Here is a 144,179-nt window from a genome sequence, read left to right as displayed (position 1 = left end):
AAAAAAGTTCAGAAGGAAAGTAGGTTACCTGTTGAGAAAAACAGGAGGCATCTGTCCTGTGTGGTCTCACCAAAACAGCAGAATAGAAAAAGGGGACCAGACCATGGGCATAGCCTTAACAAAATCAAGCTGGCAGGCTACTGACCATGCAGGAAATCACAAAAGCATCTTCAGGGAACAAAGGATACAACCAAGAAAGCCCTTTCAGAGACAAAATCCAAGCCAGAGCTTGGTTTCAAAAGTGTGGAGCAGTGAGTTTAAGAGGCTCTCATTCCCTTCAACAAGTCTCCTCTGCTCAAGGTCCTAAAGGCAGAGTTGCCAGAAGAAGAGAAATAGACACTCATGAAGTCTGTTGCCCAGTTTCCATCACTGTGAAACTGAAGACAATGGTCATTCTCCTTCCTCCTGGGAATGGAGAGGCAAATTTAGGAATATATTCTATAAACATGCAGAGGATGGCTTCAATTGCAATCCAAGGGACTCAATATATATATATGCGAGATGTCACTATTTATAAATCTAACCAGTTGAAGACATTAGTAGTTCTTGTTCATGCTCAGTTCCAAACCAATCTGCTGATGACTCTAGCAATTCCCACAAAGTCCCTTCTGTGACTCTGAAGCAAAAAACGTTCTTTACTCAACACTTTCAGACCAAGAGAAATTATTTTTGGCTCAGGCTTTCACAGTGGGGATCTGAAAGTGGCTGGATCAACAAAATTATGATTTAGCAGATCGAGAGTACCAAAGGTCCCCAAAGAGGCAGGGTCCTGCATGTCAAGTCACAGCTGTGTGCTGGGATAGCCAAGGCAGCCACTGGAAACTCCCTAGCATCGGTAAGCACTAAGCAAGTGCAATGGGGACCGAAACCCCATTCTGAATGTGGCAAGACAGGGAGAGCCTCTTACCAGGAGGGAAGCGCCGTAAAGACCGCCTGACATCCAGCAGTACTTGTTGGTAGTCCTTGCTCATCTGCCGTAAGTTCTTCCCTATTGGAGGAAAAGGAATACATTACTGCATGAATGTCTGGAAAGTGACATCAAGAGCAAAGCATTCTGGAATGACACCAAAGGCTTGGAGGACACACCTCAGTTTTTTCCTGAAGGAGGACATGATTCAAGGAATGATACCTCGAGGGGAATCCCTAGTTTAGTTCCATACACATGCTGTTTCATGCAAGTCATGATGACTGTAAGAGAAGGGCACACCAATTGTTCAAGAGGCAATACAGTGAGGTGGAAAGAGCAACAGAGAATTCAGCCAGGAGACCAGGGCCTAGTGCAGGCTGTCATTGTGTGACACTGGGGAACTGTTCTGAATTTCAAGGTCCACATTTTTAAAATGGGGACATCCTCTGCCATCTCTCAGGTTCATGTAAAGATCAAATAAGATCATGGATGTAGAAACCACAGACCACCAACAAAACTAAACATCTCTGAAGTCAAGGGAGCACTAAGTGGTTCAAAATTAGTATTAAGATAAACTCATATAAAGAACCTTTCTCTCTTGATCCTAAAATTCTAAAGCTAAAACACTGCAAAGAGCGGACAGTATTTAGCTCAGCTGGTAAATCCACAGCGTGAAAATAAGGAGGCAGTTTCTAGCTGTTATATAACAAGTGCACATTTTCCTCACAACCCAAATCAAAAGTCCAGTGTAATACTCCTCCCCACACAGACTCCATCTTATAAAAGATATGGGAAATTTGGAAATCTGATAGAGTAACATCACCTCAGGCTTTAGAATGTGAATATGGCAATGCCTTTTCCTTCCAACAAAATGCTGATGGCTGTGAGGCAGCCAGTTTCAAAGATAAAGATAATAACAAGTGGCAACTTAATACCTACGCAGCTGAAGGCTCTGTTTTAATCATCTTCACACACCTTGCACACAACAGGAACTCACCTAATATTTGCCAGATGAATGAAAAGATCCCCAGCACCTGGCACTTTGCCATACATAGCAGGAACACAGTATAAGTTTATAGAATGAACAAACAACAAAGTGGATGTGCTGCTGTGCAGTACTTTATTTTGTATTTTGTGCTGTATTCCACAGAATGTCTACATGGGCCTTGTAAATTAGTTAAGAACAGGTTTTTCAGAGAACTACAGAATTTTAGGATTGAAAAGGATATCGGTATCCCCCAATAAAAAGGTTTTTGTTTTTATTTTAAAGGGCCTTAGAGGTACTATTTATCCCCCTAGCCAGTGTTTCTCAAATGTAGTTAATCTGCATCAGAATCAGCTGGTACATGTTAAAATACAGATTCCTACACCCTACCTCCAATCAAGTGAATCTACACTAAGAATACGCATTTTTAATAAATTTCATTACCTAGTCCATAATTTAGTCCCTGATAAAAGTCCATTCCATCCTTGAATCAATCCTACTTATCAGTTTGGCCTTATTTTTAGAGAAAGCCCAAGCATATCCTAAAACACTTTAGATTTACTCATCTATTCTTGGTTTGAAATGAGCTTCAAAATCAAAAGATGTTGGAATTCTTGTTTCCCTGACTCCTAGACAAGCTCCCCTCATGGAGCCCTCCTTCCTATTACCTAATAGAGGAGGTGGGTCACTGGTATTGACGTTGAGGAGCTTGGGCCACACTTTTTGCCTGATTTCATGCGTCAGGAGCCCTCCTTCACTGATAGCCATGCGTCTGAGGGCAGCTACATCAGCTGGATCACTGTTCAGAGCTTGGTATATCTCTGCCACTTTCTTTTTCCTCTTGGTGTTATAGTCTACAAAACAAAGGGGAAAAGGACATTAGGCACATATCTCCGGTGCAAATCTTCTGCTTAGAGAACCATCTATTTGGCTTGAGGTACAACTAGGAGTCTCCTTTTTAGAGAGACAGCTCTGAGATCACCTGCTTGCATGAAGTCCCAGAGCCAGATGCCTTATTAATTTCAGGCTCAGTCCACTAAACCTCACCAGAGAGGAGCATGTGCAGACAGTAAATGTCAAGAGCTCAAAGAGCCTGCTGCAGGTCAGGCTAGCCTAAGAAGGCATTACCCAAGGATGCATCCACCAAACAGGGGGAATACTAGAGAGGCTGAGAGGAGGAGCAGAGCTTTGGGACAGGAAACACACGGTCCTTTCATTTGACAGTAAATAGATTCATTAAAAAATTGTATAGATATAAGGCACCTAGTTAGAGTTAATATAAAGTGGAAGGTAACAATGGCAGGTAGATTAAGCTTTAGAAGGGCCATTAAGCAGCTTTCCTCAGCAATGTTACTTCTGTTTTGACACAACAGTCTACAAACTGGAGGTGCAGACAGGAATATAACTTACACCAGTGACACTTAGCCTAGGTAAACCTGTCCTACCGGCTAGACTGTTTTCCCTGATAACCTTGTAGAGTGACGATTTGTTCTGGTTTGTCCAAAAGAATCCTGGTCTACACCTATAGTCCTAGGATAATTGCTGATAGCAAACCTTTCCCACCCCCTGCACTCTTGAAGAGAGTCCCAGTTTTGATGCTAAATTAGTTACTCTACCTGGAAATCATGACAGATAATTCCAATTCCCTCTATCAGCACAGCACCTATCCAGTCAAATGTTTAAGTGGTGCTTCAAGCTCTTGGCTCAGGTATATCCTGCCATCCAATCACCTATCACTCCATTCATTCATCAGTCCATCATTTAGTGAGCATCAAACAGCAGATATAACAGAATCATGAAGGATTATGAAAGTCCAGAGGAAAGAATGACTGTATACCTCCGAAACAAATAGGAAAGGCTTCACCAAGAATATTTTCTGGCACTTTCTTAAAGACAACTTTGCCACACGGAAAAGACAGTGTTGGGGCAGAGTATTCCAAGCAGTGGAAAGAGTATGTGCAAAGACCTGGTCACATTAAGAAATGGCATGTTTGGGAAACACAGAGAAATTCTGTGAAGCAGGAATGTCAGATAAAGTGAGAGAGTGAAACTGGAAGAACTGCAATAATGAGGCCAGCAGAAGCTTTATCCTGCTACTCCGGGAGGTATATTCTGTCTGCTTTCAAGGAGGGGTTACAGACACTCAGGAGACAGAGAAAACTTTTTACTTAACAACACAGGATGAGACAAAATAAGAGCAGAGGTTGAACCAATTTCTAAAAAAAAAAAAAAAAAAAAATCTACCAGATATTTTTATTCATTTTTTTAAAACCTAGACTGCCCTTGCATTTTCCACACATCATAAATTAAGAACTTAAATTACAATACTGAATATATATATTTTTAAAGATTTATTTATTTATTTCTCCCCCCCCCCCCCCCCGTTGTCTGTTCTTTTTTTTTTTTTTTTTAAAGATTTATTTATTTATTTAATTCCCCCCCCTTCCCCCGGTTGTCTGTTCTCTGTATCTATTGGCTGCGTCTTCTTCGTCCGCTTCTGTTGTTGTCAGCGGCATGGGAATCTGTGTTTCTTTTTGTTGCATCATCTTGTTGTGTCAGCTCTCCGTGTGTGCGGTGCCATTCTTCGGCAGGCTGCACTTTCTTTCGTGCTGGGCAGCTCTCCTTACGGGGCGCACTCCTTGCGCGTGGGGTTCCCCTACGCGGGGGACACCCCTGCGTGGCACAGCACTCCTTGTGCGCATCAGCACTGCACATGGGCCAGCTCCACACGGTCAAGGAGGCCCGGGGTTTGAACCGCGGACCTCCCATGTGGTAGACAGATGCCCTAACTACTGGGCCAAGTCCGCCGCCCTTCAAAATACTGAATATTATTGATACTTAAAAATCTTGTTAACCTACTGAATATTATTGATACTTAAAAATCTTGTTAACTGGGAAACGGACTTGGCCCAGTGGTTAGGGCGTCCGTCTACCACATGGGAGGTCCCTGGTTCAAACCCCGGGCCTCCTTGACCCGTGTGGAGCTGGCCCATGTGCAGTGCTGATGCATGCAAGGAGTGCCGCCCCATGCAGGGGTGTCCCCCGCGTAGGGGAGCCCCACGCGCAAGGAGTGCACCCATAAGGAGAGCCGCCCAGTGCGAAAGAAAACGCAGCCTGCCCAGGAATGGCGCCGCCCACACTTCCCGTGCAGCTGACGACAACAGAAGCGGACAAAGAAACAAGACGCAGCAAATAGACACAGAGAACAGACAACCGGGGGAGGGGGGGGAATTAAATAAAATAAATAAATCTTTAAAAAAAAAATCTTGTTAACCTACTTGTTAAGAGCATGGAAAATTTTCCTCTATTTTAGAAGTAATCACTTTCCCTACTTCCCAAATGAACTACTCAGCAATATCTTAAAAGAATCTGGGGGAAAGGAAAGTATTGCTTGTATCCTGGGGAAAAGAGCCCTGTTTACAATCAGATGGATTTTCATTTGGCAAATAATCTGCTAAAATGTTATTTCTGAACCAAAACCTTAGCTCCAATACTTTTTTCTCTTAAGCCTCTGTTCTGTTTCTATTATTAATCCTGAATTTCAAGATTTACTACTATCTTCTAGTTTATGGCACTCTGTGGCACTCAATTATTATGTGAACAGAATAAATGATTTATTGTTCCTCTGGAAAATTTTGGCCTATGGTAAATGACATTATTTTCCCCATCCTACTGCTAAGAATATCCTCACTGTAGAATTCTAAATACATTTGAAGACTTTGTTTCTAAAGCTACCAGTTCTTCCCAGAAAGTAAGATGCTGCTCAGATGTGGATTTAGCTGATGTCCATTCAAGCTCCAATACCACCTTCCTTAACCCCACAGTCCAGTGATTAAACATTAATGCCAGTACAACACAGTGAATTACAACAAATGTACCACACTAACACAAGTATTAACAATACGGTGGTATATGGGAAATCTGTATTTTATGCATGGTTTTCCTGTAAACCTACAACTTCTCTAATAAAAAAAAAAGGTTAATGGCAGATGAGGAAAGCACTCCTACGAGTCACCAACCCACTCACCTCACCCTGCAAATATTTCACTGCTTCTAAAGTGTAGGTTCTCTGCGGAGCAGGTATAACTCAGTGGTTGAGCACCTGCTTTGTACAATGTCCCAGGTTCAATCCCCAGGACCTCCTTAAAAATAAAAATAAAATAAATAAATTTAAAAAATGTAGGCTCTCATCATGACATAAGAAGGGAGGAGAAAACAAAACTCGGGTGAGCTAGAGATGTAAAAATTACAAAGTGAAAAGATCACATGCTAGACTAAACAATGAGGGAGAAAAGACCAGTAGTGTAAATTGAACAACTAATTTACATATCCTCTCATTTTGGAAAGTGGAAAATCACAGAGTTTTTCTTGGGATGCCCAGGAAAAAATTAAAATTAATGCCTACTATACATTTTATTTAAAAGTAAGTTCTATATATGGATTTTGAATTGAGCTACAAATTTCCAGATAAACTGCTCTATCTAGGCTTGGGAAAAAAGCTCACATTTCATCTGGAGGTAGCATATGTGCAATTCAAATGCCCTGAATTCTCTCTTCTCCAATAACGGTACTGCCCTACTTAGTAGAGAGGTGTATTAGATATTTCAAAGCTAGTGACTTCCAAATTCCTTTACAGTAAAGGTCTTGGATGAAATACTGTCTGGTAGATGACTGCAAAATATAAGATTTTTCTATAAATAAATTTCCTAATGCCCAGAAAGTAATTAATTCAACGAAGAAAAAAGAAATGATATGGGCACTACTTTGGCCTGCTCTCTATTAAAATGGTCATTTGAAAAATGGACACTGGAGCAGTAGTGCTTAACAGTTAAGATAAAGATGGCTGAAGCCCAGCTATTGTCTTAAACCTCTCCTGATTCTGGCTACAAAACCCTCCTCAGAGCAACAGGTATCTCTAAGAGCAATCAGCTTGGGAACTGAATAGTATCCTTTATAGGGAAAGGACAATGACTAAAGAGACCACTAAAAGGTTTTCCATATCATCAAAATAGTATTAGTAACTTAGATCAGGTAAATGGTTTATTCACAATGCAATATTACGTGAGAATACGAAATTCCATACTGATTATTTGTTTTAAGCTTGCACATCAAGAAAACTTGGCAGTCTTTAAACTAGTCTTCAAACTAAGCAATGCCAGCCTTAATCAAAACAGAAGAGTCGAGGAGAGAGAAAGAGATCCTCCCAAACATCCTCTTACCCTACTCCTTGAATTCCCGATGCTGACATTGAATTTAAAAACTTATGCTTGAATAATTTTTCATCAATTGTAACAAAGGTAATGAACATTAAAAAATTTAGGGGCGGCGGACTTGGCCCAGTGGTTAGGGCATCCGCCTACCACACGGGAGGTCCACGGTTCAAACCCTGGGCCTCCTTGACCCGTGTGGAGCTGGTCCATGCACAGTGCTGATGTGCGCAAGGAGTGCCCTGCCACGCAGGGGTGTCCCCCGCATAGGGGAGCCCCACGCACAAGGAGTGCACCCCGTAAGGAGAGTCGTGAAAAAAAGTACAGCCTGCCCAGGAATGGCGCTGCACACATGGAGAACTGACACAAGATGACGCAACAAAAAGAAACACAGATTCCCATGCCGCTGACAACAGAAGCAGACAAAGACGACGCAGCAAAAAGACACAGAGAACAGACAACCGGCGTGAGGTGGGGGGGGAGAGGTGGGGGGAGAGGTGGGGGGGGGTGGGGGAGTGAAGGGGAGAGAAATAAATAAATAAATAAATCTTAAAAAAAAAATTTAGTGGAACGAATGTGGCTCAAGAGTTCCACATGGGAAGTCCTTCTGCGTTCAGTTCCGGGTGTCTCCTGAAAAAATACAAACAAGCAACAAGCAAAACAAACGAAAAAACCAACTCAGGGAAGCCAATGTGGCTCATTGGTTGAGCACCGGCTTCCCACATATGAGGTACCAGACTCAATCTCCGGCCCTTGGTACCTCAAAAAAAAAAAAAAAAAAAAAAAATTAGTACAATTACAAACAAGTCCTATCATCAATTGTAACATAATGTGTTGGTGGTGGGGTAGGGATCCTGTATTTTATGCAATATTGGTCTGTAAACCCACAACTTCTCTAACAGTGGGAAAGGAAAACCTTACCCTTACTCTGGATAAGGTTCCTATTAAAAACAAAATGAAATAAAGCCGGTTTTGGGTGGTCCTAATAAGTTTCCAAAAACAAATTAGCAGAGATTCATTAACTACTTGAAACATAATTAGTATCAGGAAAGACTGCTTTACCCCAATAACGGAGAAAAATATTCTAGATAGTAAACTAATCTGATCATAAACTCTGCAAAGAAGGGCTTTCTAATATTAGTAACTTTGCCAACAATTCTCTAATATGATTAAAAACAAAAACATCTTAAAAAAATCATCTCTACACTCCTCCCCCTCAGCCAGAAAAGCAAATAGAGGGAACTGGGGCGCCCAGACTTACAACCTAGGCATAGCTGCACTCTAACAGGTCACAAGACCCATAATGCTTGGATACTGACTATTATGCCATGAGAAGACATGTCACAACAACAATGTCAAAGGGCCCAGAGAAGTGGATGGAGAGTCAGCTCCACTTCCAAGTAACAAGAAAGAAAAACAAGAGAAAAAAAGCGCCGAGGAATATGTGGATAGCAGCTGTTTCATCAAGGTAAGTGGGTTGATTAAGGTGGTTGGTTCTATTAAGGGCACCACCCATGAGGGGACAGGAAAGTGGAAAGCTACCTTATTCCTTCCCAGAGGACAAAGGAATACTTTAGTTACAGGGTGAACAGTCAAACTTTTGTACTGTACTTATTATATGTAAAACATATATGGAAACAGTGCACACCACCACCCTAATTTCACAGAAATCATTGCTTAGAATGAAACTACGTTAAAAAAAGAGGGGGAGGGGGGATCGCTTTTTACTCATTAAACATTAAAATAGGCGATGCACCACAGAAGGAGAAAGTAGATTACTGGTGGCGAGGGGCTGGGAACCGGGGAGTGACTACTAATGGGTACGGGACTATTCTTTGGGGGTGATGAAAATGTTCCGGAATTAGTGTCGATAGCTGCACAACCTTGTAAATGTACTAAAAATCGGTGAATTATATATCACGTTTTTAAAAGTGGCACACGGCCATAGTGTAAATCAAGAAGCCGACATATGAATGAACTTTGGGAAACCTGCCTTACAGCGACGGTGGTGGCACCAGGAGTCTGCGGACGTGGCCGGACAGTCCCAGGCCGGGGCCTGGCCTCCGCTCGCAGGGAGACCCGATTCTGCTCCTCCCCCACAGTAATGAGGCCGGGGAGAAGAGCCCCCGTCCCGTCCTTCCTACTCGACAGGCGATTCGGCCACCAGGGTTCCTATGGCCGCCTCAGCCTCCACCTGAACCCCCAATTCCAGGCCCTCTTCCCTATCAGACCTGACCCTGGCCCTTCAGCGTTTCCTTCCCGGCCGTCCCGAACCCCGCCCGCGGCCCTGAACGCATCCCTGCTCGTTTACTGCTGACCCTCCGGCCCGCAGCCCCTCCCACGCCGCCCCTGTCCCTGCTCTGCTCCTGGGACAGCTGTTCCCTGCCCCTCAGGCCGTCCTCGCAGGCCGCTCCTGGGAGCCCCAGCCCCCGCCGGCTTCCGTACCTGCCTTCTCCGCTCCCCGGGCCCAGCTGCTGGAGGCGTGGCCGTCACCCTGCGCACTCGGGAGGGCCATGCCCCGGGGGCTCGGGCCCGGGCCCGAGCCCCGGATGGTGGCGGAGCCGTGAGGAGACGCGGCTACGACCGCAGACCCCAGCTACCTCTCCGCCCCGGTACGCTCGGCTCCGTCGACCCGCGGCGCGCAGGCGCGCAGGCGTTTCCACGCGGGCCCCGCCCCCTCGCGGGCGTGTGACTCTCCCCTCAGCTGGGGCGGCGGCGTTCGCCCCTCACGCAGGCGACGTCAGTGGGCGGAGGGAGAGGGCAGGGAGCCGGCAGGGGTACTTGGCTCCGACTGAACTGCAAAGTGGTGCTCCTACCTTAATGTGTTCAGAACGGTATGGGTGTATGTGTGTGTATACACACATATATATATATTTTTTGAGGTACCAGGAGCTCGGTAATGAAGCCGGGACTTCCTATGTGGGAAGCCGGTCCTCAACCACTGAGCCACATCCGCTTTCCTGAGTTGGATTTTTCGTTTGTTTTGCTTTTTTTTTTTTCTTCTTTTTCGGGAGGCACGGGAACCGAACTTGGGACCACTCGTGTGGGAGGCGTGTGCGCCACCACTTGAACCACATCCGTTCCCAGGACAGTATTTTGTCATTTATTTTCTTTTTCTTATCTGTAAAATGGTGCTGCTGATAATAGTGTCGAGAGTGCATAGAACACCACCAAGCATAGTAAATCTTCCACAGTTATGAGCTATTATTTTTGTTTACCAAGGATTTTAACTCCTGCCGCATTTCACAACTACTATTCTCATACTGGAGACTGCAGGGTTTAGCAGGACGTCGCATACAGTTGCAGGTCCTGCGCTGCACACCAGGGGGTGCCATTCAAAATTAGGATTATGTGGGAGCGGATGTGGCTCAAGGGGTTGAGTGCCTGGTTCCCACTGGGAAGTGTTGGGTTAGGTTTCAGGTGTCTCCTAAAAACAAGCAAAATGAAAAACTCAGAGAAGCCAATGTGGCTCAGTGATTGACTGCTAGCTTCCTACATAGGAGGTCCTGGGTTCAATTCCCAGCGCTGGGTACCTCAAAAAAAAAAAAATTTATTATGTGAACAGTGCCTTCCCACCTCCACCTCAGAGTAGTTCAAAGCAATGACCAAACCATCCAAAGATAGAACTCTGGTTTATCAGGTCCTTGACTTCATATCTCAAGTGACTCTTCTTTCTCTCCAGTTGGCTGCACATTCCTGTGGTCAAATCCCTGCTACTGTCCTCACCAGAATCTCACCTCCCAAATCTTTAATGCTAAGCCCCCACTCTGGAGTTTTTATGATGCCAGTTGCTGGAAGACTCCTCACAACATCAATTCTTTATTCCCCTGGGACCTCCAGTTCGTGGAACCCACTGACCCCCTCCTGGCTTCATGTCCAGTCCAGATTCCATGGTCCTCCATTACATTGTAAACCCATTTTAAAAGGTTTTCTGGGTAGCTTCTATGAGCAGAAAAGATTACTTGGAGTTACTTTGATTTTTAGAATATTCAATTTGTTTAAATTACATATCCCAAAGCCTAGTTCTTCCCTTAAGCTTTTCATTTCAATCAACAAATTTTACAATTCTATTCATAATCTAGTAAATTTTAACAATCACTTGTTTGGCTCCATTAATAAGCTTAGTTCCAAACAATTGAAATGGCATTTATAAATTTAATCATTCACCTCCTTTCTCACCCAGAGATGGCTCCCTTGTCTGTCTGCTCATTGTTTCTGCTCATTGTCTCCTCACTGTGTCTGCACATCTTTTCAGGAGGAACCAGGAATTGAACCTGGGACCTCTCATTTGGGAGGCAGGCACCCAACTGCTTTAGCCACATCTGCTCCCACCTTCTTTTTTTAAGTACCTCAATTTTCTAACAAAACCTTTCTAGTTCTAATGCAATTCTTTGTTTTTAAAAAAAGATTTATTATTTATTTATTTCTCTCCCCTTCCCCCTGCCCCCCATTGTCTGTTCTCTGTGTCCATTCACTGTGTGTTCTTCTGTGTCCACTTGCATTCTTGTCAGCAGCACCGGGAATCTGTGTCTCTTTTGGTTGCACCATCTTGCTGTGTCAGCTCTCCATGTGTGCGGTGCCACTCCTGGGCAGACTGTGCTTTTTTCATGCAGGGCGGCTCTCCTTGCAGGGTGCACTGCTTGCACATGGGGCTCTCCTACGTGGGGACACCCCTGCTTGGCAGGGCACTCCTTGCGCACATCAGCACTGCGCATGGGTCAGCTCACCACACGGGTTAGAAGGCTCTGGGTTTGAACCCTGGACTTCCCATATGGTAGGCAGACACTCTATCAGTTGAACCAAATCTGCTTCCTGTAATTCAATTCTTATAAATGTAATAAGTTAAACTTTATTAATATGTTGAGTCAAATTCTTTTAAATGTCTAAATACCAAATTAATAAAATTACATAGATTCCTTTATGCAAAATTTTAAAAGTGGGAGTTTGAAAATATTTCTAGTCTTTGACCTATCATCGTTGAGGTTAAAAGATGGTTTCACCCACTGAAGAGTTAAGTCTTTGGGAGTAACTTTAAGCACATTGGAAGCATTTATTCCTTTCTGTTTACTGCGGCTATGATGTGACAGTGACCCTTCAAAGGCCACCTAGCAAGCTAACAAGAGGTCTAGGACTAGGACCAGGTTTCTTGGGTCTTACCTGTCCCTTCATTTCCCCACAATCACAGCTCTAGAGCCAAACAATTGTCTATTCATTCAAGGCTTGGCCAGCTCTTATTCTCTGTAAAATTAAGTTGGCTGTCAGGCAAAGAGAGAGACAGCCAAGCTACTGTCAAATGTGCAGAAGGTAAAGAAGGAGGTCCTCCATGGAGATGTCTAGCCCCTGTCCCAGGCTGGTACCCCATCTTCTGGGCTAACTGCACTTCATCACCATGGAGTTCTAAATGCACAGCATGACCAGAAATGCCAGCCATTTTGCCTCGTAATTCTCCACACCCACCCTCTTCAAAAGGAGCTATAGGTGGCCAGTGAAAATTTAATAAGGGAAACGGACTTGGCACAGTGGTTAGGGCATCCGTCTACCACATGGGAGGTCCACGGTTCAAACCTCGGGCCTCCTTGACCCGTGTGGAGCTGGCCCATGCACAGTGCTGATGTGCGCCAGGAGTGCCCTGCCATGCAGGGGTGTCCCTGCCACGCAGGGGTGTCCCCTGTGTAGGGGTGTCCCCCGCACAAGGAGAGCACCCTGTAAGGAGAGCCGCCCAGCACGAAAGAAAGTGCAGCCTGCCCAGGAATGGCACCGCCCACACGGAGAGCTGACACAGATGAGGCAACCAAAAGAGACACAGATTCCTGTGCTGCTGACAACAACAGAAGCGGACAAAGAAGAAAGATGCAACAAATAGACATAGAGAACAGACAACCAGGGTGGGGGGAGGGGAGAGAAATAAATAAATAAATCTTTAAAAAACTTTCTTAAAAAAAAAAAATTTAATAAGAAGCCATCCTGGGTTAATGGAAACCAGCCCATGCCAGGCTATGACTTGAGCACTGTGATAGTCATGCCTACTACCCTGTTGCCTGGGCCTGCAGCCCACTTATAGGCTGGATCCTGCTGGGCCGCCATGTGGCCCAAGGATTCCAGGAAGAATGAATACCTCAGAAGACCCCAAGTCACAGAAACAGAGATACTGAACTCATTGGTTTTCTCAACAAATATTCATGGTCCTACTGTGGAGCAGGCACTGAGACCTAACATGACTCAACTTTCCCTACCCTCTAGTGCAGCTCAGGCTGGAGAGGGAGATGGAACCCTTCAACCTACATGAGGCGGCAAGTTCTAGGAAAGTGGGAAGAGGTTTAGAGTGTGATCCAGGAAAGTTACCTGGGGAGATGATGGTATAGGAAGAGCATTCTAGGCTGAGAAAATAATATGAGCACTGTTTTGGAGCGAATAGAAGGCAAATCGTAGTCTAGAAACTGGAAATCGCTTAGTATTCTTTCTTGCAGCTCAGTGTGAAAGCAAAAGTGGGCTTTGGCTGAGGCCACAGGTCGTATGAGGGCAGAGAAATGTGCAGGGGCAGGTGATGCCGGGCTTCTTAAACCACTCTCAGAAGTTGGGACTGGATCAAGTTGGCAGGGTGGAATGAAAGAATTTTAATGTTGAATGGGGTCTTTGAGGTCCTCTAGATTAATCCTTACTTCCAGTGTAGGAATCATTTCCATGTCCATACAACAAATGTTTACTGAGCGCCAAAGCTGTGCCAGGGTGTGAGCTGGGGCGTGGAGTGACAGAAATCTAGCTGCTCAGTTTCTAATGGGCAAGAGAGACATGTAACCAGGTAATTGTAAAGCCAGGTGAGAAGAGCCCAGACAGGGGACAAACTAGCTGTCTGGGAGCGCACTGAAAATCCCAGAAACCAAAAGAGGTTCATAAGATTGAGCATAGGGCACAGGGCATCAGTTAGCTCTCTGTGATATGTAGAATTCCAAGATAGTTCCTCAAATTCCCACCCTTTGATATACAGGCCTGTATAACAACTTCCCCTTGAGTGTAGGCAGGATTTGTGACTTTGATGGGATTTCAATTCATGATTAGGTTATATGACAAAGGTTTTTTTTTTAAAGATTTGTTTTATTTATTCCCCCCTGCCCCTTGTTGTTTGCTCTTGCTGCCTGCTCTCTGTGTCTGCTCATCTTCTCTTTAGGAGGCATTGTGAACCGAACCTGGGACCTCCCATGTGGGAGAGTGGTGCTCAATTGCTTGAGCCACCTCCACTCCCTGCTTTGTTGTCTTTCTCATTGTATCTTCTTTGCATCTTCTTTTTGCATCATCTCACCAGCCTGTTGCACCAGCTCGCTGTCTTGCTTAAATTCTCCAGGAGGCATTGGGAACTGAACCCAGAACCTCCTGTGTGGTAGGTGGGAGCTCAATTGCTTGAGCCAACATCCACTTCCCTAAAGGGGTTTTGCAGATGTCGTTATGGCCCTTAATTAGTTGGCTTTGAGGTAATCAGAGAGATCTGTGTGGGAGGGCCTGATCTAGTCAGGTGTGTCTTTTTTTTTTTAAAGATTTATTTTTATTTATTTAATTCCCCTCCCCTCCCCCGGTTGTCTGTTTTCTGTGTCTTTTTGCTGTGTCTTGTTTCTTTGTCCGCTTCTGTTGTCGTCAGCGGCACGGGAAGTGTGGGCAGCGCCATTCCTCGGCAGGCTGCTCCCTCCTTCGCGCTGGGCGGCATTTCCTTATGGGTGCACTCCTTGCGCGTGGGGCTCCCCTACGCGGGGGACACCCCTGTGTGGCAGGGCACTCCTTGCGCGCATCAGCGCTGCGCATGGGCCAGCTCCACACGGGTCAAGGAGGCCCGGGGCTTGAACCGCGGGCCTCCCATGTGGTAGACGGACGCCCTAACCACTGGGCCAAAGTCCGTTTCCCAGTCAGGTGTGTCTTAGAAGAGAGTCTATCTAGGCCTTTCCTGAAAGAGAAATTCAGAAATTCTTCTGTTGGCCTTTAAGAAGAATATTTCCATGTTGTGGACAGGGATACGTGGCAGTGATTGGGGGGTGGGGGCTGGAGGAGCAGCCTCTAGGAACTGAGGGCCTAAAACCACAAAGAAGTGAATTCTGCCAACAGTGAGCTTGGAGGTGGACACAGAGCCTCAGTTGATATCCCAGGCCTGGGTGACACCTTGATTCAGTCTGGTGAAACCCTGAGCACAAGATCCAGATAAGCCCTATCTAGACTTCTGACTCAAAGAAATGGTCAGAAAATAAACTTGTGTTAAGCTGCTAAATTTGTGGTATTTTGTTATGCAGCAAAAAAATAAACAGTCTATTTAGATGACAAGTGACTGAAAATGTGACCTGAAATAAGTTCAGGCAAAGAGACTTATTGGTGAATATAAGTGAAAAGTTCCCACCCCTCTACACCTTGTCTCTTAGCTCCCCAAATCTTCATGTTGACTGCATTCTCCAACAGGCTTTTGTGCCAGGACCATAACATGACTGGAGCTCCAAGTCTCACATAATTTCTGTGTCTTATTAAGTAAAATAGTATGTCTTTGTTACAGCATTTCCAAGCATTCTTTTAATGTCTCACTAGCTTTGCTGTTGTCATCTGCCCATGTCTGAACCAGTCACGGTGGCCAGGGATGTGCCATGTGCTGATTGGCCATGCCTGAGCCTCCTGCTGTACTACTGAGTCAAGAGTGGAGCCCTATCCAATACCTTAGGGTTCAGAGTGGGGAAGAGATAGAAGGGATGAATTTTAGTGATTGCCTTAGGGTTTACAATATACGTCTTTAACCAGAGTCTACATTCATAAAATATTTTCCTGCATTTTGTATAGTGTAAAGAGCTTACAAAAGTAGATTCCTAATTCCTCCCTCCTGTTCTTTGTGCTGTTATTGACATTCATTTTACTTATTTCCCCCCTCCCCATTGTTTGCACTTACTGTCTGCTCTCTGTGTCCATTTGCTGTGTACTCTGTGTCTGCTTGTTTTCTCTTAGGAGGCACTGTGAACCAAACCTGGGACCTCCCATGTGGGAGAGGCACTCAATCATTCAGCTCCCTGCTTTTGTTGTGTCTTTCATTGTCTTTCTTCTTTCTCTATTGTTGCATCATTTTTGTTGCATCAGCTTGCTGTGCCTGCCTATTACACCAGCTTGCTGCCTTGCTTGTGTTCTCCAGGAGGCACCAGGAACTGAACACGGGACTTCCCATGTTAGGCAGGAGCTCAATTGCTTGAGCCTCATCCGCTTCCCTCATTTTACTTTTTAAAATTCTTCTCTTCTCTTTCCTTTCCCCCCTTCTCCCTGACCCCCAGGCAACTACTGGTCTGTATTATGTCACTATAGATGCTTGTATTTTCTAGAATTTTATATGAATGGAATCAAACAGTAGGAAATCTTTTTTGTCAGTGTAAGCCCCAGGAACATAGGAACCCAGGAAGCCTGAACCCTTCAGATGTTGGCAGCCATCTTGCTCCAAATAGACTTTGATGAGGGAAGTAACTTATGGCCTGGTATCTGTAAGCTCCTACCCCAAATAAATACCCTTTTTAGAAACCAACCAATTTTTGGTATTTTGCATCAGCACCCCTTTGGCTGACTAATACAGTCTGACTTCTTTCCTGTAGCATAATTATTTTGATATCATTCCACATTTTTCATGTATCAAGTTTATTCCTTTTTATTGTGAGTAGTATATTTCATGGTATGGATATATCACAATTTGTTTAACTGTATTTTTTACTTTTACATATACAATAATTCTACTATTCATCATTACTATTCGAGAACTTCCTTTGACGTTTCTTGTAGAGTAGGTATTCTGGCAATGAATTCCCTATTTTTCTCTTTTCTCTGAGAAAGGCTTTATTCATTTTTGAAAGAAATTTTCACTGAGTATAGAATTCTAAGTTGGCAAATTTTTCACTCCATTGTTTTCAGCTTGCATTGTTTCTGACGAGAAGTCTGCTGTAATTTTAAATTTTGTCCCTTTGTAATATCTTTTTTCCTCTGGCTGCTTTTAAGATTTTTGCTTCATCCTTTTTTGTTTTAAAATTTTGAATATGATGTGTGTGTTTAAAATTATTTGTTTGGTATTCTCTGAGCTTATGTGGATATGTGGCTTGATATCTGTCCATAATTTTGGAAAAATCCCCAACTTTTATTTCTCTAATATTTCTTTTGCCTTGTTTTTTTCCTCTCTACCTCTCAGAATCAAACTACACGTGTCAGAATGTTTCATTTTGCCCCATAACTCTTGGATGCTGCGTCTTTTTCCTCCATCTTTTTTCCCCTTTGTGGATAATTTTTATTGACCTTTCTTCAAGTTCACTCATTCTTTCCTTGGCTGTTTCTACTGATGAGCACATCAAATACCTTCATCTGTTAATATTTCTAGTTTCATTTATAGCATTTCCAGTTACTTCTTAGTTTCCATTTCCCTGCTGAGCTTATGCACTGATCTTGATGTTGTTCACCTTTTCTGTTAGAGCCTTTACCATAGCAATATTGTTGCTATGGTTACTCCTGATGCACCACAGGCTTCAAGTTCCTCTAATCAAAGTTTTTTAAAATAAAGATTTTATTTATTTATCCCCTCTCCCAAGATGGCTACCACACCTGTCACTCATCTTCCCTAGGAGGCACCAGGAACTAAACCTGGGACTCCCACATGGGAGGTGAGTAGCCAACCTCTTGAGCCACATCTTCTCCCTGCTGGTTGCAGTGTCTTCTTTAGGCAGCACCAGGGACTGAACCTGGGACTTCCCATATGGGAGGCAGGTGCCCAACTACTTGAGCCACATCCATTCCCTGAAAATTTTTATTTAGGGTACAGGCTGATTTTCTAGAATTCTTCCCCCCATCAATGTTTGCTTCACCCTCAGCTTTAGGTTTTCCCTTTGTGCTGTGCCTTGAAGAGGGTCTTCTTTCCATGTCCTCTCCTGTCCCTCTTTCAGCAGTATTCTATTGTTAATTTTTACTCGACACGATGCTAGTTAGCTTAGTAATGGTAGGTGGAGGGAGGGGGACATTCTGTCCTGGTTCTTGGAGTGCTCCTGTTCTCCCACAGCTGTTGTTCTGGGTCTAGCATATATTTCTTCCTGCCTCTGCCCAGGAGTTCCCCCCATTTCCTTCTCATAAATGCTCTGAGGTATCATCAATGTAGGATGACAGTGCTTGTTGCCCTCTCCCATACAGATTAAGACTTTTGTTCAGTACAGGAGACAAGGCAAAAGGGTATGGGAGCATCTCCTAATTCTCCCACAATAGCTGCTGTTTCCTTCCCCAGTTATTTACAAAGGACATTTTATTAAAACTTTCTCTTCAATTATTCATTGAGTGTTCATAGTGAAAAACCATGAAGAGGGTGAAAATCCCCCGTAATATGAGGCCACTTTCTGACCAGTGCCAGCTTTTCATCCAGTGTCCCAATGTGTTTACCCCATGTAACTAGGCACATGTCTCCTCTTCCATCTCACACCTGTATCTTCTGAGATTGGGGCCAGGTTGCTGCCTTTTGACCTCAGTTCTCCAGAAGACCCTTTCCAGAAGACCTCCCTTCTTGTGCCCACTTCTAAACCAGTCACAACTACACCTGAGTCACACAAGGGCAGGGTGAACATACCCACCCCCCCCACTCCTCTTAGTTGGTGCACTGTCAACAAAGAGGAAGGGAAGAACAGCTAGTGGGGAGACAACCAACATTGTCTGCAATCTGGACCCTTGAGAGGCTTTTAAGCATGGGACTGAGATGAAAAGATTTGTTTCTGAAAGATTTCTTTGGCTGCAAGTGGAGGATGAATTAGAGGAATCAAGGGAGAGGTAGGAAGGCATCAAGACCAGTTATGGGCTGTGGTAATCCAGGCAAGGGAGAATGGTGGCTTGGATGAAGGAGTTGGAAGCTGGAATGAGGGAAGAAGTGGATGCATTCAAGATAAAATATCCACTTCCTCCCCTCCCAATTTGGTTTAATATTTCTATCAAAGTAATAAGCATACTATGTCCTTCCAATTTCCCACTTTCAGAACTAACTCTTCTGCAGTTTGCTTACTTTTTTTTTTTTTTTTAAATTAGGCCAGTAATTTATTCAGGTAGGGAGGGAAGAGAAATAGGAGGAAATAACTGAGCAGGGGTCCCAGGAAGAGAGGAAGGCGCTGAAAAGTGAGAGAGGGCTGATTTACAGGCTACAATATCCCATTATAGGTTATAAATGCCCAGGTTTTACTTGCATGGTGATCCAAGTGGGGGAGAAGCAGCTGGAGTCCGGGTCCAGAGGCAAGAGAGAATTTGCTTACTTTTATATCTCAAAATCACATGCACACAGTACTAGTTTAATTTTCAATTTTAGGCATTATTTAGACTTTCCACTATAAAAGATGAGGGTGTTGTGATCTTTAACTGATTATCCCTCTAACTAAAACTGCTACACATGCCCACACTTCCACCATTCGTACTTTCTATTTTTTTTTTTTATTTTTTTTATTTTTTTATTTTTTATTTTTTTAAAGATTTATTTATTTATTTAATTACCCCCCCCCTCCCCTGGTTGTCTGTTCTTGGTGTCTATTTGCTGCGTCTTGTTTCTTTGTCCGCTTCTGTTGTCGTCAGCGGCACGGGAAGTGTGGGCGGCGCCATTCCTGGGCAGGCTGCTCTTTCTTTTCACGCTGGGCGGCTTTCCTCATGGGCGCACTCCTTGCGCGTGGGGCTCCCTTACGCGGGGGACACCCTTGCGTGGCACGGCACTCCTTGCGCGCATCAGCGCTGCACATGGCCAGCTCCACACGGGTCAAGGAGGCCCGGGGTTTGAACCGCGGACCTCCCATATGGTAGACGGACGCCCTAACCACTGGGCCAAAGTCCGTTTCCCCGTACTTTCATTATAAATATACTCTAAGTTTGATTAGAACAATATTCAGTGTTTCCATTTTTATAACTATGTAAATGTTACTCACAGCTGAGCCAGTAATATTTGGTGCTCCTTTTCTTTCTTCCTTTCCCTGGAGTTAACTGCTCTTTTTATTTTACTTTGCTTAATTTTCCTTTTATTTTTTTTTAGACTCTTAAAAATCTGAACTCAAGTATACTGAAAGTGCCCCAAACATAAATGTACAGTTTAACAAATAACTATAGAGCAAGCACACATGTAAATATCACTTGGATAAATAGAACCGTGCCATCCCTAGAAGCTCATGTGAGTGGGATTTTGTATATTGTTTCTGGTTGAGGAGCCTCAAAGCCTGATTTTGATTTGAGTTTGAAAACATGAATCCTCATTGATGAATACATATATACATAACTTCATAAATAATACATATTTAACAGATGATCAAAAAGAATTACCTATGATTCTCACCCCTCAGTGATAACCAGTTAACATATGTTGTAAATCCTTCCAATCTTGCTTTCCATGCATATATACATATAGATGTAATATATGGGACCTTCCATTCCTACTGAGATGACACAGCCAAATTCATCATTGATTTCAGTTTAGTGCCCTGTAGTAAGATTATGCACAAAACACCTGTCATGTAACTGCATGGCTTTCCATTGTGGGGGGACGTATACCTGCCTGCCCCATTAATGTTGGGTTTGGCTGTGTGACTTGCTTTGATGCAGACACAACAGGAACTGAGGCTTGGAATGTGCTTGTGATTTCACATGGCCTCTTGTGCTCCAGCGATTCACCATGGGAAGGGCAGGTCCTGGATGGCTATTGCTGCTGCTGCTTCAGCATAGCACCCAGAAGGAACCACGTGGGGCAACCCGAGTCCAATCCACAGGAAGGAGGCAAGCCCAACCAACCCTCAACCTGAAGCAGAGCTGTTTAGTGGAACTGTCTACATCAGCAAGGCCACAGTTTACCTGCAGATACGTGAGAATAAATGCTTTTCAAAGGACTAGAGTCAGAGGAAGAATGAAAGAAAACATTTATCTGGATTGATTGGCTAAAAACCTGGACAGGGCTCCCTGGCAGCACAGCTGTGCACTGGTAGTCTGGGAATAAAACTGAGGCAGAAGACATTGTTTTGATGCCATTGTGGGCCCCAGCAGCTACAACATGCTAAGTTGGCTTTCCTGACTAGTCTCCCTCTCCAAGAATTCAGGACTTCTACCTCCCAATTAAGTTTTTTCTGTGACATTAACCTTAACCTCATCTCCCACAGCCAACTACAGTTAATCTTGTTTTCTCCCATCCCTCCCCCCAGGCAGCCTTTTCAAGTGCTAAGGTGCTCTTAAACTTCCTACCTTGAAAGGCCCTGAGGCCCACCTGTACCTTGACTTGGTGTCCTGGCTGTCACTGTTTTATTTTTGGCATGGGGTATTGAACCTGGGACCTTGTATGTAGGAAGCCCGCACTCAACCACTGAGCCGCATCAGCATCAGCTTTTGTTTTTTTTCAGGAGGCACCAGGAACTGAACCTGGGACCTCCCATGTGGAAGGTGGGTGCTCACCTGCTTGAGCCATAGCGCTCCCACTATGACTTCAATACACTCTTACTTTCGCTTACTTTTTGCTACCCATTTTTTTTTCTTGGAAATTGGCTATTTATTTCAAAGTAAATCATATAATTTTAGACCAGGGGTTCTGTGAGCTTAAATTGAAATTTAAAAAACCCCATTCTCATGGGGATGTGTTGGTGCAGGTATGATACATTTATTATTGTAAAGTGTGACTTAGTAAAAGGTCCGTGGAACAAAATCTGTTAAGAACTGGTTTTAGACAGCATCTCCATGTGTCTGGAGTAGGAGGCAGGTATGTATGTGAGTCAGCTCAGTCCACCAGGTTGACTTGAAACCTTATTCTTCACTAAGGTATTTTTCTTAGCAAAATTTTGTTTTCCACTTTTTTTTTGATACTGAGGGTTAGGGATTGAACCTGGGACCTCATGTGGGAAGCTGTTGCTCGACCACAGAGCCACATTGGCTTCCTTGAATTTTTTGTTGTTGTTGTTCGGTTTTTTCAGGAAGCATCGGAAACTGAACCCAGGACCTCCCATGTGGGAGGTGGGAGCTCAACTGCTTGAACCACATCTACTCCCTTTCCACTTTTTGACAATAAGATACATTTCTTCATGGGCTCAAGCCTCATCTTTCTCAATCCTGAGTGCTTAGCAAAGGGCCAGGCTAACGGACACCAACAAATGTTTGTTGAACTGAAGGGTATCTCTTTGGGCAAATGAACTCTAGAAAGTCAGACAGAAGAGTGGATAAGGTATCCAAGGCTGAGAAGATGGAACTGTGTGGGTGAGTGGGGATCAGGGTATGGAAAGCTGATGGTATTTGAGTTTTTTCATTGGAAGTTTACTGTTGAGTTCCCAGAACTGTTCAAAAGAAATGAGCAAGCTCTCTCCTTTCTAGATATGGCTACAAATATTTATCTATGACTAAGACTGACTCACAGGATGGAATCAAGAAACTACTTACCGTTGCTGTTTCTCCTTTTCTTTTTAGAGCCAAGAAACTGTTCAAAAGCAAGTGATGCAAGAGTGAAGCTGATGCAGAAATACCCAATCCCCTCAGGAACTTCTCCAAGAAATGGGTTGGCCAACCTGTAAGCACCTATCTGGAGGTCCCTGGAGAAAAGCTTCTTACATTGAGGTCAATAATCCCTGGTGATTATGGCTGCTAGGAGGCAAATCCAGTTTGCAATTTGCTACAGTACAAAAATATCTGGTTTTCAGTGGAGAAATTAAGAATTCTGGGAAGCGGACTTGGCCCAGTGGATAGGGCGTCCGTCTACCACATGGGAGGTCCACAGTTCAAACCCCGGGCCTCCTTGACCCGTGTGGAGCTGGCCCATGCGCAGTGCTGATGCGCGCAAGGAGTGCCCTGCCACTCAGGGGTATCCCCTGTATAGGGGAGTCCCCCACACAAGGAGTGTACCACATAAGGAGAGCCGCCCAGCATGAAAGAAGTTCAGCCTGCCCAGGAATGGCGCCACACACATGGAGAGCTGATGCAGGAGATGATGCAACAACAAAGAGACACGGATTCCGGTGCTGCTGATAACAACAGAAGTGGACAAAAAGAACATGCAGCAAATGAACACAGAGAACAGAAAACTGGGGTGGGGGAGGGGGAGGGGAGAGAAAAAAAAATTCTGAGAAGACAGACTCTTAAGAGGGGGAAGGATGGGAACCATAATGCTGGCCTTTGTCCAAATTAGAAACTTGACTGGCATCTGTTGAAAACCCAGTCATGGCGATGGACTTGGCCCAGTGGTTAGGGCGTCCGTCTACCACATGGGAGGTCCACGGTTCAAACCCTGGGCCTCCTTGACCCGTGTGGAGCTGGCCCATGTGCAGTGCTGATGCACACAAGGAGTGCCCTGCCATGCAGGGGCGTCCCCTACGTAGGGGAGCCCCACGCGCAAGGAGTGCGCCCCATAAGGAAAGCCGCCCAGCGCGAAAGAAAGTGCAGCCTGCCCAGGAATGGTGCCACACACACGGAGAGCTGACACAAGATGACGCAACAAAAAGAAACACAGATTTGCGTGCCCCTGACAACAACAGAAGCAGACAAAGACGACGACGCAGCAAACAGACACAGAGAACAGACAACCGGGGCATGGGGAGGGGGGAGAGAAATAAATAATCTTAAAAAAAAACACCAAATACCTGTCATTTAATGTATGGATTTCCCGCCCCCCTCAAGACACTTTATTGCCATCTGCTGGAAAACTGTCAGAATAAATGCACAAATCTATGTCACTGCTATAGAGGTGTCATACTCTTATTGTACATACAATTCAGAGTGGAAACCAACATTTGGTCCGAACTCTATTTTGTGCCAGACACTGTGTTAGACACTTCCCAGACATTTATCATCTAATCTGAAAACAACCTTCACCCCAAGTTTACAGATGAAGAAAATATTAGGACCTCTGGGTCAGGTAGGAAAAGAGGAAGATATGACCAGGAAAGGACCAATAGGGAGCCTCAGCTGTATTAGTAATATAGACCCTAAGTCGGGTGGTAGTTACGTAGGTGTGGTACAGCTTCTTTATTACATGTCTGAAATATTACACAATAATATTTTAAGGACATTAAAAAAGGAATGCTGGGGAGACAGGAAAACTGATTAGAAGCAGGAAATTTGCTGTTCCACTATGTTGCCTTTTTGAAGTCGTTAAATTTACCACAAAATCACAGTAAAGCAATTACTAGTGTTAGAAAGGATGTGTCTTACATAACATCAACACTAGAACCAGACTATCTTATGACACCCTCTAGACCTCTTTTCTTCTTGGAGAAAAGTCTCGATTTCATATTATTGTATACAAGTGGTAGAAAGCATGGAAATTTCAGCACTAAGTGTACTAAATTGGTCAGGATCATTGCCTAGCTTTCAGCCAACCAGGATTTCACTAAGGGCTCATTAAACAAACATTTTTTGGTCATGTTAATTCAGTCTACCCTGTGGCTTATAATTAAAAGTTGCAAACTTAAGGGCAAGGTTCCTCTCATAATGGTAGGGATGCTCTTTACACAACATTACTTTCATTCACTTACTGTGGGGGGGAAGAGGGTGGCATTGGTAAGAGGAGGGAACTACCACTTACCGAGCATCTACTATAAGCCAGGTATGGTTCCAAACATTTTCCATTTATTCATCCTTTTCAGTCCTAAGGGATATTGGGCCCACTTTTTCTTCCTTTCTTCTTCTTTTTAAAGACGTTTGATATACTAGACATACAAGGTTCCTGTCACAGGGAGTTTACATATGGGTGGGGAGACAGACAATAAGTAAAATACAATAAAAGTTAAGATAGTTGATTATGAGGAAAAAGAAAGGCAAGGAGTACTGATGGCAGTGGGGAAAGCAGGAAGAGGTGAATTCAGATACAGTGGAGCATCAGTTAGGATTAAGGTTATTTTTTATTTCTCTCCCCTTCTCCTGTTGTCTGCTGTGTCCACTTGCATTCTTGTCATGCAGCACTGGGAAATTGTGTCACTTTTTTGGTTGCGTCATCTTGCTGTGTCAGCTCTCTGTGTATGCAGTACCACTCCTGGGCGGGGTGTGCTTTTTTCACACAGGGCGGCTCTCCTTGCTGGGCACACTCGTGCATGGGGCACACCTACGCAGGGGACACCCGTGTGGCATGGCACTCCTTGTGCACAGCAGCACTGCGTGTGGGCCAGCTCACCACATGGGTCAGGAGGGTCTGGTTATTGAACCCTGGACCCTCCATTTGGCAGGCAGATGATCTATCAGTTGAGCCACAACCGCTTCCTGGATTAAGGTTATTAGATGCACTTAAAAAAAAAAAAGATTTATTCCCCCCCTTCTGCTCCCCCTGCCCTGATGTTTTTGCTGTCTATGTCCATTTGCTGTGTGATCTTCTGTATCTATTTCTCTTTGTCTTCTCATCTTTCTCCTCTAGGATTCAATGGGATTCGATCCTGGGGATCTCTGATGTAGACAGAGGTTCCCTGTCATCTGTTTCTGGTTTCACCTTGACTCTCCCCTTCGTTTCTCTCATGCTGCATCATCATCTTGCTGCAAGACTCACTTGTGTGGGCATTGGCTCACTGTGCACGCACTCGTGCAGGTGCTTGGCTTGCTGCACAGGTACTTGGCTCACCAAGCGGGCACTGGCTCAGTGCGCAGGTATGCTTTCTCTTCTTCATCAGGAGGCCCCAGGGATCAAACTTGGGTTCTACCATATGGTAGGGGGAAGCCCTATCACTTGAGCCACATCCACTTCCCTAGATGTACTTTTTTGAGAAGGGTACCAAGTACTACCTTCTTTGCAAGCCTTTTGGTTATCCTTTTCTCCCAACTAGTAAAGGGCCCTGAGAACACAGCTTCTTTAGAACGCCTATCATTGATGATCAGTTGCAGTCCCTAAAGAAGAGGCACAACAGAGAAGGCAATTCCCAGCAGGGAGGATTAGTGAATAATAAACAACTTCTCAAACTCAATTCTTTTCACAGGAGAGAATCTGCTAGTAGCAATCCGTAGGCAATGGTGACAAAACTAGATTTTTCGAGAGATGCTCAAGTGGTAGTTAAAATTATATCCACACTGGCAATAGGTGAAGCAAGATGAAATCTGAACACTGAGAGGAAATTAAAATCCCCAGATCTTTCAACCAAAATTCAATTTCCTCTACTACTTTAGAACTATAATAATAAGCCATACCCTGGAAGATCTTTTATTTTATTTTATTTTTTTAAGGTACTGATGATTGAACCCTGGACCTCATACAGGGGAAGGCAGCACTCAAACAAATGAGCTACATCCACTCCCCTGGAAGATTGATTTTTACAAAATATATTCCTCTGTATCTGACAGGCCCATTCTAACAATTCAATTCTCTTGTTTCATCTATAAAATACGAACAGATATATTAGAAATTAAAGTTCATGAAAGTTAGAAGGGCATTTTAGAGGCAAGATACAATACAATGATTTCTATATTTAAACCATACTCAATCCCCAGTATAAATAATATGTGGATGCCATAAAATAGCATTGCAATGAACATTTAAGGGAAATACGAAATTTTAGATACTGGCACTTTCTTTGATTTCAATTTTTTACTGTGATTAAATGAGAAAGAATAAATAGCAATTCAAGTATATTCTTGTAGACTCTGGTGTTGATAAACAGGTAAATTCTGTTTTACCTCTTTTACCAGCCTTTTGATGGTTTCTATTTAAGCTACCAACTGTGCTCCCACAAGCTCACTAGTACACTGTCAGTCCAGGCCCTGAAGCTTTGCAGAGCTGGGGTGATCTCTAGGGTTGACCTTGAACCATTCGTTGACTCAGTGGCCTTTTCAACTAAAACAACTGTCTCAGTGGATGTTACATTTAACCACCACTAAGCTTTCTATAAATCAATGTGTTAAAAAGGACCTCAGAAACACCCCCTCCTTACACACAGAGGTCCTGAGGAAGCTTAAAGGGCTTTGCCATAGATCTTACTGTGTATTATTGTCAAAGTCAGGACCAGGGATTAATATTTAATACTAGAGGGCCAGGAGATTTTGGTTTATCCAGGGTCTAAAAGTTGCCAGACATCTGACATACTACACACTCTTAAATCAATCTCAAGAAACCGGTGGCCCTATTTACATATGATGAAACGGATTCAAAAGTTTAAATAACTTGCCAAGTAGCCAAGCATGTGACAAGGGCAGGAAAGAGACCAGGCTCGTTTGGCAAATAACATTAAGCACCCTTCACTGGACCTTAATGTCCAAAACTCCCAGCTACCAGTACTCCTCAACCAACCTTAATGCATCCCACTCACCATCACCATCAACCCAACACTGAATTCAAAACACATGAAAATTAAGCCACACGGTGTCGGTTGGAGAAGTATATTGCTCAGTCTGCAGGGATATTTCATTTGTTTAAATGTTTTTATTTAAAAAAAATTAAAGACCTTCATGGCACAACTTCTTCCCAGCACAGTTATTTTTAGTTATATCAATTACAATACAATTATAACCAATAAATCAAGGGTAGGGGAGGGCTTCTGACTCAAACTTAAAAAAAAAAGGGCCACTTCAAACAAATTTAAAAAATACTTAAAAAACCTTTCAGAGTAATTGCCAACACAACTGTCTTATATTGGCATTCCATTTCCTGCCATCTAAGCAATGCAGACACAGGTAGTGCTGAGAAATAAAGTGTCCCAATACAAGGTATACAGATGAGGTAATTTACAACAACACAGAAGTTGTTACTCTGTAAACCCTTGCCCCCCACCCACCCACCCAATTGGGTCTTTTTTTTTTTTCATGCTTCTGCAGTGACTCCTTAAGTAGCATTTTAAAAAATTATTTATTTTAAAAGGCTCTTGGGTGGCATTTCAGAGTCCTCTGCATTCACCTTCCACTTCTTGCAAAGGTCTGATGGGTGTTAGGATGTCCAGCTGTCTGCAGCTCCCACATCAGCCTTGGCTACACCTAGATTCTCTGAGCTACAAGGGTGGGGTGTGAAGTCTTGATTTACACCCCTCACCATCTCAAAAGAAAAAGTTCATTAGTCATAAGTGTCCTGTTCAAATCACAATCCAGTGCAAATGTAATCACGAATTGCATCTCTGGCACATCCGGTGCTTTTAGCTTCTGCACAAATTCAACATGGTAACCCTCACAGCATTCCAGGGCATAAAAGGGTCAAGGACAATAAATATCCACTGTAAGTGGCCACAAGGAAGAAAATCACCCTGCCACACTGTCAGAATGTTTCCCCTTCATCATTTCCTCTGGTTGAGAAGCATTATAAAAGGAGGCTTCAGCTTGATCTAGTTTTCCATTATATTCACTAAAGCCACCACCTTGATAAAGTTAATAAAGCAAAGATGAGTTACAAAGTTAAATAAGTTCATTAAATTCAATTCCCCAAACAATTATTTATCTATGACACCCGGGTGAGAAAGGCTTGTGAATCTATAAAGGTAGGAGAATGGGGAACTAAGACTTTAGGCCTTAAAGTATGTTGGAAGAATTTTTCCTAGTCCCCACAAGCAGCTACTGTAATGAAACAGGAGAAAATACAGAGCTGATGGTTTTGCTATTGTGCTTAAAAAACTAGGCTTCCTTAGTGAAGCACCTGATAAACTTAGGTGGTTGGATTACAGTGGAAAATCCACTTTATACACAAAACACACACAAAAACTGGCGACTTTTTCCATCCCCAATCCCTGCACTGCTGAGACACAAAATGAGTTTTATGGCAAAGGATCCTTAATCCCCAGAGACGCTTTGGCTTGTGGTGCTTTTTTAAGGCCTCTCTGCCCTGCCCTGCCCAGTACCAGGGGTCAAATGAGGGGTGTATAAAAATGGGGGCTTTGGGAAGCCCCCACGGTACAGGGCTGCAGGCCGCTCAGATGTGAACATGAGACACCCACCCAGCGAGACCTTTACACAGGGAACTTAAAATCTAACCTTGATAAATAAAACCAAACGTTTATTTACACCAAAGATTTCCAACACTGGATCTTTCACATATGAAGGACAAAGTATTATATATATACACACACAGCAAGGAGTGGCAGGGCTATAACAAGAGTTTATAGTTTTCCCACAATTACAGGTCTACTTTTCAGTTTCACTGGAGATAGTGGCTCTGTGCCTGCCCCTCAGATGAAACTTACAGGACTGAGGAGACAGGCCTTCTCACTGGATGCCATGTGAAGGAGGAAAAGAAGGTAGAAAGCTTAAAATGAAACTCAGTGTGGCCACATCTCCCATTAGCTCTTCAAGAGTTGCTAGCGTGAAACCTATTTAGAAAATGTTTGTTTCTTTTGTAAAAAGCAAGAATGAACGCCCAGTAAGTAAATTCAAAATGGCCAAGTCAAAGAAAACTGAACACTATTCTGCCTTCCCTCCTACCATCTATAGAGCACAGTGTGTTGGGAGATAAAAGAGAGAGATGACAAAATGAGGAGTCTGGGATGGAAGGTATTAAAATTTTAAACTAAACTTTAAAATTAAAAATTACATGTAAGTTGGAATTAGGGTTAGGTCAATAAGACATGATTCACAATGAACAGAGGTTTTTAGGACCGCTCTGCAATTTGTATAGATTTTCAACATCTCAGTGCAACTAAAACTTGTTTCCACTAGATTCACCAGGATAACCCCACGGAAACACTTCTGGAGTAAAGTGATGTAAAGTGACTAGCATTACACTGTTCTTACAGGTTAGGTCCTCTTTTCCTCCTTTCCTTTCTGCCTCCTTCCTCCCTTCCCACCTCCCTTGAGAAGCTACATTTTGGTAATCTCTGGAGAAAAGCACGAGATACAAACCCGCAAACTGTGGGCTGGTAGGGGAGCAATGGTGGGAATGGAAAGAAATCTCCACCCAAACGTAGCAGCCGGGATTGAGGCTGGTTCATCTTTGTTCTTAAGTGTCGAGGAACTGAATTTGAAAGGGGAAAAAAAAATTTTTCTGAGAAATATTCCACCTGCAGATAATTTTTCAGGGAATCCCCTGAGTTATGAAAAGTTCAAGTTAAAAAAAAAAAAAAAAAAGAAAGGAAAAAAAAGGAAATCAGCCTATTATAATTTTTTTTTATGACTGAACTACTATAAATCCATAAGCAACGGTTCAGACACGGTGCTTCTGAAGTGTTTCACCCCTCCCCGCCAGGCGCAAGCTGCATCAAGGAGAGGGGTGGGCTCCCCCACCTCTGTTCAGGTATCAGGAGACAGAAGAGGCCATTACTGCTGAGCGCCAGCGGCAGCTGGAACAGGCATCCCAAGGGGGTTGGCAGCAGCAATCACTGGTGAGCCTGCCAGAGGTCCAAGGGGTGAAGGGGTTGGCACTGAAGAAATCCCTGAAAGAAAACAGCTGACAGTGAGGCAGAGACACTAACTATGGAACCCTCAGTCATTAGTTTTCATAATATTTACCTCAAAAGTGACCTCTTCAGTAATTCTCTCTTTACTGAGGGCTTATACTTAGTCAGATTTTATATATATATATATACACACACACACTTCTTTTCTAATTTTACAAATTCAAGTTAAAATGGCAAGTCCTAATAAATGTAGGGAGATAGGTAAAGAAATCTAAGATGGAAGAGTGGTTCTAAGTACATGGTTAGTAAGTGGCAACTACGCTTCATTTCAAACAGGTCTACCCAGGGCTGCATTGTCCAACATAATGTTCTGTCATGGTGGATATGCTCTGTAATCTGTGCTAACGTAGTTGACCACTGGCCGTATGTGTCTATTATGACAAAGATTTTTAACTTCATTCAGTATTCATTTAAATACCCACACAACTTGCCACTACCATATTGAACAGGACAGTACTGAAGTCAAAGCTCATGTGCTCTTCCACCACGTTGCCTCATTTGGAAGAGCCTTTACCTGGCACCTTTCAAAATTACTAAGTAAAGCCACAAGTGCAGAAAGAAGCCCTTCCTGTCTCTAAGCTAAAACAGTATTTCGGAATTTATTTCCATTTGGTTTCTTCCAACCTCTCTCATTACCATAACTACCTGTTTAGACTACCCTTTGACATGGTTCTGTAACCCATAATTGATTTAACCATTTTCTACTGATAGCTGTTTTCAATGTTTTCCTATTACAAAATAATGTTACAATGAGTAACCTTTAAAATCATTATTCTGCACATAGGCAAGATATTGAGAGGATAAATTCTAGAAGGGAGTTAGTTCTTTAAATAAGAACTGGGACAACAGCAATTCTTTGAGATGTCTGAATAAATGGCCTCACTACAACAAGTATATCCACTCAAGTTATTGTCTACACATATAATTCTTAGGGGACAGGTCTGTGGTTTCTTTTTTAAAAAAAATTTATTTTCATTCTTGTGAAATATTCCATTCTGTAATATACCATAGTTGATTTAGGCCATTATCTTATTTTTTTGTATTATTATTTTTTAATTGTCTTTTTTTAAAGCTGTGGTTTCTTTTCAATATTGTATCCTTAACAAAAAAACCATCGTAAATCACAATGACTCAATAATAATAACGAAAGAACTTCATATAAATTTTTACAATTTAATACGCATACTGTAGATGTGCTGGCAAAAATTAGAAAACTGTCCTTCTACACACAAATCCCAATTCTACCCTCCTCCTGTGAGAAATTTTTAGTTGGGGATGCTGAGCTTGTGGCCTAGAAGAGATGGTTGATTCCCTACCCTATTCAAGAAAGTGTCACTAAAGTTTATTAGGTGAAGCATCTTGAAACTAGGTGGGGAAAGCCACACAAACATGTCTAGGCCAATATATCAATAAAGCTGTCATTACAGAGAAGAGAAGGTACAAAAGAAATCAGGCCACAAAGAGGGGCAGAGCTGAGAAAAGTAACCAACTCCTACTTTTCTTAGAAAGTAAATTTAACCTGGGAAGCGGACTTGGCCCAATGGATAGGGTGTCCGCCCTACCACATGGGAGGTCCACAGTTTAAACCCTGGGGCCTCCTTGACCCGTGTGGAGCTGGCCCATGCGCAGTGCTGATGCACGCAAGGAGTGCCCTGCCACGCAGGGATGTCCCCTGCATAGGGGAGCCCCATGTGCAAGGAGTGCACCCCGTAAGGGAGCCACCTAGCGCAAAAGAAAGTGCAGCCTGCCCAAGAATGGTGCCGCACACACAGAGAGCTGACACAACAAGATGATGCAACAAAAAGAAACACAGATTCCCGGTGCCCCTGATAAGGATAAAAGCGGTCACAGAAGAACACAAAGCGAATGGACACAGAGAGCAGACAACTGGGGGGAGGGGAGGAAATAAAAAAATTAATCTTAAAAAAAAAAGAAAAGAAAAGAAAAGAAAGAAAGACATTTAACCAAATTAACTGACCTGACATCATATTGGCGCTGCTGACAGGTGTACTGCCCCCTGTCATGCTAGATGAGCCCATCCGAGCCTGGTCCTTCACAACCGTGTCTAGAAAAGGGACAAAAAGGGTAAGGTTATATTGTTTAATGAAATGAATAGTCCGGAGCCTTAAGCTCCTTTGTCCTCTGGATTTAAGCTCCTTTGTCCTCTGGATTTTATTTATACTCCATATTTACCCAGAAGATCTTAAGCTGAAAAGCCTGCACTGTGAATTAGACAAGTGATATGAAATAGAAATATTTTCCCTGTCAATCTAGAATAAAGAGCAATTCTTAAACCAAATGGCAGCTAAGAAGATGAGGCAATTAACCACAGTAGAGCTAATTTAAAACCAAACTGCTCAGAGATGTATTCACCAAATGCAATGAATGTCTCATGACGATGAAGGAGACTGTTGTTATGGGGGGAGGAGTGGGGTGAGGGGGTGGGGGTATATGGGGATCTCATATTTTCTGAATGTAATATTAAAAAAATAAAGACAAAAAGAAAATAAGGTAGGAGAAGTAGGTGGAACTCAGGTTGTAGGAAGTGAGGAGGAGTGAACAAATGAGCAATGCCATCAGAACTTTGTTTCATTAAAAATAATCTGGCAGCATTTTCAGAGAGAGATCTATTTCAGCTAATATGTAACAATCAGCTAATGGCCAAACAGTATCTTGACAGATTGTCTATCAATAAATGTGAACCAAACTTAAATTGTAATGCAGCTTTAATTCTATAGTTGTAGCATTCCTCATTAAGTAAATTATACTTTTCATGATAAAAAAAAAAGGAAGAAATTTAAATGCATCTAAAATATGTTATTTGTTAAAAGTATTTGAAGCATAGATGCAACATATTAGCATTTTTGCTTATTTTGGATGGTGTATCTGTGGGTGTTATAAAACTTTCTGTTGGGAAACGGACTTTGGCCCAGTGGTTAGGGCGTCCGTCTACCATATGGGAGGTCTGCGGTTCAAACCCCGGGCCTCCTTGACCCGTGTGGAGCTGGCCATGCGCAGTGCTGATGCGCGCAAGGAGTGCCGTGCCACGCAAGGGTGTCCCCCGCGTGGGGGAGCCCCACGCGCAAGGAGTGCGCCCGTGAGGAGAGCCGCCCAGCGTGAAAAGAAAGAGCAGCCTGCCCAGGAATGGCGCTGCCCACACTTCCCGTGCCGCTGACGACAACAGAAGCGGACAAAGAAACAAGACGCAGCAAATAGACACCAAGAACAGACAACCAGGGAGGGGCGGAAATTAAATAAATAAATAAATCTTTAAAAAAAAAAAAAAATAAAACTTTCTGTAGTATTCTGTGTCTGAGCTAATTTATAATAAAATAAGTGATTTTTCTAAAATAGAAAAAAAACCAAAAAAAACAAAAACCAAAAAAACCCAAACTGGTCCCTTTAGGATTTAGTGGGGACACTATCATTTAACCTGGCTAAGATAGTAGTTCCTAGCATCTGAATGCTATTGAGAAGATGGATTAGTTTTATTGCAGCCAATAGCTCAGCCAGTCAGAGCACGTGTCAAAAATGTGAAAGTTATTCGTGTATCTATGTGTAGGTCAGTGATATAACCACAAACTTCACTCTCTTCTCCAAACAACCTGTCTGCCTGCTGCTGGTAGGAGACTGCATAAGAGTATAATTGATTCACCAGAAAACCACACCATCACTCTCCAAGGAAAAAAACCTATGGTTGCAGCTAACAGCATAGTGAGAATGGGGTGGATCCAAGCGGCATTTTCATCCAAGATAGCACAGTTAGCTATACTCATGAAGTCAAGGGTATCTGTTGTACAACATTAAGATTTCCAAGCCTCAATGCACATCTCTAATGACTGATTGTACCAGTGACATGAAAATAGGGTTGGTCTAAATCCACCACTCCAGACTAGCCAGTACCACTGAGTATTGTTACCTACACAGTGAGAAAACCAGTTTATTTAGGAATGCCCATTTCCCAGGTACTATGCTAGGATTATCTTCCCTGTAAAACTAGTAAAGACTTACTTCACTACTTTCCCACTGAATCCTCCCAATAATTCTGCAAGAATTCTGCAATGAGTCCATTTGAATAAAATGAGGCTCAGTATGGGTGAAGTAGCTTTACTCAAGGCCACAAAGCTGCAAGTTAATGGGAGATGGGATTTCAACCATGTTCTGTGCAACTGTGGGTGTGCAACTTTCTTCACAGCACATATTCTTCTCTGTCTTATAGCTTTACTGGACATAGTGGGAGGGCCCACACAGGTTGGATAGTTGGACTCACAGAAATAGGGGTGTTCCATGGCCTCTCTTGCAGTGAGCCGTGACTGGTGGTCGTATCGCAACAGCTTGTCCAGAAAATCCAAGGCCTCAGGGCTGACAAGGTGCTGGTTTTCACTGTGAACAAAGCGTTCCCATCGCTTACGGGAGTGTCTGCAGAGCCAAAATGGGGAATGAGAAGCGGACCAGGATAGGCGGAGAAACCAATTTCCCTCCCAGATTTTCCTAAGTAGCTAGGAGCCCAGCTAATAGCAAAGAGATCAAAACTCAAAAGAGTAGTCTCATACCACTTTGCCACTGGGGAGACAACAAAGTTAACTGGTGAGACTAGTAGTAGTGCGGAAAAGAGAAATCTGGGCTCTTGTTCTTTTAAGAAACATAATCCAGGTTAATTTATAGGATGAGCATGTTCCTAATGCAACAAGAAGGGACAGGTGGCTAGGTTAAGGCTAACCAGGTTTTTCCACCATCCCTATAAAAATTCCTGGCATCTCCATCACTCAGCCAGCAAAAACTTTTGCACCAGGAAAAATCCACCTCCTCTTGTTAAGTGGTATCGTATTAGTAACATGCATTTTCCATTTTTTTCTCTTGGAGAAGGTTTTGCCATTTTGAGAAGGCTGAATCAAAAGAGATTTTGATTTTTGACTCAATTCTCTACTAGAATCCACATTTCATTCATTTCACAGACATCCTCTTAGTGTAACCCCCACGCTCAGACTCTTGTAAATAAATTTGGGAAAATGGTTTGTCACAGGTGTGCTCATGCAGCATACTGCAGCACTGGACCACTGACATCTTGGCTGTGCTGGCAAAGAAAACGAAAGTATTTTGAGGATCCAAAGTGCCAGTTTATACCTAAAGTGCTCAAGCCACAGATGTATATTTAGTTTTATGACTTACCTGCCCAAGATATCATTGAAACGTGGATCTAATTCAATGTTGTATTTGTCGATATAGTCATATAAATCTTCTGTCCCCAGTACCTTGGCTATCCTCACCAACTGCAATTGAAAAGATGAAAACCCACACCACAAACACATCACATGATTAAATCAACAATTAATTATGGTATGAATGCTACCTCCTAGCAGATTACAGCAAATTTCTGTTCATGGCAGGAGTGGATTTCCACATAAAAATCTCTAAATAAACCTAATGTGAAGGTGTTAGAAAGAAAAAGAAACCACTTACAACCTGGTTCCTTTCCCTTGACATGTCTTATTTCCCACTCAAAACCCAGGTGAAGATACCACTTTTTTGGGGGAAGCTCCCTTTGTATATACACACCACTCACTCCCAACACTTGTTGGCACTTTTGCGCTGACATTTATGACCATACTTCATGTTTGCTTTATGTTTGCCTTCCTTACTAGATGGACCACGAACTCTTTGAGAGAAAGGATTTTGTTTTATTCTGTATACCCCAATCCGGCATGGCCCTGATATAGAGTTGCTGATTTTAACCAGATTTGGTGATTAAATTTCTTTGACTTGTATTAAAAATGGCCATTGTGCTCAAAGTCAGTAAGAAAATAGTATCTTCCAAAAGTCCTAGAAATCATTCCAGGTTCTTTGGAATGAAATGGCCCCTTGAATTTCAAGGGGGAAATTGGAGAACTAGGATAAAAAATGCTTGTTTATTTCTTCTTTTTTTAAAAAAGATTTATTTTATTTATTTCTCTCCCCTTCTCCCCCCACTGTCTGCTCTCTTGTGTCCGCTTGCATTATCAGGCAGCACTGGGAATCTGTGTCTCCTTTTGTTACATCTTTTTGCTGTGTCAGCTCTCCGTGTATGTGTGGCACCACTCCTGGGCAGGCTGCGCTTTTCTAATGCAGGGTGGCTCTCCTTGCAGGATGCGCTACTTATGCGTGTGACACCCCTACACGGGGGTGCCCCTGCGTGGCATAGCACTCTGTGCACGGCAGCACTGAGCATGGGTCAGCTTACTACATGGGTCAGGAGGCCCTGGGGATCGAACCTTGGACCCTCCATATGGTAGGTGGATGTTCTATCGGTTGAGCCTTGTCTGCTTCCCCCATGTATATTTCTATGGATAAACACCAACTTTTTCAATTTAAAGATACCACATATAAACCAACATATTGGAAAAAACATTCCCAAATCTAAATGAAAGCTCACTTCAGGGGATTCTAAAGTTATGTTGTACTACTTACTAACAAGACTAGGAACAAAGTCTTATTTCAAAGGGCTAAACTGGTAGCTCCTAAAGCAACAATCTGGGAACCAATGTCAGGTTGGTTGAAGAGTGAGAAATGAAATTATTCTAGGGCCCTATCCTCAGATATTCTTAATATGTCTCAAGTAGGGACTGGGCATCTGTAGTTTAGCAAGATTGAAAGGGGGTTCTAATGAGTAGGCAGGCCTGGTAGTCAGGTTTTACACCAGTAAGTTCCCAAATGGGAACAATATATATCACCTGATCATAATTGTCATGTCCGTGGAAAAATGGCTCCTTCCGGAAGATCATGCTTGCCAGCATACAACCCAAGCTCCACATATCCAAACTATAATCATACATCTGCATAAAAGTAAAGAAGACTCACTGTTATTAACATGGATCCCCAGGCTTGTCACTTCAAAATAAAAAACTGCTTTTCATTGTTAAAAAAAGAAAAAATCCAAAACACTTCACTGATTCAAAGCCAAAACACTAATAACATTTTTATGCATTTCCAGTCTTTTTTCTATGCATTCTTTTCCTCACATTTTAAAACAATTTGTATATACTATTTTGAATTGCTTTCACTAACATAAGAATGTCTCTGAAATGCTGGCCTATGGAAAGATTTCAATATCTGCCATTTATAATTTTTCATTAATATTGTATTGCATAAATGTTCCAGAATTTATTTACTCTTTAATTTCCCCAATATAGGACAAAGTTTTGTCACTATTTTAAGTAAATAATGTTGTAAAGAATATCTTTAACTAAAAAATGTTTTTTGAACTCATGACTTGTATCTTAAGGTTCTAGGAAATAAACTTCTAGGTCAAAGAGTTTGAAACTTTTTAAGGTTTCTGATAATATGACCTGGAGGACTTTATCACTGGGTCATGAAAGACACTGCCAAAGATTTTCAAAACACTTGATGAATCTTAAATTTTAGATAAACTGTTACTGATTTGGTTCATTTTTTTCTTTCTGTGAGGAAAAAGAGGACATTTTATTTTGTGTGTACATGTGTGGGGAAGGGGGGTTGCCTTATATTTAGAATACAATTTAGAAAAACCACAAGGGAACATTTTTGAGTTTATCTTTAAGGTTGAACCTAGTTAATAATTCACAAATTAGATCAGGGATTTCTGATAAAAGCACACTGTATTTTTGCTTAAGATCAAATGGAGAACCAACTGTCTTCTACTGACATTATAACAATAAAAGCAACATAACTTAAGGCAGATGAATTAAGATGATTTTTATTTTATATTTCACATAAAAGGGACAGCCATGCATGTGCATAAAAGGCCTAATCAAAAGCAATTGGGATGGCACAAAATGATTGTTTTTGCAGTTTAAGTACAATATAAAAATGTGATCCAAATTGTATCTGCTCTTCCTTTCTCACCTGATAGTCTACGAGTAGCTCAGGACCTTTGAAGTATCGGGAAGCAACTCGGACATTATATTCTTGGCCAGGATGGTAAAACTCAGCCAAACCCCAGTCTATTAGTCGTAGCTGAAGGAAAAAAAAAAAAAAGAGTAATTTTACCTTCCTCTAAGCTAGCCCCCTACTGCCATTAGAGTACTCTGTAAAATATACGAGCCATAAACTCTGAAGACCAGCACTAGCCAATGCAGAGTCAATTTGCAAAGATGGTGAAAGGTATTTGTTGCTTTGGTTTGATTTTGTTAGCTCCTCACACTCAAGGAAATCTCTGTCCTATCACTAGCTGGATACAAACTTAAGGAACAAACACCTCAGGAACAAAATCCCTGAATTAACACTTTACTAGCAAAACTGTCTTCAAAAATGACGGTGAGGAAGTAGATGTAGCTCTGTGACTAAGTGCCTGCTTTCTGTTTATGAGGTCCTGAGTTCAAACCACAGACTCTCCACTGCTCAAGGATGTATTCACCAAATGCAATGAATGTCTCATGATGATGGAGGAGGTTGTTGTTATGGGCAGAGGGGTGGGGTGAAGGGGGTGGGGGGTATATGGGGACCTCATATTTTTTTAATGTAACATTAAAAAAATAAAGAGAGAGAGAGAGAGAGAGAGGGAAAAAAAAGGTGAGATTAAGACATTCCTTGGCCCAATGGATAGGGCGTCCGTCTACCAAATGGGAGGTCCGCGGTTCAAACCCAGGGCCTCCTTGACCTGTGTGCAGCTGGCCCATGCGCAGTGCTGATGTGTGCAAGGAGTGCTATGCCACACAGGGGTGTCCCCAGCGTAGGGCAGCCCCACGTGCAAGGAGAGCGCCCTGTAAGGAGAGCTGCCCAGTGGGAAAGAAGTGCAGCCTGCTTAAGAATGACACAACAAAAAGAAACACAGATTCCCGGTGCCACTGATAAGGATAGAAGAGGTCACAGAAGAACAGACAGGAAATGGACACTGACAGCAGACAAGTGTGTGTGGGGAAAGTAATAAATCAAAAAAATAAAAAATAAAAAAACAAAATAAAATAAAGCAGTTATTTAAAAAAAAAAAAACGAAAACAAAAAAAGTCTTACTTAAAAAAAAAAAAAAAAAGATATTCCCAGATAAACAAAAGTGTAGGAAGTTTATTACCACCAGACCTGTCCTACAATCACTGCTACAGGGAATTCTTCAGACAGAAAGGAAAGGAATCTGGATAGATCAAATTTCCATAAAGACCTCTGGTAAAGGTAACAATATGGTAATCATAAATGCTGGTACTACTGTATTTTTTTTGGCATGTAACTCCACTTTTTATTTCTTACAGGTTCTAAAATGCAAATTCTTAAAAAGGAATGCTAAATCAATAGATTGGAACATACAATGTATAAAGATATAATCTGTAGGAAGTACAACAAAAAGGTCAGGGAAAGGAGGGTGTAGAGCAGAGGTTCTTAACCAGGGTCCACAGATCCAAAGATTTCAGGGGGGTCTGTGAGCTTGAATTGAAAAAAAAATCAACTTATCTTTATTTTCTCTGATCTCTAACTGAAATCTAGCATTTCCTTCACTTATAAATGAATGCAATAAATTACATACTATTCATTTCATATCACATCACAGTTGTTGCTTTTCTTTAAAAATCGCTTATGTTCATCCATACTTTGAAATTATGGTAGTTGTTAGATCTGACACTAGTTGAGTGTCAAAACTATCTGCTGCTACATTCTGAGAAAGGGTCCATGGTTTTCACCTGACTAACAAAGAGGTCTGTAGAACAAAAAGGGCTAAGAACCCCTAATGCAGAGGAACAGTTACACTGTGTTTGCTACTGAAGGTGATTTAGTATCAAATCAAATATGATTGTTATAGATTAAGGATGTTAAATTTTAGTACCATGGTAACCATAAAGAAAATAAACGAGAAATATATACAGCGAGAAAGAAGACGACTCAAAATGGTACAAAACAAAAAATCAAATAAACAAAAGTAGGCATTAAGAGAAGAACTGTGGGACAAAAAAGATATAGGACTTTATAAGACCATGTAGCAAAATGGCAGAAGCCCTATATTACCAGTAGTTATTAGATTGAAAAAAAAAAAAAAAAAAAAAAGACTTTGGGAAACGGACTTTGGCCCAGTGGTTAGGGCGTCCGTCTACCATATGGGAGGTCCGCGGTTCAAACCCCGGGCCTCCTTGACCCGTGTGGAGCTGGCCATGCGCAGTGTTGATGCGCGCAAGGAGTGCCGTGCCACGCAAGGGTGTCCCCCGCGTGCGGGAGCCCCACGCACAAGGAGTGCGCCCGTGAGGAAAGCCGCCCAGCGTGAAAAGAAAGTGCAGCCTGCCCAGGAATGGCGCCGCCCACACTTCCCGTGCCGCTGACGACAACAGAAGCGGACAAAGAAACAAGATGCAGCAAATAGACACCGAGAACAGACAACCAGGGGAGGGGGGGAAATTAAATAAATAAATAAATCTTTAAAAAAAAAAAAAAAAAAAAGACTTTAACGGCAGTGCCCCAAAATATATATGAAGCAAATATTAACAGATTTGAAGGGTAAAAAGGATGGTTCTACATTAATACTAGATGTCAATATACCACTTTCAATAATGGAGACCAATAAGGAAATAGAAAACCTGAACAATACTATAAACATACATATAGAGAACACTTCACCCAACAGCAGTAAAACACATTCTTTTCTAGTGCACATGGATCATTTTCAAGGATAGGACATGTTATGGCGCACAACAAATCCCAATAAATTAAAAATACTGAAATTATACAATGTACCTTCCCTCACCACAATTCAATGAAGCTGGAAATCCATAAGAGAACTAGAAAATTCATAATTATGAGGATATTAAAAAACACATTTTTAAACAGTCACATAAAAACATAACAAAACAAAACTTACCATATGCAGCAAAGGCAGTGCTTAGAGGGAAATTTATAGCTCTAAATACTAACATTAAAAAAGTATATCAAATCAGAGACCTAATCTCTAAAGTGGAGGATCTAGAAAAAGAAGAGCAAACCAAACCCATAGTGAGCAGAAGAAAGAAATAACAAAGACAAAGGAAACAGATAATAAAAAAATAGAGAGAAGCAACAAAACCAAAAGCTGGTTCTTTGAAAAGATCAAGAAAATTGATAACCTATTAGATAGACAGCCAAAGGAAAAAAGGATGCATATAACTAAAATAAAAAATGAAGGGGGAGACATTACTACTGACCCCACAGAAATAAGAGATGATAAGACGATATTATGAACTACTGTATACCAATAAATTACATAATCTAGATAAAATGAACAATTACCTTGGAACACACAAACTACTTACTCTGACTCAAGAAGAAATAGAAGATTTCAACAGACCACCAACATATAAAGGGATTGAACTCCCAGGCAAAGAAAAGCTCAGGACCAGATGGCTTCACTAAGTGAATTTTAACAAATATTCCAAAAAGAGAATAAACATCAATCCTTCTCAAATTCTTCCAAAAAACTGAAGAGTAGGGAACATTCCCTAACTCATTCTATAAGGCCACCATCCCTTAATTCCAAAACTAAAAAAAGACACCAAAAATCCACATGCCATGATCAAGTGGGATCCTAGGTATGCAAGGGTGGTTCAACATAAGGAAATCATTATTGTATTACATTACATTAAGAGAACAAAGGAGAAAACACACACACACACACAATCTCAAGTGATGCAAAAAAAGCACATGACAGGGAAACGATGTGGCTCAAGCGACTGGGTTCCCACCTACCATATGGGAGGCCCCGGGGATTCTATTCCCAGGGTCTCCTGGTGAAGGCAAGCTGGCCCTCACGGCAGAGAGCTGGCGCAGCAAGACCACTCAACAAAGGGAGAAAAATGGACACAGAGAGCACACACCAAGTACAAAAACAACAAGGGGGTGGTGGTGGAATAAATGTAAAAAAAGCAAAATAAAACAAAAGAACATGACAAAATCTAGCACCCTTTCTTGATTAAAAACAAAAACAAAAACTAAGATAAGCAGGAAAAGGAAACTTTCTTAACATGATAAAGAGAATACATGAAAAACCCCACAGCTAACATCATTCTCAATGATGAAAGACTGAAAGCTTTCCCTCCCTCTAAGATCTAAAACAAGACAAAGATGCCCACTGTCACAACAGTTATTCAAATTTGGACTGGAAGTTCTCATTAGAACAATTAAGCAAGAAAAATAAATAAAAGAAATCCAAATAGGACAGGAAGAAATACAACTCTACCCTTTTGCAGGTGACATGATCCTATATATAGAAAATGCTGAAAAATCAACAGCAAAGTCTAGTAGTGCTAATAAATGAATTTAGTAAAGTAGTGGGGTACAAGATCAAGATACAATAAAACAGTAGTGTTTCCATATATCAAGGGAAAAAATTCTATTTACAATTGCAACTATAAGGGTCAAATATCTAGGAATTAATAAAATTAAGGACATTATAATGAAGGACATTAAGAACTTGCACATGGAAAACTACAGAATAGTGCTAAAAGAAAAAAAGGATCCAAATCAGTGGAAGGACATTCCATGTTCATGGACTGGAAGACTAAATATTGCTTAGATGTCAAGTCTACCAAAACCAATTTACAGATTCAACACAATCCTAAGCAAAATCCCAAGAGCCATCCTTGCAGAAACAGAAAAGCCAATCATCAAATTTATATGGAACTGTAAGGGGCCCTAATTAGCCAAAACTATCTTGAAAAGAAGAATGAAGTTGTAGAACTAAAACTTCTTGATTTTAAAACTTACTACAAAGCCATAGTAATCAAAACAGCATGGTACAGGCACAGGGACAGACATAGAGACTAGTGGAATACAATTGAGAGTTCAGAAATAAACCTTCCCATCTATGGCCACTGTTTTTTGACAAGCGTGCCAAGTTCACTCAACTGGGAAAGAACAGTTTCAACAAATGATGCCAGGAAAACTGGATATTCACATGCAAAAAGAAGGTGGACCCTACCATACACCACATACAACAATTTACTCAAAATGGGATAAAAAACCTAAATATAAGAACCAAAACTATAAAACTCTTAGAAGAAAACAAAGGGAAGCATCTTTATTTTATTTAAAAGGATTTTTAAATTTTATTTTACTTTTTTTCTCTCCCCTTCCTGCCCCCCCCCCAGTTGTCTGTTTTCTGTGTCTATTTGCTGAGTGATCTTCTCTGTCCGCTCCTGTTGTCAGCAGCACAGGAATCTGTGTTTCTTTTTGTTGTGTCATCTTGCTGTGTCAGCTCTCTGTGTGTGTGGTGCCATTCCTGGGCAGCTCTCCTTACGGTGCGCACTCCTTGCGTGTGGGGCTCCCCTATGCAGGGACACCCGTGTGGCACAGCACTCCTTGCGTGCATCAGCACTGCGCATGGGCCAGCTCCACACGGGTCAAGGAGGCCCGGGGTTTGAACCGCAGACCTCCCATGTGGTAAACAGACGCCCTAACCAGTGAGCCAAGTCTGCTTCCTGGGAAGCATCTTTAGAACCTTCTGTTAGGCAATGTTTCCTTACACTTTACAACAAAAGGTGGTGCAACAAAAGAAAAAAATAAATGGAACCTCATGAAAATTAAAAACTTGTGTACCAAAGGAATTCATTAGGAAAAAAAGACAACCTACAGAATGGGAGAAAATATTTTTAAACCACCTATCTGATAAGCACTTAATATCTAAAATATATAAAGAAATCCTACAATTCAACAACAAAGACATACAACCCAATTTAAAAATGAGCAAAAATCTGAACAGATATTTCTCCACAAAATATATACAACTGGCTAAAATGCACATGAAAGGATACTTAATATCATCAGTAGCAATTAGGGAAATGCAAACCAAAAGCATGACACCATTTCAAACTCACTAGAATGGCTACTATTAAAAATAAACAAACAAACAAAAAACCCCAGAAAATAAGTGTTACAGAGGACGTAGAGAAATGGGAACACTTGTTCATTGTCGGTGGGAATGTAAAATGGTATAGATGCTATGGAAGACAGTTTGGTGGTTCCTCAGAAGGTTAAAGAATTACCATATGACCAGACAATCCCACCTCTAGGTGGATTGAAAGTAGGGATGCAGAAGAATTGAAAGCAGGGACTCAGACACCTGCAAACCGATGTTCACAGTGGAATTCTTCACAAAAATGGTCAAAACATGGAAGCAAGCCAAATGTCCATCAACAGATGAATGGATAAACAAAATATGGTATATACACACAATGGAATATTTTTTTTTTGTTAAAGATTTTTATTTCTCTCCCCTTTCTCCCCTCCCCCCTGCCCCAGTTGTCTGTTCTCTGTGTCTGTTTGCTACGTGTTCTTCCTTGTCTGCTTGTTGTTGTCAGCGGCATGGGAATCTGTGTTTCTTTTTGTTGTGTCATCTTGTGTCAGCTCTCTGTGTGTGCGGCGCCATTCTTGGGCAGGCTGCAGCTTCTTTCGCACTGGGTGGCTCTCCTTACGGGGCGCACTCCTTGTGTGTGGGTCTCCCCTACGCTGGGGACACCCCTGCGTGGCAGTGTACTCTTTTGTGCGCATCAGCACTGCGCATGGGTCAGTTCCACACGGGTCAAGGAGGCCCGGGGTTTTAATCGCAGACCTCCCATGTGGTAGACAGACGCCCTAACCACTAGGCCAAGTCCACTTCCCACAATGGAATATTATTCAGCCATAAAAGGAATGAAGTTGTGATACATGTGGGAACACGGATCAATCCTGAAAACATCATGGTGAGTGAAATAAGCCAGGCACAAAAAGACAAATATTTTATAATCTCGCTGATATGAAAGAAAAGGCAAGAATAAGAGTCAGAAACTAGAATCCATGTTACCAGGCATCAGGGTGAGGATAGGGAATGGGGATATAATGGCTAACTGGTGGAGACTCGGTGTTTGGGGTGATGGAATAATTTTAGTGAGGGATGGTAGTGATCGAAGTACACCATTTTAACTGTCATTAACCCCACTGAATTATGTATTGCAATGTGATTAAAAGTGCAAATTTTAGGTTTTATGTTCCTAGAATAAAAATTTAAAAACAAAAACAAAGAACTGGCAACCAAACAAAAAAACCCAGAAAAACCATTGAGTATACAACAGAGTGAACTCTAAAGTGAACTATGGACAGTAGTTAGTAGTACAATTATAATATTCTTTCATTAATTGTAACAAAAGTTACTATACAAATGTAAAGTATTAGTGACGATGGGGTAAATGGATATCTATTTTCTGCATGATTCCTTTGTAAACCTACAACTTTCCTAATTAAAAAAAAATTGTTAAAAAACATATATATACATCAGACATGTCACTCCCTACTGAAACCCTTTCAGGGCTAACCTATTGCCTGTAGGGTGAAAATCAAACCTCTTAGTTTGAAACACAGGGCTCTCCCTGAGCTAATTCCTGTGTTTCGGTGATTCTTAAAGTTCCAGAAAGACACGATCTCATTTTGTGCTTCCAACCTGTACTCCTACTGGTGAACAACTCCTTATCTTAGGTTAGCTCTTTAAGATAAAGGCTGTTTTATTCACTTTTATAATTTTCAGAATTCAACATAATGCCAGTATATAGGAGAAAAATCAGTAAAAAGCCACATGTGAAATGTTTTACAAGAAAGGGTACTAAGAGTGGAAAAAGGACTAGCAGGCACTAGAGGCAAACTTATTTACCTATTCCACAAAATATAAAACCATGATCTGAATGTGGCAGTAGGGTGTGGGAAATATTTTTGGAGGCTCTGGCACTGACCCTCCAAATTCACTGTTTACTAAGTACAGTGCATTTCTTGTTGAGGAAAAAAGGGGAAATATGGACAGTCTGTCTTTCCCCTCAACTCCTTAACATTAGTGCCCCAGAGGTCTGTCCCTGAATCTCCGTTCTTACCTAACAACAAGAATTCCCAGATTTCTATCTTTGGTCTTATGGCTTTATATACAGCTTTATCTCTGTGACTCACATCTGTACTCTCCAGCCCAGGCCTCCTACCAGATCTCTGCCCATGTGTGATGATCATCTAACAGACATCTCAAAACTAAACTTCTGGTCATTCCCCATAAAAACTGCTCCTACCACAGTCTGCCCTTCTCAGTTACGGGCAATCCCATCCATTCTGTCATTCAGGCCCAAAACTTAAGAGTCACCCTGGATTCTTCTTTCCTTCACACTCCACAGTTAATCTGTCAACAAATTCTGCCAACTACCATATTCTGACCATTATCATCACCTCTACTGTGATGGTCCATGCCATCACCACCTTTACTGCACTGGCCTCTTCTGCTGCTTCTCCTAAATGTTCTCCCTGCTTTTACTCTTGCCAGCTACTTTACTCTCCAACAGCTACCAGAATTTTTAAAAGACTTTTATTTTTAAATGATTACAGATTCACAGTAAATTGCAAAACTAGCAGAAAGGTCCCGTGTACTCTTCACTTAGTTACCCCAATGGTAACATCTTATACCCAGGTACAATATCAAAACTGAGAAATCAACACTGGCACAACTCATAGACCTTATTCAGATTTCACCAGTTTTACTTGCATGCGTGTGTATGTGTAGTTCCATGCATTTTTTTCATATAAGCAGATTCATGTAACTTATGCAAAATACAGAACTGTTCCATCACCACACAGATGTCACATCTTCCCTCTACTTCCTAGCCTCTGGCAACCCCTACCTGCTAATTTTATAGATATAAAATTATATCTTTATCATTTTGAGAATGTTATTTAAATGGATTCATCAGTATATAACTTGAAATTTCCTTTACTCACTCAGCATAACGAGATTCATTCAAGTTGTATGTCAATAGTTCTTCCTTTGATATGGCTCAATACTACTACTCAATAGTAATGATATGGATATACCAGTTTGTTTAAATATTCACCTCCTGAAGGGCATCTGGGTTTTTCCTACACAAATAAAGCTGTTATGAATATTCATGTATAGGTTTTAATGAATGTGGACAAAAGTTTTCATTTCTCTGTGACAAATTTCCAGAATTGTGACTGCTGAACTGTGTGGTAAGTACATTTCATTTTTTAAGAAACCGCCAAACTATTTTTCAGAGTGGCTATTTGACATTTTACATTTCTACCAGTCAGCCATGTATGAAGAGTCTGGTTTCTCTGCATCTTTGTCAGCTTTTGGTATTGTCACTATTTTTTATTTCAGCTCTTCTAACAGATACGAAGTGAACTGGAATGATTCTTTAAAAATTCAAGTGAGACCACACCAACCCTCTAAAAAACCCTGCAAAGGCTCTCCATCGTCAAAGAAAATCTGGCAATCATCTACAAGGTCTTAAATGATTTGTCCACTCCCCTCCCCTACTCTATTCCAGCTCTATTCTTGCTGCTGTCCACATTCTTGCCTAAAGGCCTTTGCATTTGCTATTTCCTCTGCCTGGGACATACTTCTTTCAGAAACTACATTGCTGGTTTCTATCAATTATTCTCTAAAATGGAATTTTCCCTGACCAACCTATTTAAAACTACAGTACCCTTTGTCATTCCATTTTCCTGATTTATATTTCTTCCATATCACTTAAAACTTTCTATCCTACCAGCCTCCTCAAAATGAAAGCTATTTCAAGACAGGCGTTTTTCATCTCTTGTTCACTCATATATCCCTGGTCTCTAGAATGGTGCCTGTTAAATATCATGTGTCCAAAAAATACTGATTGAATAAATGAACAAAAGACCTGTATCTCCAAAGTCTAACAAGAGACAGAGCCATTACTGACTGTAAGAGGCAAACCTGGTCAGTACAGATCTCATGTATAAGCATTTATAGAGGTCAGGGGCCTCATGATACTTGCTAATAAGTGGTATCTTCAGAATCTTTTATCCATCTCACAACTGTACACACTAAATTTTCATAATAACCCAGTGACATATACAAGGCAAGTATTAACTACACTCATTGTATAGTTAAGAAGAGAGAGGCAAATGAATAAAGTAGTCAATCAATAAATAAGACTACAAGTCAGGTTTCCCTACCCAGGACTAATGCTTTGCTCACTGTCTTCTTTCTTGATAGCATTCCTAGGAAGATGAATAATGGTAAAACCACAAATATTTTAAAATTTACTCATCCATTCACCAAATATTTATCAAGTGTCTAACAGGTACCAGGGATAGTGCTGAAGATGGGCTATTAGCCTCATTATGCACATAAATAAGACCCATCAATCTATCACTTTACCTTTCTGTGCTCATGATCAATCATGACATTATGGGGCTTCACATCTCTGTGCATAATTCCCATGCTGTGACAATAATCCAGGGCCTAGGAAGGAAGAGATAGGAAGAGTTAGCTTGCATTAAAGTAATTCTTTACAGTTAAAGTTCTGTACTTTCTCTTTCATGTAAATGTTTTCCTTCTAGTCTCACAATATCCCTGGGAATCAGGTTTAAAACAATTGCTCCAACAATTGTTCTTTAGAGACTTGCCCAAGATCCCACAGTCAAACACAGGTCTCTAGACTTCAGGTTCTGTTTTAGAATACATCTGTTTTCAACATATTTTCTGTTCCAAAAGACCCCAATTGTATCCCTTCCAATTTCTGCTTTGCACTCAAAGTCTGGGTAGTTTTCACAAACACAGGCCTCTCAAAAGAAGAAAATGGGTCTGTACTACACACATCTTATTTGATGAACAGTAAGTCTTCAGAAGTTAAGAGTCTACAACAGACTTGGCCAACAAAGGCCCAGGGACCAAATCTGACCTACAGCTTGTTTTTGTAAAGAATGTTTACTGGGACACAGCCAAACCTATTCATTTGCATATTATCTATGGTTGCTTTTGTGCTACAAGAGGCCAGTAGTGTGACAATGACCTTGCGGCCCACAAAGCCTAAAGTATTTACTATTTAGCTCTTTAAAGAAGTTTGCTTATCCCTTATTTATGACATCAAATTCAAAGTTAGTTTCTAATTTCAAACTGAGGTGAAGTAAGTGGCATAACCTTTGGGGTTTGTTAATCTTGGCCTTTTAGTCAGCTGTTGTCAGGTACAGAAATTCTTGTCCTTCCTGAAGTTTCCCAGAGCTAGGTAAGCATATTCATAACTTTATGAAGCCCTAAGTGCCACAAGACTGCCTGAACCAGCGGAAACATCTGTATCTCTGCTAGCATGGTCCTGTTGGCATATTTCTAAGTCTCAAACAACAGAATTTATGTCAACCTTCATTTAGTAAGAAACTTTAGCCAATTCTTAACAATTCTTTCATTTATAAAGCTGATCTTTGACTACTGGTAACAAGGTATTTGGTGATCCCACTTCAGAAATCAAAGTCCATTCTTAATCAGCAATCTTTAAATAAGAGATTTACAGAATCCTTAGGACAATGACCCTCTGCAGGCCTAGTTAAAGTTTACGGTTTTGCTCACTGAATTTTAAGTGACATCAAGAACACCAGAAGCCACAGACCAACAGATATTATTTTGTTTTCACAAGTTTTGACAATATATTAATTGTAACTTATTTGGGGGCACGATGGAGTTTACAAATATTTGTTAAGGGAGCCCAACTCTCTTCCAATGTCCTTTTGAAAGCATCCTAAATTATACTCCTACTACACCCTATTTCATAATCCTTACATTAGCAAAAGGGTTCTGATACTATTAACTTATTAAAACATGCTTTTCAGTATACTTCACACATTTAATTCACTAGACTGTCCACTGTCAACTGGACTATTTATTTAACAAAGGGAAGATCAAGCAAAAGTTATTCAAGAACCAATGTTCCCTTACCTTCAGGATCTCATACATGTAAAATCGAATATCATAGTCTGTTAACGTCTGGTATAATTGCTGTTAAAGACAAATAAAATATTGGAGCCATAAAATAATGCTGACCAAGAAATTTCTTATCCTCATTTGCAGTAAGTCAAACCGAGATTTTTATTGGTCTCTCTTTCTCCAACATTAACATTCATTTTAAAGAGAGACTGGGTTTTTAACTCTACATGTAAAAGTGAAGAATTACTTAAACTCTGTCTGCTGAAGCTATATAATCCACTGTTGGGAACATAATGGCTTACACCGGTAATAAATGCATTGATATACATTTGTAATTTAATTTCACTTTTCAGAAAAAGCATTTTGGCAAATAAACAGTGTTAGTAGTACAGAATTAGTAAATCTCTATTTACCCTTCAACACTGCAGATCACCAGTGGGCAGGCAGACTGGCATGCTGCTAAAACTCTTGTGCCAATTTAATAGTCTATTCCTGTCCCAATTTGACAGCAAACTTTGTGAACACTATTATATATCTTATGTATCCTTTCCAGTTTCTAAGTATTTGCAGAAAACATGATACTCTCAAGTTCCTGAAGTTATCTGACATTTAAAAACAATTAATTACTTCCTTTTTGTTTTCCTCTCTCAGCAAAAGCATTTCTCTATGTATTGACACATAACTTTCTTGATACTGGATCGGTGCAAAGGCAGGTCAAATACCTTTATTACTTTTACTCCAAGAGATTGCCTACATTCTTCTGTTGCACTGGAATTGAGAACTGTTTGAAATAAGTAGGTCACTGTACAGCTGGAATTCAAATATATCTGTTGTAGAGGTTTATGTTTTAGCAGAATGTGACACTACCCAAACCCTTCCTTTTACAATCTTTAGTCCAGACCTTCCTAGGAATTTTAGGCATAAAAAGTCACTGCTTTTACATACACAACACATTCATTCTTGAACACTGTGGTTTTAAAGCGAATCGTAATAAAGTCACATCCTGACTACGTGCTTCATTAGGCTGGAAGTCAGTGGAAACTGTCCAATGAGTGGTAAAAGTGATGAAAAGGTAAACGCACTGGTTGTCATTAAAAAGAGCATGAAACAAATAAAGGGGGAAAAATATCAAGGTGTGGTGAGTGGGTACTACTTGCACAGGATTTTTTTGGTTCTCATAATTTAGCACTGTAAGGATGAAAAACTCTTTCTAACCAAGTTAGAAGCATTCCAACAGTATCATACCTAGTAAAGGCTTTCTGGGTAGTCTAAAAACCCAACAACTGAAATGGTTGGTTATATATTATACCTTGAAATCTGTGTTGTTTACGTGTTCAAATACCAAGGCAGGGGTTCGTGACTAGGGGAAAGAAAAAGAAAACACACATTACACATCAGCAATGCCCTGACAGCTTTCATGGATATAAAATGTATGCGGAGTCTGTATAGTGAATTTGGCAGTTCTTGCCTCAGGAGTAGAAGACCCTTTATTGCTACAAGCCCTCCCCACTCTTATCATCACCATATTTAGGTCATTTTTGGGATGAATTTCAAACAGAAGACATGGAGCTGAAGTTTCACCAGGCTCTAGGCAGCCCGAAAATGCACCTATCATCCATCAGCATCAGACCTGAGTTTGCAAAATGGATGAACACATTTCAGTTTCCAGCGCTATCAGTCTCCTAGCCTAAAAGAATAAGAAATAGTCCGTGGGTGGAGGTCTCTTTGTAAGAAAGATCCAAGCTAGTTAAATGGTAGATCTGATCAAAGACTTTTAAAGTAGGACTTAATGGTAGAGGGGGGAACAGAAAGAGGCCAGTTGTGTCACCTCAGCCCTGGTGGGCCTTGCTAATGCCTACTATACTCACCACAGGATCTTTTACAATATCTGCCAGTGTGATAATGTTGGGACCACCTCGCAAATTCTCCAAAATCTTTATTTCACGCTTGATTTTCTTCTTCTTTACTGGCTGAGAGGATAAAAATAAATGAGTTAAATTATTTCAGTGGGTAGTGTAATACATAAATGGCTTACTTAGGAGTGCTCCTTGAAAGAAGGAAATGTGGCAGGTTTATCTCTGAATTCCCTTCTCCTGGCACTGTGCCAAAGACCCTGTAGGTACTTAGCAAATGTTGAACTGCAAGAAAAAAAGATTTCCATTCCAAAAACCATACCTCTAAAGAATTAGTATTTAATCTCAATAATTAATCTTAACTTATAAAAACCTTACAAACTAGCAATTTAAATGGTCAATAATACTAAAGTATATCCTGCAAAATTTTTTGTCAATTAGGATGAAACCTGGGCCCTATCTATTACTTCCTCTAAGACTAAAAACATTGTATAGAGGTGAAGGAGATTAGGGTCAAATGCAAGGATGACCAAACCACCTTTGTGCAGTCTAACTCTGTGGATAAAGTGTGGGCTCTGTAGTCAGACTGCCTAATGTGAATCCTACCTTTATTACCTGTCAGCTTGTGTACCAATGAAGGCAATTTACGTAATTCTCTTAGCTGAGTACCTATCTCACAAGACTGTTGCAAGAATCAAATGAGTATCTGAAAAGACCTCAGAGTATGGTTGGGATATAACACAATAGTATCTGTCTAGCCTTTTCAACCAATATTCCTTTGAATGAATCTGCAAAGTTCCATGAGTACACCTTCCACATTCCTTTGTCCTCACTCATTATGTCCACATCTATTCTGGTATAGACATCCTTTTCATTTTTCTGAGAAAGGCCTTGCTCCAACTCCTCCACAAAGATTTCCTTCTGAATAGTCTAAAACAGTGTGGGTTCAACAGAAATATAATGTGAACACATATGTAATCTTAAATGTTCTAGTGGTCACATTAAAAAAATTAAAATAAATGACATTAATGTGAATATACAATACAATGTATCTAAAATCTTACTATTTCAACATGTAAATCAATATTAAAAATTGCTAATGAACTCTTTTACATTCTTTTTGGCACCAAGCTTATGAAATCTGGGATATATTTTACAGCACATCTTAATCTAGACCAGCTGTGCTTCAAGTGCCTTATTCTGAATTTCTACCAGACCCACTATCTGTGTCTTTCATGTGCCTCTAACAGATCACCTCATTTTATGACAAACCTTCCCCTTCAATTACACAGAATTTCAGTCTGTATATATTTCTATACATAATTTTGTACTTCATCAACTTTGAGAAAAGCAGGTAAAACAAAATGATCTCATTTCCACAGATGAACAAATAGATCTTAGTTTAAAAGGACTAGACTGGCTAATTACTTTTGAGAGTTTGGATTAGAAGTCAAGTCTTCTGATTACCAGCCTTCTTTCTCTTTCTACATGTGATAAGAGATATAAATGCTTAACTCTTTGATTCCCAAATGGTGTGCTGAGGTATCCCAGAAAACTCACAGGGCACTGTGGGTTTTGAGGGACACACAGTGAACCACTAGCTTGAGGTACTACAGTTTCAACATGAGATTGCACTGTTTTTTTTTTTGTTTTTTTTTTAAAGTAGGTCCTAAGTATCGAATCTGGGCCCTTGTATATGCATAATGCACTCTCAATCACTTAACTCTTAACTGCTCCACGTGATTGTACTACCTTTCTTTTTGAGGTACAGGGATTGGTCCTTGAACACCAGGATCTTGTATGTGGGAAGTTGGCACTCAACCACTGAGCCACATCGGCTATCCTGAATTTTTTGGTTTGTCTGTTTATTGTTTTTTTTTGTTTTTAGGAGGCACCAGTGACCAAACCCTGGACCTTCCATGTGGGAAGCAGGTGCTCAAATGCTTGAGCCACATCTACTCCCTGTACTACATTTTGATGACTTCATATCCTTGTGAAGCTGTGTATTCAGTGGTTGCTGTAATGGAAAGCAAGTCTGTGCAAAAATCAATGTGGAACAGGAAATAAGGGAGGAAGTGGCCAAACTGAAAAGCTGTGCAGTGCCTAACAGGTGTACATATCTCATTAGTAATTAACTATAGTTAGGAATAAAATAAAATTTTTTTCCTCCAATTTATGTATATAACTTTATAAATGGCTACCAACTTATTAATTGTAAATAGGTTTTTGGACCTAACTACTTAATATACAGAACCTTTAGGTTGAGGGGTACCATGAAAAAATTAATGAGACACTAGGGATGCTATAAATTGAGAAAGTTTGGGAACCTCTGCTTCTCTGTACCATCTATGGAAAAGTTTCTGTGGCAAGGAATGATACGCTAAATTCCTAAATATGACTATGCTAGTTCAATTATAGCTAAATTACAAGATGCATACTGGTGACCCATATGGTGTTTTTAAAAAATCTTGAGCGGGCACTTAAAAATCAGAATTCTAACACAAATATAAATTTCTGGTTTTTCTTTGCAAAAGAGAATATTAAGCAACACAGTACCTGCATTACTGCAGGGCAACAATCAGCTGGAAATGAGATCAGCTACCTCCTTTGGAAGAGGCATGTACTTTCCAGTTTGCCACAGTCCCTACTACTCACAAAGCATGGGCACTTATGTCAGATAAGCTGCATTTATGTCATCTGCCTGCCCCCCTTAAGGTATGAGTTTGTGACTCTTCATCCTTATATAGTAGAGGTAATTTATTTAATGAAAACAAAAGTATGCAATATAAATAAAAATACAGGATATTAGTATTAGGCAAGACCTAGGAGAGAGGAGACCTAACCATTATTCCTTTCCACTGCTGTCTGACTTGAGTTGAATCACTTTTCTTGCCTCAGTTTCCAACCTATCAAAGGGAAGTATCTGTTTTATCTACCTCAGCAAATACAATAAATATATTATAGTACTCTGAAAACCTTTAAGGTGCTATTTTAAAAAGGCATCACTATGGGGAGCAGGTGTAGCTCTGTGGTTTGAGTGTGTGCTTTCCACGGACGAGGTCCCAGGTTCAATCCAAAGTACCTCTTAAAAAAAAAAAAACTAGGGGAGTGGATGTGGTTCAAACAATTGAGAGCCTGATTCCCCGTGGAAAGTCCCAGGTGTTTCCTAAAAACAAACAAAAAAACAAGCAAAAAGGCACAAAAAAACCAAAACAACTCAGGGGAGCTGATGTGGCTCAGTGGCTGAGTCGGCTTCCCACATACAAGGTTCTGGGTTCAAGCTTCGAAGGAATAAAAAGAAAGGCATCACTATTATTTTTTAAAATCTATATTCCACATTTCTTTGAAATTATAACTTCTTCTTACACTCACCTTGAGAATTTTAACTACAACTTTTTCATTATTTGTGATGTTGATGGCTTCAAATACTTCACTGTATTTACCCCGGCCTAGTTTTCGAACCAGTTGGTAGTCATCTTGATTTCTGTGAATAAAGTATGTCAAAGTTACAATGATTTAAAAAGTTCAAATTATCAAACACCAATACAACTTAAGACAATTCCACTACTGGTACGAGTAAAAGAAATATTTATTTCAAATAATTCTCAAATTGGCTTCATCAAATTGTTTTTCTTTTTAAGTTGGGCCAATTAAAAACATGTGGGTTCCAAACACTAGTAGTTGAACAATTTAAGCCTTTCTGTTAGTCTGCCTTTACTGGCAAATCACACACAGCTAGCTTGCATTAGGGTTTGTTATGTATGTCTTTAAGAAAAGACAGTTTTCACTTCAAGAATAAGACTATCAAGGCATTTTTATATACTCTTGTCCACAGATGGGTAGCTTAGTGCTGGCACTTAAGAGGAACTCAATACATGTTGTAAGAATATTTTAATTCAGCCATACTCTGAGAGCAGTTGATTTTTAATGGGTCTTTTTGCAGGAGAGTGATTTCCAAACATATAGTCTTGACTCCTACTTGCCCTCCAGGGCAAGCTCTGAAATAGTCCATGTAATGGAGTTTATAAACCACAGTACAGATCATGAATCACATACTGGTTCCTTCCTCTACTTTCTCCTGCCCCTGCTTCCAACTTGGAGGATTTTGCTCCAAAGTAGGACAAATAAGGTCCCTTAATAATAATAAGGCCTAAATTCTATTTATTTCTACTGGTGACACTATGGATCCAGTATATAACAAATCAGCCATTTGTTTTTCTCAAGCAGCTAAAAAGAAAGTGAACGAACAGAAAAGGCAAAAAGTATTAAGAACAATGGACAATACAATAATGAGGGCAGATTTAGGGGAAGGAAGCTCTTAGTTCTGGTTAAGTTCAGTTCTCCTTTGGGAAGGCATACAAAACAAATGCAAGCAAGCATGCAACACCATGCCTATAACTCAAATGGCTATTTTGGACCATTTAAGCAGAAGTGAGTGGAAAACACCCAATTTTAAGATAACGGCTGAGCTTTCTGCAGTAGGAAACATAGGTATTAACTAGGTTCAAAGCCTGTGATACAAGAGGGGAATTGTTAGATTATCAACAGTAATGACATTTATTGGTATTATTCCATTGGTTCATGGTGTTATCTTTAGAGCATATAGTACCTCCTTGTGAAGAAGCATTATACTTATGATTAAGAATCCTGGACCAATCAGGATTAAAAACATAACCTATGACAATTTATAGAAATAAACTGTTTTCAAACACTTACAGGCTGTAGAAATCACATATGGATAGATATGAAATGTAGTGCATGCGAGCTGTATTCTATGAATTTTAAAAACTGCTTTCTTTCGCACTTGAATATCAAAATGCTTTTATCACAGAAAGTACTACCAGATCAATTAAATTCACACTACAAAGGGACAGGAAATGCAAACATGCAAATGAGACTGCAGAGAATTAGAAAGGCAAACAAAGCTGTTCAGGCAGACTGTAACTAGTCAAGATAGAATTCTGGCTCAATTCTATGTTCCACATGTTTCATGATAAGGGCAAACGTTTAAGGATATAGTTTGCTTATCACAAAGAGAACACCTTTTTGGAGAACTGTTTCACCCTTCAGTATCATCATGGGACAACATTCTCTGTCCTCAAAACCACTTTTACATAAGAATTTGGTATTTTTGAAATCTTTTAAGTATTAATTCTCACTAACTACGAAACCTTTAAGAGGCAAGCTGGTAATTTTTGTTACCAGCTTTGTATACATAAATCAGAAATAAAACTTGCAGCTCAAAAGAAAACACCCATTGGGTTTCAATCATGAGGTTTATAGATTTATAGAAAGGTAAGTTTCCTACGTAAATTACTCAACAAATCCACAAGAGCCTACCTTTTGGGTAAACATAGTGAAGTAAATGGAAATAATTACCCCCATTCCACCACATGTGACTCGTAATCCCAGTACTCCCGGGGTCTGTGTGTATTAACATCTGTGTAAACTCTGGCCCTGCTTGGCACGGGTCCCGACATGTCAGACAGGTTGGCGGACGAAGTCGGACTTGATGTTTGGATATCTGGTAGTCACTGAGTCCAGAGCCTGGGGGTAAAACCTTGTTTCAAACTTTTTTCCAACTGTAGAAACAAAATGCACAAAGGCAAAGGAATTATTTTTTAAAAACTACATGAGAAGAAAAAAACCTTACAAATAATGGCAGCCTCAAATACACCTCTGCTCTCCCATCTATTAACCAATGAATAGATCTCAAGAGGAGTGGGTGCAGCTCACTGGCTGAGAACCTGATGTGCATGCATGAGGCCCTGGGTTCAATCCCCAGTACCTCCTAAAAACAACAACAAAAAGATCTCAACTGTGTCAACCACAGCATTTCCTATAACATGGGAAAAAATACCACGAAAAATATTTAAACTCATATTGGTCCTAATCATATTCTGCAAAGTAGCTTGTTATTTCTGCATGGAGAGTTCAGATGCTTTTTATAAGACAGCCTGAAAGGGAAAAATGACACTGAGAATAGAGGCATCAGCACCATCACTATTTAAACATTCAACAAACAGTATTGTTAAGGACAGCACTTTCCTTTCAAGCAGCTTTCTTCAGCTCAAACAGTGATGCTAAAAAGGCCCTAGAATAGTGGTAAAGCTGAGAGCACAGTCTGACTACAATATTTGATGATATGAGGAAGGAAGTAAAGACTTGTTCTCATACTTTGAAATTCAATTCCATTTTATACTGCTCTAAATCATTTAGGGAACCGTATGCAATAATCAGTAGAGACTTCATCACCACTTGAAAGACAATACTTCAAACTTCAGTGCTGTCCAAAAAACTAAGTTTTTTTATTTCATTAAATTTTGAAAGAGCAGTTGTTTTCTCTTGATTTAATTAATACAGGAACATGCTTAACAAACACTGGTAGAAGACAGTAATATACATTAGGTGAGCTACTGCAAAAACTGACATTGGGGAAAATAGGTGAAATTTTAGAAATATGTTTTCTATCAAAACAATAAACTAAATCTTTTTATGATGTTTTCTCTCACCATTCCTATCAATTTGTCTGTTTTCTGAAATAACTACAGCATTTAATTCCCTATATTCTGCATTAAAAATATCTCCAGATGTGATAACCGGGGGACACATTACCTATGTAATTTTCCAGCTTAGATTGCATAATCTCAATCTAATCACAGCAAACACTGGATAAACAGAAAATGAACGTTCTATTTTTTAAAAAGGGGAGGAGGGAGAGATTTACAGTATTCTTAAAAAATGTCACTGTCATAAAAGAAAAAGAAAGGCTAAAGGGCCATGACGACTAACTGAAAACTCTAGACTGTATCCTGTTTGGGGGGGTGGGAGATAGGAATTCTATAAAGAACAATGCTATTATGTCAACTGACAAAACTGGAATACAGATGGCAGATTTGATAAAAGAACTATATAATATAAATTCATGAAGTTGGCGCATAACCAAGGTAATGAAAAGAATATACCTTTTCTTGAGAAATTCTCCTGAATTAGGAGTAAAGGGCCTTTATATATATAATCTACCCTCAAATAATTCAGAAAAAAAATGTACTGCCACACATGCACATATGTATATACACAGAGTGCAAGTGAGAACATATGCACGATAAAGCAAGTGGGGTAAAACACTACAATAGATAAATCAGGGTAAAGGGGCTACAGATGTTCACTAAACTTTTTATTTTTACAGCTTTTGTAAATTTGAAAGTATGTCCAAATAAGTTTAAAACAATGGGTATACGAAAACTGAGGCCCAGAAAGAGATTTTATCTTACAGCTAACTGAGAGCAGAGCAGGGTACAGAAACCAACTTCTGATTCCTGTTATCAGTGATCTTTTTTTTTTTTTTACCATGTAATTATACATTTGACAGCAGCTAACATATATGAGTATTTGCTATGTGCCAGATACTGTTCTATGTTAAGTGCTTTACATGGATTAATTAATCTTTACCAAACAGAGAAGTGGTGGTGAAGCTACCACTATCCTTATTTTACAGAGGAGGAAAATGAGATAAAGTAAGGTTAAGTAACTTACTAAAGGACACAGCTAAATGGAGGAGCCAAGATTCAAACCCAGTTAGTCTGGCCCCAGACTATAAAATAGGGATACGATCTGCGGTGCGAATTCAACTAATTTTTAAATGTAGAGTTTAGAACTGTGCCTATTTAAGAGCTCTTAAGAGATATGCTTGTGACAAACAGCTTGTCTTTCAAAGGCTATATTTAATATGGAACTTGGCTATGATGTCTAAAGAAGATAAATCAGAAGATTTATCCTTATGCCCATAACTTCAGTGTCTTAAGGCTTTGAGAGGGAAAGCAAGAGACTGGGATGGAAGATAATGCTGTGCACCAGATGTGTGACAAATATAATCAGTGATGCTTGTGTCCCCACCCCTTCTGCCATTATAAGATCAAAAGATCCATGTGTTTACTTATAATTCTCCCATCCATAAAATTTCCTTAACTTGGCTCTGTTCAACTCAATCCCTCTAGGATCCTATACGTGTACAATCTCAGTAGCCAGAAAACAACAAAATCGTTTAAGCATTTATTAAAATATAAACCGAAAGTCTTTAAAATTATTTCTAAGTCTTTATTTTCCTGGTTTTACAAAACCTGATTAATCTATCTTTCTCTTATATTGATTAAAAGTGTAACACCCACACCCACAACCAGATGGCTTTTCTTGTAACTTGTCTTCTTCCCAAAGAAACAAGGTCATTTCTTCTGAAGGATTACTGACTTTTTAGTGCTTACTATGGCTGCATTTTCAGCAGCAAAAGACACGAGGAAGATGGGTAAATGAAAGTGAGCGTCGGGAAGCGGACTTGGCCCAGTGGTTACAGCGTCTGTCTACCACATGGGAGGTCCAAAGTTCAAACCCTGGGCCTCCCTGACCCGTGTGGAGGTGGTCCATGCGCAGTGATGATGTGCGCAAGGAGTGCAGTGCCACGCTGGGGTGTCCCCGCGTAGGGGAGCCCCACGCGCAAGGAGTGCGCCCAATAAGGAGAGCCGCCCAGCGCGAAAGAAAGTTCAGCCTGCCCAGAAATGGTGCTGCACACATGGAGAGCTGACACAACAAGATGACGCAACAAAAAGAAATGCAGATTCCTGTGCTGCTGACAACAACAGAAGCGGACAAAGAAGAACACGAAGCAAAATAGACACAGAGAACGGACAACCGGGGCAGGGGGGAGGGGAGAGAAATAAATAAATAAATCTTAAAAAAAGAAAAGTGAGCTTGTGTGTATGAAAGCAGCCAAAACAATATAGACAAGAGCATCAAACCAGCAGAAATACAGAAATATTGCCCCCAGGAATTTATGACTTTTAATGACATTAAACTTTTAAACTTTCAGATTCTTCTTTGAGCAAAACATTTTTCTCTCTGGTCTCTGCATTCTTTTACAGGCACTTTACTCCTCTGGTTTATAATTTATACCTAATCTATAAGGCACCCTTTATCTTGTGGATCTCGAAACCCTTCTATCAATTTAAAAAGTTGGCAAAATCAACACAAATTTAATAACTGGGACTAGATACAATAAAAAAGTAGTGAAGTCCCGAGTTCAAATCCCTAACTGGCGGTAAGACCTCAGTTAGGCTTCTACTCCAACTTATAAAATCTGTCTAACTGCATTTGCAGACTGAAAGGAAGGTGTAATGAGATGACTGCCCCAAAAGGGCTGAGAAACACCAAAATTATGTAAATTATTTTATAATTACTATGCCATAGTTCCTCAGTGAAAATTAATAAGCAGAAACCTATCTTGAAAAGGTTAGAATCTTCATTCTTAGTTTCCTTTAAAATTAAAAATATAGGAGAGGTGGTCAACACTCAGCCTCTGAAAGGTAATTCATGGGTGGGCATAACATTATAAAACAAGGTCTCATCTTCCTGGAAACCACCTGGCTCACATGTAAAATACCCCCCAACTCTTATATACTATCTACTCTTATCATCCATCTTCATCTGTTGTTTTAAGGCCCTGGTGTTTTCTGAGAAGGGCAGAGCAAGATGAATTACTAATGAAACTCCTGAGATTCTCAAGTACTTGTTTGAATAACCCTTTCAACATTGGGCCTCACCAGCTGGGACCTAATTTATGAATTGGTGAATGTTATTCTCCACTGGGAGAACTATTTTGCAATACTCCAAAGAGGTGCACACCAAATAATCTGCTTATAGTAAGAGAGGCATTACATGCATTTCAAATGGCTGACCTCCATTAATTATACGGGGTACTTAAACAGTGGCTAAACAATTCCAAGTAAGTAAAATGGTGCGAAGAGGGATGGAGATGATGGCATGACATTAAAAAGGGGATGAGATAAAGAGAAGAATTCATAAAAAATAACTATTACTTTTACTCAGAAATAGTATTCATTTGCATCTCTGTAAAATGTGTACAAATATTTTTAAGCAGTAGAACAGGAAGAAAATACAGGTACAGCCTAAGTTTTGGTTTGGTTCTTTTATACATTCCTTCCTGTATTCATCCCTTAAATATCTGAGCATCAACTATGGCAAGTACTGTGTAGAATGTGGGAATATAATAGTGATCAAGGCAGAACAGGATACATTAATCGAATAGTCACATGGACCTAAGCACCAAGAATATGCCATTAGAATTTAATCTCCAGATTTAGGATAACGGAAACTCACTGAAGAGTTTTAAGCAGAAAATTAAACCATACGTATACTTTGAAAAGTAAACTAGGGCTAGATGTGTAATCAGGCTAAGAGGATGTTACAGTAGCCTGTGAGAGAGATGATGACAGCTTGACCTAGGGTGGTAGTGGTTAAGATGAGAGGATTAATTTGAGGGATAAAAATTTATGGTGTAAAATCAATAGCCCTGGGTGGACTGGATAAATGGAGTAGGAGTGGGAGGTGACTCTTAGATTTCTGGCTGGACAGATCATTGGTGCCATTCATAGAAAGAAAAATTCTGGAAGGGGGCTCAAAGTTAGGTTTTGGGCCTGATATTAAAATGGTGTTGAGGGAAGCGGATTTGGTTCAAGTGATAAGGCCTACCATATGGGAGGACCCGGGTTCAATATCTGGGGCCTCCTGGTGAAAAACAAAAGAAAGTGTGCCCATGCAGTGAGCCAAGTGCCCATGCGGGTGCCCATGCGGTGAGCTGAGTGCCTGCATGGCAAGCCGAATGCCATGTGAGTGCCTGCTTGGTGAGCTGGGTACCCATGAGTGCCAGTGCGGTGAGCTGAGTGTCCGTGCCCTTCCCCCCCCCTCCTCCTTTGCTGTTTTTGTCTCTGTCCATTTACTGTGTGATCTTCTGTATCTATTTCTCTTTTTGTCTTCTCTTTTCCTCTTTCTCCTCTAGGATTGACCGGGATTTGATCCTGGGGACCTCTGATGTGGAGAGAGGTTCCCTGTCAACTGTGCCGGTCAGGTCCTGGTTTCTGCTGTGCTTTACCTTGACTCTCCCCTTCGTCTCTCTCTTTTGTTGCATCATCATCTTGCTGCTTGATGGATCACCACGTGGTGACCCCCTCCCCAACAATTCTATGAGGCAAGCATTAGCTGCCCTAATCTTCAGATAAGAAAACAGCCTAAGTAAACACAGTAGTTTGACCAAGAACATCCAGTAGCGATGGAGTTGGGCTTCTGAGATAAATCTTCTGGCCTCTAAGGCTCAAGTCTTTTCATCCCTATATTCTACCCCATATAGACCAGTCTTTAAATCATAATTTTCCTAATAGGCCCTTAGCTTCCTGAAGTCAATATTCACATATAATTTATATTTTTACTCTACAGTACCCAGCACAAGGCTTTGCGTTCTGTAGGATGTTTAGTAAATATTAAGTTGACTAATCAATGATCAGTATTCAATCACTTTTTTCTTAATGTTCTTTTCTAAATTTTTAATTTTGAAATAATTTCAGACCTATAGGATAGTTGCAAAAATAATACAAACCCCATACAGAGAGATCCGCCCCCATCCCCAGATTCACCAATTTTAACATTTTACCACCTTTGCCATCTCTCTCTCTCGATATATATATACATTTTCTGAATATCCAAGAGCAGGTTCCATGTATCATGCTTCTTGAAAAAATAATATTTCCATGTACATTTCCTAAGAATAAGGATATCCACTTCTTGTTTGATTTTTAAAAAAGATTTATTCTTTTTTAAAAATTTCTCCCCCCCCCCAGTTGTCTGCTCTCTGTGTCTATTTGCTGTGTGTTCCTCTGTGTCCGCTTATATTCTTGTCAGTGGCACCAGGAGTCTGTCTCTTTTGGTTGCATCATCTTGCTGCATCAGCTCTCTGAGTGTGCGGTCCCACTCCAGGGCAGGATGCACTTTTTCGTGTGGGGCGGCTTTCCTTACAAGGTGCACTCCTTACCTGCGGGACTCCCCTATGCGGTGGACACCTCTGTATGGCACGGCACTCCTTGTGTGCATCAGCACTGCGCATAGGCCAGCTTCACCACACGGGTCAGGAGGCCCTGGATTTGAACCTGGGACCTCACAGGTGGTAGGCGGATGCTCTATGCACTGAGCTAAATCCACTTCCCAGGATACTTATTTCTGTAATCATCTTATAACTGCAATAGTCAAGTCTAAGTAAGTTAACATTGATATAAAGTTTATATTCTGTATTCCAATGTTTTCTTATATCTCAATAATGTCCTTATGAGACTTCTCTCCTCCATTCTAAGATCTCATCCATTATCAGGTATTGCACTAAACTGTCATTCTCTCCTTGTTTCTCGCTTTTTTGTTAACTGTGAAAACAGATAGACAAAATCAATCTTGTCATCCCAACCCGTCCAAAGCAGATTATTCAGTGGGATTAATCACAGTAACAATGTTGCAGTATCCTCACAACCATCCATTACTAGAACTTTCCATTCATCCCAAACAGAAACCCTATACTCATTTTGCATTTAATTCCCCACTGCTCCTACCCCCCACCCATGGTAATCTGTATTCTACTTTCTGTCTGTATGAGTTTGCATATTCTCTGATATTTTCTTTGTGGTTACCATGGGGTTTAAATTTAACATCCTAAATCTATAACAGTATTATCTGCTGTGATTCAAATTTAATTTCAATAGTGTATATAAACTATATTCCTATAACCTTCTGTCCCCTCACCTTAATGTAGTTTTTGCCACAAATAACATTTACGTGAGTCCCAAACCTTTTGAGTTATCATTTTTTTGCATTTGTCTTTTGGATGCTGGCAAGTGGAGCTACAAATAAAAAATACAATAGTATTTCTATTTACCCATGTAATGAATCTTTATCAGATATCCCTTTTATTTCTTCATATGACTTCAGTCATCTGTCTAGTGTCCTGGCCTTTCAACCTGCAGAACTTCCCTTACCATTTCTTTTAAGGCTGGTCCAATGGTGATAAAGACCCTCAGCTTTTGTTTATCTGGATTGCCTTAATCCCTCCATCATTTTAGAAAGAGAGACACAGAATTCTTGGTTGGCAAATTTTTGCTTTCAGCACTTTTTTTTCCTATTTTATTTTATTTTATTTTTTAAAGATACATAGATCACACAAAATGTTACTTAAAAAAATATAACAGGTTCCCACATACCCCACTCCCCTCACATCAACAACCTCTTTCATCAATGTGGCACAATCATTGCATTTGATGAATACATTTTGGAGCAATGCTACACCACTTAGATTATAGTTTTCATTGTAGTTTACACTCTCCCCCTGTCCATTCAGTGGGTTATGGCAGGATATATAATGTCCTGCATCTGTCCCTGCAATATCACTCAGGACAACTCTAAGTTCCGAAAATGCTCCCTATCACACTTCTTCTGCCCTCTCCCTGCCCTCAGCAACTCCCATGGCCACTGTCTCCATATCAATGATACAGTATCTTCCATTGCTAGAGTCACAATAATTCTATAGCAGAATACCAGTAAATTCACTCTAATCCACATTTTATTCCTCAGCATCCTGAGGACCCTGGGATGGTGATGTCCATTCCACCTCTAAATTGAGAGAGGGCTTAGATTCCACAGGGCTGATGGATGGGATTCTCCGGCTTATAGATGCAGACTCTCTCGGTTCCCTGGTGTGGTGGTTGACCATCCTCACCTCCTTGTTAGCTGACCTGTGTAAGTCCAACGAACCGGATAGCAGGTATTGCAACTCTGCTAAGGCTCAGGGCCCAGTGCTTTCAGCACTTTAAACATGTCCTCCAACTGCCTTTTTGCCTTCATGATTTCTGACGAGAAATTGGCATTTAATCTTATCAAAGCTCCCTTGTATATGACACTTGGCTTCTCGTGGCTGTTAGAATTCTTTATCTTTGGCATGTGACAATTTGATTAAAACATGGCATGGTGTGGGTCTATTTGGGTTTATCTTGTTTGGAGTTTGTTGAACATCTTAGATGCGTATATTACTGTCTTTCATATAAATTTGGGAAGTTTTCAGCCTTTCTTCTTTGAATATTCTCTCCGCCCCTTTCTTCCTTCTCTTTCTGGAACTCCTACAATGCATATATTGGTACACTTGATGGTGTCCCACAGGTTCCTCAGGTGCAGCTCATGTTTCTTCATCTTCATTCTTTCCTCTTTCTGCTTCTCAGACTTGATTTCAATTGTTTTATTTTCAAGGTCACGGATTCGTTCTTCTGCCAACTCCAACCTGCTGTTTAACTCTCTAGGAAAGTGTTAATTTCTGTTACTGTGGTCTTCGGCTCTGTTTATTTCCTTTCCATAATTCCCATCTCTTTACTGATATTCTTTATGTTCTTCTATTTTTTCCTGATTTCCTGTAGTTCCTTGTCTACATTTAGGAACACTTTTTAAAGTCTTTTCCTGGAATTCCCCAGGTCTAATCCTACTCACTGATAGTTTCTAATGCTTTAAAGATTTATTTTTTTATTTATCCTCCCCCCCCATTCTCCGCTCTCTGCGTCCATTTGCTGTGTGTTCTTCTGTGTCCGCTTCTATTTTTGTCAGCAGCTCGGGAATCTGTGTCTCTTTTTGTTGTGTCATCTTGCTGCATCAGTTCTGTGTGTATGCAGTGCCACTCTTGGGCAGGCTGGACTTTCTTTTGCGCTGGGCGGCTCTCTGTATGGGGCACACTCCTTGCGCGTGGGGCTCCCCTACACGGGGGGCACCCCTGCGTGGCACAGCACTCCTTGTGCGCATCAGCACTGCGCATGGGCCAGTTGCACATGGGTCAAGGAGGTCCTGGGTTTGAACCTTGGACCTCCCACGTGGTAGATGGACGCTCTATCCATTGAGCCAATTCCACTTCCCTCTAATGCTTTAGTTTGGGCCATCATTTTCAGTTTCTTTGCAATATTTTGTTGAAACCTGGACATTTTGGTATTTTAATGTGTTTTCCTAGAATTTAGATTATGAGGCGTCTGTTACTTAAGCTTATATCCAGCTAGTGTTATGACAAAGCTTTCCCAAGTGTTAACAAAACAATACATAAAAATTTTAAAGAGGAGAAGGAAAACAGCGTTTACAGCGTTTACATACTGACCTGTGTGAGTGCTCCCCTCCAGAGCTTATCCATACAATACATCTGGAGAAGAGCTCCAAGCCAAAGCAAAGCACAGAAGTCTCCCAGATCCTTTCTGCACATAGTATTGGTCTTGTCTCGAGCATTTGACCCTAGCCATCACCCCATTTACACTGACATAAATGTTCCCTCTTCCCTGGGAAACAATTTCCTCATTGTTCTGGGCAGCAATTCCTTGTATGTCCTACAGCCAACAAACCCTTGCCCCAGGCGACACAATTTGATTACTCCCCCACAGCATTACAGAGCACTGTGAGCTAACTTCTACAAAGTGAGTAAATTCTGGGACAGTGATTCCCTCAGGCTGCTGCCAGACAGACTGGGCCAGACATACAAGCTCTCAATACGTACATGAGAGTTACTCTGCTTCCACTGAAACCAGGGTCAGGAATCTGCACTGGGCATATGGCCTGGCTACCTAATAAGCCAGTGAGAGGTGGGGGAGAAGCCACCCAGGGCTCCAGGAGATCCTATTGCTTTTTTATTCTTAAGATTTTTTAAAAAAAATTTCTCCCCCCTCCCTCCATCTTCTGCTGTGTCCATTTACTGTGTATTCTTCTGTGTCTGCTTGTATTCTCATTAGGTGGCTCTGGGTACCGATCCTGGACTTCCCGAGTGGGAGAGAGGCAATCACTCTCTTGAGCCATGTCAGCTCCCTGGTCTGCCACATCTCTCTCTCTTTTTTAAAGATCCATCCATCCATCCATCCATCCATCCATCCATCCATCCATCCATCCATCCATGTATCTCCCGTTCTCCCCACCCCCCGCCCAGTTGTCTATTCGCTGTGTCTATCTTCTTTGTCCGCTTCTGTTGTTGTCAGCAGCACGGGAATCTGTTTCTTTTTGCTGTGTCATCTTGTCGCATCAGCTCTCCGTGTGGGCGGTGCCATTCTTAGGCAGGCTGCGCTTTCTTTCTGTGCTGGGTGGCTCCCCTTACGGGGTACACTCCTTGCATGTGGGGCTCCCCTGCATGGCATGGCACTCCTTGCATGCATCAGCACTGCGCATGGGCCGGCTCCACACGGGTCAAGGAGTCCCAGGGTCTGAACCGTGGACCTCCCATTTGGTAGACGGATGCCCTAACAACTGGGCCAAGTCTGCTTCTCTGCCACATCTCTTATTATCTCTCCTCTGTGTCTCTTTTTGTTCAATCATCTTGCTTTATCAGCTCTCCGCATGGGCCAGCACTCCTGTGTGGGGCAGCATTCTGTGCAGGCCAAGCACTCCATGTGGGCCAGCTTACTATACAGGTCAGCTTGTCTTCACCAGGAGGCCCTGGGCATTGAACCCTGCACCTCTTATATTGTAGATGGGAGCCCAACTGCTTGAGCTACTTCTGCTTCGCTTCTATTGCTTTTTTTAAAAAAATTATTGAAATATATCACTCATAAACATAAACAATAAATGTATAATCATTGTGAACTTACAAAACAAACATATATAACATCAAACATATATAACATCTCACCCTACCACCAATAACTTGCATTGCTGTTAAACCTTTTTTAACTAATGATTAAAGAGCACTGTCAAAATATTACTACTAAAGTATTTTTCCCCTAACCAATCCATTATGTTTATATCATATATATATGAACATACATAAACAATTAAGTGTATAGTAAAAGTTGTGAACTTACAAAGCAAACATGCATAACATCATACAGGGGTCCCATACATCAACCCTCCACCAACACCCTGCACCACCACGAGATGCCCGCCTCAAACCATGAAAGAACACTGTCAAAATCGTACTACTAATCACAGTTCTTATCTTACATTTGATGTGTTTTCCCCAACCCACCCTATTATTTTTTAAATATATATTTTTATGACAGAAGTTGTAAACGTATAAACCAATCATGCACATGGCAGAATTCCCAAAAAACACCCCTCCACCAACACACCACAATGTGGTGTGTCATTTGCTACAGATAAAATAATATCACCTGATTATTGCCATGTCCATAGTGTACATTTGGCTCACATTTTCCATACTGCCTCAGTAGCAACACAGTATATCTTTTGCATAGATGCAAGAATATTACACTATTACTAGTAATCACAGTTCATAGGTCACTCCAGTTGTATTTTTCCCATACTTCTCCATATCCCCAACACCCTGCAGTGGTGATATACATTTGTTCTAGCTAACGAAGGACTCTCTTGCATCTGTACCATCAACCACAATTCTCATCCACCTCTTGGTTTACTGTGCTATCCAGGTTCCTAGATTATTCTCAAGCATTCTGTCCACTGGCATTTATATAACTAGACTACCATTTTCAGTCACATCCCCATTTATAACCTAGCTGTTACTCACTGTGTTACCATCCACTCTATATATTTCCACGATTTTACCGTAAAGCTAATTAGAACTTCTACATACATTAAATAAATATCAGTAGTCCACTCAGTCCTTTTCTTATCTCCTTTAAGATTCCCCCACCTACCACCAGGGTCTTGAAGACATTTTCCAATAATTTCTTCTAGAAGTTTTACAGTCCTTGCTTTTTAGTTTTTTGATCCATTTTGAGTTAATTTTCAGTTAAGGTGTGAGATAGGGGCCCTCTTTCTTTCTTTCAGCTATGGATGTCCAATTCTTTCAGCACCATTTGTTGAATGGATTGTTCCCCTGAGCTGTGTGAGTTTGACAGGCTAGTCAAAAATCACTTGACCATACCTGTGAGGTTCTGTTTCTGAACCATAAATTTGGTTCCACTGGTCTATTGTGTCTGTCTTTAGGCCAGTACCCTGTTGTTTTTACCAGTATAGGTAGGTATTATGATTTAAAGTCTGGTGATGAGGGTTCACGTTTCCTTTTTATGATGTTTCTGGCTATTCAGGACTCCTTACCCTTCCAAATAAATTTAATGAACGCGTTTTCAACTTTTTCTTTAATGCTGGTGGAATTTTATAAGGATTGCATTAAACCTGTATTATCAATTTGAATAGAATTGACATCTTAATGATATTTAGTTGTCCAATCCATGAGCATGGAATGTTCTTCCAGTTATTTAGGGCTTTTTTGATTTGTTTAACATTGAGTTGCAGTTTTCTGAATACAAGTGCTTTACATCATTGGTTAAGTTTATGCCTATTTGAGTTTTATCTGTCATATTTTATTTTCACCATTCTTTTGACACTTTTAGTTACTTTTATTGATATAATCTTCATTTCTAGACTCTCTTCCAGGCCCCTCTCTCCTTTCTTTTCTTTTTAGGCTCTAGTACACCCTTTAGTATTTCTGAAAATCCAGTCTCTTGCTTAGAAATTCTCTCGGTTTCTTTTTATCTGTGAATATTTTAATATCGCCCACGTTTTGAAAGACAGTCTTGCTGGATATAAGATTCCTTCTATTGCTTTTAAGTAGCCTTTATCTTGATCCAGTGCTTGCTTTTTTAACTGCAACCCTTATCCTGTTTTCTGGAGCTCTGAGAAAGGTGTTTCTGCCAGTTTTGCTGGTTGTTTAAAGCTTCTGTCTTAAAGTTTTTATTCTGAAACAATTTTAAACTTCTACAGGGTAGTTGCAAAAATAATATAAAACCTATTTACAGAATTCCAACAACTCCCCTCCCCCAGATACCCATATATCCACCAATTTTAATATTTTGCCACATATGTCATGTTTGTCCATCTATCCATCCATCTAAACATTTAAGAGGTCATATATGCTATGCCTTTGAACACGTATTCCAATGTACAATTCCTAACAACAAGGATATTCACGTATATAACCATTTTAAGTAGTTTTCAAATTCAAGAATTTTAAAGTTTAGTCTATATTCCAATTTTCCATATGTCCCAATAATGTCCTTTTGACCCTTTTCTCCTCCATTATTAGACCTAGTTGCAATCATATATTGTCACTGTCATATTTTCCTTCATTTTGGAATCACATACACAAGATAAATTTTCCTATCGCAACCTCTCCAAAGCATACCATTTCGTGCAATTAATCACATTTACTATGTTGTGCTACCCTCATCACCACTCATTACCAGAATTTTTCCAACACTCCCAGCGAAACTTTATACCCATTTCCCCTTCTTCCCTGTAATATGTACTCTGCTTTCTGCCTCTGAGATCAACTATTCTAGGAATTTCATTTATTTATTTTTCAAGATTTATTTATTTTTAAATTTATTTCTCTCCCCTTCCCCCCCACTTGTTGTCTGCTCTGTGTGCCTGTTTGCATTCTTGTCAGCAGCATGGGGAATCTGTGTCTCTTTCTATTGTGTCATCTTGCTACATCAGCTCTGTGTGTGTGCAGCATCACTCCTGGGCAGGCTGCACTTTTTTTGTGCAGGGTGGCTCTTCTTGTAGGGAGCACTCCTTGCGCCTGGAGCACCCCTACACAGGGGACACCCCTGTGTGGCACAGCACTCCTTGCGCACATTAGCACTGTGCATGGGTCAGCTCACCACACCAGTCAGGAGACCCTGGGTTTAAACCATGGACCTCCCATGTAGTAGGCAGACACTCTATCAGTTGAGCCAAATCCACGTCCCTCTAGGTTTTCATTTAAGTAGAATCTTACAATATCTGTTTCATCGTGTCTGACTTATTTCTCTCAAGGTTCATCAGTGTAGCAGCACACATCAGACCTTCATTTGTTTTAAAGGCTGAGGAATATTCTTTAGTATGTATATGCCATTCATCTGCTGATGGACATTTAGGTTGCTCCCATCTTTTGGCTATTGTGAATAATGCTGCTATGAACTGTGGTATACAAATGTCTGAGTCATGACTATTAATTCTTTTGGGTATATACCTAGAAGTGGGATTATCAGATCATACGGTAATTGTTTTAACTTTTGAGGAACCCCCAAACTGTTTTTCAAGGTGGCTACACTTTTACATTCCCACCAACGATGTATGAAGATCCCATTTATTAGCATCCTCCTCAGCACTTGTTATTTTCTTTCTTTTTTTTCAAAATAGCCATCCTAGTGGATATGAAGTGGTACCTCATTTTATTTTTATTTTTTAGGAGGTACTAGGAATTGAACCCAGACACTGCACATGGGAAGCAGGCACTCAACCACTTGAGTTATATCTGCTCCCCTCATTGTAGTTCTGATTTGCATTTCCCTAATGGTTAATGTTGTTGAGTGCCTTTTCATGTACTTATTGAACATTATTATATCTTCCTTGGAGAAATACCCATTCAAGTCCTTTGCCTTTTAAATTGGATTGTTTGGCTTATATAGGTGAACTACAGGAGTTCTTAATATATTCTGCATATTAAATACATATCAGATATGATTTGCAGCTATTTTCTCCCATTCTGTAGGTTGTATTTTCCATTTCTTGATAATGTCCTTTGATGCAGAGAAGTTTTAAATTTTGATGAAGTCCAATTTATCCAGTTTTTCTTTTGGTGCTTATACTTTTGGTGCTAAGTCTAAGAATTCATTGCCTAATACAAGGTCCTGAAGATATTTCCCTATGTTTTCTTCTAAAAGTTTTATGGTTTAGGCACTTATATTTATTCACTTTCAGTTAATTTTTACATATGGTATGAAGCAGGGGTCTATTTTCATTGTTTCATGTTGCTCTCCAGTTTTCCTAGCATAATTTGTTGAAGAAAATGTTCATTTATTTTTTTAAAAAAAATGAAGCTTCCTACAAAAGGTGAGGTCCCCTAGATACTTCTGGGCACCTGGTATAGAATTAAGAGAACTGGAAAACAAAGTCAAGAGTTCTCATGTAATTGTTCCCTCTCTCCCAATACTATAGCTTCTTCTATTAAATAATGAGGCTACAAGTAAGATTTGTCAATTTTTTTTCAAAAATTCAAATTAAGAGAATTTAGAGAAAACTTCCTAGCTCATTTTAGAAGCTGGGAGAAGTGTGCCTAAGTTCTGGTTATCCTGAAAATCAATTCTTCTATCCACTGTTTATAATACAAGTACATCTTAAAATCTGACCTACAGGAAAAATACTGTTTTTCCCAATAATTTCTAATTTAAATGAACGTACTTAGTCCTTACTACTGTTCACATTTAATTACATAAAAAGAAATTACTTCAGTGGTTAACAATTTTAGACTACCACTTCTGTCTAAAAGCCCTCAGACTGACTCTGAAGGCATGGCTAAGTCTTGTTTGTTCAGTGTTTAGCCTTTAATTAGCCATGAAAAATTATCTTGAGGTCCCAGGTTCAATCCCCGGACCCTAAAAAAAAAAAAAATCTTATCAACCACTTTTTCCCTACTGAAGTTGGACATACCACACCATGTAACCAGAAGCCAATTACATGGCTCTGCATAACCTTTTCTTTAATAAAGATATAAGGAGACAAAAAGAAACTCCATTAAACAATAAGGAATAATTATTGGCATAATCTGAATATAAGAGTTATTTCAACAAAAACTCCCCTTGCTCTCTTTAGCACCTCCCTCTAATGCCTACCTAGTGTTTGATTCCTACATACCTGTAATACACTTTATGAATTCTAATAATATTTATTAGTATCTCCATTTTAAGGGGCAATAAATCCTTTCTTGTCCCTAGACCAATCATAGTGAATATTAATCATTCATATAAAAGAAAGGCTTCTATAGTAAAGAATAAGAAATATGCTTAGATTGCACTGATTACCTGCTTAGAAAAAAGCAGCTGTTTGAAGAAACCACCCCTGAAGCACTGCTACAGAGAATGAATTCTTCCTAACAGTCAGATAGCACAAACTTGTAAGAGGTATGATTTGTGGAACAAAATCAAGGAGAGCTAACTATGTATACTTTCTCTTTTTGTAGAAGCAAAGATAAAAGTTAGGCCATATGAATCTGCTTTTTTCCCCTTAAAAAGACGGCATTGATTAGAAAGCCAAATAAACACAAAATATGTGTAGCTAATGTGCCCCGAATTACCTGCTTCAATCTCTGTAGCTGCTCCTAATTTCTAGTTTTCTCTTCAAGTCAAAACCTGAACGTGTATTCAGTAAGCATTTATTGAACAGTTAATATGTACTAGAAAATGTATAGCTGGTTGCTAGGAAGGAGTTCTTTCTCTAGGTCCTGGAGAATAAAGAGAAAGTATTTCTGTCCTCAGACAATGACAACAGACCATTACAATGTCAAGTGATCAGTGCCTGAAAGATGTCAGGGTGTTATGCAGGCACTGAAGGGAATTTAAACCACCCACCAACCCATCATTCATTCAACAAATATTTATGAAATAATTACTGTGTTTGGGGAAAAGTGCCAAGGAGAAAATAACACCTAAGCTTAGTTTTGAGGATGCATGGGATTATTCAGATGAATAACACTAAAACAAGAAATTATAAAAAACAATACTTCAAGTACGGTAAGAAATTTAAAGGCCTGTAATTTTTTTTTACCCTAACACGACAAATGGCTGGCACACCCTGTTATCCCCTATAGGGAACGCATCAGATCAGCAACTCCGTTTTATCTAATTTGGAGAATATTGGTCCATTGTAGTCTAGCGTTTTTGTGTGTGCCTAAACGAAGCAGAATTACTAGTTCAAAACCATTACAATTCAGATATCTTTCCCCTTTTCTCTCCACTCCCCACAGTAAAAAACCAGAGAGCAAAATGCTTACATAGGACAAGCAGCTAGGTGGGGATACAGACAGTCCCTGAACCTGTGATTAGGGCTTCTTAATTCTTAAAGCAAGAAATCAAGTTTTCGCAAGCAATTTTCCTATTTTCAGTAACACTGGGATAAATAATTTGGATAAACCCTCCCACTGAGGAAAACTAAAGTGAATGATTAATTGCCACCTCAGAATCCTCAGGATGGAAGAAAAAATATGGATTAGAGTGGACTTACTGGTATTCTCCTATGGAATTAAGACTTTAGCAATGGAAGAAATTGTATCATTGATGTGGAGACAGTGGCCAAGGGAGTTGCTGAAGGCAGGGAGAGGAAAAGGAGGTGTGATGTAGGGGCATTTTCGGGCCTTGGAGTTGTCCTGAATGATACTGTAGGGACAGATGTAGGACACTATATATCCTGCCATAACCCACTGAATGGGCTGGGAGGAAGTATAAACTACAATCCATGCTGTGTAGCAGTGCTCCAAAATGTATTCATCAATTGAAATGAATGTATCACACTAATAAAAGAAGTTGCTGATGTGGGAAAGTGGGGGCTGGGGGGAGTGGGGCATATGGGAACCTTCTATATTTTTTAATGTAACATTTTGTGTGTAATTCTATTGTGTGATCTATTTAATGTAACATTTTCTGTATCTTTTAAAAATAAATTAAAAAATATATTTTTAAAAAGTGAATGATTAAATATGCAAACACATTATTAAATCAGATAGATAAATCCTAAGGGCCTTTGTTGGTCCTTGGGAGTTAGAACCTTATTCTGACAGAAATCAAAACCCAGGGCCCTTACAAATTGTGAAGTTTAATTTAAGGAGATTCTCTCCCTAACAACCTAGGACTTCAGACAGCTATACCATCAGGATAAGGGTGAGCTGGGAAAATAGTCAGGGAGGAATTACAGCCCTCCTAGAGGAATTAAAAGACAAACTGGTCTTACAGTGGTCCCTTGATGATTAATGTCCACAGATACCACTCTCACAGCCAAACTCAGCGTGTAGATGCGATGCATTCCCCCCAGCATGGGACATGACACCCGGGGATGAGCCTCCCTGGCACCGAGGGATCACTACCACATACCAGCTGAAGATGCAACTAGAAAATGACCTTGAATTAAAGGTTCAATGCGGATCAGCAGAATATCCCTGTCTACATATAATAACATGACTTCGGGAAGCTGTTTGACCTAATGTAAGGGGGAAATGGAAAGGAGAAATGAGATTATAAGGCTGTGAGTCTCTAAAAAAGAGTCTGGAGGTTGTCAGAAGGAATACCCCTATGTACAACTGAACAGAGTCTAAGAGACAGATAAGGTAGATACAATCCCAGGTATTGGTTCTTCTGAGGGATAAAGAGACCCACGGGTTCTATGGTCATGGCAGAAGGGGTTCACTGCCATGACAGATGGCCCTTCTTTGGAGCTGGTGTTTCTGTGTGATGGAATTGGACTCAGAGGGGATCTCTTTTCACAAGACTTGCATGCTACTTTATTGGAATTGTAGTTGGTGCTGGGTTTAAGATATATGTAGGGGATTTGAATCTCTGGACTGATAATATGACACCCAGGCCCAGAGCCTCAACAGACTTCAGCTCCTACACTTTGATTTATTGGATTTACTCCACTCAGCTAACATGGAGTTGAAGAAGGTCAACCACCACAACATGGAGCCTAGAATGTCTACAACTGGAAGCGGGAGGAGTGCATCCAGTACCCATGTGGAATCTAAGCCCTCACTTGACATAGGTGTGCAATGGACACAACCAATCCAATGTCCACAGAGAAAATGTGGAATGGGTGTGGGAAGGGTAGCCATGGTGGCTGCTGGGTGTGGGGAACGGGAGGAAGAGATGAGATGTGGAGGCGTTTTCGGGATGTGGAGTTGTCCTGGATGGTGCTTCACGGACAATTACGGGACATTGTAGATCCCCCCAGGGCCCACTGGATGGAACGTGAGAGAGTCTGGGCTATGATGTGGACCATTGACTATGGGGTGCAGTGATGCTCAGAGATGAACTTACCAGGTGCAATGGATGTGTCATGATGATGGGAGAGAGTGTTGCTGTGGGGGGAGTGGGGGGCGGGGATGGTGGGGTTGAATGGGACCTTATATTTTTTTAATGTAATTTTTAAAAAAATAAATAAATAATTAAAAAAATAATAATAATAATGTCCACAGATATCCGACACAGCAAACTCTCTCTGGAGTAAAGAACCTTTGCTGTGGGCCTCAAATGACTCTGATGAATAATTTTTCAAATACAATGCCCATGAGCTGGTCTCGTGGTTGGAGCTCTGCAATGATAGGGTCATCATCAGGGCCACAAGGCATCAGGACCCTGACTGGTTATCACCAAGAGGACCAGCCACACATGAAGTTCTACTTCCAGATGAGGCAAAGACCGTATCTGTATAGACCTCCTCCCAGGAGAGATGACAACTCTGCAAATCTGGATCAATGTCTGGGCAGAGGGTCACCACCAACCCCAGGCTTCTCCTCCTGTCCCTGCCAGCTGTGAACTGGACAAGAACATGATGCGCCCAGCAGGTGTTAACCCCCAATCACCTCTTTCTGCCCAGCCTGGTATCCTCTATACACCCATCCTGGGAGTGGGAGGTGCTGAGACTGCTCATAAGGAGAACATTGTCAGCCTGGCCAGCATCCCCTGCCCTGGTTCTGTGAGTTACCTTTGATTTCCTCCTGGCAAATGGCCAGATTCCTCAAGGTTGAGGGTTGAGCCAACGCCTGCAGTGTTGGATCAGGCTCTCGCTGTGGGGTTTCCTGCAGCCAAGACCTCAGGCAGCAACGAGAACATCTCTTGAGCATCCAGGCCTGAGTGAGCTGTTAGGTTAGTATCTAGAATGTAGGCACTTGGTTCCTGGTGTTCCAAGTTCTCTTGGGTTCTGTCTCCAGGGAAGTGAGGTAACATCCTGCTTCCCCTTCTCTGTGCTCTCTCCCTGGATAACAACTTCCCAATGTCCCCTCTGGGCTGCTGACTCTTTACCCCCCTGACCCATTGAATTTCCCATGTGTACAGAATTTCACCAATACAGTCCTCCTTCCTGCCTTGCTGAGGTCTGGGGGCATCAAGAACCATCTGAGGAGATTGAACTTGGTACACAACCGTCCTCCTCCTGCCTGTTCTGTGATCCTGGGCATGTCTTTCTGTTTCTCAAGGCTTCCCTGTTGGAAACTAAGGCACAGTGGTCTCACAAGGAGATACAAGTGCTGTTTCCAGGCTATGCTTGCAATGTAAGGAATGCAGTAATTAAAGAGTTCCCAGCAAAGGGGTTGAAGCTGTTAAAGGCTGAAAGAAAAGATGAGCACAAACCTTTTGTAGCAAGAACACTTAGGCTTTGTACCTTGAGATAAGATTTTTTGAGTTCGTTAGTAATGCTAATAGTTAACTGCTTGTTGCTGCTTGTTGTCATGTAGACTGGGGTATATAGAGAGCCCCTTGTAAACAATAAAGTTGTCTTATGAGTCTCTAAAAAAAAAAAACACAAAACAAAAAAAAACCAAATACAATGCCAGCTTGAAATCAAAGATAACCAGGCATTCAAGGAAAAGACTCTAAGAACTGGTAGAAAAAAAAAGATCCACAGAGACTCCTTATCTTATGAGACTCAAAAATATGAAACAGTTATACTAAGTCTGCTTAAAGAAATAAAAAATTAGCCTCAGGATAGATGAAGAAATAGGACAATTTTTAAAAGTAACAGGGTAGACTTGGAAACAAAAACAAAACAGAACTTTGAAATAAAATATAAAATAACTGAACTGGACAAATTTAACAGGAGATTTGATTCTACAAAGCTAAAGAGAAAACTAAGGAAATGGAAAATTAGCTAAAAATTACCAACAAAGCAGCAAGAAACACAAAATTATGGAAAAGAGGAGAGGGAGATAATACCATGAAAAGGTGTATATATATTTTTGAGGTCCTGGTGCCCAGGGATTAAATCTGGAACCTTGCACATGGGAATCCAGCACTCACCACTGAGCTACATCAGCTTCCCTGAATTGGTTTTATTATTTGTTTCGCTTGTTGTTTTTGTTTTTTTCAAGTGGCACCGGGAACCAAACCTGGGACCTCCCATGTGGGAAGTATGTGCTTGATCCACACATACTTCCCAAGGTGTGATACACTTTTAATCTAGAGAAAGGCAATATTTGGAGAGGTTAACAGCTGAAGATTTCTTAGAACCAGATACAACAATCACACTGCAAAAACCAGGAAATTTCAAAGAAAATTAAGAAGAAGAAGAAAAAAAAGGAAATCCACAGCTAGACATAAAATAGTAATACAGCGGAAGAATCAAAGACAAAGAAATCTGAAAAGCAGGCAGAGAAAAAGGCAAATTACATTTAAAGATGCAACATTAGAACAGAAGATTTCCCAAAAGCAACCATGAAACCATGATAGCCAAATACCTTCTATGTGCTGAAAAACTGTCAAACTAAAATTCTATAGCCACCTAAAATCTCTGAGGATGAAAAGATAAAAATCATCTCTTTAGATGAAACAAAAACTGACAGAGCCTGTGACCAACAAACCTGCAGTACAGTATATACTTAAGCAAAAGAAAAGTAATCCCATTTGGAAGATTTGAGCTGAAAGAAAATGAATAGTAAAAAGAATAAATTTATGGAAAACTCCAAACAAACAGTGATGATATAAGGCAGAGTTTTTAAAAACAGAATTAAAATGTATGACAATAGCATATTATATGAAAAAACAACACTCAAATATTCTAAGTTCCTTTTATTATCTGAAAAGAGAATAAGATTATTGATTAATATTTGATTTTGAAGTTATGGCTTCAAGCTATAACATCTATAATGGTACCAACTAAAACTACAGATATAATGTATTTTCAAATGGAATGATAAAAAGAATCCATAAGAATGATAAGAAAGGAGAAAGAGGGAAACCAACAAACCAAACAGTGAAGAACATAAGAAACAAAGAAAGAAAAAAAAGTTAAAATGAAATGACAGTAATTATATTAAATAGAAATGAATAAATTATCCAGTTGGAAGACAAAGACTATTACACTGGATTAAAAAAAATATATTGACAGGAATTAAAATACTCAAAACAGTAAAGTGGGTGTAGCTCAGTGCATGAGTGCCTGCTTTGCAAGTATGAAGTCCCAGGTTCAATCCCCGGTATCTAATTATTAAAAAAAAAAAAAAGGTAGAAACAAATTAAAGAATAATAAAGTTGGAAGAATCCCACTACTTGACTTTAGGATTTATTACAAAGCTACAGTCATCAAAATGGTGTGGCATTGGTAAAAGGACAAAAAAATATAGATTAATGGAATAACTATGGAATAGACTCATATAAGTATGGTCAACTGATTTTTGACAAAGGTGGGAAAGCAGGTCAATAAAGAAAAGATTATTTTCTGCAAATGGTGTTGGAACACTTAGATCATATGTCAAAAACCATCAACTTCTACCTAAACTTCACATCTATAAAAAAATAATTCATAATGTATGGCAGATCTAAATGTAAAATGTAAACTGCACAACTTTTAGAAGAAACACTTCATGACCTGGGTTTAGGAAAAACGTTCTTAGACATGTCACCAAAAGCACAAGTAGTGAAAGAAAAAAATTACTAAATTGGACTTAATCGACTAAAACACTTATGCTCTGAAAAAGACAACTGTTAAGGAAAGTGAAAGCTAAGCCACAGACAGGGAGAGAGTATTTGCAAATCACATATCTGACAAAGGACTTGTACCCATAAAATGTAAATAATTCAACAAAAAGAAAACAACACAATTAAAAAATGGACGAAAGAGGTGAACAGATACTTCACAAAAGAAGATATGTAAATAAGCCTATGACAAGATGTACATTATTATTAAACATTAGGGAAATGCAAATTAAAATCACAATGAAATACCACTATAGAGCTATTGAAAAGTCTAAAACTAAAAAAAAAAAAGATGAGTGGATGTGGCTCAAGCAATTGGGCTCCTGCCTCCCATATGGGAGGTCCTGGTACCTCCTAAAGAAGATAAGCAGACAAGCAGACAGGGGGAGGGGAGGAGAGAATTTTAAAAAACCCAAAAACCTGACAATGCAAAATGATAGTAAGGAAGCAGAGCAACAGAAACTCATGGCTGGAGGGTATGCAAAATGGTATAGACACACTTTGGAAATTGGTTTAGTTAAAGCACACACTAGCCAGGCAACTTAGCAATCAACTCCTAGGTATTTTAAAAAGTGAACAATAAAAAGCAACTCTTCATTTGTGCAGCAATATGGATGAATCTTAAATGCATTTTGTTCAGCAATGAAGCCAAACCCATTTACATGATATTATGGAAAAAGCAAAACCACAGAGGCAGAGAATAGATGAGTGATTGCCCCAAAGTGATGAAACTGTTCTGTATAGTACTATAATGATGGATATCTTATTCTATCTACGCACATCAAAACACATAGAACTTTATAATACAAAGAGCAGACTTTACTGGATTCAAATTCCTAGTTTTCACTGATAGGATCTAGAAGCAGTGACATCTAATAGCAATAAGTATACCTAGTGTCCACATCTTGGCTTCTAAACATCATTCTCCAATAAAAGAAACCAGGGCTCCTTGGACAAATGGCTTATTCAAGGACTTGGGGAGCAAAAATACCAGATAGCTTGCCACATCTTGCAGTCAGAGGGACGTGGGAGCCAATCTAAAGGAGTGCCAATGGCCAAAGCTGGAACAATCTGAACAAAATCAATATTGGATTGTAACCCCAAAGAATAAAAAGCAATATCAATGAGTCCATGCCATACAAATAAATGATAAACTAAATTTTAAAATGGGGAAAGGACAAATCTTCCTTACAGAAGAATTCCAATTAATATATGTAAGAAGAAATAAAGAAATTATATTTAAACTGCAACAGTAATTGCTGCAGGTAAGATCCACTGACAGATGCAAAATTCACAGGTAAAACAATTTGGAGAAAGAGGATATTTGCATACCCTCGAAGTATCTCTTCTAGAATATTTATTAATTCCTGTGGAAGTTTTAACATATGCCCATAAATTCCTTGAGGAGGCGGAGCTTAATTTTCTTCTCTTAATTTTCCAAGGGTGGACTGGACTTAGAAATTCCATTCTAATTAATAAGGATGGAAAGGGAGAAACAGTACCTCCACAGTTAAGAAACCTGACAGACATTACCTAAGTATCACAAGTGATAAGTCCTGCTGACATCATGTACTTCTGATATGATGAGAAGGTCAATTCACCTTTGTAGTACTCTCAAAAATGTATAATTGTGATCTAATGATGAGAAAGCAAAAGACAAACCTAAACTGAAGGACATTCTACAAAATATCTCACCAGTCTTCTTCAAAAGTGTCAAGGTCATGAAAATCAAGGAAAGACTGAGAAACCGTGACACAGTCTAGAGAAGACTAAGAAGACAGGACAATTCAATGCAATGTAGTATTCTGGATTGAATCCTGGAACAGAAAAAGGATACTGGTAGGAAAACTGGTAAAATCCAAATAATAACCTATAGGTTAGTTAACAGTATTGTACCAACATTAATTTCCTATTTTCGAAAAAGAGCCATGGTTATTAAGATATTAACAGTAGGGAATGCTAGGTGAAGGGCATGTAAGAATTCTGCCTTTACAACTTTTCTGTAAATCTAAAAGCATTTCCAAATTAGATGTTAAAACAAAAAACTGATAATATAAACAGCTGGTGGGGATGCAGAGCAACTGGAACTCTCATACACTGCCTGTGGAAATACAAAATGGTACAGTCATCCTGGAAAATAATTTAGCAGTTTCTAAAAAATTAAACGTATCTTTATCACATGACCCAGCTATCCCACTTATAGGTATTTTCCCTAGAGAATGAAAACTTACATTCTTAATTGTTACAGAAATTTTGTTGGGGTCGGTGGAAAAACTGTGATAATGGATCATGGTGATGGTTGTACAACGTTGTGAATGTAATAAATATCAACAAATTATATGTTTCGATGTGTTAATGGGGGAAATTTTAGGTTGTATGTATGTTACTAAAATAAAAACTGAAATGCCTGTCTGGGGAAGTGGATTTGGCTCAACTGATAGAGTGTCTGCCTACCATATGGGAGGTCCATGGTTCAAACCCAGGGTCTCCTGACCGGTGTGGTGAGCTGGCCCATGCACAGTGCTGATGAAGCAAGCAAGGAGTGTCCTGCCATGCAGGGGTGTGCCCCACATAGGGGAGCCCCAAGCACAAGGAGTGCCACCTGGCGCAAAAACAGCGCAGCCTGCCCAGGAGTGGCACCACACACATGGAGAGCTGACGCAGCAAGATGACGCAACAAAAAGAGACACAGATTCCTCAGATTCCTGGTGCCACAGACAAGAATGCAAGCGAAGAACACACAGAGAAGGGACACAGAGAGCAGACAACGGGGCAGGGTGAGGGGAGAAATTTAAAAAATGCCTTTCCTACTTTGAGATTATAAAACTAACCTCCTGCATTTCTTCTTAAAAAAGAAATAAAATAAAAAGCCTGTTTGTACATGTATTTTATAGCAGTACTATTCATAATCATCAAAAGAATGGATGGGAAGCGGACTTGGCCCAGTAGTTAGGGCGTCCGTCTACCATATGGGAGGTCCGCGGTTCAAACCCCGGGCCTCCTTGACCCATGTGGAGCTGGCCCACGTGCAGCGCTGATGCGTGCAAAGTGTGCCCTGCCATACAGGGGTGTCCCCACGCAAGGAGTGTGCCCTGTAAGGAGAGCCGTCCAGTGCGAAATAAAGTGCAGCCTGCCCAGGAATGGCTCCGCACGCACACATGGAGAGCTGACACAACAAGATGATGCAAAAAGAAACATAGATTCCCATGCTGCTCACAACAACAGAAGCAGACAGAGAGCACGGAGCAAATGGACACAAAGAGCAGACAACTGGGGAGGGAAGAAGGAGAGAGAAATAAATAAATAAATCTTAAAAAAAAAAAAAAGAATGGAAAGCAAAAGGTCCTCCAAGATATGAATGAATAACTGAAGTTAAGTTGGTTACAAATCAAATGTGCCTGACATGGATTTTACATTTTAGCTCCATGGTAAACCATAAAGAAATAATATGAAAAATATATTTAAAAAGAAACCAAGAAGGGACTCAAAATAGTACAATACAAAAAAAAAAAAATCAAATAAATATGAAAGGAGAAATTAATGGAAGAATTGAAAGTCAAACTAAGACTTATAAAAATAAAATAGTAAAATGGCAGAAGAAAGTCCTGCATTATTAGTAGCTATTTTAAGTGTAAATAGATTAAAGTCTCCAGTCAAAAAGTAGAGATTAAGGGGAGCAGATATAGTTCAAGTGGCTGAGTGCCTGCTTCCCATATACAAGGTCTTGGGTTTGATTCCCATTATCTCCTAAAAACAAAACAAAACAAACAAATGAAAACACCAACACTCTTTGGGGAGACGCTGTAGCTCTGAGTGCCTGCTTTCCATTTTCCCACGTGCAAGGTCCTGGGTTCAATCCCAGGTACATCCAAAAACAAAACAAAACAAAACAAACAAGGTAGAGATTGGCAGAATGTTTTTTTTAAAAAGCATGAACTATATGCTGCTTACAAGACACCCACCTTAAAATCAAAGATACAAGTATGTTGAAAGGATGGAAAAAAAAAATTACCATGCAAAGAGTAACCAAAAGGTAGCCGTAGTAGTTAAAATAATATCAGGTAAAATAGACTGTAAGCCAAAAACTGTTAGAAGGGACAAAGAAGGTTGCTATATTATAGTATATAGTATATATACCATAAAGAGGTCAATTCAATAACAATAAAAATATACAGACCTAGGAAGGAGATGTGGCTCAAGCAAATGGGCTCCTGCCTACCATATGGGAGAGGTCCAGGGTTCGATTCCTGAGGCCTCCTGGTGAGGGCAAGCTGGCCTGCACAGCAACATGATGCAACAAAAAGAGACACAGAGCAAAGACAATAAGAGACTTAGCAAACCAGGGAGCTGAGGTGGCACAAGAGAATATCTCCCCTCTCCCACTCTGGAAGGTCCCAGGATCGGTTCCTGGAGTCGCCTCATGAGAATACAAGCAGACACAAAAGAACACACAGTGAATGGATACAGAGAGCAGACAATGAAAGGAGGGAAGAAAAATAAAATAAATAAGTCTTTAAAAAAAAAAATCAACTCAAAATGGATTAAAAAACATAAATACAAGAATCAGAAGTGTAAAACTCTTAGAAGCAGATGTGGCTCAAACAACTGGCCTCCCGTCTACCATATGGGAGGTCCTGGGTTTGGTTCCCAGGGTCTCCTGGTGAAGGGGAGCTGGCCCGTGCAGAGAGCTGACACAACAAAAAAGACAGGGTAAAGACAAGAGAGACATAACAAACCAGGAGCTGAGGTGACTAAAGCAAGTGAGTGCCTCTCTCCCATATCAGAAGGTCCCAAGATCAGTTTCCAGTGCCTCCTGAAGAGAAGAAAAGCAGACACAGGAGAATGTGCAGCAAAAGGACAGAGAGCAGACAGCAAGCACAAGCAGCAAGGGGGTGTGTGTGAATGAATAAAAAATTAATCTTTAAAAAAAAGCACACCCACTAGAATGGCTACTGTTTAAAAAATAGAAAATAACAAGTGTTGGAGAGGATGTGGAGAAATAGGAATACTTGTTCATCACTGATGGGAATGTAAAATGTTGCAGTCCCTAAGAAAGATAAGTATAGAATTATCAATATGATACTGCAATCCTACTCCTAGGTAGATATCCCAAAAGTTATGAAAGCAGGGACTCAAACAGATTTTCATACACCAACGTTAATAGCAGCATTATTCACAATTTGCCAAAAGATGTAAACAATCTGAGTGCCTATCAACTGATGAATGGATAAACAAAATGTGGTATATGCAAATATATTCCTGTAAAAAGGAATGAAGTTATGATAAATGCGTGAACATGGTTGAACCTTGAAGATACCATGTTGAATGAAATCAGTCAGATGTAAAAAGACAAATATTGTATGATCTCACTGATTGAAATAATGAGAATAACCAAATTCATAGAGTCAGAAACTATAATATAGGTTACTGGGAGCCAAGGTGAGGTAATGAATGCTGAGTTAATGTTTAAATTGAACAGATTCTATTTGCGGTGATAGAAAAGTTTAGATAATGGTGGTGATGGTAGCACAACATTGTGAGCATAAATTAACAGCACTGAATTAGATATCTGAATGTGTTAAAAGGGAAATTTTATGTTATATATGTTACTTGAGCAAAAATTCTAAATAAGTGGATTAAAAAAAACTATGTTCTATACAAACAGTGAAATATTACTCAGCAGTAAAAGGAAACTATTGATACACAATCTGGATTAAATCTTATAGGTAATATGCTGAATGAAAGGAGTCAGTCTCAAAATGTTACATATTGTTTAATTCCATTTAAATTACATTCTTGAAAAGACAAAATCATAGTAACTGAGAATCAAACAGTGGTTGCCAGAGGTTAGTGTTGGGGATGAGTATGACAATCTAGGGTAACATGAAGGAGTCAACAGAATTGTTCTGAATTGTTTTTGTATATGGTAGCTACTTGAACACTTTACATGTGGTAAAATCCACATAACTACACACACAAAAAGTTATCAATTTTAATATATATTAAAAATTTGTTAAAGGGAAAATATCCAATCATATGTGTCTATTAAAATACATTTAAAACACAGGATACAGATAGGTTGTTTGTAAATGAATGGAAAAAAAAATATATGATGCGAATATTAACCAAAGGAAAGTTAGATACAGAAGATTTGAAAAATACAATTAATGAAAATAAAGAACACTGCAGTCAAGAACTATGGAGGACACAATCTTTCCAAGCATATCTGGAATACTTAAAAACTGACTATACAATGGGACATGAAGCAAGTCTCAACCATTTCAAAGGCTGAAACCACAGAATGTTCCATCATAATGCAATTATGCTAAAAATGACTTCACACTAACTAGAAAATCCCCATATGTTTAGAAATTAAGAAGCACACCACTTAACAGCCCACTGGTCAAATTAAAAATCAAAATGGAATAAGAAAATACTTTCAACTGAATCACAATGAAAATGTACTACAATTCAAAGCATGTGGGAAACACTTAAGTCAGGACTTGGGAAATGTATGGCCTTAAGTGAAAAATATCAGAAAAGCTAAAAATTAAGAAGCTACAGGGAAACGGACTTTGGCCCAGTGGTTAGGGCGTCCGTCTACCACATGGGAGGTCCGCGGTTCAAACCCTGGGCCTCCTTGACCTGTGTGGAGCACATGGCCCATGCGCAGTGCTGATGCGCACAAGGAGTGCCGTGCCACACAGGAGTGTCCCCCGCGTAGGGGAGCCCCATGCACAAGGAGTGCGCCCCGTAAGGAGAGCCGCCCAGCGCAAAAGAAAGTGCAGCCTGCCCAGGAATTGTGCCGCACACATGGAGAGCTGACACAACAAGATGACGCAACAAAAAAAAGAAACACAGATTCCCGTGCCGCTGACAACAACAGAAGCAGACAAAGACGATGCAGCAAATAGACACAGAGAACAGACAACCGGGGTGGGGGGTGGGGGGGTGAAGGGAAGAGAAATAAATAAATCTTAAAAAAAAAACAAAACAGAGGAGAGGATCAACAATACCAGCTGGTTCTTTGAAAGACTCACAAAATTGATACTAAAAACCTCTAGTGTGACTGGTCAAAAAAAAGGTGGAGAGAGACGAACACCTACTATCAAAAATGGAAAAGTGAACATCACTATAGATCTTGCAGATATTAAAAAGGTAAGAGAAAATCATGGGTTTTATAACAGTAAATTTGAAAATACTAGAGGCAAAAACTTATCCAAACTGACACAAGAAGAAATGGAAGACCTAAATAGTTTTATAACCATTAAATCATTAAATTCACTTATTATTTTAACTGGCTATCAGTGAGCTAGTGTGTGACCTCTGTTTTATCCTGTCTTTGTATAACGCACAGCTTAACATTTCTAAAACATGGCTCCACACTTCTCCTTCCCCTAGTTTTCATGCCCTGGCAATTTGATTATGCCCTCCAATACTATCTGCTAGGGGAAATCCTGTTTGAACTTCAAGAACGACTAAGTTTTATATCCACTATGAAGCCTTCCCATGCCTCTCCAAAAGGAGCTTAGTACTTCCTCTCTGGGGCCAAAGCACCCCCATATTCTCTATTAGACTGAATGCATTTTGTATGCATACTTCTCTCTCCTCATTAAATTATGCATTCAAGGACCTGAACAATGAAGTATTTATCACAATGTTTAGTATAGTAGTGTTATATTTTCTGTAAATGTTTGTTGAGCTGAATAACGAGACAGTAACAGGCCATATTTTAGCAAAAATCAACCCTGTCTGCCATTAGGACCTTTCCTTTTCAAAACTGAGAAAGAGAGTCTGGCTCTATGATGGATTTTTGACCCTATGGTATATCATCTGTGGCTTAACTTTAAAGATGCTCTTCAGTCTTAATGGCAAATGTTATCTATCAAAGGTTAATAGTATCAGTTCTCAAAGAGATGTGAAACAACTGAGTATGTGTAAGAGATGTTTCCTTGGAGCCAAAAGTTTTAAGAGGATCTAGGCTGTGTGATTTACCGACATGATGTTGAGCACAGTGCTTGACAGGCCTTGGCAGAGCCACAGAAAGAGTTCAGTACTCTTATTAATGAAAGATATGAACTTGAGATTTTAGAAGGCACCATGAAGTTATAGAAAGAAAAAGAACTTTGGAACCATTAAGACGTAGATGTGGCCTCTGATATGTAATTTAACCTATCTGATTACACTAGGGAACTGCAGAACACAGGGATTAACAACCCCTCCCTCTCCCTGCTTTACTGACATGGGGGTAGGTTATATAAGATATAAAATAAAAAACCTTGTAGGTGATCAATAAGCAGTAACTAATAGGGCTGGTCATCCTAGACCTGTCAACGATGAAAAATGGGCTGGAACTGAGGGCAGCAACCATAAGGTGTCTTTCATGTTATGCCAGTCAATCAAGTCTTAGGATTTATATTTATCACTTTTATTAAAGTGAACAAGTCTAGAACCTAGGTATTGTCTTTCCCATTTTACAGAAGGGGAAACTAAGTAAATTCTCTAATGTCAGAGAGGTAGTGATTTGAAAATAGTTGTCTAGATTCAAAGCCTATTCCTTCTGCTCTACAGCATAGACTGTAAACTGGCAGCCAAATAATAAGTCCTACTGGGCACACAGAGTATTTTTTTTTCAATTTGTAAAACTGAGATAAAATTCATATAACATAAAATTCAACATTTTAGAAGGTACAACTCAGTGGCTTTTATTATAATCACAATTTTGTGCAATCACTATCACTAATTCCAGAACTCTTTCATTACCCAAAAAGAAATCCTATAGCTGTTGGCAGTCACTGCCACTACCCCTCTTCTACCATCCCCCAGCAACCATTAATCTACTTTCAGTCTCTATGGATTTGCCTATTCTGGACTTTTCATATAAACAGAATGATGCAACATGTGGCTTTTTATATATGGCTTCTTATATTTTCAAGTTCATTCATGTTGCAATGTGTATCAGGGCTCCACTCTTTCTCATATTTGATTGTCTGGATATAGCATGTTTTGTTTATCATTAGTTGGCAGACATTTGAGTTGTTTCCACTTTTTGGCTATTATGAATAATGCTGCTATGAACATTCATGTACAAGCTTTTCATGCAAAATTTTAAGGGGAAATCAGCTATTAAGTTGAAACTGGGGGTAGGATCCTATTCTCTATTTTTATATACTAAAATTTTTCATAACTATTATTTAAGGTGACTAAATTGCTAACAAAAAATCTTAAAAAAAACAAGCTTCAGTTTCTCAAAGGAAGGCAGGAAGGCAGGAGGGAGCGAAGGGAGGGAAGGAAGGCTGTCTGTCCGTCTGGAAACAATGATTCTGCATTCCTGCGTGACAAAAATCAGACGGATTTAGTAAATTCTGTTGTCAAACAAAGGGCTCAAATACCCATGTGCCTAAAATGACACATGTAAATCTGGGTATCTTCCATCATTTATTCTTGCCTGCCTGACTCCTGTAGGCATTGAGTTAGCAATCCCTGCTTTAAACTATACCATTTGTAGCAGTTTGACACGGTTATGAATTCCAAAAACAGAAACTGGATTATGTTTGTAATCTGGTCTGTACCTGGGTGTGATTAAGTTATGATTAGGGCTTTTATTGGGCCACATCATTAGGGCGTTGCGTCCCCTCCCCTTGGTGGGTGGGGACTCAAGAGATAAAAGGCATGGCAAAGGACAGGGTTAGGGATTTTTTATGTTGGAATTTTGATGTTGGAGTTTGATGCTGAAGCCTAAAGCTAGAGCCCGAGAAGTAAGCTCACAGAGGAAACAGAAGCAAGCCCCAGGAAGATAGGAACCCTAAGCCCAGGAAGAAGCAAGCCCTGGGAATACAGCAACCCAGGAAACCTGAACCCTTGCAGATATAGGCAGCCACTTTGCTCCAACACGTGAAAATAAACTTTGGTGAGGGAAGTAACTTATGTTTTATGGCCTGATATCTGTAAGCTCCTACCCTAAATAAATACCCTTTATAAAAACCAATCAATTTCTGTTTTTTTCATTAGCACCCCTTTGGTTGACTAATACACCATTTTAAAAAAATTAGCTTAAAAAATACAATAAAACAAACAAAAATTAGCAACTGGGAAAAAATACAAGCAAAGAAAACCTCTAGCATTATCATGTACAATGGCAAGCATATTTAAGTTCTCAATATAGAACCATGTGCTCCTTGATATAGTTTCCATTACTATTCCATTCAGAATATTGGAATACTTAACAATATGCTTTTGTCGATTAAGAAACACAAACCTCACTGTGTAGGACCATTTGGCAGTTCCTAAAGAAGTTGAACATAGGGAAACGGACTTTGGCCCAGTGGTTAGGGCGTCCGTCTACCATATGGGAGGTCCGCGGTTCAAACCCCAGGCCTCCTTGACCCGTGTGGAGCTGGCCATGCGCAGCGCTGATGCGCGCAAGGAGTGCCTTGCCATGCAAGGGTGTCCCCCGCGTGGGGGAGCCCCACGCGCAAGGAGTGCGCCCGTGAGGAGAGCCGCCCAGCGTGAAAAGAAAGAGCAGCCTGCCCAGTAATGGCGCCGCCCACACTTCCCGTGCCGCTGACGACAACAGAAGCGGACAAAGAAACAAGACGCAGCAAATAGACACCAAGAACAGACAACCAGGGGAGGGGGGGAAATTAAATAAATAAATAAATCTTAAAAAAAAAAAAAAAAAAGAAGTTGATTTGCCATGGGACCCGGCAATACCACTACTGGGTATATACCGAGAAGAAATGAGAGCAGAGACACAGACATCTGCACACCCACATTCAGAGTGGTGTTATTCACGACTGCCAAAAGGTGGAAGCAGCCCAGGTGTTCACCAACTGATGACTGGATAAACCAACTGTGAAGTATTCAGGCAATGGAATATTATGCAGCTATCAGAAGAAATGAAGTTGTAAAATACAAGACAACACGGATTAACCTGGAGGACATTATGTTGAGTGAAGCAAGTCAGACACAAAAGGACAAATACTGTAGGACTGCACTACTATGAACTATATATATTGTGTAATCTCATGGAGTTAACTTGAATATGGGTCACCAGAAAATAGAATGAGGTTAGAGAATGGTTAACTGGTGTAGAATTGGTAAAAAGGATGTGTGTTAATCTTTGGAAATCAATAGAAAAGGTGAAAGCTCAACATAATCTTTGTAACTAGCAATACTATTATATGGATATGAAAGGGGTTTAAAGGGAAAGTCTAAGGTCTTGTATATTACTAAAAGAAAAGCTAAAAAATGTAATATGGAACTGTATAGCATAGTAAAACCGCATGTGAAATATGAATATGGATAAAACTGCATATATAAGACTGCTTTTCTTTGAAATGGAACAAATGTATGCTAACACTACACTACAAGATGTTAATATCAGACCAAAAACAAAAACAAAGACAAAACAGCAAAAAAACACACATTGCCATTTTGACTCTGCCCCCACCCTGAGGGGAAGCCAGGACCTAAAATCACAGTGACAGTAGAAACAAGTTTTTTCCACCCAGATCAGCCTGCAGCCCTAGACTAGGCTTCATCCCCGCATCTGGCCGGGAGGAGGCTGGCTGGCCCTGCACAGTCTATCCAGGTAACTAACTGCACGTATCTTTGGCTGGCACAGACTGAATAATTAGAAGTCTACCTGGGGCAACTGTGGTTATCCTGGACCCACATTGCATAGATTGCTGCCCACACCTGCAGCTCCATCCCTGCCCCAGGCAGAGGAGAAAAAGGCATGGAGCTTCAGTCTCTCTAGGCAACTACAGTCTAGGCTGCATGACTTGGATTATTCCACACAGCTTTGACTCTGTCCCTACCCGTGGCAAAGGAGAAAGTCGGGAGAAACTTCATTGGTCCCTGGCGCAAAGAAGGCAGCTTGAGCCTCCACAGCTTATAGCACCAATTACAATCTTGGCTCCTACTGCACAACCAGCAAGGGAGAAAGGGCAGGAAGCCCTAAATTAAAGAGAAAAACTGCACCCACAACAAATACTCTGGTAAGCCAGATGCCAAGACACCAACAAAAAAAATTACAATCCACACCAAGAAACAGGAAGATATGGCCCAGTTAAAGTTACAAGATAAGCCTCCAGATGACATAAAAGAATTGAGACAACTAATCACAGATGTTCAAAGAAATCTCCTTAATAAATTCAATGAGATGGCTAAAGTGGAAGGACATTAAGACGACACTGGAAGAGCAAAAAGAATTTGAAAGGATATATAGAAAAACAGCAGATCTTACGTGAATGAAAGGTGCAATAAATGAAATTAAAAAAAAAATTAGAATCATATAACAGCAGATTAGAGGAGGCAGAAGATTGGTGAGCTTGAAGAAATGGCCTCTGAAAGTGAACATACAAAAGAACAGATGAAGAAAAGAATGAAAAAATTTGAACAAGGTCTCAGGAAACTAAATGACAGCAAAAGGCATGCAAACTTATGTGACATGGGGATCCCTAAAGGAGAAGAGAAGGGAAAAGGAGCTGAAGGAATATCTGAAGAAATAATGGTAGAAAATGCCCCAACCCTACTGAAGGACATAAATATTCCTGTCCAAGAAGCACAATGCTTTTTTCTCATATGAAAAAATCCAAATAAACCAACTCCAAGACACATACTCATCAGAATGTCGAATGCCAAAGACAAAGAGATAATTCTGAGAAGAGCAAGAGAAAAGCAATGCATAACATATAAGGGATATCCAATAAGATTAAGTGCTGATTTCTCACCAGAAATCATGGAGGCAAGAAGACAGTGGTCTGATATATTTAAGATACTACAAGAGAAAAACTTCCAGCCAAGAATCTTATATCCAGCAAGACTGTCTTTCAAAAATGAGAGTGAGATTAGAATATTCACAGATAAACAGAAACTGAGAGAATTTCTAATCAAGAGACCAGATTTCCAGGAAATATAAAGGGTATGCTAAAACCTAAAAAAAAAGGCAGGAGTGAGGCCTGGAAGAGAGTCTAGAAATGAAGACTGTATCAATAAAAGTAACTAAAAGTATCAAAAGAGTGGTAAAAATAAAATATGACAGATAAAACACAAATATTCAGGAATAAACATAACCAACAACGTCAAGCACTTGTATTCAGAAAACTGCAACTCAATGTTAAAAGAAATTTTAAAAGGCCTAAATAACTGGAAGAACATTCCATGCTCACGGATTGGAAGACTAAATATCATTAAGATGTCAATTCTACTCAAATTGATGTACAGATTAATGCAGTCCAATAAAAATTCCACCATCATTAAAAAAAATAATTGAAACATGATCATCAAATTTATTTAGAAGGGTAAGGGGTCCTGAATAGCCAGAAACATCATAAAAAGGAAAAGCAAAACCTCATCTTCAGACTTTAAATCATATTACCTAGCTATATTGGTGAAAACAGCATGGTACTGGCATAAAGATAGACATGTAGACCAATGGAACCAAACTGATGGATCAGAAACAGACCCTCACATGTATGGTCAAGTGATTTTTGACTAGCCTGTCAAACCCACACAGCTTGGGCAGAACAGTCCCTTCAACAAATGGTGCTGACAGAATTGGATATTCATAGCCAAAAGAAGGAAAGAGGACCCCTATCTCACACCTTATCCAAAATTTAACTCAAAATGGATAGAAAACCTAAAAATAAAAGAACTGTAAAACTTCTAGAAGGAATTGTAGGAATATATCTTCAAGACCTGGTGGTAGGCGGTAGATTCTTAAAGGAGATAAAAGGAGGACTGACATGGATTACTGATGTTTAAGGTATGCAGAAGTTTTAATTAGCTTTACTGTAAAAGTGTGGAAATGTATAGAGTGGATGGTAACACATAGTGAGGAACAGCTAGTTTTTAAATGGGGATGTGGATGAAAATGGTAATCTAGGTATGTAAATGCCAAGTGACAAAATGCTACAGAATAATCTAGCAGCTGAATAGCACAGTAAACCAAGAAGTGGATGAGAATTGTGGTTGATGGTACAGAAGCAAGAGTGTTCTTTGTGAGCTAGAGCAAATGTACATCACTACTGCAGGGTGCTGGGAATGTGGAGAAGCATGGGAAAAATATAGCTGGAGTGACCTATGGACTGTGGCTATCAGTAATAATATAATATTCTTGCATCTATGTGAAAGATGTACTGTGCTGATAAGGCAGTATGGAAAATGTGAGCCAAATGTACACTATGGACATGGTAAAAATCAGATGATATTATCTTATTTGTAGTAAATGTTCCACCACAGTGTGTTATGTTGATGGAGGGGTGTTGTTTGGCAATTCTGCACATGTGCATGATTGTTTTATAAGTTTACAACTTCTGTCATAAAAAATATATTTAAAAAATAATAACAGGGTGGGTTGGGGGAAAAACACACCAAATGTAAGATAAGAACTATGGTTAGGGAAAAGGACTTGGCCCAGTGGTTAGGGCGTCCGTCTACCACATGGGAGGTCCACGGTTCAAACCCCGGGCCTCCCTGACCCATGTGGAGCTGGCCCATGCGCAGTGCTGATGCGCGCAAGGAGTGCCGCACCACGCAGGGGTGTCCCCCGCGTACGGGATCCCCATGCGCAAGGAGTGCGCCCGTAAGGAGAGCCACCCAGCGCGAAAGAAAGTGCAGCCAGCCTGCCCAGGAATGGTGCCACCCAGGAATGGTGCCGCCCACACTTCCCGTGCCGCTGACGACAACAGAAGCGGACAAAGAAACAAGACGCAGCAAATAGACACAGAGAACAGACAACTGGGGGACGGGGGGATTAAGTAAATAAATAAATCTTTAAAAAAAAAAAAAAGAACTATGGTTAGTAGTAAGATACTGACAGTATTCTTTCACAATTTGTAACAAACACCTCACGACAATGCAAGGTGTTGGTGGAGGGTTGATGTATGGGACCCCTGTATGATGTTATACATTTTTGCTTTGTAAGTTCACAACTTTTACTATACACTTAATTGTTTATGTATGTTCATATATAAATGATATAAAGATAATAATAATACGGTTGGTTCGGGGAAAAATACTTTGGTTACTAGAATATTTTGACAATGCTCTTTCATCATTAAAAAGGTTTAACAACAATTCACATTACTGTATTGGTGGTAGAGTTATGAGATTTCTGCATGATGTTATATATGTCTGTTTTGTAAGCTCACAAGTATTACTATAAACTTATTATGTATGAGTGATATACGTCAATAAGTTAAAAAAAAAACAAACCCACACAATATGCTAAGTGAAAGAAACCAGACCTACATATTGTATGACTCCATTTATATAAAATGTAAACATAAATCAAATTATAAAGATGAAGTTAGATTAGTGGTTATGTAGGGCTGGGGAATGACTGCTATAGCGTGTAGAGCTTTTGCTTTCTGGAGTAATGAAATTGTTCTAAAATTTTTTGTGGTGAGGAATGCACAACACTGTGAATATACTAAAAGCCAATGATTACATACTTTGTCTAGATCATATAATATATGAATATATTGCAATAAAACTGCTTAATAAATAATTGTGCAAGAATAGCCAGAAATAGCAGCTATGTACAGAAGGGGAAGCATAGAGAGATCACAAGATAAAGAATTTTCTTGTGTGTTTTTTGTTTATCATTACTGAAATAATGAAAATGCTCTAATGATGACTGAGGTGATGAATGCACAACTATGTGATTACGTCAAATACCACTGATTGTACAGTTTGGATGAACTGTATGCTTTATTAATATGTATCAATAAAATTGACGTTTTTCTTTAAAAAAATAAAAATAAATAAATTTAAAAAATGCAGATCTGACCAAGGAAGTCAAGGCCCCTTCTCTGTGTGCCAAAAGCACTCTTTGTTTACTTCACTTATACCATACTATTTACACACCCATCTCTGTAGCCAAACAAAGTTCCAAGAGATTAGTGCCTCTGTATCCTCAAGGGATTACCATAGAAGTTGGCACAGAAAATGGTCTATAAGTATTTACTGAAAGAATAATACTGTGACAAGTGATAAATCAGGCAAATGTTATGTATTAAACATAATGAAAAAGTGGAATTATTATTTGGACTATACAAATTATAACATTAAAAATGGAGTTCCTCAATAAGCTCAGAGATCCATGAACTCCCTAAAAGTACATTTAGTAGCATGAGCATGTACATTTTTAAAAGTAAAGGTCCAATAATAAAAAATAAAAAAAGTAAAAGTCCAAAACTTAGATGCTCAAAGGAACTTGTAAACCTCAAGAGAATTAAGAATTGCTGAGTTAGACAAACAGGCAATGTATATTCTTAATGCTGCCAAAGATCCATTTTTAAAAGAAAGTTAATTTGATAATTTACATACATAATTAAACATTAAATTGCTCAAGTCAAATATATCCCATTCTTTCCTGAAGGAAGGGAAAACAACAATGTATCCCTATGCTTCAATTTATGTCCTAGCATGAGTCCCAAGCTTGATGAATGATTAACAAAATGTTACCTTCAGAGAAGATACACTAGCATTCAGAGTAACGAAAGGATACCAGTTTCTCAAACAAGTTTTTGGGTTTTTGTTTTTGTTTTTTTACCTCATATTACTGTTTAAAAAATAAGGTGAATTCTTCAAGTGTCCATCTTAAATCTTTTAGAGTTTTACATTCTTAAATATATCCCTTGAATTGTACACAGAAAAAAATTAGTTGGGGGTCAGAAAGCCACTTCAAATGGTCTTTCCTAAACTTAAAGATCATTTAAAGACTGGCAGCCTCTTTGAGTATTAAAACTGTTAAGATACCCAACGACTGAACTTTAGCATCTAAATCAGTGGTTCCCAGACTTATTTTAAAAAGTCAAGACCCACAGAAAAAATATTTGTGCAGCACACTGAAGTAAATGATCCAGATTGCTCCTGACCTAAAGTAATTGGCTTGGATGCCATGTACCTCTATCACAGTATACTGGCTGAGAAATTCTGGTTTAAATAATCAGTGGAGATAATGAACCAAAGGCAAAATCCATGCAGTAGGTAGAGAAGACAATTTCACAACTCCCCTTATTTCAAGAGATATGTAATCACCTCTTGCAGCTTTCAAGTACAGTCCAGATATACAACTAACGAGCAACCATTTCTCCTGGGAGATCAATTATTTGGAGGCCAACTGGAACAAAAGCCAACAACAACAAACACAAACTAAACCTCATAACCCTAAGTTAGAAGAATAAGTCAAAAGAAAACAGGTTAAACATAAAAATTAATGTAAGAGTAAATGAAGTTATGTTTTCTTTTCCATTTTATACTGACTCTCTTTTCCTGTCTCAAGGTAATAGCTCTGGTCAGCAATACTCTCTCTCACCTATCAAATTCATGTCACAAAAGGGTGATGTGTTTTGTTATTAAATTGGGGTAAAATATATAGCTCAAAAGATTAATAATTAGCTCCTTGACAGTTCCCGACCTATTCCAAACTTCAAATCTAAGATTTCAAATACATACTGAATAAGCAAGGAAATGACCTGTTCAAAGCCAATAATTTTTCTGGCCCTGTTAATAGTCTAGATTTGAAATACAAATATTCACAATAATACCTGATATAACTCAAGAAGTTACCGCTTGCTTAAACCTGAAGGTATATAACCTTAAGAAATTACAGCCTGAAATGCCCACTGCCTTTGCTTTTATTCCTACCTACAAAAATTACAACATTCTCATTTTAAATGACAATACACTCGAGTATTTCAAACAAACAAACTAGGAGGTGCAGCATAACAAAAAAATATTTGCTTTCCGGCTCTCTCTGTGACTTTCATTTCTCCACTTTTAAGCCATAAAAGGGATCAAAGTGTCAATGCTACATAATGATATAACAATAGCGGGAGGTTTTCCAATGAAGGGAGTTATTTATTATAGGGACACCCAAGCAATTTGATTTGGATTAAGAGTTCTATCTCAAACACTTGACAAAGTTGTACCTTTGGTATTGTCTCCTATAATACAGAATATAGCAAATGCAGGGCAGAAGGAGTTACCATCTCTTATCAGGTAACATAAGCAAAATAAACTCACAATCTTAAACTTTATTCCATTGGTTGCAACCCTCTGGAACCAAGAGATAGAAAACTTCATTTGGGACCAAAAGTAATTTAAACTATTATCCAGCATTTATGTATGTAAAAACTACTATCATTTGAGTATCTCATATAAACTAAGCATGGTATGAGGTGCATACTCCTATTTTAGAAATAAACAGGTTGAGAGGTTATATGGTAGGGGCCAAATTTGAATACAAGTCTATTTCAAATGGAAAGTCTAGGTAGGTTCTTTTCACTAATTCTACATTTCCCTCAGTTTTACAAGCTGATTAACAGCATACCATAAACATTACAATTAAATGTTATGTTTTAAATTTCCCATGCATAGGAGATAAGAGGTAGGGGGAATGATTAAGTTTCAAGAGTGAGTTCTCAGGCCAGTTTTGAAAAAAAATTAGGTTTTAAAAAGATGGAAGAACAACTCCAAAGCACATAGCCATATGTAGCCAATTCTATATAAAGGGTTTAACTACACGAAACACTTGAACTACTTTAAAGTACTGATAAAAATGAGTTTCTGTCCTACCTTGTTATGGTTTAACAAGTAGATTACCTCATAGGGGAGGACATAGAGATGTAAATGCAAGAAGGCATCCCTCAAACATATCCCTAACACACAATATGCAAGTCAGGCCTAAAATGTGGTCAAAGAAACAATGAAAATGAGAGCTCTGATTCAGGTTCATACCTCTATAAGGTGGGCAAACCTAGTACTTTTCCTAAGTCTAATAAGGGAAGATTCACTTCAGCTATGAACATGAAAATCCTGGATTCACTAAAACTAGAAAACTACTCCAGCAATGTATACTGTACAAGAGTAACAAAGACAATCTAAACTGGGCATGAATTACATACTGACCCACCCCTAAAAGCCGCAGCAATTCAGTATTGCACCTATTAAGGCAGGCCACACCAGAAACAGGAAGTACAAGTCAAAAAGCCTCACTGAAAATAAGAACTCCTGACAGCAGAAAATGAAAGTAAGGTGTGATGAGTAGCAAAAGAGGCCATGAACACACTGACATCACTGACGGGGAAGGAAAGGTATTACTAGTCAGGTATCTATAAGCTAGGCACTTTATAAATACCTCCTTTAATATTCAAAGTAACCGGAGATAATATTAGCTTATAATATGTATTTAATACTTACCAAATCCCAGACACTGTTCTAGATGTTTTAGTTATTTCCTCACAAGATTCCTTTGAGGTAGGTAGTACTAACCATCATTTTACATATGAAGAAACTGAAGCAAAGAGGTTAGTAAGCTGCCCAAAAGTAGTTGTGATCCCAATTGTAGAGATGAGAAAGCACAGGCTTAAAGAGGGGGTAGATAACCTTCCTCAAAATTGGTGTCCCACTCTAAAGCTAGGATTTATTTCCCACTACCTGGACACCTTCCCTCTCTTAGCAAACTCAGTTAAAAAATTTCATTAATGTCCTGGGGGAGAGGGTGAACTACAGGGTAAACTATTATCCATATGGTGCAGCAATGCTCCAAAATGTGTTCACCGAGTGTGATGAGTGTGCCACAATGATAGGGGAGGCTGTTGGTGTGGGAGGAGTGGGGTGGGAAGGTGGGGGGTATACAGGAACCTCTTATGTTTTTTAATGTAACATTTTTTGAGATGTACATATCTTTAAAAAAATACAATTTACAAAACTGATGGGGATGGAGGGATGGGGGGTGGGTTATATGGGAACCTCTTATGTTGTTTTTTTTTTTTAAAGATTATTTATTTAGGAAACGGACTTTGGCCCAGTGATTAGGGCGTCCGTCTACCATATGGGAGGTCCGCGGTTCAAACCCCGGGCCTCCTTGACCCGTGTGGAGCTGGCCATGCGCAGCGCTGATGCGCGCAAGGAGTGCCGTGCCACGCAAGGGTGTCCCCCGCGTGAGGAAAGCCGCCCAGCGTGAAAAGAAAGTGCAGCCTGCCCAGGAATGGCGCCGCCCACACTTTCCGTGCCGGTGACGACAACAGAAGTGGACAAAGAAACAAGACGCAGCAAATAGACACCAAGAACAGACAACGGGGGGGGGGGGGGGGGGGGGATTAAATGAATAAATAAAAAAATCTTAAAAAAAAAAAAGATTATTAATTTATTTCTCTCCCCTTCTCCCCCTACCCCAGTTGTCTGTTGTGTGTGTCTATTTGCTGCATCTTGTTTCTTTGTCGGCTTCTGGTGTTGTCAGTGGCATGGGAATCTGTGTCTCTTTTTGTTGCATCATCCCACTGCGTCAGCTCTCCGTGTGAGCAGTGCCACTCTTAGGCAGGCTGCACCTTCCTTCACGCTGGGCGGCTCTCCTTATGGGGCACACTCCTTGTGCGTGGGGTTCCCCTATGCGGGGGACACCCCCACATGGCACAGCACTCCTTGCACGCATCAGCACTGTGCATGGGCCAGCTCCACATGGGTCAAGGAGGCCCGGGGTTCAAACCATGGACCTCCCATGTGGTAGATGGACACCCTAACCACTGCGCCAAGTCTGTTTCCTCTCTCTTATGTTTTTTAATGTAATGTTCTTTGTGATCTATTAATTTTAATTTTTAAAAAATTTCATTAAGAATGAAAAATTCTCAATACCTCTCCCCTAAATATCTGTAGCTGTTTCAGAAACTATACCAAAGATACAAAGCAAATAGGACACCTCCAAAAGTTATGGTATGATACGTCCATTATTAGAAAATGTCACTTAATTGTAAATTTGAGGGCAGAGACAATCTGGAGATCCTTAACAAGAACTGCCTGAAATGTAGTAGGCACTCAGGGTCTCTTGAATGAATAACATGTTTGGTCTGGTCATAAATTCAATAGTCCAAAATGGTCATTTTGCACTTTCTGATGTGGTATAATTCAGTTTTTCAGGAAAATAATTTACTCATTCATTTTCCAAAAAGGATGGTTTTCTTAAAATTTATAGAACATTAATGAAAATTTGAAGTTTGAAAATTCTGCTGTAAATATTAAGGAAAATGGAGAAATGACCATTATTTGCATCATTCACAGCTTCAGAAAAATTCTTTTCCAAACACATTAAAATATTTCAGCTAACAAAAACCTGTAAAAAATCCACAAGACCAGAAAATGTAAAAACAGAAAAAAGAAAAATAAGCAGTCAATATAAGGGTGGTCAAGATGGGATATGTATAAAATTACAAAAAATAAACCTAGACTGTAGGATGCTGAAAGATAGCCAGGAAGAATCCATTTCAGTCCTTGTCCTCAAAGGGCTGAGAAGGGCCAGATGTGGATGGTGGAGTATCAAGATACTTCAGGGTTCCAAGTCCCCACAAGCTCTGAAAAACCAGCAAGAACTGGCAGAAACATCTTTTTAAAAAGCGCCAGAAAACAGTTAAAGGACTGAAGTAATAGGGTAAGCGCTAAATAAAGAAAAAGACCACTTAAAAGTGTAGGATCTCGTGATGCCCTCCTTGCCTGGCTCCTTTGCAATCCCCTCACCAGCTCAGCACAGAACCAGCCCTGATTCTGGAGGGGGTGGAGTAACCCTCATACACATACAGGAAGCATATATGTCTGGCCCAGTCTGTCTGGTGGTGGCCTGAAAGACACAACTGTCCCAGAACTTGCCCTGTGGTTAAGAAGGTAGCTCACAGAGCTTGCCTATAAAATACTGTGGAAGAACAGTGAAGTTGTACTGCCTGGGGCAGGGGACTATTGGCTACAGGACATATGCTGCAGTGGCCAGGACAACAGTGTGAGGAAAAACTGTTCCTTAGGGAAGAGGTGACATTTATATCAGTGTAAATGGGGTGACTGCTAGGGTCAAATGCATATGTCCAAGAGAAAACACATGTGGAGGAAAAGGATCAAGGAGGCTCCTATGCTTTGGCCAGGAGCTACTCTCCAAACTCACTGAATGGATAAACTCTGAAGGGGAGTACTCACACAGGTCACTCTGTAAAGACAAGACTGGGAAAAGGTATTTTTTTTCCCTTTCTCTCCCTCTCTGCGAGTCTGTTAGCTCCTAGCATTCAAAGAAAGCTGTCACAACACTAGCTGAATTCAAATTTAAGGAACAGATGCCTCAGAGTCTAAATTCCAGCAATAACCCAATAAAATATATTACAATGTCCAGGTTTCAAGAAAAGATTACAAAACAGACAAAGAAACAGGAAGTGGTGGCTCAAGCAAAGGAGAAGACTAAAACATTAGAAAGCATCAATGAGGAGGACCAGACCTGGGACATACCAGAAAAAGACTTTTAAAAATGGTCATAAATATGCTCAGAGCTAAAAGAAAACATGAGCAAAGAACCAAAGAACATCAGGAAAATGATAGCTGAACACAAAGAGAATAGAGAAATGGAAATTATGAAAATGAAACAAACAGCTGAGACCCATAGTAACAGAAATTAAAACTTCCCTAGAGAGTTCAATGGCAGATTGGAGCTGGCAGAAGAATGAATCAGTGAACCTAAGGATAAGACAACTGAAATCATCCAGTCTGTGGAGCAGAAATATGAAAGCATGAAGAAATGTGAACTGCACCTGAAGAACCTGTGGGACACCATCAAGCATACCAATATAAGCACTGTAGGAACCCCAGAAGGAGAAGGAAGAAAGGTAAAGAAAATATTAAATACATATAATAATGGCTGTAAACTTCCCAAATTTAACGAAAGACATGGATATATACATTTAAGATGTTCAATGAATTCACAACAGGATAAACCCAAACAGACTCACAGTATACTAATTTTTAATCTAATTGTCATATGCTAAAGAAAAGAATTCTGACAACTGCAAGAGACGCAACATGTCACGTACAAGAGAGCCTCAATAAGATTAAGTGCTGATTTCTCACTGGAAACCCTGAGGGCAAAAGGGCAGTTAAAAGGCATGTTTAAAGTGCTGAAAACAAGAAATGCCAAACAAGAATTCTACACCTGACTAAACTGCCTTTCAAAAAACAGATTAAGACATTCCCAGATAAACAAAAGCTGAGGGACTTGGTCACCACTGGACTGGCCCTAGAAGAAATGCTAAAGGGAGTTCTGCAGGTTGAGAGGAAAGGACATTAGACATCTGACAAAAGCCAAATGAAGATCTCCAATAAAGATAATAACAAGGACAAATATAAATACCAATACTGTTGCATTTTTGATTTTTAGCTCCTTTTTACTTCCATTTGCCAGCATCTAAAAGGCAAATGCATAAAAATGTAGTTTGTGATAAGAACTACATAAAGGGGAAGGGATGGAGGGATAAAAGAGGATAGTTTATGTATGCTATTGAAGTTAAGCTGGAATTAAACCAAACAAGACTGTTAATAGATTCAGGTTGTTAAATTTAGGCCCCATGGTAGCCACAAAGAAAATATGAGAGAATATCCTAACTCTACAGGTTACCAGGAATTGGGGGGGGGGGGGGGGGGACAAGAGGGAATTAATGCAAAGTGAATGTAAGGTTTCTATTTGGGGTGAAGGGAAAATTCTAGTAATGGATGGTGGCAAGGATACTGTGAATGTGACTAATACCACTTACCGGTATGCTTGGGAGGCATCGAGATAGGAAGATTTGTTTTGTATATCTGTTTCCACAATTAACTAAAAAGGGAGAAACTAAAGTGAGAACAATAATTAAGCTCTATACATAAAACTGAATGGGATCTAAGAATGCAGGAGAAAAGGCTCAAAAAGTCATTATTAGGACATAAGAAAAAATTGGAATATAGTATGTAAGCTTTATATCAATATTAAATTTCTTTAACTTGATAATTATACTTAAGATGATTACAGAATAAATGCTTATAAAAAATGTACATGGAAATATTACTTGTTCAAGGAGTATGATGTGTACAACCTACTCTCAAATATTCAGAAAATGGATGGATGGATAGATTATGATTGGAATGATATGGCAAAGGTAGCAAAATGCTGGAATTGGTGGATCTGGGTATTTGGGGGTGGGAGATACAACGGGGTTTGTACTGTTTTTGCAACTGTACTGAAAGTTTGAAATTATTTCAAAATAAAAAGTTAAAAATTAATCTAACTGTATCCTGGTATTTAACTCTAAAATTCTCACTGTGAATAATGCAATATTTTTTATGCAGGAAAACACTATCATCACTAAGGTTAAAAAAAGCTTGCCCACTAGAGCAACTGCTGCTAAGTAGTTCCCTCATGTTTAACTCTAGAAAGACACAAAATTGGTAGAAACCAGAAAAATACCACTCCTAGCAGTGCCTTGTGATACTGTCAATTTTTCACCCGTAACTTTTAACCTAATGCAAACACATCCTTTGTTACGTGAGAGAAACTCCTTTTCTTTGATAATCCTAAAGGAATTTCTTCATATGAAAAGCTAGCTGGCCTAGATTTCTCTCTACTAAGAAGCAATCCAATGATAAGACACTTTAAAAATTACCCATTTTAGGAGCTCAACAAAATTTGGGTGCATGAACACACTAATACTCTTGAGGAACTAAGATGGTAAACAACTTGGCCTAGGTTACCCAATGAATTTTAAGAACACCTCTCATTTTAAAATCCAGTGCTACATCAGTATTTACTACCTTAAAATGCTAAGCTTTGCCTAATCCCAGATAATGGCAAATCACATCAGTTCTCAGTTTCTGAACGTGCATTAATCATAATATTTACAAACATGCTGTCATACAGTTGTTGTAACAGTTATCATAAATATTGTAACAGTTAACATTTTGGGGGCACTTACTGAGTTAGGTACTGTGCTACACAGTATCATATGCATTATCTCAATCCTCACAATAACTTCATGAGGAAATTGAGACAAGGAGTAATAAAGTAACATGTCTAAGGTAATATCTAGACAAGAGGCAAGGTAGAATTCTCAGGTAGTGTAGTTCAAACGCCATTTAGTTTCTACTGCCTGGACTGGGACTACAGGCCAGCTCTAGGCCCATGCGATACTAGGGATGGATGAGCCACTTAACCTTCATGTGGCCCATTTATTTTAAGCCCAGAAGTAAAAAAAACAAAAAACAAAAAACAAAAAACCTCAAAATCTTTTATACTCTGAAATGCTGATTTTGTATCCATCTTTCCATTCAAGTAACTAAACTTGGAAAGTAACTGTCTCATTTCCTCCATCTTCCAAATTCTTCCTCACTAAAGTTAAAGCCCAAATTTTATGAATTCAATCAATAGAATATTGTGACAAAACAAAAACAAAAGGTCTTTTCTTAGTAACCAGAAACCCTATTCCGTAGTTATGATTCTCAAATCTGACTCCTAACCTCAAATAACAATAACAGGAAGAAAAGATTTTATAACTTTGGGGTGGGTGGAAGGTGTGAGAGAACTGATCACTGTTTAGGTGGTTATCAGTTCAAATAACATAACATCTATTTCTATCTTTTTTAAAAGAAAGAATACATCTTTAAAAGGTTATCATATATATCTATTATTTTATTTACCCAATAAAAATAAATTATGTCATTTATCCAAAAGTTTAGTATAGACATGAAAGAATCACCATTTTTAGGAGTCCTACCAAAATGATCCAGAGCTCTAAAATACACATTTTACCAAACTGGTCATCTTCATACTACATATAAGGAGAATGAAAAGGTTTAAATATCAAGAAAGAGGGAAAGGTTCCATTTAACACTGTTATTCTGTGACATCTTCCATGACTAAATAACCTTACAGAATAATCTTTGCTGCCTTTGTTCTCTGGAATATAATTCCCCAAAAATTCTTAAATAAAACCAGTTTTCTATTGTTGCTGCAACAAATTACCACAAATGTAGTGGCTTAAAACAACACAAATTTATTATCTCACAGTGCCTGCAGGTCAGGAGATAGTTTGGCCTTGGCTAGGTACTCTGCAGGAAACTGTTTTCACTGGAAACTGTGGCAAAGAATCACCTTCTTATCCATTCAGGTTATTGCCTGAATTCAGTTCCTTACATCCGTAGGAACTGAGACCTCTATTTCCTTACTGGGTGTCAAGCAGGGCCTAGTCTTTGCTCCTGGAGGCTGCTCGCATTCCAGCTTGTGCTTTCCGTTTGATGGCAAAGTAAGTCCCTTTCATTGCTTCCATTTCTCTGACTTCTCCCTCTGCCCCATCTCTCAAACTCCAGCTGGAGAAAGTTCTCTTCTTTTAAGGGTTCATGTGATTAGACTAGGCTCATCCAGAAAATCTAGGATAATCTCAAAATCATTAACCTTAATTATACCTGCAAAGTTCCTTTTGTCAAGTAATAACATCAAATTCAGATTCCAGGGATTTAGGGCATGGACATTTTCTGGGAGTCATTCTGACCACAAGTCTGCTCTTTGTCCTTGAAAGATTTATGTCTCTCCCAAAGGCAAATTACATTTATTGCACCCCAAGTTCCCCAACGGCTCATACCATTATAGCATCAACTCCAAAAATTTCATCTCAATCTCACCATTTCAAAAGTCCCAAATCTCAGCATTGAAATCAGGTGTGGATGAGGCTCTAGGTATAATCCATTAAGTACAACTCCTGGGGCATAATTCCTAAGAAAACAAGTTACCTGCTTTCAACATATAATAGTGGGAAAGACATAGGATAACTGTTACAGGTCTATCAGTCAAACAGAGGGCAAATATATAAGATAAAATGAAGTCGCTGGTCCAAAGCAGTTTCAAAATCCAGTTGGGCAAACTCCACTATGTTACAAAGCCTTGGAAAAAGCCTCTGTGGCTTTTGGCTTTGCCTCCTGGACTCTTGATTCCACCCTGAGTCGCCTTTTATGAAAGATAGTATATTTTGTTTTTCTGTCAGGAGAATTTGGGGTGTCTGAAAGCCTTCTTTTATTTCTTATTCTGTCCCTTTCAATCCAAGCTGGCAGTATTTCTGCTAGTACAAAATTCTCAAGAACCTTGTGGGTTGCGCATGAATTTCACAGAAGCCAAGTTCATAAATCTTTCTGAGATAATACCTTTTCAATTTTTGGCTTTTGCCAAGATGATGAGGGATGACACCCTTAAGCTTCCTACAGAATGCTGGTCTGAGTGAAGGATCTGTGAGTTACAGCCTTAATCTCTTCAAAGAGCCTTTTGTGTGACAAAATACTCTGATCTTTTGATCTTTCTGAGGTTTTAATAAAAAGGTATGCAACCACACACATTTCTTTTTCTCTATGGCACATTTTCAGAAGCAATCTCTTAATTTTAGTCTTTTTTTGCCATCTGGATTGCCTGAGCATTTCCCAAATCATTATATCCTTTTTGTTTAACATTTCTTCCCTCAATTTACAATTCCTCTCGCTTTTTATTATAAGTAACAAAAAGAAGCCAGGCTGACCCAAAATCCTCAAGACTGAAGAAAGAACAAAATAAGGCGGCAATGCAATTATGGACTAAAGTAGACTTATTATTATTGTAGTAATGGAAAAACATGTAACACTGATGTAGAGACACTGGTCGCCAGAGATTCTGAGGGGAGGGAGAAGGAAGAATTGGTATAACACAGGGCATTTTTGGGACATTGGAATTGTTATGCATGATATTGCAATGACAGATAAAAGGCGTTATACACTTTGTCAAAATCTGTAAAACTGTGCAGTGCAAAGTGTAATCCATAAAGTGAACTACAGACCATGGTTAGTAGCAATGCTTCAATACGTGTTCATCAATTGTAACAAATATACCACACTAATGAAAGATGTTGAAAGTATGGGAGGGGGAGGGAGTGGGGAATACAGAATCCCCTATATTTTCAATATAACATTTATGTAATCAGAAGCTCCTTTAAAAATAAAGGAAAAACAAACAAACAAAAAGAAACCAGCCTGAACTTTCAACACTTTGTTTGGAAATCTCAGCTAAATATTCACATTCATTGCTTGCAAGTTCTGCTTTCCACATAACCACAAGAAAATTCTGCTAAGTTTTTTTGGCCAATATGTAACAAGGATCTTCCTTTCAGCAACAGCATCTACCTTATTTCCTGCAGAGCTTTTAGAGGCAGTTATCTTTCATGTTCACATTTCTACTAACAGTCTGTTCACTGTGATACAGGTATTCTCTAGGGTGATTTAGATTTTCTTTAATATGTTCATTTCCTTTCTGAGCTCTCACTAGCAGTCATTAACATCCACAATTCTACTAACAATCTGTTGAAGGCAATCTAGACCCTCTTTCTTATGCCCCTCGAAATTTTTCTGGCTTCATCCACTGCTCAATTCCAAACCTACTTCTACATTTTTAGGTAACAGCATCTCACTACTGGTACCGATTCTGAATTAGTGTTCTATTGCTGTAATGAATTACCACAAACATAAGTGACTTAAAACATCACAAATCCATTATCTGTTTCTGTACGTCAGAAGTTGAGTGGTCTCTGCTAGGTCTTCTACTTAGGGCCTCAAAATGAAGGTGTCTGCAGGGTTCTATTCCTTGCTGGAAACTACTGTGGGGCATGAGGTCCCCATTTCCATGCTGGCTGCCAGGCAGGGTTCTATCTTTGTTCCTAGAGGCTGACCACTTTCCTTCTTATATTTTCCATATGGCCCCCTCCAGCAATGGCAAGATGAGTCCCTTTCATGCTTCAGATCTCTCTTATTTCTCCTTCTGCTCCATCTCTCTAACTCCAACTGGAGAAAGTACTCTTCTATTAACGGCACATGCGATTAGATTGGGCCCATCAAGAAAATCCAGGGTAATTTTCCTATCTTAAGGTCATTAACCTCCCTTTGACATGTAACATAGTCACAGATTCCAGGGATTAGGTTGTGGATATATATGGGGTGGAGTGGGTAGCATTCTATCTACTACAAACCCCAAACCCTAGGTGAGGCTTTAACCTTATTTCCTAAGGAAAATCTCCCCTTTCTTCAAAAGAGTATGGGAAATAATGTTTCATGTCCAGAGATAGAGACAACAGTAAAAAAGCAAGGACTCATTTGGGAAGAGAGTGGACAGGAACCAGAAAGCTAAAAATACATTCTGGAAAAGGAGTTGTCATCCGTATCATACCCAAATAACAAATTAATTCACCCATTACTCAGAAACTAGCCCATGCTCTCCCTTAAATATGTACTTCCCTTCCACCCTGTATTCTATACAAACGGCATAACTAGGCATACTTTTTTGTTTAAAGGTCACCTAACTTTAATCAGTTGACAGATCAATCTACGCAGCTCCCAAGCTTCATTCTTTCTCCAACTCATACCGCCTCCCCCAATAGCAAACGAAAGCCAAAAATATTTGTCACTCTTAGCCCATATATACCAAGCCAATTAAGCCAAATGACTTAAAACAAATCAAAACAATGCAGCACCTACAAAGATTAATATCCTAAAGCATTGCAAACCATCACAAATTTTACCTAGAATGGAGAAACCCCAAAGACCCCAGCTAGTCTCTTTTAATAGCGACACATAAGATCTACTGTGTACTTACTAGCTGCCAGGAACTGTGGTAAGCACTTGACATGAACTAACTCATTCCCTCCTCCTCATAAACTTATGAGCTAGGAAATATTATCACCTCCATTTTACAGACAGGAAAACTTAGGCCTTCAGAGGCCACACAACTAAGTAGTAGTGATACTGATATTCAAGAACCTAGGCAGTCTAGTTCTTAATCACTGGACTCTACTGCCACTCCTTAGATAAAATGAGGTCGCCAACTTATCTTCCCTTTCTTTTTTTTTTTTCACTTCTTCTCCCCACATCTTCTCACGGAATTTAGTTGTTGAAAAGTAAGGTCTTCACAAATAATTTGCCACATTTTCAGAACTCTTTCCTCCCGACAAAAGGAGGAATCAAGAAGCAACTTTTCCTGACCCTGACTTTGCTTCCCAAAAACAAACTACAGAAGCTCCACCCATCACCTGCCTAGCCTAGAAATGTTCCAACACTGCAAAAAACAAGGAAAAAATAACAGCAACACACACACACAAAACAGTCCTACTCTTTCGAAAGGTCACCAGCTAACATAGTCTTAGCCAACCCTTCATTCTATATACCTCTTCTCTTCCACCGAGGCCCCCAACCAACCTTAACTCCAACTCCACCTGTTCTGCCCCGCTCCGTGGTCCCCTCTCCCTTTCTCTCCAGGACATCATCCGGGGTTCCCTTCATCTCGCACCCCAACCTGCAGGTGGGAAGTCCAGCCCCACCCCGAGGGACCCTAGGAAGGCCACTATTCCTGCTGCTCACCTTCGCGGGACAGTTCATCTCACCCTACCCAGCAGGCACCACTCCCCTCAGCACCCTCCTAGGGTATCCCTCTCCGGCCCCACCCCTCACGCCCTTCTCCCCTTCTGGCGAGCCCCCCTCCCCCAAGTTGCCTCCTAGTCCCCGCCCCGGTCCAGCCCTCTTTCCTGCAAAAAGCTGATTCCGAGAGCCAGTTTCCACCCTCACTTCGGCCTCTGTGCCCAAGCCTCACACCCTGTCCTGACCGGGGAGGAGAGAGGGGTGGGAGTTGGCCCAGGGCCTCCCCGACTGGCTGCAGGAGCCTCGGCTGATGGGGGGGGGGGGGAGGTAGGAGAGAGCGACGGGCCGCTAGGAGGCTGCAGGGAACGTAAGGGACAACCGTGCCCTGCCGTCCAACCCTAGGCCCACCCTCACCCCCCAACGACCTCACCTGGCAGTTCCCACGGTACCTGGGGTGGAATCGGCAGCGGCGGCAGCCGCTCTCCCCTCTCCTCACACAGACAATATGGCGGCGGCGGAGGAGGAGACACACGGCCGGGCCGCCAGCCGCAAGGACCAGAGCGAGGCTGCAGCCGCCGCTGCCGGAAGCGGAAACCCCCCCTACCAGAAGGCGGGACGAAACCGATTCCGACTCCGCCCCTAGCGGAATCTCGCTGAGGGCAGCCATGCTAGGTTGTCCTATTGTCTCTCTGGAGGTTAAGTTGCGGACAAGGAGTAAATAAAAGGAGTGCTCTTCGTAAAGTATGATGAAGAAATTTTTAAATATTACGCGCATTTTATTTCAGTACATGGGCGAAATGATGGGAGAGGAAACATGAATCGCCCAACTGAGTATAAAATTGGTTTGACCCAAGTTAAGATGGCGGTCCCCAGTTTTCCCTCACGTCACCCAACTGTTGAATACCACCAGCCTACAATCCGGCCCCGCCTTCCCTGGAAATAAGCATGCGCGACCTGTAGAGCTATAGAGCGAAGCATTCTGGGAATTGAAGTCCATTCTGTTCCGTCTCCTAGTTTAGGTTTAGGGTTCCAGCAGCACCCTTCTTCTGCCCCAGCTTCGAGTTCGGAAGAAGTGAAAGGAAAGTTGAACCCTGGAGGGGCGTGGCCCAGGAGTCTGCGAAATGACAATACTAGCCCTGTAGGATCCGAAGCCAAGTTTCCTTACTTTTTCGGGATTTCTATCTAGAACTGCCTGTCCAGAATAAAGTGCTTTCTCTCTTCGATCTGATCGACCTCCCTCACTGCCTAGGTGACCTCCCCAAAGCAACCATAGGTCACTTTTTGCCGTGCAAGCCTGCTCATGGCGTTCTTTTGGTCAAAGAGATCCCAAGGCTCTCTTGTACACCAAAGATAGCCCAAGCTCTTCAGCTTGGCATTCAAGGACCAACATAATTTGGTCAAATCCCTTCTTTTCAGCCTCCTATTCTACCACTCCCATCTCGAATTCCTGATGCGTCCACCCACCCAAACTGCAAACTATTCCTGGAACTTATCTATTTTGTCTCCCACCCTTTCCACTGGCAGTTTCTTCTGTTATTGTGAATGCCTTCCTCACTCCCATGGACTGGCTAACTTCTGTATGCCCCTTGAACTCATTCAGGGGTTCTTTCCTCTGGGACTCTTCTCTCTTTTGAACTCCCCCCAGACCTGAGCACCATCACTTAGCAACCTAACTGGTCCCTAGTGTACCTCCACCACCAGGTTGTGAGCCCCCAGTGGGCAAGGGTGAGTCTGATGATCACCCTGCCCCCTGCAGGCCTGTGAAAAGGCGGGCAGAGGTGTGAGGGCTGGAACAAAGACTAGGAGGCTGGGTTATTTTGGTACCAGTCATTATCCCAAGTGCCTCAGAATAGCTGTCTGGCTGAGGGATGGGCCTTCCCACCCTTTCCAGTCCTCCTTGCACGGTTCATCAACTGACTGGCACCTCTGTTCCCAAAGAAATAACCTACTCTCCTGTGGGCTGGGGAGTGGATAGGGAAGGGAAGTGCAGAAACGTAGTTCTCAGAAAGGTGGCTGTGACCTTTTCAGGGCCTCAATCTGTCAGGCACGTGTGGCATTTGACCCTATGGTTTGGAACTCCATAGCAATGGCCCTCTGGGTACTGTTGGGCTGGTCACATATGTGGACTGAAGGAGTTAGACAAGATGAACCCAAGGTTGCTGTGATGCATCTTCTTCAAGAAATGGCTGGCTTTCCATCTACTTTTTGGACCATGTCTTTTCTGCTCTCATCACTTCCCTTTCTCCATTTTTTTCACATTTATTCAACTCACAGCTATTGATTACTTGCTATGTGCCAGACACTGTGCTGCATGCTGGGGATATAGTACGAGCAAGACAGACACCAGTGCCTCATGGAATTCATCTTCTAGAGTGAGAAACAAGTGATGTGCAAGCAAACAAATGAATAAGCAAAGTAATTTCCAGATAGCAATAAGTGCTGTGAAGGAAAAAATAATAAGTAGCTGTGAATTAAAGCAAAAGCTGGGAGAACTTTTGCTGGAGTGGTTCAGAAGGTCCCTCTGAGAAGGGAATAGCACATATGAAGGCCTGAGGCAAGAAAGCTTGATGAATTTGAGGAAAGAGGCCAGGGTGGCAGAAGCACTGTGAGCGTGGGGGAGAAGGGTAAGCAATATGGTGGGAGAAATAGGCAGGACATTTGGGTCACGGTAAGGAGTATGGGTTTTCCTCTGAGTGAAGTGGAGCTATTTCTGAGGTCTTATCCCTCATGCCTTTTTGATGATCTCAATCCTTCTTACAGGATCATCCAGTTCCAGCCTCCATCCATGGTCTCATTCAAAGGGCTTACCGAGGTGCACTCCTACAATCGTCACACTCATGCAGGATGCAGTTGCGACTCAAACCCTGCCATCTCCTAGGCCTGCCAGTATAGGTCTCTGGTCCCAAGAAGCTCCCAGCTCCAGTGTTCACCCAGTTATGGAACTTCCATAGAGCATCTTGTTTATCTTTAACATTTAATCTCCCTGACACTACCATCCTCTCCTCTTCTGCCCCCTAATTATAACTCTCAGGCTAGTCTTCCTTCAAACAACAACAATACCAGCTAAGATGTTGAGAGTACTTGACCTGTACTGGGCCCTGTGCCACACACCATGTGCATCATTTTATTTAATCCTCACATCGACCTGATGAAATCGGGTCTCAAAGGATACCATTGTACCAATGAGGAAGCTGAGATTCATAGGAAATACAGGAGAGTATAGGACATGCTCAAAGTCACATGTCAGTCATGAAGCTTGCATTCCAACCAGGGTCATTACAGTCTTAATCACAGCACTAAGAACCCAAGTGTATTAGCTATCTTTTTCTGCATAATAAATGACCTGGAAACACACTGGCTTAAAACAATCATTTATTTGCTTGTGTTTTTTGTGGATGAGCAGTTTGGACATATCTCAGCTGGGACAACTCTTTTCTGTTCTACATGTCACTCCCACGTTTGCAGTCAGTGAGCAAGTTGCTTGGGGATGGTTAGTCCTACATGACCTCACTGACATGTCCACCACTTGACTGGGGCTATTGGCTTGAGTGCCTCAGTTCTCCTCCACATGGCTTCTCCAGGAAGCTAGTGCAGGCTTCCTCATAAGATGGTCTCCCAAAGGAGGAGAACAAAAGAAGCAAGACCTCTTGAGGCCTAGACTCAGAAGTGCAATAGCATCACTTTTTTTTTTTAAGATTTATTTATTTTTATTATTTATTTATTTATTCCCCGCCTCATGGCTTGCTTGCTGTCTGCTCTCTGTGTCCATTCTCAGTGTGTTCTTCTTTGCTTGCCTGTCTCCCTTTGTTGTGTCATCTTGCTGCACCAGCTCTCTGCAGGCGCCGACCATCAGCTCTCCACAGGCACAGGCCATCAGCTCTCCGTGGGTATGGGCCAGCCTGCCTTCATAAGGAGGCCCTGGGAAGCGAACCCAGGGCCTCCCAAATGGTAGATGGGAGCCCAGTTGATTGAGCCACAGCTGCTTCCCAATAGCACCACTTTTACTGGATTCTATTGATCAAAACAGTCATGTGGCCAGCTCAGATTCAGAGGGAGAAATAGACTCCATCTCTTGATGGGAAAAACAGCAAAGCCCTACTGCAAGGAGACATGTGTACAGGAATGAGTGGAATTGTTGTGGCCCTCTTTGCAAATGACATACCACACTAAGTATAACTAAGTAAGCATTCCATCTTGTGGAACTAGTGGAGCTTGTCTCTGAAGAGGCAAAGAGGAGAGAACTTTTACTTTAAACATGTCTGTCTGCATTGAATTTTTACCACTACCACGGAATCTTACTTCAAAGCCCCATAAAGAAGAATAAAAATTTAATGTCTTTTAATACTTGTCCCTCACTTCTGTTTTTTTTTGTTTTTGTTTTTTTCTATTTGGTTTTTATTTAGATTGTTGGTTTTTTCCCACCACCCTAGTCCAGAGCCTTATCAGTTCTGGTCTGAAGTTTTATGACCACCACAAGGACCTTTCCTTCTACCCTCCCTCACCAGTGGGTCCTGCACACTGCTGCTGGAGGAGCATTCACTAACCACCATGTCCCTTTCTTGCCTAAGAGTTTTCAGTGGCATTGCATCATCTGCAGGGAAAGTCCAAACTCCTTGGACTGGTGTACAGGGTGATTATAAATTTGACTCCAAGTTGGTTGGATTCCATCTGTCACTTACTAGCAGTATGATATTGGACAAGTCATTTAACCTTTCTGAGCCTCAATTTCCTCATATATTGAAAAAAAAAAAGATAAAGAAAAAATGATGATGTAACATTACATATCCTGTGGTAACTTAAATTACTGTTCAGACACTATTCACTCTCTCTTCCTGGGGGAAGCAGTTGATACATCCCTGCCTCATTGATACTAGGTTTGGCTATGTGACTTGCTTGGCCAGTAGAGTGTGGAGAGAAGGGACAATGTCACACTCTGGCCTAGGCCTTGAGAGGTCTTTCTTGTTTTATCTTGTCACCCTTGGAATTTCCCATCTTTTCTGTGAATGGTGGGATGTCATTGGTGACTTAAATCTTTTGAAACAGAGTCCCAACAATCAAACTTGCTGTAGGCACGTCTAAGATAAGAATAGTTTTGTATTTCTACATTTTAGTGTTTGGTTTGTATTACATTTAAAATCATAGTTTTTCATGAACTGCATCTCTTTTGAATGACAGGAAGTGAAATATACAGGAAGAGAATGCCCTGACTCAGTTTAGGAAAGCAATAGCTCCTATCCAGATCTCCAGCATTAAATGGTGTGGTCCCAGATGAAAGAAAGACACATGTAGCAGATCTGAACTGAAACTGTGGCTTCAAGCCAAGCCCAGCAGAGCCCAGCTGAGATCAGCCAAACCCTAGCCAACTGCAGATGAGAGAGGGAGAAACAAGTGTTTGCTTCTGTAAACCATAGAGTCTGGGGGTGGTTTGTTATGCAACATTATTATAGCAATAGCTGATATCCCTACCTCATAGGACTTGTCAGGATTAAATGAACTAATTTAATAAAACCCTTAAAATATGCTGGCACATAGCAAGCATGCAATCTACTTGAGTTATTATTATTGGGAATGCAGCTGTGAACAAAATAGATGGTCTCTATTCTCATGGGCCTCAAGTTCTTAGGAGAAATGTATGATATGCTACATGGTGATAAGCACTATGCAGAAAAGCAAAAGAGGAAAAGGAGATGGAAGTGCTAGGGTGTAATTTAAAATAGCTTCATTAAAGAAAGACTTCTGAAATTTGTGTGAACACCTGAAGGAGGCGAGGCAGGGAGGCATGAAGATACTTGAGAAAAGATTGTTCCAAGCAGAGGAAACAGATGTGCAGAGACCCTGAAGTGGGCACCCACTGGGTGGGTTAAGGAACAGCTAGTAGGGTGGCTGGAGCTGAATAAGTGAGGGGAAGACGAGTCAGATTGATTCACAAAGGGCTCGGTCACGCACAACCTTGTAGGCCATTGTAAGGATGGTGGCTTCTGCTCTGAACGAGATGAGGGGAGAGTGGAGGGCTTTGACCAGCTGCTGAATGTAGAATAAATGGAAAGAGAATGAGAACTAAAGCAGGGAACCAGGTAAGAGGCTTCCGCCATAATGCAGATGAGAGATGGTAGTGATTTGAATCCGAGTTAGGCTTCGGGGATATTTTGAAAGTGAAGTCAGAAGGATTTGCTGGCAGATCGGGTATGGGATGTTTGCGAAAGAAAGGAATTAAGGATGACTCCAAGGTTTTGACTCGAAGAACTGAAAGAATGAATTTGCTGTTAACTCAGATGAGGAAGTCTGGAGGAAGAAAATGTGTATGTGTGTGCGCGTGCGCGTGTGTGTGTAGGGATGTGGGGGGTAGAGAGGATTAGCAGTTCCATTTGGGACTTGGTAAATTTGAGGTGCTCATGAGACTTCCAACTGGAGATACAGGGTCAGCAGTTGGATCCGTAAGTCCGAGTCAGAGGGAGGTCCTGGCTGGAGAGGAAATTTGGGAGTCCTCAGTGGAGAGGTGATTTCTAAAGCCTTGAGATTGGATGAGGTCCCCAAGGGAGAGAGCACAGATACAGAAGAGAAGAGGACAAAAGACTGAGACATCCAATAGGAAGAGGTTGGGGAGACAATGAACAAGCAAAAGGGCTTGAAAAGGAGCGGCCAGTGGGGCCTGTGTCCTGGGAACTGTTGTTAAGAAACCATTTCAAGGAGGAAAAAGTGATCGGCTGTGTGAAATGCTGCTGGAAGGCCAAGGAAGATGAGAACTGAGAACGATTTAGCCACATGAAGAGCATTGTTACCTTGACAGGGAGAGTTGAAGTAGAATGGTGGGAGCAAAAGCCTGACTGGATGAAAGCCACTTTGATTCAATCAGTTGGGCTCCCGTCTACCATATGGGAGGCCCTGGGTTCGCATCCTGGGGCCCTCTGGTGAAGGCAGACTCATCCACACGCTGCGGAGAGCTGCTGGCCCAGCGCCGCAGAGTGCCGCCCAGCCCGGAAGGGCCACGGAGAGCCGACTCAGTAAGGTGAAGCAACAAAAAAGGGAGACAAGTGAAAAAAACAAAAACAGAAGAGCGTACAGCGAATGGACACAGGGAGCAGACAACAAGCAAGCTGCAAGGCAGAACATATAAATGTATTCGTGCATATATACCCACATACAAACAGAGCAAGGAAAGTAAGAAGCCAGTGAAAAAACAGAATAGGAATCAGAAAATTACCATTTGGCTACCTTCATCCCAAAAACTGTGTCCAAAAAGAATCATCAATGGATACTACAATTAGTGGGTTAAAGTTTGAGAGAAACACTATATGTATGTAGTCATAGAGTATCTTCCCTCGAAATAGTTACTGGTTACAAAAGGTAAAATAGTAACTCTACAGTGGAGAAGTTCAGCAGATACCACATCAACCAAGTGTTCAAAGTGAACACAAGTATGGGACAAATTGACATCATGTGCCTCCTGACACTATGTACTAAGAAGGCCACAACATCATTTTTATTTTTGCCAAAAATTCATAACTGATTCATGGGAAAACATTAGAGAAACCTTAACTGAGGGTTATGTCTACAAAAAAAATAGCCCGTACTCTTCAAAAATGTCAAGGTCATGAAAGAAAAGAAAGACTGAAGAACAGCAGTTCTAGATGAAAAAGACTAAAGAGACATTACAATGAAACACAATGTGAAATCCCGGACTGGATCCTGGATCCGAAAAATAATTGTGCTATAAATAATATCACCTGCTATAAAGGCTATTAACAGAACAACTGAAAAATTTGTATAAGACCTTTAGATTAGATAATAGCACTGTCTCAATGTAAAACCCTGATTTTCTGATTTTTGTTCATTATACTATGGTTATGTAAGAGAATGGTCATTGCTTTTAGGAAAGACACTGAAGTTTTTATGGGTAAAGGGGAATCGTGTGTGAAACTTACCATAAAAGGGTTCAGAAGAAAAAGTGATCGTGGGATAGAAATGGAGATAAGGAGAATGACAAAGCAAAATTGGTAACCATAGGAAATAATCTGGGTGAGGGCTATATGGGGATTCTTGTACTATTTTTGTAGCTTTTCTATAAGTGGAGTTATGTCAAAATAAAGTCTAAAAAAGAGAATGGGAGCAAAGGAAGTGCAGACACTGGGACAGTGAGTAGAGACAATTTTTGATGAGTTTTGCTGTTGAACTGAGGATGGGGTAGTAGACAGAGAGTAACAAGGGGGTTTTGAGGTGTTATTTTATTTAAATGCAGAAATATTAGCATTTTTAAAATGTTGATGGAACTGATTCAGTAGACTGGAAAAAATGGACGATGAGAGAGTGAGGAGTGGCTAAAACTATGTCCTTAAACTGAAAAAAGGATGAGGGTGGGATCACACAAGGGAAGGGTATGACAGGGGCTTGGAGCCAGACATGGAGGTGACTTGGAGTAAGTGGCAGCAGCCGAAGTGTGAGAAGTGCTCAAGTTCTGGTATGTTTTGTACAATTTGCTAATGGACTGAATATGGGATACAAGAGAAGAAAAAGGTGACTTCAAATTTTTGTACAGATGAGGAGATTAAGGCTCAGAGAGGCAGGGCACGTTGAGTCGGAACACACAGCAAGTAAGTGAGGGGCCAGACTTGAGTCTACCAGGCCTGCCTGGCTTCCAGGACCCCACACCTATCTCTCCCATTCTGAGACTGGGAACATCTTCTGTCCATGTTCCTTGACCTCAGGGCCTTTGCACATGCTGATTCCTCTCTGTCTGGAGCCTCCTTCCCTTCACCTGGGCAACTCCTTTGCATCTGTTGAATCTCAATTCAATACTCTGTGACTCTCCCAGACCAGATTACTTCCTCCCTGTTTGTCCCTCAGTTCCTCCTTTGTAGCATTTTCACACATGTAATTATTGTCATCATTATTGTTTTTTGTTAAAGCTAATATCAGGTAACATTTGGGAGTGCTGCCTTGCTAATTCATCTGTCAGGAGCCTTTTGGTTGGCAGAATAATGGACCCCTGTATTAGTCAGGGTTCTCTGGGAACATTCAACAGGAGATATCTGTAAATAGTATGAAATTTTATAAAACTCTCTCACATGATGATGGAGATGCACAAGTCCAGATTCTGCAGGCAGGTTGCAAACCAAGGGCTCCAGTGAAAGTCCAGTGAAGGTCCTTGATGAGTTTCTGGAAGATGCTGGCTGCCCAAAGATGAGCTGGGAAATTGTCTTAGAATGCTGGAATCACTGCCCCTTTTAAGGCATTCAACTGATTGGATAAAGTGTCACTCATTGCTGACAGCAATCTCCCTGGTTGATGTAATCAGCCATCTATGCCATAAACTCACTGATGACTAAAGTTCATAAATGTCCTTGTATTACAATTAGCCCAGTGCTTGCATGACCAAATAAGTGGGCACAATTACCTGTTGGAGTTGACACGTTAGCCTAACCATAACACCTCCCAAAGATATCCAAGTCCTACCCCCCCACTTCCCAGAACCTGTGGCTATGTTATGTTACATAGGAAGGGAGAACTAAGTTTGCAGGTGAATATAAATATGCTTATATTCTGATCTTCAAATAGGAAGATTTGTTTGGTGGATATGGAGTGTTTCTAAATAAATTTTCTAAAAAACTGAATACACACATTAACTGTATGTTAACATGTATTAACTGTATGTTAATGCTGAAGTAGATTAAAACAAGATATAAACAGTATAAAACCATGGCTAATTTTAATGGAGGCATCCATTAAAAATAATGATTTTGATAATAGAAATGTTGACAGCTAAAACTCTACTGATGAAATAATGCCTAATATTTGTTGAGAGTTTGCTAGTACCATTACTAAGTGCTTGGAATATTCCCTGGCTCATAAAAAAGATAGGGAAATTATCCTGGATGATCACAAGGGTTCTTAAAAATGGAAGAGGGAGGCAGAAGGAGGACGTCAAGAAGCAAGACGGGAGTGATGTGATGTGGGAAAGACTCCACCCCCCGCTGTGGAAATGGAAGGGGTCCAGGAGCCAAGGCATACAGGTGGCTTCTAGAAGCTGGAAAAGGCTGGGAAGTGGATTCTCCCCCAAGCCTCCTGAAGGGACGCAACTCTGCCAACACCTTGGTTTTAGCCCCATCCATGAGACCATGTTGGACTTCTGACCTCCAGAACTGGAAAAGATTAAATCTGCCTTGCTTCAAGCCACTGACTTTGGGGTAATTTGACACAGCAGTCACGGGAAACAAATTCGAACCTCTTCTCCCAGATGCTTCACTCACCCATGTCTTTGTACAAGTGTCACTCCCTCAGAGAGGATTTCCCTGGCCACCCTGTCACTCTGCATCCTGTTTCCCTGTCTTATTTCTCTCTCTGGCCCTGTCACCACTTGGCACAAGCTGCTTTTCCAGGCTGCACTGTCTGCCTCCCCCTTGCAGTGGAACTCCAGCCCGGCAGGGACTTTGCTTTGCTCACTGACTGGCCCAGAGCAGGGGCTCGGTCAGTATGTGCTGAATTAATCGGCCTGCCAGGTACTGCGTTCATCAGTCCACGTGAATTTTCTTAGATAATCCTCAAAACAACGTTAGGCAGTAGCTCTGATTAGCCCCATGTATGGGCAGGGATCCCGAGGTTCAGAGAGGTGTAGTGACTGGCCCGAGTTCACACAGCGAGTGAGGAGTGAACTGGGCTGTGTGCCCAGGCAGTGTGGCTGGAGTTCGCTCTCTCACCAGCATCGCAACGCGGTCCCCAGCACACAGCACGCAGTCTCACGCGGAACGGCGCACTGGACTGTGCCGGCGAATCCCTCCGTCTTCCACTTATTCCCAGCTTCCTCCTTCCCTTCCAGTTGCCTTGGATGTCATCCCAGAGGGCAGAGATGGGCCGCCCGTTCCTGCCCGCGGTCTGCCAGTCAGCAGGTCTGTCGGAGCACCTGCTGAGTAGGTCCCCTGGGCGGCCTCTGGCCCGGCTCTCAGCACACAGCAGCACCCCGAGAGTCAGTGCAGGGGGGAAACGAGGACGGACAGACCCATCACTGCCAAATGGGCTTAGCGCTGGGAGCGGGGGTCGGTGGGATAAAGAGCACACAGGGAAGGTCCGTCTAGTTTGCCCAGTGAAGGGGCAGGGGGTGCGGTGGGGGGGCTACCCCAGGAGGAAGGCTTTACCTGGGGTGTTAAGGCCCACGTCCAATGGCCCAATGCGCCTGACCGTGCATGGATGGGAAGGGGCCTGGAGGGAGCACGGTGAGAGATGCGGGAGGAGGCGCGAGTAGAGGCATTTGGCTTAAGAGCAGTGGGGAGCCATGGAAGGACCAGGTGGGGGAGTGACTTCGTATGATTTCACATTTACAAAAGATCTCTCTGGTTCCTGGGTGGGGAACGAATGGGGCAGGGTGGGGTGCAGGAGGGAAGCATGGGGGGTCCGGGTGAGAGGTGTTGGTGGCATGGACTGGGTGAGGGGAAGCAATGGAAATGGAGAGGAGTGGATAGATTTGGGGCCTGTTTCAGAACTGGTGTCGACCACAGGGAAACTGAGGCCTGTGCTTCCAAGGGCAGCTCCGCAGCTCTCCCGGTCTATTGGGGGTTTTCAGATACTTCTGTACCATGGGCTCTTGTGACTGGCTTTGGATTGGGGGGTGGGCAGCCAGGGCAGATGACCCATGAGTCTGGACTGGCCTTGGAAGGAGTGTCCTTAGAGGATAATCCCATCACAAACGCACACCTCCCGGTTAACCCTCAGCACCTTGCTTCCCTCCCCCCCCTTAACCCTGCGCACGCTGCCTCCCTGCCCATTTAGTCCTGCACGTGTTGCTTCCCTCCTCCCCCTTTTGCACATTGCTTGTCCTCTCTGAGCCATAGTTTCCCCACTGGAAACATGGGGGATGGACAGTACCTACTGCCCTTTGGTGACATCATCTCCATTTTACAGCTGAGATCACTGAGGCTTGCGGGGGGGGGGGGGGGGGGGCTGGCCCAAAGTCACAAACAAGTAAATGACAGCACCAGGACTAACCGCAGCCCGAGACCGTGTTGGACCCAAGGCTCCCTTTAGCAATGGCTTTAAGCTTCCTTTTACTTTTCTCAAGTGAAATCCATAAAAAGTAAAACCTACCAACACACATAATTTAAGAATAATTAATACTCAAGTTGTAATAGAAAAGAAACTAAAATGAAAGTAATTTAGAATAAATTAATATCGAAGTTCTCAGGCACAGTACACAAGAAGACACGAGGGGGAAAACGGACTTGGCCCAGTGGTTAGGGCGTCCGTCTACCACATGGGAGGTCCGCGGTTCAAGCCCCGGGCCTCCTTGACCCGTGTGGAGCTGGCCCATGTGCAGTGCTGATGCGCGCAAGGAGTGCCCTGCCACGCAGGGGTGTCCCCCGCGTAGGGGAGCCCCACACGCACAAGGAGTGCACCCGTAAGGAGAGCCACCCAGCACTAAAGAAAGTGCAGCCTGCCCAGGAATGGCGCCGCCCACACTTCCCGTGCCGCTGACGACAACAGAAGCGGACAAAGAAACAAGATGCAGCAAATAGACACAGAGAACAGACAACTGGGGGAGGGGGGGGAAGGAATTAAATAAGTAAATCTTTAAAAAAAAAAAAAGAAGACACGAGGAAGTCGTGGGAGGGGTGTGGCTCTGGGAGTCACGGAGCCTCTGCTGGTTGAGGCAGGGGTGCCCAGCTGGCAGCTCAGCAACCAAGGCCACGTGGCTGTGATATTCCCATGGAAGATTCTGAACCAACCAATCCACACAGTCCCCAATTTATATGGAAGATACATTGTCTGTTGAAACTAAGCAAAACACACTTTGTGACTCCACGAAAAATGGAACTCGGTCCTTAGAGCAGATCATTATAAGCAAGTTTTTCACCTACATGAATTGCCAAAGGGAGATTTGAACACGGTTGGGACTTGAGATGCATCCCCGATGTCTGTGCCCCCCCGACTCCACCCTCCAGGGTTCCCCAGGCCCTGTGGACTGCCCAACACCCCGCTGTCTTAGAACCCAGAGCCACCTGCTTGCTGACCTTGTGTGATGGAGACACGGCAGCTTGCTTAAAAAGTCTCCCCAGCCCAGGAATCCTCAGGGTGCCGCTGGGCACGGCTCACACTTCAGCTTCCAGAATCCTACTTCACATCCTGATGCCAGCCTCTTGTTCACTGCCTGAACCTGGGTGAGTCACATCACTTTGCCAAACCCCAACTTCCCTATCAGTGAGAAAGAGGATGATGGTACCTGCCTAACAGAGTAAGGCATTCATTCATGCAGAAAATATTTACTGAGCACCAACTGTTTGCACTGAAGATACAGCAGTGAACAGAACAGACAAAAAATCTCTGCCCTATTGGAGTTCACAGTCTCATGTGCAGGATAGACAAAGATCAAATAAACATGGAAGATAATGTTGGGTATGAAGAAAAATAAAGCAGGGTCGTAGGCAGAGACCAGGGCAGGGCCCCTTGAAGAGTGTAGTCAGTGATGGAAGTGACGAATGCACAGCTATATGATTATGCCAAATACCACTGAGTATATACTTTGGATGGATTGCATGCTGTATTAATATGTATTAATAAAATTGATTTATTAAAGAAAAAGGAGTGTAGTCAAGGAAGACTTCCTTGAGGAGGTGGTGTTTGAACGGACATCTGAATAAGGTGAAGGAGTGAGCCATGCCAGGATCTGAGGGAAGAGTACTTCAGGCAGAGGGAACAGAAAATACCAACCCCCTGAGGCAGGGAAATGCTTGGTGTGTTTGAGAAACAGCAAGAGGCCAGCGCGGCTGAAAAGGAGTAAGAGGGAAGAGGAAATGAGGTCAGGAGAGGTTAGGCTGTGTAAAGAGTTTGGTTTTCTCTCCACTGGTGCAGGGAGAAAACCTAAGAAATTATTCACTGGGGAAGCCCTGCTGTGTCGTGTATCCTCGCAGATGAGGAAAGGACGTGGACACGCTCTAAAGCCACCCTCCATCCTGGAACTCCGTCTGGGTCCTTTGGGCTAAAGTGTTCGAGTCACATTCAGCCCCAGGGGAAAGCATCAGGGAAACTGTAGTTCTCCTGAAGTACCACCAGGTGGCAACACTGGGTCGTATTTCTAACGTGCGTTACTGGTTCTCAGAGGGGTGGTTCCCAAACTTGAGCCTCAGCGGAATCACCCGGAAGGTTGGCTGGCCCCACCCGGGAGAGTCTGATGTGTTCATCTGGGGCGGGGGGGGGGGGGGGGGGGGGGCGGATGGGTGTCTAAGAATCTGCATTTCTGACAGGGCTCAGGTGATGTTGTTGGTTGCTGGATCTCACCTTGAGAACCCTGGTTGGAGTCCCCGAGGTAGAAACTAGGACCACAGTCCCTCATTTCACAGCTGGGGAAAGAGGCCCCTGCTCAAAAACATTTCAATATCTTCCCATCGTATTTAAAACAACATCCAGTTGTGTCTGTCCTCCTGCCCCTCCCCGGCCCGGTTGCACTTTCTTCTCCCATCCCATCTCCTGCTGCTTCCCTCCTCACTCTAAACAATGGCCACAGTGTTCGCCTTGCTCCTTGAAGCCTGTTCCCGTAAGGGCCTTTGCACATGCTGTGCCTCCGCCGGGGATGCCGTTCCCCGCACCCTTTCCATTGGCTGGGGTCCTCTTCGTCTTCATGTCGACTGAAGTGTCCCGTCGTCAGGGACGCTTTCCCCAGCAGCCCTCTCTAAGGCCCCTGTCCACATGAATCCTGCTCTTTTCCTTTTAAGTGTTTATGGCATTTTGTAATTATTTAGTCTCTATCTTGGCTGAGAATCTGGTCTCCTCTTTGGATTCCTGGCCCGCGAGGGCCGGGACTGCATCTGCCTCGTTGCCTGTTTCGTTCCGAGTGCTCAGTACGGTGCCTGGCCTCAAGCAGCTCTCAGGAAACAACTGTTGAAGAAATGAAACTGAAGACCTGCCCAGGCTCTCCCGGTTGTCAGCTGGTAGCAGCAGCTCTGTGGACAGGGCACCCAGGTGTGTGTTGTTCAGCCTCACCCTAGTCCCTGACCCGAAGTCTAGAGTGCTCTGGAAGGAAATGAAGATGAGGAAGACTATTTCTGCAGGCAGTTCGTGGTCTCGCTCCTGGCTCACTGTCCCTCTCACCTGGAGAGGCAAGGGGCCGCTGGGAGGGCCTCAGAGTTTGGGTTGGTGGGCACAGTCAACGCACAAATGAAAAGCCAAGGGGGTGGTGGGGGGGAGCGGATTTGGCCCAGTGGTTAGGGCGTCCGTCCACCACATGGGAGGTCCGCGGTTCAAACCCCGGGGCCTCCTTAACCCGTGTGGAGCTGGCCCATGCGCAGTGCTGGTGCGGGCAAGGAGTGCCGCGCCACGCAGGGGTGTCCCCCACGTAGGGGAGCCCCACGCGCAAGGAGTGCACCCCGTAAGGGGAGCCACCCAGCGCGAAAGGAAGTGCAGCCTGCCCAGAAATGGCGCCGCCCACACGGAGAGCTGACACAACAAGATGACACAACAAAAAGAAACACAGATTCCTGGTGGCGCTGATAAGGATAGAAACGGTCACAGAAGAACACACAGCGAATGGACACAGAGAGCAGACAATTGGGGGACGGGGGAAGGAGAGAGAAATAAATTAAAAAATAAATCTTAAGAAAAAAAAAGCCAAGGGGCATTCCAGGCTCAGAGATTTATAAATCCCTTCTATCCCATGATTTTTTAACTTTTTAAAAATTAGGCTTTAGGGGAGTGGGTATAGTCCAGTGGTTGAGCGCCTGCTTCCCATGTATGAGGTCCCAGGTTCAATCCCTGGTACCTCCTAAACAACAGCAACAACAACAACAACTAAATTAAGCTTTGGCACCAGCAGCACCTTGTGAGAAAGGGCTGAAAGGCCCCGTTTCCCAGAGGGACCTAGTGAGGCTCCGAAGGGTAGAATAAAGGACTGAGGTCATGAGTGAAAGTGGGGGTGCTGGGCCTTGACCCCAGGTCTGCCTGACCTCGTGGGCCCAGGCCAGCAGTGATGCCCCGGCCACGTGCCGGTGCTGTGCTTCAAAAACTCGTCCATTTGAATCCACAACTCAACACAGCCCATGAAGTGTTATCTCCATTTTAGAGATGAGGAAACTGAGGACAATGGCTGGGAACCAAGTCACCCCAAGTCACCCAGTTACTTGAAGGCAGACTCCCTGCATTTTGCATTCAGACAGACCCCGGAGTTTCAACTCCCCAGCTGTGTGTCCTCAGGCAAGTCATTCCCCAAAGTTCTCTGAACTGCAGTTTAAAAAGGCAGAAGGGCCCCTCCCATGCCGCAACAGTTGGTAATTCTGAGCAAACCTAGCCTGAGCCACCGGATCCCCAAGGCTCTCAGTGGCACCCTGCTCTCCTGTTCTGTAACGGCGAGGGGGTGACTTGATCTGGCATTAGCGTCCCCAGCCTGGGGGGTCAGTGCTCGATTAGGCAGGTGCCTGAAACCACTGGGGAGGGGAATCACTGAGCTGGAGTGGGGGGGACACACCCCACGGGGGCACTCAGGTGGGCGCGGGTCTCGGGGTGGACGGGACCCGTGTCCGCCAGCCAGGGACGGTGACGGAGCTTGGGTTTTGGAGCCAGGAAGCCTGAAGCTCTCTGGACTCCGGCATCCTGGTCTGCATTGTCACAAGGCCGCCGAGGGGCGGCGGGCCCAGCTGGAGGGGCGCCGTTCTGGAGTGTTCCCTGAGACCCTATCCCTGTCTCCAGGACTGTGTGGCCTTTCTGAGACCTGAGGATGTCAGAGACCATGTAATGACAAGGAAAATGATAGTAGGTGAATCTGGGAAATATCAGAGGCCACTGGGAGGTCCTCCCTCAGAGTCCTGGGTTTGTTGGGGCAGAAACATGACGCAAGCGCACAGCGAAGGGTGCTCAGGGCTTACAGCATTGCCCTGCGCCTTGAGGTAAGATCAGGGAATCAAGCCCTGCGCTAACGGCAACGCGCCTTATTTCAAACTTCCGGGGACACTTCGAAGTAGGTGTTGTCTTGACACCTGTTTTTCTGCTGAGGAAACGGAGGCACAGAGGGCCTCAGTGACGGGCCCAGGACTGCACAGCTGACGCGTGGCGGCGCCGGGGCTGGAGCACAGGCGGTCTGATTTCTGAGGTGGCCTCTTTGGAGCTCTGCAGGCCCGGAGAGGAGCAGGGTCTTGCTGAGGTCACCAAGAAGCCAGAGGCTGGGACCCCCCAGCCCCGTTCCCCTGAGGCCCCCCCAGTAAGTGCCTGGGATCCGTGCTAAGCCCAAGGGGAGGCCTCGGGGCCAAGGCCGGGAAGGCAAGGCAGGAGGGAGGCGGGTGGGTCCCCGGGCAGCTGAGGGGGAAGATAAAGGCCTGAGGAGAGGTGGCTAGGGCGGAGATGAGGAGGAAAGGAAGAGGCTGGGAAGCGGAAGGAGCAGCTGCAAGGGGAGGAAGCAGAGTCCGGAGTCCCACGGGGGAGGGCCAGGGTGGGGCGGGGTGGGGATAGGCCAGGCTCTTGGCCCAAGGTTCTGGGTCCCAGACCCCAGACCCTCTGTGGCAAGCAGCAGGACCCACAACGAACAGAGGGTCTCCCTTCACGGATGCTCCCATCACTCCTGTGCCAGGAATGCTGGGGCCAGGGGCTGAGGCCAGGTCCCTGCCCTAGTGGCTCACACGCTCTGAGCCCAGCTGAGTGATTGACAGGTCACTGGGCACTGTCCCAGGAATTCATTGATTCATTTGACAGACAGCGTGGAGGACCCACCACGTCCAGGGTATGCTCCCAGCTGGGAACAAAAGCCCTCTGAAGAGAGACTAAGTCCCTCCCACACGGGAGATGGACACAAAGCAGAAAATCAATAAGGCATCAGGCTACGATGAGAGGCATCGAAAACAAGAAAGAAAGCTGGGGAAGTGGATGTGGTTCAAGCAGTTGGATGCCCGCCTACCACACAGGGAGTCCTGGATTGGGTTCCTGTTGCCTCCTAAAGAAAATGAGTGAGACAGCGAGCTGACACGATGGGCTTGTGTGGCGAGCTGATGCAACAAGATAATGTAATGAGATGATGCAAAGAAGAGACACAACAAGGAAACAAGAGACACAAAAAGCAGGAGCAGAGATGGCTCAAATCATTGCGTGCCTCCCTCCCACATGGGAGGTCTAGGTGACTCCTGAAAAGAAGATGCACACACAATGAGCAGACAGTGAGTGCAAACGATGGGGGCGGGGGAGGCAGGGATAAATAAAATACAGATTTATTCAATCATTTAGTCCCCACCCTTTCCCTCCTGCCACCCTGCTATTTTTGCTATCTGTGTTGTCTTCTCCTCTCATTTTCTGTCCTCTAGGATTCACAGGGATTTGATCCTAGGGACCTCTGATGTGGAGAGAGGGTCTCTGTCAATTGCGCCACCTCAGCTCCTGGTTTCTGCTGCTCTTCACCTCAACTCTCCCCTTTTCTCTCTTTTGATGCGTCATCATCTTGCTGCGTGACTCACTCGCACGGGCACTGGCTTGCTGCACAGGCACACTTTCTCTTCTTCTTTTTCAACGGGAGGCCCCAGGGATCGAACCCAGGTCCTCCTATATGGTAGATGGAAGCTCTATCACTTGAGCCACATCCGCTTCCCTAAAATAAATCTTTTTAAAAAAACAACAAAGCTGGGTGAGGGAGCAATGGGTGGGTGGAGCAGAGTTCTTCTATGGAGGGTCAGGGAGGGGCCTCCCAGGAGGTGACATTGGAGCAAAGACCTGAAGGAGAAGAGGGAGCAGCTGTGGGAACCTGGGGAAGAGTGTTCCCAGCAGAGGTGGGGTGCCTGGCATGGGTGGGGAAAGGCAAGGAGGCTGGAGCAGGGTGAGCGACGGCAGCCAAGGACAATGAGTGCAGAGGGGTTGGGGGCAGGCTATGGAGGTCTCGCAGGCTGCTGGGGGACTTTAGCTCTTACTCACAGGGTCTGAGCAGAGGAGAACCGTGATCTGACTTGGTTCCAGCTGACACTGGAGAAAAGGCTGGGGGTGAGGGGATAGGCAAGGGCTGAAGCAGGCGCCCAGCACAGAGGCTGGGCCAGCTGCTGGCCAGCGAGGATGGCATCTCCAGCAAGGTCTGGGGCACTAAATATCAATGGAAATAAAAATCATTATTGCATGCTTTCTTTGGGCCGGGCACTATTTTAAGTGTTTGATATTTCCTGTCCTTTGGATCCTTAGTACAACTTTTAGAAAAATAGCTTTTTTTAATGTATATGTCTGTGTCTGAACAGACATTTTATTCTTTTTTAAAGGTAGAGGTGAAATTCACATAACAAAAACTTAGCCATTTTAAAATGAATAATTCACTAGCAGTTATTACATTCACAATGTTGTGCAACCACAACTCCTACTGAGTTCCAAAACGTTTTCAACACCCCGAAAGAAAGCCCTGTACCCATTAAGAATAGATGGGGGAAGCAGACTTGGCCCAGTGGTTAGGGCGTCCGTCTACCACATGGGAGGTCCGCGGTTCAAACCCCGGGCCTCCTTGACCCGTGTGGAGCTGGCCCATGCGCAGTGCTGATGCGCTCAAGGAGTGCCCTGCCATGCAGGGGTGTTCCCCGCGTATGGAAGCCCGGTGCAAGGACTGTGCCCCGTAAGGAGAGCCGCCCAGCATGAAAGAAAGTGCAGCCTGCCCAGGAATGGTGCCGCACACACAGAGAGTGGACACAAGATGATGCAACAAAAAGAAACACAGATTCCTGGTGCCGCTGATAAGGATAGAAGCGGTCACAGAAGAACACACAGTGAATAGACACAGAGAGCAGACAACTGGGGGGGGGGAGAGGGGGAAGGGAGAGATTTAAACAAACAAACAAAAGAATAGATGGTATTGTCATCCTCAATTTATGGAGAACACATGGAGGCAGGAGGCATGGACAGACAGGGAGAGTAACTTGCCCAGGAAACCTAACAAGATGGAAGCGCAGTGCGGGCTCTGCCCACGGAGGGCTGCAGGTGTGGGCGGGAAGCACTGACACGCTGCTGGGATGGGCTTGAGCCCTCTGCAGGCACCCTCAGGGGACAGTCAAACTGCCTTCCTAGAAGTCTGTGCTTTTGGGGAGGGGGTGGGGAACACTTGGGGCCAGAAAACAGGAGTACAGGACCATTGGGGCGGCTGAACGGTGGCCCCAGCACCCTTGGCCATGCTGGGGTAGGGTGGTGAATGGAGACTTTGGAGCCAGGCTGCTGGGTTCAAATCCCCCTTCTTCTACCTGCCGGCTGCATGATCTTGGGCAAGACTACCCCTCCCCAGAGTTTATTTTGCTTTTTCCCCTGTGAAGTGGGGATAATCAGAGCACTGTCTCAATGAGTTGCTCACGACCAGAGTTCAGCACATAGTACGTGCTCAGTAAACAGCAGCTGGAGTTCTTTGCACTCTTCACCCCTGGAAATAAGTTAAGCAGATACCTAAATGCAACCTCAGTGTTGTTCCTCCTGAAACATCTGGGAGGAGGCACCCTCCATTATTAGAAAGTGATCTGACTTGTTGAACCAGTTGAGAAGATGGTGCCAGTTTAAAAAATCAGCTCTATTGGGATATAATTAACATAAAATCAAATGCATCCATTTTACCATTTGAAGTGTACCTCTTGAGGAGTTGTGGGGTTTTTTTTAAGATTTATTTTTTACTTATTTCTATCCCCTTCCTGCCCAGTTGTCTGCTCTCTGTGTCCACTCGCTGTGTGTTCTTCTTTGTCCACTTGCATTCTTGTCAGCGGCACCAGGAATCTGTGTTTCTTTTTTGTTGCGTCATCTTGCTGTGTCAGCTCTCTTTGTGTGCAGCACCACTCCTGGGCTTTTTTCACGCTGGACGGCTCTCCTTATGGGGCACACTCCTTGCACGTGGGGCTCCCCTATGCGTGGGACACCCCTGTGTGGCACGACACTCCTTGCGTGCATCAGCACTGTGTGTGGACCAGCTCACCACACGGGTCAGGAAGCCCTGGGTTTGAACCCTGGACCTCCCATATGGTAGATGGACGCTCTATCAGTTGAGCCAAATCCGCTTCCCTCTTGATACGTTTTGACCTTTCCCAATTAAGATGCAGAACGGAAATCCTCTGTCCTTGCTTTCCCTTCCTGGTCTTTGGGTCAGCTCCCCTCTGTATGAAGGAGAGCCCAGCTCTGGGTAGGTCTTGGGAGGGCACCCTCTCCTGAGAAAAATGACCCCTGTGCTTGCTAACATTGATGACTCTTTAGTAAAACTCTGCTGTCTTCTCTCCTCTGGAGATTCAACCCCAGGTGAGCTCACCCAGCTGTCCTGGAAGATGTAGATCCAGCCTCTTCCCTGTGCCCCAGTTGCCCCACGATACGCCCAGCGCTGCTCTTCCTGCAGTCTTCCCTGACCCTGAAGAAGGGCCGCCCTCGACACAGCTGTGCAGGCCCAATGGCTCGGGGCCTCCTGGCCTCCTTCCGCCTTGCCCCCACTCCTGGGCCGTCATCTCTAATGTGCAGCCGTCCCACCTCCCCTTTCTCTTGCAGCTGGACTGCTCTAGCAGGGAGCCCCGAGCAGCCACATAATGACTGTCGGTCTCAGACTCGGGAGCCGATGACCCGGGTGCAAGTGGGCTCGTGGGAACACACAGCGACCCTCAGGTCCAGATGCCCGTCCTGCCTGTGTGCTGCCCATTGCGTGATCTTAGCGAGTCATGTCTCCCCTCCGAATCTGTTTTCTTCTTCTCAAAGTGGAGATGAATGTGTTGGCAGTCAAGAAGTTGCCATGGGACAACTGTCCCTGGCGAGGGGAAGGAAGAGAGGAGAACACTGAGGCTGGGCCCTCGGGAAATGCCTCCTGGAGGAGGCAAAGATTTCACTGCATAAGTTACTACTACGTACCTACTATGTGCCAGGCTTGATTCTGGGGATGCGATGGTGGACAAAATGCCACGTTCTGGGCCTTCTTGGAGCTTTAATGGCTGTGGGAGACCGAGGAGGTGGAGGAGGGCGTCCCTGGCAGGGTGACAGCACCCACAAGGGTGTGGTGGTGAGATGAAGAGGAGGCATGGCCCGGAGTTCAGGCAGGGAGTGGCTGGAGAGCTGGACGGGGAGAAAGAGAAGCCATCTCCCCCACACGATGTCAACTTCAGACATCCACTGCAGGCCAGGGGCTCTTGCTCAGGCCAAACTGGAGCCCGTCTTTGCAGGACAGGGAAGGAACCCTTCCTGCCAGGCTACGGGAAACCCCCTTCCTGCTCCTGTCCCGTGGGCCCCTCCAGTGAGACGCCCAGCCCCAGTCTAGGACCCTCCCCAGGAGGACAGGTGCCGGGGCCGGGGCCCTCAAGACAGACACTCTGGAGACCGGGCCTCACTGTGTTCCCAAGGCCCAGTGTTCTGCCCCTGAAGCTGGAGGTGAGAAGGTAATAAAGGACCCCTGTGTGTGTGTGTGCGCGCACACACGTGGGGCTGTGTGAGGGAAAGAATGAGTGAGCGTGTGCGCGTAGGCCCTGAAAGGTCACGTCTGCCCAGGCCAGGTGATGGACTAATTGCCCACTTCCCCATGGTCCTGCGGCCTCCTCCAGGCCCCCAGCTGCCCCGATGGGCCGGGCCGGCCCCCCCACAGGAGCCCCCAGCCGCTCCCCACTCGGCTTTCCTTGTATTGTGCGTAGCCTGGTTCCTCGAGGAAATGGGGCGGCTGCTGGGTGCGGGGGCGGCCGCCAGCAGCCCCACCCCTTTCCCCCCATTGTCACTCCTGGCCTGGCCCCCAAGCCCTGCTGCTGACACTAAAAATAGGCCTGTTCAGGGAGACAGGCCCCACCCTGAGCGGGCCTCCAGGCTTGGCGTGGGGTCAGGGCTGCCCAGACAGAGCTGCCCCTGGGGGTGAGGTACCCCCCCAGGTGACTCAACAGGGCACCTGGATCAAAGTATATAAGCCGGGGGAACCTTAGACTGCCTTCTTTCCCACGCTGGGCCTCAGTTTCCCCATATGTAAAATGGGGATAAGGACAGGTGCCGGGGTATCAGAAGGATTCCGAGAGCTCTTTTCTTGTCCCTCCAGGGCTGGTACTGCTTGAGTACCTCGAGAGCCGAGGAGGATGGGCAGAACACAGGACTTAGGGGCTGCCGAGGACTTCCGGTTCCCCCAAGTGCAGGAGCTGCAGCGGAGTCCAGCAGGCACCTTCTCTCTGCAGCTGGTGTGGGATCACACTGCCAGTCATGTGGCCTGGCTGGGACTCGAACCCGTGTCTCCAGGCTCTGAGCACTGTGTTTTTTCCGCTCCAGCGGCTGCCTCCATGCAGATGACTCCACGACTTCCTGGCTGGGATAACCCTGTCTTTAGTCCACAAACATATGATTCATCGCAAAGGAAGACGTCTGGGCACCGGACGCCCTGAGCACGGGGCTGGGCATGCCTCTGTGAGCCCTCGCCAGCTGCTGGCTCTCAGGTGCCACCCAAGGCCACTGGGCTGGGCTATCAAAGGAAGGGGTTAGGAATGTTGCTTCTGTCTGCCTGCCAGGATCTTTTTCTCTTTCTTTCTTTTTTGTAAACCATGAAATATTGAAAAATGGGTCTCTTTATACACTTTCAAAGTCTTGAACTCTGAGAATTCCTCATCACACTTGCAATTTTACATGCCTTTGTGTGATTGTCTGTGTCCCCCATTAAACCTGGGCTCCTTGGGTGGGCCCTGAGAACCCTGTACCCCTCAAGCCTGCACGGAGCCTGGCATATAGTAGGTGACCAATAAACAAATACTTCAAAAAATAAGCCAGAATCATAGCTTTTGTATTTGGCAGTTCCCCCTTTCAGTTCTTGTCCTTCCGCTTTCTCCCACACAGACCAGGACACTCTGCAGCGTTGCCTATATCTGCTTGTATTTTGAGGTTTTTGGGGACACCTCGTCACCTAGTTTGGTTGTAAATGTTGTCTGTGGGTTTTCAGTTTTGCTGCCTCGTTCCTTTGCCTGTTTTAATGCAGGGCTTTGGGAAGATTCAAAGCCGTGCTTCCACCACAGGCCCAGCCATTTATTTATTGACGCTAAATAAATATGTTCACAGAAAAAAAAAAATTCCACCAGTACTCAAGTTATTCAATGAGGTGTCTCCCTCAGACCCCAAAGATGACCGCTGCTAGCAGTTGCAGATTTTTATGCAACCTTATGTGCTCCCTTAGTTCTTACACAAATCCTGGTACATAGACACACTGCTCGGCATCTCGCTTTTGTTCCTCAACTGTATTTTGAGATAGTTCCAGGCTGGTACCATAGTATTTCCTCATTGAAAAATAGAAATGGCTGCATATAAAGCAGGGAGTTTCAGGGGTTTTTTTTGGTACCCCTTTGCATCTGGTGATGGATGGACCCCATTTCATAATAATGTTTTCAAACACATAAAATGAAAGGCATCGGGTATCCAAGGAAATCAATTACCCTGAAGAACTCTTAGTGCCATATTACAAAGGGCCTGTGATGCTTCCTACACATATGGCCACGTTAACTACCGGGCTGTGGAGGTGGGGCTCAGGGCACAGTGAGCGTAATAGGGGTGGTGTCTGCAGCCGCCGCGCTGTGAAGACAGAACACCTTTGACTTCGATTGCGGCAAAGTCATTGCTGGCGTGACTGCGGCTCGTGACTCACGTTCTTCCTCCAAACAGATGTGGCATTGCAGTTAGAGGTTGGTGAATACGCAACTATTTTTTCTCATCCAAGTTCTGAGACCCGAGGTTCAGAACCCCTGCCAAAAAGTGTGACTGTCCCTCACTTTATTCAATAGATTGAAGAGTCTCCCCATCTCAGCATTTCTCCAAATCTTGTCATTACACAGATGGGGACACTGAGCCCAGGCTGGGGAAGGGACTGATGCAGGGCCGTTCTTTCCCGCAGCGCAGAGCTCTGTGCCCTGACTCCTGGCCCAGGCTCCTGCCCAGCTCCTCCCAACCAGGCTGGTGCCAGGGGGGCCGCCTGGCCACTGAGAGCAGGTTGGCAGCTGGTGTCCTGTCCTGAGAGTGACCCTGCCCCGCCTGCTCCCTGCACCCTGCCCTGGCCGGCAGCTGTGGATGTGACAGGAGGCTTGGCTCCGATTCACCCCGGCACATTCCTGGCCCAGCCACTGGGCTTTTTTTGGTGACTTTTTCTCCCACCCCCCCCCCCACCCCCATCCCTTTTCCTCAAAAATGCTGTGTGTCTCCCCAGAGGGTCCCTCTGGGCGGCGGCTCTGGGAGGGAAATGTGGCCTGGATTTCCTGGAACACGCGGAGCTGGAGTCCCAGCACTGGGAGGAGGGAAGCCGCTGGGAGCAGAGCCACACGGTGCCTCCCCCCCACCGCTGGGCCTCCCGGGAGAAAGGGGGTGAGCCAGGGCCACAGGGACCCCACGCCACTGGGCTCTCAGACGGCGGCGCCCGCTGCGGCAGTGAGTGGGCTGCTGTGGTCGGGGGAGGGGAGAGTGAAACGCCCTCCTGGGGAGTCCGCACCCCCCTCTGAGCCTTGGCATACTCGTCCCCAGCCTGGGGGCCACAGCCAGGTTCTCCCAAGGCTGCGAGATGCTGATGGCTGTGCGGGGGTGGGGTGGGGTCTTCCCCAAACTCGGAGACCCGGTGCCAGTAAGGGTGCTGTTGGGGGCAGACGGGGATGCGGATTTGGGGTTTGGAGGTGGGGCAGGGGTGGGGCTGGGGAGCCACGTCCCTTGGCTTGGGTCTTTCACTCTTATATGCCAAAAAAACATTTACTGAGCCGCGACCCTCGTGCCCAGCCCTGGGGTTCAACAGTGAAGCAAAGAGGCCGAGTTGGCACCGGCCTCTCGGGGCTCCTGCAGCAGATGGTTGGACAAATCGGTGCCTCCTACGTGGGGGCCGCGACGAGTGCTGCGAGGGCAAGGAGGCAGGAGTGGAGAGGGAGTGTCTGAGGGTGGCGGGAGCAGCGGTGTAATGACGCAGAGGACCTGGGGGACGGGTGGTCCCGGCAGCCTGAGGAGCTGCCCACGGCTCTGGGGTGCAGCCTCTAAGTGAGGAAGGAGAGGTCTGGCTGGAGGGGGTGAGAGGAGAGGGAGGTGAGAGGTACTGGCCAGACTCCCGTCTGTAAAACGGCCTTCAAGGAGGGGCACCCTCAGGGGACAAGAGCCTCCGCCTCGGGCCGAGGCCTGTCAGCCGGGAAGCTGGGTGCAGCTCCTTCCTGGCTCTCTGCAGGTGGGCGTGACGCGCCGCCTCCTCCAGCCTCAGTTTCTCCTTGGGGAAGTGGGGGGCTCATAGCAGTTTGATGATCAAGAGGGAAGGGCTGCAAAGGTTGTAGCCACAGCCCTCCACAGTGGGAGCTACTTCTTCTACGGCCAGGTCAGGGCGAAGGTGGAGCCACAGGCCGTCCTGACCCTGTGAGAGGCAGCAGCTCTCATTCCTGAGGTGGCTGGGGTCATGACCTGGGATGCGGCTATTCCTGGGCCGTCCATGACCATTCTCCCCTTCCAGGAAGGGTGGGAGGAGACCAGGGACCCTCCTGAACTTCCCAGAGGCCTCGGGATGGCCTTCCTGACCATTCCCCGTTCCTCGGAGGTGGCTGGGACCCTCTCTCTCCCACCCTGCACCTCAGTTTCCTCATCCGCGGGGTGAGCACAGCAAGCCCTAACCCTGGTGGTGAGGGGGAAATTTGGGGAAGTGGTGATTTATCATGTGGGCAGTGCCTGGCCAGGACCCTGCCCTCGAGGTAGGGGGCACCCACCTGCCAGGCACCCGCCAAGCCCTTGCCAAGCGGGAGCTGAAAGCAGTTGGGACGTGCCTCTCCCTAGACCCCTCAGTGCCTTCCCTTTGCTCTCCAGCTAAAGAACCACCTCCTGCAGGGTGCGGTGGGTGGGGTGGGTCTGTGCCTGCACACCCACGAGCCTCCACTCTCCTTGTTTCCTGTGACCCAGGCACACAGGCCCCTGGATCCTCCTCATTCCTGCAAGTTTGTTCTGGCCTCAGGGCCTTTGTACTGATCCTTGCCCCCCCTTTCTCATTTGCCTAGAAAACTCTGATTCCCTTTCAGCTCAGTTTCACTGCCGCTTCCTAGAAGATGCCCACCCTGACCCTGGACCAAGCTGTGGCTCAAGTTGCTTGGTTGTGGTGGTGCCTCCTCCTCTCCTGGTGACACCCCTCACTGTTGTAGTTTCCCAGGCATTGGTGCAACTGCCTGGGTATTGACTCTGTGTTAAGCCTGTGCGGCGTGAGGCCAGGGCCTTGGTCTCCCTCCAGGCTGTATCCCTAGCACCCACCAGAGTGACTGCTCAGAGCAGGTGCTCATTAAACACTTTTTGGATGAATGGAGGGATGGAATTCTCTTGACAATCAGAGGAAGGCTTGATATTGTCTTCTTTTTACAGACGAGAGACCAAAGGCATAGTGACGTTAAGTAATACGCGCCCCATGCCGCACAGCCAGAAAGAGCCAGCATGGGAAGGGGTCTCTGTGAGGACGTCTCCCTGCAAGCTGGGTGCGGAAGGTGGGCAGATGGGTCATGCAGAGAGGAGCCAGGGCCATCTGGACGGGCAAGGGGTGTGGGGCCAGCCCCACCCATTCTTGTTTTCTCCGTGCAGATGGCGGCAGGGGCTGTTTTCCTCAAGGGCAGCTCAGGTGACCTTCAGGTTGGGGACTGCAGAGGTCCCAGGGGCCAGCTGGGTGGAGGCCCGGTCTGGCCCAGGCTGCTTTTCTCGCCCTGTTGCCCGCCCGCTGGCTTCACGCGCAGATTACAACTTCCCCTCCTCGGCTGTCTTACGCAGGCCACCTCCGGCTCGCCATTGTCTCATTGTTTGCCGAGGGAAGCTCCAGGAGGAAATTAACCTGCTGCTCACCCCGAGCAGGGAGTTTCACCCGCGTCCCCGCTGGGAATGGCTGGGGGCGGGGCAGGAGGTGGGAGGCAGCGGACAATACCGCGGGCGGCCTGGAAAGGAGTGCACTCCCAGTCGAGGAAATAGGCGAGCAGCCGCTAACTTCAGGGCCAACATTTCTCAGCCCTATCACGGGCCAGACTGCCTGTCAGGGAACTGGAGATACAGAAGGTCGAGGCGAGGTCCTTGCCTTTAGGGACCCCATAGTCCATGAGAGGTGCTGCACAGGGTCCTCAAAGCCAAGTATCCCACTGCTCTGCTGAAGTCGTCTATTAGTTTGAGTAGTTTTGTTGTGTAATTTTCAGTATTTTCTTAGTGTAGGATCATATCAACAGCAAATAGCAAAAGTTTTACTTCTTCCTTTTTGTTCCTATTTGGGTGGCTTTTATTACTTTTTCTTGCCTAATTGTACTGGCAGTCTGGGGGCCTTTTGGGGGGTGGAGATGCCACTCTGACACTCCTCTGGGAGGTTGTCTGGCCACCTCTGCCCTGGTGCTCAGAATCCTGAGTTCCCCTTGATTTCAAAATACCTTCAGGAACATTTAGCACAATATTAAGTAATAGTGGAGCCAGTGACTGTCCTTGTCCTGTTCTTATTTCAGTGTGAAAGATTTCAGTCTTTTGCCATTGAGTACAAATGGCTACTATGGGTTTGTCACACATGTAGCTTATCCTGTTGAGAAAGTTTCCTTCTGCTCCTCCTACCTTTTGGAATGTTTTTTTTTTTTTCAAGAAAGGATGCCGTATTTTGTCAAATGCCTTTCCTGCATCTATGGAGATGATCATGGGATTTTTCTTCAGTTTATTAATATGGTGCATTGCAATGATAGATTTTCTCGTGCCGAATTGCCCTTGCATACCTAATATAAAACCCACTTGAACGCGGTGTATAATTCTTTTAATGTGCTTTTGGGTTTGTTTAGCAAATACTTTGCTAAGGAGTTTTGCATCTATATTCATTAGAGAAATTGGTCTATAATTTTTTTTTCATAATATTTTTATTTTCCTTTGGTATTAGGGTTATGGCTTCACAAAACGAGTTTGGTAGCATTCCCTCCTGTTCAATTTTTTGAAGGTTTTGGGCAAGATTGATATTAAATGCCTTTGGGAACCAGACCTGCCACAGAAATCTAAAGGTATGTGAGCAATGGGGAGCGGTGGAGCCTATGGCAAAATGAAGACTTCTTGAGCCTCCTAAAGGCATTCAGATTCAAATTCCATTTCAACACGGTACTAATGGAACAAAATGAATCCACCAGCATGCTGCTGCCTGTAGACCACCAGTCTGGCCCTGTAGAAGGGATTTCTTGTTTGGGGTTGAAATTGTCCCACTCCTTGTGCTCTCAGCCCACCTCTGACTTTAGCTGTAGGAGCAGGTCTCAGCACACTGTCAGCATCCCTTTCCTAGAGCTTTCCAGTTACTTGGTTTCTCTGAAGGCTTGGGAGTGCTCAGCTAGATGCTGGGAACAGTCGAAGTCCCCAGAGGGTAATCGCTGGAGGATGGAAATTGGTGGATAAATGCCCCAACCGCCCATCCATGGGAGGCTCCACATGGTTGCAGAAAGTCTGTAGCGGGATGGGGCACTGGTTGCCTATATTGGAAACTGGTTCCAAAGCTCATCTTTAATTGCCTTTCCTTCCTTTTCTGCCTCCCTCTCCCAGATCCCTGTGGCTTCCTGGGCTACTGGAACCCCATCTTTGTCTCAGGCTCTGCTTACAGAGGAACCTGAACTAAGACCATCTCTGAGGTTCTTTCGATTTTTGATTCTATCATGATACGATTCTAAGAATCAAGGGCTTTAATTCTCTGAGAGTTCATGTTTTCATAAGTTAACCTGTTTGTGATTCTACAATGATGTCATTCTAACATAGCCAAAGCATGTCTATCAGCTATGCACTCAGATATGCAAGAAATGTAAAACTCTGTTTTCTGTAACTGAATTTTGCTTTTACTGAGCTCCTGTTTTTTTTTTTTTCCTGAAGCCAGAAAATGCAAACTTTTGTCAAATCTAGACAAAACGCAGTCATTTCAAGTTTGAACTCAATTGAGTCAAGCTTTCCCCCTTCTCTTCCTTCCTGGGTTTGATCTAAGCCCTGGATGGGCGGGGACCTATTTGCAGCACTGATTGGAGAAGGAGGGGGTCAGTGACTGATATATCTCCAGATATACCAGCCCATGTGGTCCTCTAGCATGATTCCCCATCATGCACACACACACACACACATAGGCATCCAGGGGGAAAAGTGATGTTCACTTTGATACTTTGACCTCTAAGTGTCCAAGAAGCATAGCTCCTTTCGGCTACTGTCAGCATCCTGGGACTGAAATTCTTGTGCCAAGTGAAGTAGCAACTGGCTTTCAGGCTACCCACAGCGAGTAGAGTCATATCCACTCCGCTTTCAGTCACCTGGGAAAAGGTTTGGCCGTTTTGCACTTCATGGGACCCTGTTACATGTATTCATCATCCAACCAAATGTATTTGCTAAGCACCTACTGAGTACTAGGCAGTACAGGCAGTGAGGCTACCAAGACGACAAGACAGATATAGTTCCTGCCCTTATGTTTTTCATAAGCCAAATAAAGTGTGTATCTGTTTCTAAATTACATAGTGTAAGGTCCATTATGAAGGAAACAATTAGGGTGGGCAGAGAAGAGTTCTCTGCCGAGCTGTCATTTAAGCCAAGACTAAGAGTCTGAGTGCAGGTGAAGCCATTAAAAAGGCTTAACAGGAAGAAGATGCCTGAGTCATACCAGTAGCAGTAAGATATTTTGTAACACTGAAAGCATCTCCTGCATTTCTTTGTACCTTTACCCCTTTCCCTGTTTGTAAGTGGCCTTCATTACCTTTGAGAGGGTGAAATGGAAGGAATTGCTCTTGAGTCTCAAAGTCGAAGACTTTTGGTTTGCAAGAGACATGGAAATTTAGCCAAAGTCCTAAGTAGTTTGAGGGTATAAAATTTATGCTCTAAATTATAGATTGAGAAGAAGAGATGGGTCAAAATTGTCATCCATCTTTAGGAAAAGAGAGAAAGATTATCTGGAAGGGAGAAGGGAAGTGTAGCAGAGATGTATAGTTGTCATGTCTTATTCTGATTTCCCCTTCTCTAGCTGCAGTGGCCACGCAGCCCAAGATTACATTTCCCAGTCTCCTTGTAGCTAGGTGTGGCCATGTGACCAGTTCAGGCAAAGGGGATGTGAACCGAAGGATGTGTGCAACTTCTGGGTCATGCTCTTATGGCAAAGAGCGCGTCTTCTGCCCTCGTAGTCAGCTAGAATTAGGCACGGTGGTGGGAGCTGGAGCAGCCATCCTAGACCATAAGGTGGAAAGCACATAGTATGTCCAAGCATCAGAATGGAGGAGCCAGGGTCTCTGACACCATGGAACTCCTTATCAACCTGATCCATTGGTTACCCTGATACTGTTAGTTTGGCTCTTGATACAATAGCTGAATTAGCATCCTAATTAATATGGAGCATCAGACACAGGAAACTGTGGAGTGCGTAGACCCTGGTGTGTGGCCTGAAAACAGAATACAGAAACCTCAGGTAGACTCGAGGGGTCTGACAGCAGGGGATCTTGTGCCTTACTCCTGGGTCAAGCCTAAGGAAGCAGTGAAATTCTTCCAGTTTCTGCACGGGTGTTCAGGCAGGCCCCCTGGGCTAGGATACTTTTTGTGTACACAAGACAGAGAAAAAGTAAAACAAGACACCCAGATTGATTAAGATTCATTTTCTCCCACCCAGTAGAATGGAGGTTATTTATTTTGGATGTGAGCTGAGAATTGTACTTACTTCATATTTTATTATTATTATTCTAGGACCCTCGCCCAGTGGTGCCAGGGGATTGAGTGGGGATGGATTTCATCAATAGATTTTTGCTGATCCTTAAGGCCTAGGCTCAGGTCCCAGTACAGCCGCCAACTTGCTGTGTGATCTTGAACTTTTTACATAGTTTCTCTGAGTGCTGATGAGCTCACAGAAAATATAAAGAGTTGAACTCCAGGATGTCCAAGGAGCTGTTTCTGTGCTGATCTTTGGTAGTTTTTGTTTCTGGCACTGAAGGGGATTCAGAAAAAGTGTAATAAAGTGTCTCTGTTCCAATTCATGGATTGATAAGACACAAACACACAGCCATACATGTCTACACGCACATAAACAAACAAATGTGAGTAACCAAACATCATAGCAGCCAAGAGGAAATACAGTATTAAGGTCTAGGACACAGGCTTTGGAGTCTAAAGACCTGAGTTACAACCCCATCTTCATCACTGACTGGCTGATGACCTTGGGCAAGTCGCTATATTTTTGGGTCAAGGCTTTCTCCCATTTAAAATGATGATGCCAATACCTACCTTTAGGGGTCTTGTGGAAATTAAATGAGGTCATATATATAGAGCACCAAGCTCAATGCCAAACACACGGTGGGCACTCAATAAATGATGGTTACTTTGACAGGGATTGTGAATCATGGTAAGAACCGGGTGAAAGGCAGGTAAGTTTAGGCCTAGGTGGTCTTGAGTATGTGATAGAAAGATCCCAAGGACCAGCGTGTGGGGAGGCTCTTGGAGGAGGCAGGCTGTGAAAGTGCAAGAATGTGTAAAATGGTTAGCAGAGGGGGTGAGGTACCAGCTGAAGGGAGAAGGAAAAAATGCACAGAAGCATAGTGGAGCCAGCCTTGAGAAAATAACTTCCTCTCCCTGAGCTTTATTTTCTCATTTGTAAAATGACCATAATAATCCTGCTTTGCAGCATTGTTGCAATGATTATTTGAGATGATGTGTGTCAAGCACCCATTAGGGTGCCTGGTCCATGGATGCTTATCAAATACCAGAATTATTCCTTTCCCAAAAGAGGGGACTCAGGGATATCAGGACTGGAAAGACTATCAAAGAATATCCAAGGTAGCACACACACATCTATTCATGAACTGTTCACATCCATCTATCAATCTATCCTGTTATCATTCATCAACTTTTCATATATCCATTCAAATGACAACAATTTATTCATTACCCATTCACCATCCATCCAACCAAATGCCCATTCATCCTTCACCCACCATCTATTCCTATCATTATCAGGCATTCACCACCAACCCACTATCCATATATCTATCATCCATTCTACCTTCATCCCTCCTCCACTTATTTTTCAGCTAGTCAGTCATCATCCTTCCATCTGTCTATTTATCATTCATCTAGCCAGCCATCATACTTCCATCCATCTGCCCATTTTTCATCCATTCATTATTCATCCATTCATCATTCATTAACTCACAATTCACCAGTCATTAGCCATCCACCATCCCTCATCCATCCATCCTTCAAAAATTTCTCCATCTAGTTATCCTTTATTCATCCATTCATCTATTCTTCTATTCATCATGTATCTATCCACCATTTCTCACACATGCTGTGTGCATCCAGCATCTATTTCTCATTTATTTACCATTCATTCCCCTATCTCTATCATCCATAAGCTAATCACCAATCCACCCATTTATTCTTCATCCATTTCTTTCCCATTCATCATCCGCCCTTCATTCATTCTCTCATTAAATATCTATTGTCTATTAGCCATGCCTATCATCATCTATGCACCTTCCTTTTATATAACTATATGCAATTCATATAATAATTTCATTATCCATTTGTTTATCCATCCATCCATCCAGTTATTCATTCATTTATGCTTAATTTTATGTATTACTTGCCAGATCATATGTCTGGGATATATAGACTAAATAAGTTACAACCTGTCCACCCATAGCTCAGAATCTAGTAGAAAAAGACAAGCCAAGAATTAATTATAAGGAAGTGGATGTGGCTCAAGCATTGGGCTCCCGTCTACCATATAGGAGGTCCAGTGTTGGATGCCCAGGGACTTCTGGTGAAGGCAAGCTGGCCCATGTGATGAGGTTGCCTGTGTGGAGTGTTGGCCCACGCAGGAGTGCTGCCCCATGCAGGAGTGCTGGCCCATGTGGAGAGCTGATGCAGCAAGATGACACCACAGAAAGAGACACAGAGAGATAATAAGAGATGCAG

General features: G+C 42.4%; 2 protein-coding genes across 5 annotated transcripts in view; both read right to left on the bottom strand.

Moving 5' to 3' along the window:
• The window catches only part of TBC1D20 (TBC1 domain family member 20), a 16,428-nt gene extending 6,630 nt beyond the window's left edge, over positions 1 to 9,798 (bottom strand). The window contains exons 1-3 of one of the 3 annotated variants that reach the window (XM_004463983.3): positions 9,545 to 9,798; positions 2,561 to 2,746; positions 908 to 988 (exon numbers count right to left, since the gene is read on the bottom strand). In XM_004463983.3, coding sequence (XP_004464040.1) covers positions 908 to 988; positions 2,561 to 2,746; positions 9,545 to 9,614 — 337 coding nt within the window. In that variant the 5' untranslated portion in view covers positions 9,615 to 9,798. Of the gene's footprint in view, positions 1 to 907; positions 989 to 2,560; positions 2,747 to 5,919; positions 6,035 to 9,544 lie in introns of those variants that run through there. The other 2 variants (XM_058286844.2, XM_058286845.2) reach the window with 2 other exon arrangements.
• Positions 9,799 to 27,420: 17,622 nt separating this feature from the next.
• CSNK2A1 (casein kinase 2 alpha 1) lies at positions 27,421 to 111,009 on the bottom strand. Of its 2 annotated transcripts, none has more exons than XM_058286838.2 (13): positions 110,833 to 111,009; positions 57,274 to 57,476; positions 55,267 to 55,378; positions 51,910 to 52,011; positions 51,351 to 51,401; positions 50,054 to 50,113; positions 48,503 to 48,586; positions 38,248 to 38,358; positions 37,098 to 37,199; positions 35,560 to 35,660; positions 34,661 to 34,809; positions 32,369 to 32,455; positions 27,421 to 30,366 (listed from the first exon to the last, which is right to left on the bottom strand). In XM_058286838.2, the coding sequence occupies exons 2-13, from the start codon at positions 57,372 to 57,374 to the stop codon at positions 30,251 to 30,253; spliced, it is 1,176 nt and encodes a 391-aa protein (XP_058142821.1). In that variant the 5' UTR covers positions 57,375 to 57,476; positions 110,833 to 111,009; the 3' UTR covers positions 27,421 to 30,250. The 2 variants fall into 2 exon arrangements, with proteins under 2 accessions (XP_058142821.1, XP_058142822.1); XM_058286839.1 differs by having other exon boundaries at positions 110,852 to 111,008.
• Positions 111,010 to 144,179: the final 33,170 nt, after the last annotated feature.

Source organism: Dasypus novemcinctus, chromosome 24, assembly GCF_030445035.2.
Source record: "Dasypus novemcinctus isolate mDasNov1 chromosome 24, mDasNov1.1.hap2, whole genome shotgun sequence".
Classification (NCBI taxonomy): Eukaryota; Metazoa; Chordata; class Mammalia; order Cingulata; family Dasypodidae; genus Dasypus; species Dasypus novemcinctus.
Note: the sequence above shows the minus strand (reverse complement) of the source record. Positions and strands in the feature narration are given on the sequence as shown.

Coding starts and splice junctions, on each gene's coding strand:
- CSNK2A1 (XM_058286838.2), bottom strand. CDS start 57,374: ATGTCGGGACCCGTGCCAAGCAGGGCCAGAGTTTACACAGATGTTAAT. Junction 52,012..55,266: donor TTGTAGTTAAAATTCTCAAG/GTGAGTGTAAGA, acceptor TTATCCTCTCAG/CCAGTAAAGAAGAAGAAAAT. Junction 35,661..37,097: donor GACATGACAATTATGATCAG/GTGATATATATT, acceptor TTTCAATTGCAG/TTGGTGAGGATAGCCAAGGT.